Raw genomic sequence first — 142,404 nt, 5'->3', positions numbered from 1 at the left:
CAGGCCAGGGCAGTGGCAGGAGCAAGAAGTTTGTCTGAAGTTTGGTTGGAGTCCTCTCCCTTGCAGGTCGTTGTGCAGACCAGTGCAGGTTACTCTGCAGCGTGTAGGGGCTCTTCGGCGGTCCTGCTGGCTCCGGAGGGTCGGGAACCAGGAAAAAAAAAAACATTGCTGAGGAGATTCTCTGTCCTCTGTTGTCACTGTGGAAGAGGACATGCTCTCTCTTAAACTAAACTCTCGTCAACGTTTAAGAGATGGTCAGAAGTGTGAGTGTGACAGCTAAGAAGATGCTAGACATGAAACAAATTGTTGTTGTTGTTGTTACAAACCCAGTTTATTCAGCTTTGTTTAGTGTGTTTTACTCTTTGGAGAACAGAACAGTGTTTGAAAGGCTGAAATTCCGGTTTCTCATTTTAATATGCAAAATGAAGTTTTCAGTTTGAATTTTCTCATTAACCTTTTAAAGAAGAAAACACCTATGTAGGTATAGGGGTATGTGAATGTGGAAAAGATACATTAAAAAATAATTTTGCAGAGGAGCGGTAAAAATGCTCTTCGCTCAGTCATCCCTACTTTACTTCCATGCTCTTAGGGTCTAGTGGATTTTGACTAGCGTAACTAAAGAGTTTTCTCGTGGAGTCTTAGAGCGGATCTGCGCAGTTTATTGAAGACCAGATACAGAGAATTACTCCTTGTGTAATTCCACCTCCCACGGTTACACCTTGTGTTCGGGATAGCGGAGCTGTGCCAAGACGAGCTGGTTGACTTGTAAAGATCTCTTGGCTGTTTCACGGCTGGCAGCAGCTGCGGGAAAAGCTGGAGGAGAGGAAAGCGCAGGGCGTGAGGAGCTGAGCATGGCCTTAAAGGAAAGGAGAATGTAACAAGACCGTACAGAAATTTGGGGGGAGAAAATGGGTGTTTGGAGGAGCTGTAGATGTCCGGGAAGACGGTTGAAGGTGGAGAACCAGTTTCTCCTGTACCTAGGGACACCAGCTTTCGGTAGGTGGATGGCTTTGTTCTTGGTTTCATTGGAAATCACCGTGGAAGGAGTCTGCAGTTATCTGTGTTAAGGTAGTAAAAGGATCCTCGCCCCTTGGTGGTGATTTTCTTCATGAGCAGTGAGGCTGAGGTGGTGGCTGGAGCTCCTCCAGTCATCGTGTTGCTGGATCTCACTGTCTGGGGTGGGTTCACACGGTCTCGCTGCGGTCGTGCTTGTTTTATTTCCTCTGGCACCGGCCTGCTTGGGTGGCCTCAGCCATCCTGTGGCAGCACGGGGAGGAGATGGGGAGCGTGCAGAGCGGGGTGGAGGCAGGGTACGGAGATACGTGGTGTTTGTCTGGTGCCCACCACGTGCGGTCCTGCTCCATCACCAGGGGTCCTGGGAAAAACTACAGTGTAAATCCTGGTGGTGGGGGTGGGTTACGGAGAGGAGAGGTGAAGCAGGAGGAGGAGAAGAGGTTGGTCAAGCATGTGTGTTTGCATGTGCGTGAAGGAACTGATTTTTTGTGTAGTTACTTTAAGGGACTTAAGACTTGGTTCCCACTGCACAAATCCCTGTTCATCGTAGCCCCTTTTCCTGCCTCTTGTCCCTCAGATCCGCTGTGCTCCGCAGTCCCTGTTTCCCGGCTGCTCTGCACTCCTGAACTCGAGCTGGTGTCAATGTTCAAAACCTGAAGGTGACAGAGACTTGGGATGAGTGGGTGGGTGCGGCATGTTGAGCATGAGAGTTTTTTTGGAGGAGGAGTATGAAGCGGAGCAGGTTTGCGGTCGGGATGAAAACGGGAGCGATTGAGTGTTGCAAGGGGCCTGTGAGAAGGACGGGGCTATGCCGAGAAGCCGGGCTGTTGGCGCGGGAGGGCGGCAGGAGGGAGGATGGCGGGCGGCATGCTGACAGCCACCTGAGGCAGATGAGCTTTTAGCACTGGCAGCGAACTTCCATAAAAAAGGAAACCAAGGAATTGCTGTGAATGAATAGAATTTGTTAGGACTAGCTAGGTTTGTGAAAGATGCGTGTCAGCAAAACCAGCCGTTAAAAAAAGAGCGCTTGGGAAGTCTGTTGTTCATCCCCCGCCTTTTCTGTGAATACTCATGAATCTGTCCTCAAAGCACATTTCCTAGACGTGACTTTTACTGCTGTGACCTTAAGTCTGGTTGCTTTTACAAAGAATGTGCTCAGTATCATGTTTTTGGTCTCTTCCAAAGAAGTAATAACTTAATATTTTAAGCATTATAAAGGAGATAAAGTGAGGACGTGCAGCAGTTCCGTTTTCCAAGCCTCTGTAGTTTTGATCGGTTCCTTTTGCTAACAGTCATCCTCTAAATCAAACCACAACGTGATGATCAGGTAAAGGTGTGGGAACACGGCAGGCATCTGGTTTTATCTGACACAAAGTCAGCGGTTTAGGCTTACGGAAGATTATGATTTATCAGGACAGTATAATTATAGCTGTTGTCATAGGGTGGCACCCAGTAGCAATGATGATCTGTTGCTGTTGTTCCGGGATGTGTACAAACACATAGTAAGAGTCAGTCCCAGGGCTTGATTGTATCTTCTCTGTGTACATGTGGTTGTATGGATCCATTAGTGAGTCATTAAAATCTTTCAAAGCATATCTGCTGTCAAATTAAGCGCTAATAAGTGTCTGTTAATTATCACAGCCCTCTTCACAATAATAAGTTATTAGGATTGAATCTACTGTGCATTTTACAAGAGTAGGGGGGAAGCCAGCTTCAGCGTTTGATCCTCAGCTGGTGGTTGGATGTGTACCCACAATAGGAGGCAAAAATTTGGCGGCAGTCATCCTGGTACCGAAGGCTGCCTGTGTGTTGGTGCTGTGGAAATGCTTTCTGCTCTCCTCCAAACTTGGCTGGTTTCTGTGCGGGGACCGGTCCTGCCTCAGGCTCGCAGGAGAACAGCACCGTGGGGCTCCAGTTCCGCGTTGGTCCGTGGGCGCCTAGAAACGTGGTCAATGCCAACATCCCTGGGTCATCCTAGAAATCACCCTGCCAGCTTCCTGGAAAAAATGAGGGTGGCTCAGCTGTACGTGAGCCCTCCTTGTCTCTTTTACAGAGGGGTACTAGCGAAAAGGTGACAGTGGAAAGTCATGCAAGGGATAAGAGCAACCAAGGAGGGAGAAGTGTGGCATGCCGTGTAGCATGGGTGTATTCATGTGAGCACAGCACTTGCCCGTGGGGTAAAGTGTTGTTTATGCAGTTTTCCTTCACTGCAAAGATACTCTGCTTCTGCAAACAGCAGTAGCAACTTTTTGGTTCTGCTAATTCAGATTGTTAGCCAGAGCTGTGTGGCAGAGTAAACTTGCACAGGTACAAAGCTCTCTTATGTATTTTCTGAGTAAAGTGATGCCGTATCACATGGACGTGGCTTTGTACTTTCTTTTAGATGCTGGTCAGAAAATGATGCGAATTCCAGTGCTTTAGGACCTTGTATCAGCTTGACCCCAGGGACTAAGCCTTGCTCAGTTACTCTGCATTTCGTTGGTGTTTCTCCACTGACTTCAGTCACGTTAATTTAAACTTCCATCGGCATAGTGAGACCGGAGGTTAGCGTTCGGTGGGCTAAATATGCGCTGTGGCATAGGAAGTGTGGCAGGGGCCCGAGCCAGCAGGAGGAGAGATGCTAACAGCGTGGATCTTGTGCCTCCGCGTAATTTACTTCAACCCTGTACTCCCTGAGTCATGTTTAGTCCTGGTACAGTGGGTACAGCCTGAGGTTATTCCTGCCTCGAGGTCGTGGCATAGGGTCGTTTATCTCACTTTCTGACTGCTTTTCTCTGTAACCTGTGCTGCCTTGTAGGGTGGTGATGAATCCACGGCGTTCAGGTAGGCACATCTGCTCCTGTGCGTGTGAGCACATACACACACACACACACACACACTCTACTACAAAATAAAACCTTCAAAGCCCTCCCTGCATAATCTTTACTGACATCGGTGAGCACTTCTTACTCATCTGAGGAGTCTTGCTGACTTCAGAGGCCCTTTCCCGTGAGTAAGAGTTTGCTGGTGTTAGCAATGGTTACCCAGCCAGGTGATTCACGTCATGGCTCGGTCATCCTGAGCTTGGCATTACCTGGGCACACGCGCACAAAAAAAAAGTGTTGGTATTACCAGGACTTGAAAAATGTGAAAGTGTTGGTTTCATTTCTGTTACTGATGCTGACCCTCTGGGTAAAACCAGGCAAACAGAGAACCTGCAGCCTTGTAGGTACAAGCGCCTCCTTGGCGCCGGGATGATGTAGAGCGCTGCGTTTATGACAGCGCGCTGTGATGTGCTGCTGTCCCCTTGGCATCGTGGGGTGGCTGCTCCTCGACTCTTTGCCGTCACTACCCGCTGATGTGGAGATTTCAGGGGGGCAGGTCAGGCCGAGCTGGTCCTCTGTGTAGACAGGACGTACACCTGCACGCTCTGTGACTAGATCTGTTTAAAGTACAGGTCAGTTCTTAAGAGAAGATGGTACATGATTTGTTAGGTAATGGGGGAATGAAGGCAATATTGTCACGATGACGACTTTAGAAGCAGAGATTGTTTTCTGTAGTTCCTCAAATAGGACAGAAGACGCCTACCTAAGGATTGTTAAAAACTGTACTTGCTTGCTAGGATAGCAGTAAGTGTGTGGCAGGGTTAATGCCAAAGGTAAGAAAGGAATTCAATACAGTGACTTCAGAACCCTGTAGTTCAGTATTTCTACTTCTGTTATCTTGGAAAAGAGCAGAAGATTTCTTTTTTTATCTTTCTGTGTGTGTTTTTTTTTTTTACCTTCCCCTACTTTGAGTTTTGCAGAAGTAGGTTGTTTAGTCTTCTATAGTTTTGAGGCTATACATTAGCAAGCATCGTATTATTAACCCTTGCAAGTCACTGTGGGTGTGTGGTTTTTTTTTCTGATGTAAGCATAGTATATATTACATGTTTATATATATAGAAACAAAAGTCACAGATTTATTTTGAAGTTATAAAGGTGGGTATGTTGGCAAGGACCAGAGTGTACCCTAAGGCATCCTTACATTGCCAGTTGGGATTTGAGCCTTTTATACAAGTAAATTTTATCGTCTAGGTTAAAAGCCAAATTCACTGAACCAAATTAATCTCTGGTTCATTTCCAGTGTTGGCAGAGTTTAACCAGGGACAAACGCAGCCGTTTGGTTAAACATTAAAAGATGTTATTGATTCGATATTTTTAAACTAATATTAGAGCGAGCTCAAAATTAAATAGGTTTGGAAGTTTTTGCATGAAGTTGCCATGCTGCCAGTGATCAAATGGATCTAACTTTATTTATTTAATCAACATACTCGCCACGAGTACAACGCTTGTTAATTTAACGCTCGTCCTTGGCCTGGCAAGCTGATCCGTGTAGGCAGATGCCAGTGGCCGCTTGGAAACCTATTGAACTGACTGCAAAGATTTGCTCATGTGGGTCAGTCTGTACAAGCGGGGGTTTCGTTTCAGAGGCAATTAACGATTCACTGTTGCCTCATTTTAGAGCTCAAATAATTGCTTTGCTTATTCAAGAGAAGAAACGCTGCCTGTCTTTGAAATGTTCCTAACTAGGGAGTAAACCCAGGTAATCTATGTGAAACGGCAGGAGAAAGTTTGTCTGCTGCATGAATCCACCGTGTTTATGTATCAGCGTCGTCCATCCCTTAGTTTGTGGCTTCAGAGTCCTCCTGGAAGTGTCACAGATCCGCAGTGTCCCCGAGTGCTAGATTTGGCGCTTGGTGCTCAGATACAGTTTTCAGCTCTGTGGGTGTCTGGATCCATCCAGCTCCTCACTGGCCGTGTTTTTCAAGATGCTCAGGGCCTCGGTACCCTGCGCAGGTGAGCTGTAAGTTGTGCTCCATCGGAGGAGCCTCAGGCAGCCCAGACGATAGCCCTGCAGTCATCCTCAGGGCCGTGGACATCTTCAAGATGACTTAAAAGCGTAGTTGGGTGTGTAATGCAATAGCAGGGTGCAGGCTGGCCCTGCTGCCGCTGCACGTGCGGAGTCGGGAACTGAAGGAGCAGGTGGGAGTGTTTGTTCGTGTGGATTTTTCTAAAAGCAGTGAGGGGAAGGTGGAAGTAGGTTTAGGAAAGCTGAAATACTGACCTGGGTGTCTGAAACAATTTAATAAATGCACTGCTGACATAGCACAGGGGAGGTCTTCCTGCTGCCTTGCTCCACGTGCCCAGTCGTGACAGCAGAAGGCAACATTGCTGCTCCCCTCCTTGGGTTTTCATGCTGCAGCCCCTGCACGGGTGTCTGTTGGCCAAAAAATTCTCCCTGGCTTCTCTTTAGGAAGCATGTTTTGACACTGCCTGTTTGCATGTGTGCTTAGAGGGAGTCGCTGCAGGTGTCACTGCAAAGACGACTCTTCTCTGGTGTGCGGTTGGAAGACTCCAAGGCAAAGCAGTCAGTGAGAATCACTTGTTGGTCTTAAAGTAACTAACTCATCCGCCTGAAAACAGCAAAAATGTTCAGAAATGATGTATCAACATCATGGTTATCTGGGGACAAGCAGTTTGTTTTAATATGACAGGTTTGGTTTAGAAGGTTGCAGGTGAAGGACGTCAGATTAGCAAGTTTAAAAAGTTTAGGCTAACCCAAAACGGAATTTTAACGTTTTCAAGGAAGTGCTCTCTGCAGTGTCAGGTACCCCCATTTTACCCCAAACTTGCCAGTTTTTCGTAGGCGAGCAGTTTTACTTAGTTGTGTGGTCTCAGCAGGAGTGTGCCAATGTTAAGCTCATAAGCAAGACCCACGTATTCACTGGGTCCTGTGGTCGGTATCTGGAGACACGGGTGGGTGCCAACGAGTCTTACCTGTTGTGTGAAAAACTTCCAGGCTTTGAAAGCAGAGTTCAAACTCCAGGGTCCTCTTCAGAGAGCAAAAAGGCACCCTTTTGTCCAGCCAAAGGTAGAGGTGTGGGAGTTCTTTGGTTTAAGCACAACAGTATATGCACTTGGGCATGGAGGTGGCGCTTCGCCGTGACTGTCGGTGGAGAGGTGACCTTAACAGCGGTCCTGGGAAGATACCTGGGAAGACCAGAGAGGACCTCCTTGCCAGGCGAGATGTCCCGTGCAGCTCTGCAGGGGGCAGGAGGAAGGGCTTTGGGTGGCACGTAGCAAAGTGTGCTGAAGCGTGCTAAGGCCGCCTGGGCGCGTTTCCCAGGGTGCAGCCACAATCAGTCCTGTGGTTACTGACAGGTGAGGCATCCCGTGGCGTGAGGGATCTGCAGGTTTGAGCTAGGTCGTACAGTACCTGATCTTACTGATTTAATAATCTGGAGAGGTTTTACAGCATAACAAAAAGAGAGTTTGCATACTTGCTCAGATTAACGAGATCTGTCTTTTAAAGCAGGGGATTAAGATGTAATTATTCTGTATTTATATAACAATCACTTGTAGTGATGTATGCTAGGTGGCTTATATAAACTTTTCCTTAGGATTATTTCTCGTTACTTTATTTTTAAAAGCTATTAGGTGGCTGAGAAGTTGGTTTTACTTTTTTTGAATATAATTTGAAGATAAGACCAAGCTTCCCCCCCCCAATGTGACCATTGCAGTAGTGCGAACTGAAATGAAAGCATCGTTTGCTTTATGCTGACCCAGCTACGTGGAAGTTGTCCCTGCTGCTGGAGTGCCTTGTGCTTTGTGGGTCACTTACCCATTCTTTCAAGCCCAACGGGCCAGGGTTCTTGAGCAAACTAATCCCGTCAAAAAGAGCCCCCGTCCCTCGTGGCGTGGTGCCTTGGTTTGTCACAGTGGTTGTGCCATAGAAGGCAGAGCCCAGGCGGAGGGGGGAGAGGTGGAGATGTCGTAGCTGTGAGGAGGCAGGGGAGGTCAGGCATGTGGCGTGGAGGTGGTGGCTCACCTCCCCTGGAAGGGCCGAGATGTTTTTGTGTGAGTTGGGGAATGCTTTGAAGTCTTCTGGTGGAAAGACTGCCTCCTTGCCCCCCATCTTCGCTTTCTGGTGGGTAGATTTTGCTACCTACACTTTACCAGAAGTGTAGGTTTGGCTGCTGTGCTTTACAAGAAGAAAATATTTCCTGTGGCAAACAGAAATTGAGTACAGAAACTCGTGTTTGATTTCTCAATTCTGTCTCTCTGTTCTTTGAGAAGAAAAGGTTTGATGCACTTCTTTTTGTTCCACCTGTTAAGTTTTAAAGGAAAATATTCAAATTGTGCTACTCAAGACCATGTAAAATATTTCACTAAACATCTTGGCCAGCAGAGAAGACCCGAGGGAGTTGGGAGGTGGAAAGGAAGAGGAGGCAGAGATACCTGTCTAGTTAAAAATAGTGGTGTGGCGAAGTTAAGGACCCTTTAACACTTTTATCCCAAAACTCAGACGGCAATTTCATTTCAGCTGTTGCTTGACACCATCATTGCCCCTGTTGCAGCATCTGACTGACTGTGAGGAAATACCTGAGTATCTCCTGACGGCTGACGACGTCTTGGTGACCTCGCGCAGTGACGTGGCTGTTTTCTCCCGTTGGGGCCCGAACGTGAGCAGCCGCCTGCGCTCTCCTCCATCCGCAGGCGGAGAGGAGCGAGCGCTGGGCTTCGTCTCTGCGCTGCTGCCCCTCCTCAGTTAGAGCTGTGATTGCCTCCTCTCGGTGGAAGGAAGGACATCTCTGGACGTCCACCACTAGCGTCTTAGTCTTCAGTTAGAAGCGTAGGCAGCTCTGCCTACCCTGGGCTTGTAAAAAGCGCTACCCCTGCGGGTTTTATTGGGTTCCCTTCTTCTGTTTCTGTTCGTTCTTTAGCACTTGAAACTTGCCCCTGTTTGAATGTTGAGCGTGAAATTTTAGTTGCTAAATAAAACTTCCGTTATTTGTATAAATGATGAGGGAAGCAGTAACAGCTTCATGTTTCTGACTGTTCTGGTTATGCCTGCTACGAAACTTTGAGGAAATACATGGAGCTGTCAAGGATGAAAAAGCAAGAGAGTCTTGTTCTCGAAGAGAAGAGCCTTGGATGGCTGATGGAATCGCAGCCCTTGGGTGCTGGGGAGAAGTAAATTGAAGTCATTAAGACATTATGGCAGAGAGCGCCTGATCTGCCAAACTGTCAGCGTTTGATGGACGTGGTATCTACTGACATGATGTTGCATGAGCGCCAGCCAGTTTCGCTCTCTGTCAGAGCAGTGTTGATACTGCCAAGCGCCTGTTATTCCCTCGAACTGTCGCACGTGTTACAAAAAAAGAAGCTGCTGATCAATACTATAAATGGGCAGTTTATGTTTGGTGATTATCAAACGGGTATTGATCTGTCTTTCGGTTATGGGTGTGTTATCTTAGGAAATCAGTGGGAGGGTTGGAGTATTGGTAACAGATAATTTTTCCAAATTGAAACATAAACATTTGCAACATTGATGACTTGCACGATATAAATAGTTTTCTGACAGCTTTCCAACATCAGTTTCATTTGGGAGCTGACTTGCACCCTAAAATTGAGGAGAAGAAAAATTGATGCAAGTATTAGGAAGTGACTTTTTTTATATATATAAAAAATGTTTGATGTGCTTTTTTTTTGTTTGTTTGTTTAACATACCCAAAGTGAGCGTGCCAAGGAAGTGATTATACCATCCTGCTATGACTGAATGCCTCCAAAATGAGCCTGGAAGCAGGTTCTGAAAGTGGAGGTGCAGCAGAAACAAAGGCAACAGTTGAAAGAGCAACATTATGCAAGAGAGCAGATGAGAAATGATTCAATAATGGTTACAACCATTCTATAAGGGGGGGGGAAACCCCCCTCAGATTCCCACTTAACAGTATTGATTCTACACTTGAAAAATGAACTGCAGCTTAGTGCATCCAAGTTGTAGAGAAGGCTGGCTGCAGATGCAGGCAGAGGTACGGCGGGGAGGGTTTTGCTGTGTGCTTAGCCAACAAAGTAATACAGGAAGGATTAAAGGACTTCTCGGGTGAAGTCATCCTCCGTATAACGCTTGTTGAGAAAGCACTGGCATCTTGTAGTGTTGGCTGAATATATTTGGGAGGGTTAAGGATATTTCTGCCACTGGATGGGTGATTGTTAAAAAGATCAAAGCTCCAGTCTTCTGTTGGCATCCTCTCATACAATTCTTTGAGAGGGAACGTGCTTTTTATTCTACTGCCTCATAATTTCTAGGGTTTTGGGTTTGGTTGTTTTGTGTGTGTGATAGTTTATGATCCCTAGAACAATGCGCAAATTAGTCATTCAGACAAAAAACGTAGGATCTGGATGACCTAATTATAGATGTTTAAATTTGCACTCCTGTGTCCTGGCATTAAGTATTCCCTTACTCAGAAGAGCCGAGTACTTAGAAATCCCACTGCAGTCAACGGGAGTTTCAGTAATAAGCACTTGGAAAAGCAGCCTCTCATTGTTAGGCACTTAAACGTGATGGTTTATAGAGATACCTGGGACTTGAAAAGTGTTTGCCTAAATTAGTAACCTAGTTAATATCTCCAGAGCCAATTAACTGTTTGAAAAACTTGCGCCTCATTTGGGAAGTTTCAGGTTTAATTTTATATTTTTAAATATTGTGAGTTTATTTTTCTTAGACCGGATGAGTAGAATTTGATCAAGTGTTCTAAGGGCTGCCTTTTGGGAAGAAATTTCAAAGTTTCACGCTGCAATCTCTGATTTCACTTTTTCTTAAATCTACTGTGATGTGATTCTGCTCACACTTACTAGGTATGAACAGCTTTGAAAATGAGTAGCCCCACTGGACTTAATCAGGTTATTTATGTGTGTGAAGTTACTGGGTTGCGTAAGTGTTTGCAGAATTGAGGCTTGTGTAAAGTTTCAGTTAATGACTTCAGTTTTTTTGTTCCGTTCTTGATAACTTCTTTTTAAGATGTCTGAAAGGCCTGTGTTTCCAGCACGGCCCACCCTCTGCATTCTGTTTCAGAAAGGAAAATCATTTTAGGTCAACTTTTTGTTCCTATAGAAGGCGAAAAAGTAATGTGGAAATACGGATTTGGGCTTTATACATGTTTCGTCAGCGATCCAGTGGATTCATTCATAAACCTTTAGTAAGATTTGTTTTTATATTTTTTCCTCTTATTGTGCAAGTTTCCCTGGAGAATAACAACACAAAAACCTTAATTTAGAGTTATAATTATGATACAAAATATTATGAAAGGCTGACTTTACCGTTTGGAGCGGTTTAATGGTTCTGTGTGGAACGAGGAGACGGATGAGGCTTTCTCTAATGCAGGCTGCTTTAGGACACTATAATTTATGTGCATCAGATATTTTTATTTAGGAGGTATACCACAAAACATGTGCAAATGCTAAGACTGTATCTTTTAGGAAAATATAGTTATAAAATAGCAGTGTTAAATACACCCTGCAGTACTGTTACACAGTTTGGACAAGCTGTGAGGCTCAGAACATCATAGTTTTCCTCAGGCAACAGAAAATACCTCTTGTTACTAAATTTTAGGCAGGATTCACTGTATGTCCTTTTAAATAGCCACTCTGGGTAATAACGGCAGTTTATCGGTTGCAGACATTTTTTGGCTTGCTCTGCAGACAAACCAGGGCGTTTTCAAAGCAGCAATTAGAGCATACTGCCCCCCCCCCCCCCCCCCCGCACTAAAGGATAGACCAGAAAGTACTTCCTTCAGAAACTCACTCTGCAGCCTCTCTCCCTGATTCCCTCTCTCTTTTTTTCTTTTTTTTTTTCCCTTTCCTTCTCTGTGCAAGACTTTTTTTTTTTTTTTTGGTGTCCTTTCTGGGTATGCATTCTTGAGTACTTACCAGTAAATTATCTGATTAGCCCTTCTATAGAAAAGCAAATGAGGAGACTTGCAAAAAGCACAGCAGAAGTTTTCAAAGGAACCTCCAAGATAAGATACCCAGGTCTCTTGGACTACTTTGAAAACTGCAGTTTATGCTTCTTTCTTTGTCTCTTTAGCTGCTGTGCGTCTGGGCATGGGAGTACCTAAAGCTTACTGTATTGCAGAACTGGCTTAACATCTTTCAAGGTAAATGTAGGCATTGAGGAAAGGTTGCTTTAAGCTCAAGTTATTTTACCAGTGCTCTACACTGAATTTACTCAAACCCAAAACTGCCTGTATCAGTTTGTGGAGTTCGAGCGATGCTTGACTGAAGAGAGATGTCTTGATGTGGCCGGGTGCAAGGGCGAGCTGACCTCTCGGGGCCATTTCTTCTGTGGCGCTCGCTGTACCCCGATGTTAACAGAGTAAAACAGTAGGGCTCAGGCAAACTGACGGAGCAGTTACGACCTGGAGCGGATGGCGTAGGAGAACTGCTCAAAGCATGAAGATGACACCTTTTCGCACAAAGATGCTGTTGCCTATTTCAGAATTACTTTGCGCCTTCGAAAGTTGGGGGTGTTGGTCTCGTCTCTTGGGCTGTTCTTCTGATAAACTGATGGCACCGGTTTTAGAAAAAATATTTTTATTTTTTTTTCCTATGAATCACTGCTGTAGTGGTCCAAATTAAGGAAGTGCCCTCATGACCATGTGTGCTCTGTTGTCTTGGTACCAAATATGAGCAGTGTGCATCATAAAATGACTTCTTATTCTAGTAAATTCTTTTTTAAAAACCTCGTGCAGCCGTTAAGTTCTTGGTCAGCCAAAGTCAGGCCGCAGAGTGGAAACTGTGCTGGCTTGTGTGACAGTGAATGGTGACCTGGTGGCACTTGCACTTGATGATCTGCTGAAATTTTTTTGTACAAGAGACTCCAGTTCATTTTAGAAACAAACTCTGCAGTGTTAGGAAAGCCACAGACTACTTTACTCTGTGTTTTACACCTCGTGAGCTTCGTTGAAGAATAGCTTTATTAAACCAGCCGCTGCTTGCAGATCTTCTCCAGCAAGACCAAATGTGAGTCTTTATTTATTTTTTTTTTTTTTTTCAATGGTGAAACAAGCAGAAGCAGGCAGACAGGCTGCATGTTGCTTCTCCATTCATGGAAAAGATGAGTTCAGAACTATCAAGCCAGTTTCCTGTTTAAATTGCTGGGGTTTTTTGTTGCCCAGAACTGGAATTCAGATGCAGCAAGAACCAACTATTTCTCTCTGACCTTGACACATGTTTGCTTTTCTTGGCCAGCTGAAAAAAATGTTAGAACAAACTTCATGGCGAGGCATTAAGAGAATAATTAAAACCTTGCGTGTAGTTTTTCAGTTGTGGGTTGCATTTCTTCAGAGAAGTGATTCGAATAATTGGAAGTAAAGATAATCGTAACACTCCCAGGAAATCTTCCTGTGGGTGCTAGAATTGATGGGTGAAGAACTGCGATTTTGTGCGCATTTGATGATTGATATTTGATCATTGTGGAGGCTCCCTGGAAAGATTTTTATTGTGCTGAATGAATGAGACCAACTTTTGGCCTCAGCCTTTGTTCTGTAAGGTCCTTTAAATGAGGAGCGCCTTCGGGGCTCGGCAGCAGCGTTTCATCCTTTAGGGCTTTCACCAGTGGAGAGCAAGAACAATAACGTGGAGATAACTTAACTTACAACTAATTATCAAATTAGTTATCAAAATAGGTGGTGTTTCGCTTATTTGCACAATAGGCCAGAGGCACGGGAATATGAACCAGTAAAGCAATAAGCATTCTTCTACTAAAGGAGCGTTTACAAATGGAATAGCTTTTAAATTCGGTATTTCTGCGCTGTGCTGAAGATATGTTGTGGGTTTGTGCCTTGGCGTTCAGTATGTTTATGTCCAAGGGCTATCGGAGTAGTTTAAATATTTTTGGGTTGCAAATCCCTTATAAGGAAATGTAAGGTGATACGAGCCGTTCCTTCAGCGCCCTTTCCAGTTACTTAATGTACATGGAAACGTCGTTCACTTCAGCTCTGTGAAAAATATCAGCCTCGTCATATCAGCGTGAGATGGGAGTCTCTTTCTCAAAGCCCCACGCTGGGCAGTTAAGACGAAGCTGGGCTGTAAATCGTCGTTTTTGTGGTAGGAGCAGTTCTACCGTGGTGTCTCCCAGCCTGGCAGCAGCTCCGTATCGGCGTAGCTCACCCCCTTCGTTAGCTGCCGCCGCACAGGCGTGGCAGCAAAGGGTACCAAGGTGCAAGCAAATCCCTGAATTTGCATGTGCTGTTTTCATTTACAATGTTAATGTAGACGACAGACATTATTAACGTCGGCTAATTAAAGCGCACAGCTCTAACTTTCTGACATCGCTGCCGTTTGTTTTATTTTAAGTTGCAGGAAGCTTCACGAACTCTGAGAAAGCTGTAAAGAGAGGTTAATAGAAGTTGCTGCAAACAATTTGAGCTTTAAATGGGAAAGCCTTTAAAATGATTGCTCTTTCTCTTAGTCATATGTTTACATATTTTTCATGGTTTCTAAACTACTTTTTTGAGGGCTTAAATAGATTCTGGGTTAGGGGAAATACTTTAAAATGACTGTTGGGATGAATGTTGATAATAGATGGGTCCGACTCCTGTTAATGATTTAAAGTTGTTATTCAGTTAAATTAGACCTTGCTGCACTGATACACATCTGGTCATTACTTTCCATTGGCAGGATTTCCCTAACAGTTTGCCTTCATTAAGAGCTACCAAGTGACTCTTAGAAAATAATTAAGATTTCGTTTGATGGTATTTGTAATACGATGGCTGTATTATTGCTGGAAAGTGAAATCAAATGCTTGTTAGCCGCAAAACAGCTACAGATGAGTTTCGCTGTTTCAAACAGAGAAATGATGGGTCGCACAGTGAAAGCTGGGGGGTGTGTGTGTGGGGTGTGTGCAAATACACTGATAATGTCCTCTCTTCGTAGTGGCATGCCATTCACTCAAGAAATCTAATGGTGTTTGGGTACTGAAGGCCCTTTAAATCTTAGGACGTCTTTTAAAATGTCATCGCTTAAGAAAACAAAATCCCTGCAATTAGTTACGTATGGTTTTTTTCACCTTGATTTCTGTTCCTCCCCTTTGGGTGCAAGACACTTGGCTTGAGTTGGTCACTCGTGTCCACTTGATGGAGGCACAGGACGATGTCTCTGAAGCTCCTTGTAGGCAGCTGGTGCCTGGTTTGCAGTAAGGAAGGTGTCCGTGTCCCTGACAGCCTGTGCAGTGGGAAGCTGTGACACAGAAACAGAGCAGGTAGCAGAGAGGGAGGAGATGTGTGTGTTTTTAGAGCTTTTTTATTTTTTTTCCCTTAATGTCCCAGCACTATTTGCCTTCCCGGCTTGAAAGTCGTGTTGTCAGCTTTTCTGGAGACTGTTGACCTCCCGCATATGTTCACAAAAAGGCGGGGAAGGGAGTCAGCTTTACCTTGGCGAGGCGTGCAACTCCCCGTGAAAAGATAAGGCTTGCCCTGAAATTCTGCAGTCACACAAAAGCGACTCCTCGCCATTCAGCTGGAGGTGGCTGGGCTGCAAGGTCTGAACGTGGGGAGGCCACAGCCTTTTCCTGGGCAGCTGCAGCAGTGGCTGCCTTGAGGTTGGTTGTGACTCGTCATGGGAACATCAGAGGGTCTGAACTGGGTCAGGCTGCAGGTTCGTGTGCTCCAGTCTTCCCGCTGATGGTGCGCGGTGGCAGCTCTTTGGGGAAGGAGCGTAAGAAGTGGGACAGGCCTTTGGTGGTAACTCCTCCTGGGGCACTCTCCCAGTTTCACCAGTTTCCAGCTCAAAGACATCCTAAGCTCGAGGTCATGTCTGTGTCTTTTTGGTTTCTTAACCCTGGATGGGCTCTTTTTTTTTTTTTTTTCCCCCCCAAGAATGTTTCTATTTGCAAATGTCGAGCCTCATTGGCATCAGTCAGGTGGTAGTGAGGTGCGGTATTGGGAACTTTCTTACCATTTTGAGCGCCCTGGTTTCCAGCTGTTCTGCACCTCGGAGGCTCAGGCAGGATTTAAAAAGAAGTCTGGTGCAAAAGGAAACAATTCCAAATGTGTAAAGAAGATAAATGGCAGCCTTGCGCTTAAAAATGAGAACTGAAGGGCTGGTGTCCCCCTTCTTGTGAGAGTGTAAGCGTGCAGTGACTCCGCTAAAGTCAGTGCAGTAAGTTGGACACCTGCTGAGTCAGGTTAGAATTTGACTCGTGATTTGCAACCAAAAAAGCCTTGAGCATGCTTGAGCTTTCCATGAGCTGGTGATCTCTCTGCTAGCACTGAGATGAGAGATCCTCGTGGAAAGAACTACATGGAACTGCTTAAGGGGGTTCCCAAAGAGCGTTTGCCTTGCGCAGGAGGCACCGTGTTGCCCCATGGTGGCCAAACGCTGCTTCGGTTGGTCCAGTCACCTAGAAGGCAGCATGAGGAGGCATCTGGGTAGCAGCGTGAGCAGGAGGAACGTCGTCTTTACAAGTCTGAAGGTGATAACCTGCTAGAGAATGAGATGGTCAAAGCGATGCAAATCCAGACCTTTATTTTTCAGCATTATTGGTGTGTCTCAGAGAGCTGGCCTATGGACTTCTCTTCACCTAATAATTTGGATCACAACAACCCAACCCTTTCTTCTTACTAGTTTTGGTGTTCGCAGATGCTGAGCTGCTGTTAGTTGTACCAAGACAGACGCAGTTTTGCAAGCGACGAACCCAGCGAGACGCAGTGGGGTTTGTCTGCTCCCTCCGAGCTGTCTTGTCTTGCAGTGGTGTTGTCACCATCTACGCTACTTACAGCCAGGGCTCTGGTTTACTAGAAACATTCTGGCAGAAGACCAAGGTATTTTTAGCCCCATTCAAGGTTTTGCAACGTTTGTGCCACGTTTGCACCGTAAGGCACCTGGCAGATATAACAAAGGGCTTGTGTCCTGCAGGAGAAGTAGCTGGGGCCAAGGAGTGTGTGGCACTGGATGTCTGTCAGTGGGTACCTTTGTTTTTTGTGGTTGTGCAGGCTCATTAAGTTAAGATGGTTTTTAACACTTTATTTTATCTTTAGCATCCTTAATTTTGTCAAGTGTAGTCAAAAGCATTAAGGAAAATGGTTATGAACCTAAATCTGAAATGGTGTATGTATATATAATCAGATATTATTTTTTTCCAACCAAATAAAATGGTTTTCTCTTACCTAATTTTTTTGATGACATGTAAATCCCATGGAGTAAGTGGAGGCTGTGCATGCTCTGTACCTCTAACCACCCGCTGACTGAATGTGTGGAGGGATTATGTCCCCCTGCATTAGATGTTTACAGGTGAACTGCCGGAGCCTTCTAAGGGACGTTTTATGGGTGAAATGGAGGAGGAAAGGAATCCATCTGTTTGCTTCAGTTATGGTGTTCCCACTTCTTATGACTTTGTCATGGAGAAGATAGGGATCGTTTCCCAAAGCCCCTTTTTCTGCAGTCCCGTGGTTGCAAAACAGAAGACGTCAGCCTCTGAAAACAGAAAGTTCCTCGGTTTCGCAGGTGTTGGAAGAAGCTTGAGCCGTGACGGAGTGTACTGTAAAAGCTCAAAAGGCAGAAAAGAGAATCCACAGCTAAGTCATGGTCAAAACACCTCTCCTGAGCCTTTGGATGTATCGTGATACTTGAGTGCCCGACCCATGAGGTTTGGTGCTCTGAGTCGGCAGTACTATAATCTTAATTTTTATTGTGCTTTCCGTGCAAGTTTTAACCATACCTGGTTTTGGACAGTGTTTTTAAGTAACACCTTGACTTTATATGTTAATTGAATTAGTCACACGTGGGAAGTTCAGGAGGTACTTGAAAGCCGGTCAGTAGTGTGATGGAATGAGGAATCATACCGAGCGTTTAGTAGTAAAGCTGTATTGCAAGAGTTGTGAAGTTGAAAGGGGTTGATTACAAGCCTGATACGTGGGTTTTATGAAAAAAGTTTCCTTGTGTTTAGAAAACACATGATTATAGATAAGGTGCTGTACTGGTGACCCCATACACAGCAGTAATAGTGCTGCGTGTGTTTTTCTTTGAAGAGTGTTTTTTACTGTTAGTCAAGTTGTGAGGGTGGGATTGGGTTTCTTGTAATATGGCAAGCTTTTTCTTGTGAGGAAATCTTCTCTTCAGATTATGAACAGTGACTTTGATAAATGTGCCCATTACCTAAGGAATTAAATACGGGTGTGCTTATCTAAACTTGTTTGGAAAAAAAAAAAAGGTAAAATCCAAAGTCTTCTAAAGTATTGGCAAACATCGTAGCTGGCTATTGTAAACCTGCCAGAATTAGATTACACCTGCCTAGAAATGTGCTTTTTGTCAGGCATTTTCGATTAGTTTTGCTTGGTATTTCTCCTGAAATAGAAACCTCCTCGGCATAGATTGCTTCTTTTTGTTTGTGCGCCCTGTGTTCAGCACTGCAAGCGGAGTAGCCATGGAGTAGTAAAGATAATATATAGTTAGAAATGGTTTGTTTTGATAGTGAGAAGTGTCAAGTAACTGCAGTGCAAGCAGTCGTTTATATACAGAGCAAGTATAATAGTGTGCTGTTACATCATGATTATTGAGCACTCTGTAAAGTGTATTAAATAGGGAGTGGGTGAGTAATGAACGGGCAGGAAAGTGAAAGTGATAAAAATGATGCCTAACAAAAAATAGGAGGAAGGCCTTTATGTGTGTGGCTGAGACAAATGGCGTTGGTGTGTTAGGAATAGCATCACAAAACAGCCCGTGATGAGGCAGCCGTGCCGTAATCCATGCTTATTTGTTGTGTAACAGGTTTAAGGACTTAGCGGGGTGGCTCAAATTCTGCTCTCGGAGTTTAAGAGTCACAGTTACGTCGTGCTTCTCCGGTGGAAAAATCTACTCGCTTCAGCATCGCCCCGAAGGGTGACGGAGTGTATTTGTAGTTGCAGGAGGGTAAGGCGTGTGCTGGAGGAAAGGGCGTTTGGAAAGCTTTGAAATCGGACGTACGGACCCAGGTGTAGAAAGAGACTGGCCCCTGTACGAAGAATACCTCCCTTCAGCGAGACACCACTGGGGATCTTAGACTTTAATGGGGTGTTGGGCACAGCCTGCTTTTTTCCAGTTGCTTGTGGATTGAAGGCATGGAGAGAGAGCTGGTGGCATGTTTCCTTGGGTGGCAGGTGGCACCTGAGATTGATTTGTCGTTGTGCTTATTACCTGTTGTTACTAATATCCTGTAAGTGGATAAAATTGGCTGGAAACCTGTGTTTCAGAAAAGCAGAGAGACGAGAGATTAGTGACATTTGATTTACGCTTGGTTCGTTTTACTGTCTGATGGTCCTTTTGGTTCACTGAGGGATGAGCTCTCAGTAGGCAGAAGAGGGGATTAGTTTACTTTTGGGGCTCATGGGAAAGAATCTCGGTTACTCAAGTTCTGGCTGTGCCTCTGGTGAAAACAGGGACTTTGACTCTTTGAGAAGGTGAAGCTTGACTTTATAATGATAATTTGCTCTTAGAAATTATTTGAAGTCAGAACATTTGGCACTGTATAAAAGTATATAAAAAAACGCGTATAAGAGATCTCAAGTCCCTGCCTTGAGGAATATACATACCAATTAGAACACAGCAATATGTACTACACATATTCTGCATTAGAAGGAAAAAAAAACCCAACAAAACCGAGTGAGGGATTTCATTTTGGAAAATAATTTTGAGTCATTTGTGGAAAATACGCTTTTAAGAATGAATAAAAAAATAATGAAAATCTAGTTGTAAATGGAGTGTTGAAACACAAGGTCGTAAGTGGGAAACTGATCCGAAAGATGCATTAAGGAGAGTGAATCACTGCCCACACAAAAGAGAGCAGGGTGGGACCGTGGAGGTCCTTGAAGGAGAAGAGTGGCACTTGAACCGAACACGTGAGGCGTTCGACCTGGGTGTTGGCATCCTTTGACTTTTGGGAGAGCGCTGTGCTGTTAGCAGCAGGCACTGGAAGAGACCAGAGGGGAGCAAGTTACAAGCTTTGGTGGCCGGAGATGACTCTGTAGCGACTGAGGATAGAAAAGCCCGATGAATGGACATCCTCTAGGGAAGAGCACGGAAGGGGCAAGGAGGAGGCACTTGAGCTTGTGCTGAAATGTCCTGGCAGACAAGGAGCTCCCCAGCGAGCAGGGACTGAAGCCGGGCAAGCGAGGGAGAGCCCAAACGGAAGAATTAGTCACGAAGGGCCTGAATGTGTTTGAGAGAGACGGAGGTGAAGGTACTTCTGGAAGAAGCAGAAGCGTTGGGGAGAGCTGAGAAAGCAGGGCTGAAAGGGAGGAGGGAGGGGAACGAAGCAGCCTTGAAACTGCGTCCGCGGGATGGCGATGGCTGGGGAAAGGGACCCTGGCGGGTGCCTGCAGGGGATCCAGAAGGGGTCTGACAGACGGGCGGTGTGCGCGGGGAGCTGGGGCTGCCGGGCGCGGTGGTGGCGGGGTGGAGCTGGGTAGGAGAGTGGGAGGAAGGAGGTCAGCGCTGGTGCGAGTGGGATAGACGGGGACGTGGGCTGCGGCGAAGGCGAAGCGACGCGTAGGTAGCGATGGCAGCGAGTTCTGTGTCGCGAAGGGGGTGCGAGAGGGGAGGGTGTTGGCGTGTCTGGGCGGTACGTAGGCACGCTTCTTTGAAAGGAGAAATAAAGCCTTTGTAAAGTAGTCGGTGGTGCAAACAGGTCTGTATTCTTGGTGTGTGTCATTCGTGACTGTCTTACCAGTTGGTAATTTGTCTTGCAAGTTGTAGTGTCTGGAAGAACGAACAAACAGGCGGCAACAGCCCGTGCAGCAGACCTCTCCTCCTTGCAGGCCGGTTTGCTTGCTCTCCTCCGAGCGACAACTTCAGCCGTTGGGTTTGGTTTTGAAGTAGTTGCTCGGCAGTGGTGTGCTAAGGCTGTACAAGAGCTTCTAAGTAGGAGGTGGGTTTGTTCCTTTGCTTTGTTTCTCCTCTTAGCTCCGCCTTCCCATTCCCAGCAATGAGCTCAGGAATGGTTTTGGGGATGGATGTCCACACCCAGGCTCTTCTCTTTCATGGGGGATGTAACACAGTATAATTTTCTGCACTTGGGTAAATTTCTGTCTGTCTTTGGATTTCTGGGGAAACGACTTCTACTCTGTAAGTGAGGGACTGGCCCAAAGATTCAAAGCCTTTGATTAAATGGCAAGGAGAGAGGAAGTACATGTACCTGTTTATGTAAGGAAGGTGGAGTAGTTCAGAACAGAGTTGTCAGCGTTTATCTTGTGATATCCACAGTGTCCTGACCTGCCGAAATCCGAAGCATGCCTTACATCGTGCTGTAATGAGAGCAAAGTTAACAGGGTTGGTAAAATGTGCCTTGAAACCGTATTTATAAGCAGCGGATGGAATCTGTCTGTCTCTCTGGATGATACACTGCAGTGATGTTCCACAGAGATAGTTCAGCCTTCATACCAAAATAAGCTGGAGCAACTGACAGCTGAAAGATCTGATTTTGGGTTTAGTTTCTCTTCTCTTGGCTGGGAGCTTTGAAATCCAGAAAAAGTCACCTTGTGGTTTGTATTTATTTGATATACGAGACTATTGCTTTAAAGTAAATAAAGAGGAGAAAAGTAGTTATACCCTGCTGTGTAAGTCAGCTCATGCTTTATGGTAACGTCACTTTTGTTGTACCGGTTATACCCGTTTGCTTTTCTATGCTGACATGATGGGCCAGTACAAGACTCAGTGTATTTCAAAGCTGGATTTATCACGTGCATCCTGGAAGTACCTTTTAATGATAAGAACTACAGAAAACTAAACTGATTTAATGGAGTAATGAGGCAGCAGCGGACATCTCCTCTTTAAAGCTGCTGGTAGACTTAGGAAGTCGTGATCCCTCTTGTAAACTGCTGGCAGTCATCTGTCTTATTACTAAGTGTAAGATAAGCGCCTCGTCACAAGTTAGGCTTGTGGATAAAGTGATCTTCAGGGGTACCACGTACCTTAGTGAAAAGCAGGTGAAATGAAGGTATTTCTGAGACACTGGCTAGCCACAGACTGGCCTTCGGCCCTGTCCTCTGCTGGTTTGGACTGGTGTCCCTGAGCCAAAGCGATGTGCAGTTGAAGCCACGCAGCGGGTCCCGAGTCTCGGCTGGTGCAAAGCGAGCTTTGGCCTGGCTGGTTTGGGATCCCTGATGTGCAGAGCGTCTGCGATGCGGCCTGGGCATAGTCTGCATGCTTGACGTTCAGAAATGTTGCCGAGAATGGAAAAAACCTGATTAAAAGTCTTAATTACCTGCTTAAGTTCTTAAATGTTGAAGAAAGCTTCCTAAAATAGAGCTCGTCCATGCTGATTTGTGCTTTGCGAGAGCTTACAGTGAAACCTTTTGTATAATACATATATATAAAAGTAACCCAACAACTGAAAATGAGGTTTGGGTGGTGTGTTTCATGAGTTTTGTGTTGGTTCTCAGTGCTGAACAATGCTGCCTCAGAAAGTAACGCTTAACAATGCTTTTATAGCTTATCGCATATGATTATCCCTCCTTGTCTTTCAGGGCACAGTTCCTCTCCCTTTCCCCTCTGCCTTTTCTCTCTCCCTCTGTCTCTTCCACCCCCCTGCCTTTTTTTTTTTTATAATGCAATCTTTTTACTCTCCTAAAAAGAGTATTTTGAAAAGAGGAAGTATAGCCCAAAAGCTTGTTGCAGTGCTTTACAATTCCTTTATAATACTGTGGGGATGAAAATGTAAGCAAGCAACTTGCTGGTTTTACTTCAGAAATGATTTTTTTTATGATGGTGAGGCTTTAGTAGTTAATCAAACAGCGCCATAATTCTAAATCTGTTAACGGGTTAACGCTTGGCAAGGCTTACATTTATAAGGTAATGATTTTACTGTAGCAATTTGAGCAGTAGGATGCATTAGGTATGAGAGAAAGGCATTTATTACCTTGAATTTCTTAATTCTCTGCACAGCTTACTTCCCAGCAATGTACTGTAGAAATAATCTTTACTTTCCGTGGACCTGCTGAACGCATAGCTGTAGCTAGTAAATCTGCTTGGTGTTAAACATCGAGCTTTTGGATTTGAGGTCTGCTACGGGCAAGTCGTTACAGCGCTGTATGACTGTGCGAAAGCACTGAAGTTCATCCCTCGCTGGTGTGTTAGTTGTGACAGGGAGGAATTTGGGCACTTAGGACAACATTGCTTCGAGTAACTTTTGCTGGGGTAGGAAATCAACAGTTCAGAATGTTTACTTTTAATTACCCTCGTGTTTTTCTTGCATTCAGGTCTTGATTTACACAGCACACGAGGGCGTTTTGGGTTTAGCTGGCGGTACAGCTTCTCGTTCGATGCAGATGGATCTCGTGGCACTGCGTGCACTTCGGGCCGCTGAGGATGTGGTTTGTGTGTGGCTTGCGTTGACGGGGCAGATGGAGGAGGCAGCCAGCAGGGCTGGGTGTACCTGTCTGCGCTGTGCTGCACGCCAGGGTTGTGTACTGATGATCCAGTCCCCGTTCTTCTGCAGATAATGTAAACATAATAAAGTGTTTCCTTGTCGTGACACTGCAAATAGACATATTTTTTTTCCCCCTATTTTAAGATACAAACTGAGCAGAACAGCGTGTGTTAGCAGGGAAATACCTTGCCCTTACAATTTGAAATCAGCCCCCACGCCGCACATTTTAAACGGCCACGTTACAACTCCGTGTAAATTGGTTTGCAGTGGAAACCCCAACAAGATCATTAAATACAAAGTCACTGTTGGATGCTGGGAAAATACTGCCCGTATATGTGTGCATCTCCACAGACATGCATGACTAGGCAGCATCAATGCCATCGATTTGAATAAGGAGGTGATATACAGTATGGAGGTGACTTTGCTTGTGTTCGTAACAGGCTTGTTTTGGTTTGATACTATCAAAATTGTGGCTGTCTCTTCAACTTTTAATTTTTAGTACTTGAGAATACTGACACGCTGCAGTAACTCGCTTGGTGGGCGTGGCCAAAACGTTATTTTTACGTTGAAGTAAGATGGAGAGCTTTTTGTTTGTTTGTTAAAGATTTTTTTGAACCTAAGATGATGCTTATATTCAGAATTAGCGATACCATTACAGCATGTCAAAGGAAGAGCTTTTGACTTCCCAACATATATCATTAATGACCCTAGGAAAAAAAAAATAAATCGCATCTGCACGAGCGCAGTTCTTGGTTTCTCTAGGGCTGATCAATAATCACATTGTGTATTCATTCCCCCTAAGCCCCCCCACCCCGCGAGGTCAACTTTAACTACTAGCCTTCGTGTTTCAGGAAAAGGACATAGGCTGCCTTACGCGTTAATAATATTGGTCTCGGCGCTTCCTTTGGATTTGATTTACCCATCCAAAAATTAGCAACTTCGGTTTTTGTAAATTCTTTATCTGTCATTTTTCAGGAGAGCTTTTCTGGTCTTCCGCGTTCCAGTGCTGTGTTGAGGGGTCTGGATAGGAACCGGGCTGAGGATGCTGAGGTTTGCTGTGGTTGTGTGTTAAATGGATCCTCTCTTGATTGTATTGTAGCATGTGACAGTGACAATGGGAGAACAACAATTTCAGGGCCTGCTGTCTGGATGGTAACACAGCTGCTGCAATAAAGTCCTGTTATGGTTGACCAGTCACATTGGGACAGTTATTTCTAATTAGAAGTTCTTATTTAGGGTGCGTTAGAAAATAGTTTGAAGCGAACTGGTAGATACTTGGATTAAGTGAGTTCATTTTGTCCTCCTTGCCTTGAAAGATGAATGTGGCTTGCTTTGTTTTGTCCTGCAGCCAGAATAAGTACTCTTGAAAGAAGCTTCCCTTTAAAATAAGCTTTTTTTTAAAAAAAAATTTTGCACGATAATGTAGCGTTCTCCAGCAACTGCTGTAAAATAAAGGGTTATTGTGGGTGGTTCTGTCAGGGTTAGACATCACCGCTAGTTTAAGTCTTGTGATGGTGGCATTTTGTGATTTTCTGCATTGTTGTTTTTTTCTTCCATGAAAGTACTAGTGATACTGGTTCCCTTTTATTCATTTCTTCATATTAGAGGGGAAATGTAGTTTGTTCATAATGGATTATTGATTGGTCTGCAAACAGCAGAAGCCCCAAGGCCTTGTCATCAATGGTACTTACTCTCCCAATAGTGAATGCATCGCTTCATGCCGCTATTCGCAGCCCCGGTCTGTGGAATATAAGCCTGTAATTGTTACTTTGGTGCAGGGCAGTTTTTAGGGAGAGGAACTCTTCATTGTCATTATGGGATTTTCCCCCTCAATTTGTTCAAAGAATAGTCCCTTTGTTTTGGTAGCAAGATAAAGCTTGTCCTGGATGTTAATGATACATTTCAATTCATTGCTTGGAATACTACAGTGTAACTAATAAACTACATTTCTTTGTCTCCCAGAAGACAAACACGCACAGTATACTAAAACACAAAATATGTACTGAGTGGGTGACAGCTCTGTGTTTCTCAACATACCCTGTAGCGGCACAAAAGCCAACTCCCCCCCGCCCCCCTCGCTCCTGAACTGCTTCTTGAGGAGCCACACACAAAAAATCTGGGTGACGGAGGTTTTGCTGCCATCGTTTTGAGAGAGATCACCTTGCTGCCAGTGCCTGCCGCCAGCTTTTTCCGCGTTAGTGGTTTTATCTTTATTTCAGTGTATTCTTTCCCCTGCTCTAAGGGTGTGGCGTCGGTTGAGAAAGGCCTGACTCTGCTTTTGCAGCCCTGGAAGCCTGCTGCAAAATGTCATTAGCTCATGGAGGCAGAAAGACACAAAAACACATGGTGGATTTGGAGAAGCTCAAAATAATATCTCAGGGTTCAGACAGCAAACTTTTCAAATGGGAAGAGCTTCCCCAGCTGCAGGGGAAGGCCGGTTTAAAATAATTAAACAAAAAAAGTATTGCAAAACGGTGCTGAAGGATTTTTATAAAGCCTAAGTGGAAGTCGAAGACTAGAAATGCTTTGTTTGTTTTTCCAGCAGCTTTTTATTTTTCCTTTCCAGTCCTGTGTCAGTTTTGGCAGGCTTAAACAAACTTCAGGAGGTCTGCTGTCAAGATTGCAGCTTTTAATAACTGAATACATTTTTAAGAATTGACAGTTTTCTACAACTGGCTCGGGATTTTTGGACAGCTTTTTACTGGGTTAGTTTGACTCTCTCTCAGAAAATCAATTCAGAGCTGTGCTGCCTTTACCTCATGGCAAGTTCAGTCTGTAGGTTGCAGAATGCCAGGATTTCCTGCAAATTCAAGGGTGGGCTTACGATTTAAAGCCACGCTCGCTCCTCTACCCTCGGGTGTGGTCTGAAGGATGCTGTCGGCTCAAGGCATAAAGGGTCCATAGGCTAGTGGTGTGCTCCCTCAGGTGCCTTGTGGTAGGATCAGTGCCTAAACGAGAGTGGCAGGGGAGAGCCTTCGGTCGGGGTGGTGGGCTGGTGACCCCTGTGGGCTCCGGGTGTCCAGAAGAAGCCACGACCCCTCCCAAGGCGAGGAGGAGGGTGTGGAGGATGGTGTCTCTGCAGCCCAGGGAGAAAGGGGGAGAGAGGTCTCTGTGGCTCCGTGGGCACGAGGGCTGGTGAGACGGTTGTAACACGTTCTCTGCCTTTTGTCCACTCTCTTCTTGTCCTTCCCTCTCTTGTGCCCTCTTTGCTCTGAACAGTTCGGCTCTGAGGCAGCCTGAGCCTTCTCAATTCAGGAGAGCAGCTCTCCAGGTTGCCCTTCTTCGAAAGAAACAACTTTCTCAATTTCACCTAGATCTTTACGCGCTACATCCTATCATTTCATCATCTAGAAGGAATTTCAGTAAGATTTTTTTTCCACAAGATCACACCTCAGTGTTATGTTTTGTTTTTTTTTGTTTTGTTTTTTTTGTTTTTTTTTCTTAAAGTCACTGTCGCTTTTGGCAGAGGAGCACAGTGGAGTGATTGCAGTGTGTATTCAAACCTCTTGGAGATTAGAAGAGCGGTATTTCTCCAGTGCATTTCTCTTTCAGATCAGACTTGAAATACTCACACTCAAACTGAAGGCAGTTTGGTTTAAAATATACACTGTGCTATTTGAATCTGTGTAGCCTCCCAGATTGTACGTTCTTGTTTATTACTTACTGAAGAGTTTTCCCTTCTTGCCACCACAGCCTGTGCAATAGGATTTTTAAAGCCAGGTTTAATTGAAGAGAAATTAAGACAGAATGCATAGTCTTCTGAATGTTGGAACGGGAATAATTTTCCTGTCTGTTTTCCTCTGAGACTGCGCTGCACAGGGTATTTGTACGTAAGAAATGAATTTGCAATGACTCTTTCAGTGTGGTATCTCCCGAATTCCATTTTTCAGTTCTCCTGTGGTGTTTGTTTTCAATTTCTTGTTTTATGAATTGTTTTCCAAGAGGCATAAAAGGTCCTTAAGAGGGTCTGTCTCGCCCTGCGGGGAGTCCTCGCAGCATACCTGGTCCTCTTCCAGAACATGCAGGTGGCATGAAGAGAGGAGTAATGGGTATTTTGGTGTCCTCCTGTTTTATTTACAGTGCTGTTCGCCTGTACCTGTACCCGTGCTTCACCTCAGGACTGCCTGAGGGTCTTGCAGAAGTTGTGAGGGCGATGCAGCCGCTGCTGGTGCTGGGAAAGGGGCTCTGGGGTGAGAGCAGGTCGCGTTGGCCAAACGTGTCATCTTGCAAGCCAAGAACTCTGTCTGAGTTAGTTTCTAAAACCAGAGAAATTTTGATGCCTAAGTGTTTGAAGTAGAGTCAATTCTGACAAATACTTGGTTTAGGCTTGATTTCCCTTCCACAGAGGAGGAGGGAATAAAATGGGTTTATTTGTATTTGTTCCCATGTGGGTCAAGGCGAAGACTCTTTGTGAGGCAATGGGTGCAGGAATAGGCCTTACCACTCAAATATTTGGCTGAGCAAAGGCATTTCTTGGCATGCCACCCCTCCTGGTTTGGGTCTTTGTTCATGTTTCTCTTCCGCCTTGCTGTATATACCAAGCCTGCATGTAAACAGCGGTGGTGTTAAGCGCCTCAGTGTATTTTAAAGGGGCTGAAAATGCCTCCCAGGCACTGGCTGCGGCTTCTTGCGTGAACTGCTGATCCCTAGTGGACCAAAATGAAGTGAGTCTAGTTCGTGTGTCCCTTAGAACAGAATATCAAGCCCTCCTCAAGGAGTTGTATGGGATTTGGCATAGGCTGCAGTGCCGTTAAAACACACCAAATAGTTTTAAGGACTTACAGGTTGTTAACTTACAGCCTACGTTCCCTTGCATGTCCTTACGGCCTGGCTCTGTGCTAGTGGGGATCTCCGTGCTGTGACAGTCTGGGACAAATCTGCAGGCCGGCTGTGACTGCTGTGGATCGTGTGTGACAAGCCAGTGCTCAGGAACTGCAGGGTGGCCGTGGACCAAGGCGATGGAGGGTTACTGGTTATCACCTGAAATCGCTGACGAGTTGAAACATTTTCTAGTAGCCTTAGGGTAGGTGGAGGTGGCCAGGTTCCATGTGTGCTGGAGGAGAATTATTTCAGAATGCTGTCAAGTTCATCATGATTTCAAAATACAAATATTTTTATCACTGCAGTCAGCCAGAAAGAGATAAAATAGCTGTGGCAAAATTTTACTCACAGCAGAAGAGTAGTCAGCGTAGTTCGATTTACCAGTTGACGTCTTCCATCCCTTGTGCCATCTTTGATGTTGAAATAACTGTTTAGGAATTAATACTAAGGTGAAAATTAGTAAGCCAAAATGTTATTTGCTGTTGGTAGGATGCTTTACAAGTGTTGTTTTCCTCATTTTGTACATTCAGTCTTCCAAACTGAAGCTTTTGTGAAAGTTGTCATTTTTGTTTCGTTTTCTTTTGCTACTGCTTTCTGATGAACCCTGGCTTTGCTGTTCTGCAAAGAGCCCCTCTGAAAGAATGACTTTTAAGTGGCACTCAAATGATGTGAGGAGGGAGCTGCACGTTGTTCGTATGTGTTTGTGTCAGTCTGTTTGCCAAAGCCTAAGGGAGACCGTGTAAAGCCAACTCAGATGGGGTGACCACCTGTCCTCCCCCTGGAATTTCCGTCTGTGGAAGATCAGACTCGAAACTTTGAGTCTTGAATGTCTATGAATTCAAATAATTCCACTCTAGGAATACTTGATTTCAGCTTTTAAAGTTGAAAATGCATTGGCATACATGCAACATAAAGTTGCAGTGCATTGGCCGAGCTAAAGTAATAAAGATGAAACAATTTTCTCAGAATATTTTTGGTGAAGACGATAACGCTTCCATTAAGTATTTTAGACAAAATAATTCGGTGATTTTTTCACTCTGGCTTTATTCCCCCTCAGGCCTAATTTAATAGAGGGCCAGGGGGATCTCCTGCAAATGCCTAATATCCCTCCTACAAGTAATGCTTTCTTCATATCCTCATTTTCATAACTAAGTTTCATTAATGAAAATGCTATAAATAAAGTGAAATATGTCAAGACTGAGCACAGGGAAGCTGTGGCCAAGTAAACAAAGGGACTCTGAAGCTTTGGATTCATGTGTGCCTGAACTGCTGCATGCAGCATTCGTCTCTTAAGTTTGGCTCTTCGAGCTCTTTTGAACTTTCAGTCAGGAAATACTGTAGAAAATTGAGTTAAAATGGGACCTAAATTTAGAAAAAAAAGAAAAAGTCACTAGTCTAAATGTCAGCCTACCCATCAGCAGTGTTCTCACTGGTGTAAACTGTAGAAAATGCAGAGCGTAGAAAACATTGTGTAAAAATATCTGGAAAAATCTGTCCCCAAAAGTTACTATCTTTTTGTTTCTGCAGTGGTGCAGAACGTCTCGGAAGAAGCTGTGGCTCGTTCAAGTACTGCCGTGAAGTTACCCTGGGGTTTCTTTCGATGACTTAATGAGTTAATATGGGTTGTTACTCTGCAGAGTTAGATTACGGATGAAATAAATAAGATGGCTCTCAGAATTGTTTCATCTATCACCACGCAGTGTAAACTGCATTTGTATTTGCTCTTTGGCGTGTTTGACCTTTTGGTCCAGCCCCAACTTCCAGTGGCTGCCATCCTTTGTGTGTACACCCAGGGATTTTCTTCTGAGGCTGCCCCTCAGTTAAATGGCGTATTGCAGAGATTAATGTAGATACTCTGGTTTGTAAACTTCCTGCTCATATGGACTTGTGAATTTGCGATCTGATGTGGGTTTGGTTTGGTTTTTTTAGTCGTAATAAATTAGTCCTAATAGAAAAATGCTTCATTCAAGAAATGAAATTGTGTTTGTAAATGTCCCTTAGATATTACTGTCAACTCTCTGAGGCAAAGGTAGTTTGGGTAGATGCTGTTGGTAACTCTTAATATGCCGAGCAGATACTAGATATGCAGAAAATCAAACCCAGAAGTGAATCAACTTGGAGCAAGTAAGGCTAGATTAATTTAAACATAATGAAGTTGTTCTGTAACGTGTAACTGAGATGAGCGTTGCACAAGTTTTTTCCTTGCTTTTTGTTAGGCTTGTGGTTAGACTGTTTATTTATTTACACCCTGGAGAGACCCAGAGGTGCATACAATGAGAAACCTTAAAATTCGCAGCTGTGGATCTGTAGCTCTTGACTTACCGAGGCGCAGATGTCAAGCGATGGCTGCGTGAATATACAGTCTTGTTATCACTCTGCGTATTTTTAGCTGTGTTTGAAGAAGCTGATGTTTTCTTAATGTAGTAGTAGATTGGTTCTCTTTATGCAGTGTTCTTTGATCTTCGTCATGTGGTGTTTGCCGTACTTAATGAGGCTAGGAAGGGGGGAGATTTTTGTTTTAGAGTGCAGTAATTGGAAAAGGAACTATCTATGGAGGTCTTAATCACTGGGGTTTGCCATATATGAGGTGGAGAATGGCTGGTGTGTTGCATCTTGCATTGCTGAGGCAGATACTGACCCTTGCATTGAATGGGGACAAGATACAAAAGCTTTTAAACCTCTGTTAATCAGAATTGTTTCTTGTTTTGTTTGTTTGTTTATGCTTAAGGTTCTGTTTCGTTGAGGTGCGTGGTGCTGTGGTTTCCTGGATGTCTTGTGGACATAAACGATTCGCTTTTGTGATCATTTGATACCTCACACACGGTTTACTTTGTTAAATTGAGACTAAATATTACACTTCGAGGTGTTTTGGGTTTGTTTTTCGTCGTCCATCAGGAAATAACTTTCAGTTTCCCTGAATGCTTTGTCAGGCTCTGGATTCTTGTTTTCTCTCTCGGCAAAGTACTGAGTGTCCTCAGCCTCTGCGCCTGCTCTGTGCATGCCACATCAAGCACGGCAGAGCTGTCTGAGGCGCAAAGTAAGGCAGTTGCCAGCAGGAATATGATACTTGCTAAAGACTCTAGGAAAGGCTTTTATCTTTGGCAAGTAAGTATTTCACATGAAATTAAACATGATGGTAAAGCCACAGATTTAAAGGGTAGTAACCCCCTCCAGAAATGTTTTCCTCATTTAAGGTCTATTTTTAGCCACTTCTGCCTCGTGTTAAAACAAAAAAATATTTTTTTCTTTTAAAGTTTGGGCTTTTTTTAAAGACACTGTGATGTCAGTGTATGGAATTGAACGTTTGCTCTGGTTTGGATTTTAGTTGTTTATTAATGATGCTTGCCATTGAAGTCTGGAATATCCGCAAAAGGAGAAGCTGCTGCTTTTTGGTGCTATAAATCGTAGCACAGTGTGCTTCCGAATGCAGGGTGAGCGATGGAAGCTGTTGAATTAAAAATATGAATAGGTTTAAATATGTTTAAGAACCTACTTACACAATTTCTGCAAGTTTGTGTGATTTTTGTTCTTGTTTCAGGTGACCTATGCCACCCGCTTACAGAGCACACGGAAATAAATCGGTGCTTCGGACTCTCTTGAGCAGCTGAACGGCGAAACGTTTACCCTGAGGATGAAGCAGTAAAACATCCCCCTGCGGAACCGTATGATTGAAAACGCGGCCCAGCCCTCCTCTGCTGCCGGACATGCTTTTGTCCTCCTGCCCCGCTCACCCCATGTTGCAGTGATACAGATGGATCGTAGCAGAGAGGCAGAGATGGAGTTACGGAGATCCTCCAGCCCAGGCAAGCTCAGCAAGAATGACGTGGATGCTGACAAGACCATGTGCCACAGCTGCTGCATCTGCGGTAAAAGTTTCCCTTTTCAGAGCTCCTTGTCGCAGCACATGAGGAAGCACACGGGAGAGAAGCCCTACAAATGCCCTTACTGCGACCACAGAGCTTCTCAAAAGGGCAACCTGAAGATCCACATCCGTAGTCACAGAACAGGCACTTTAAGTCAGGGGCACGAGGCGGAGATAGGAGAGGCGCAGCTGGGGGAGATGGGTGTTTCGGAGGGCCTCGGGGGGTGCACCAGCCCCACGAAAAGCACGTCTGCCTGCAACAAGATCTTGAACGGGACCGCTCAGGTTGATAGCAGCAAGATCTTGTTGAGGAGCAGCAAGAAGGAGGTCATGGAGGCGGCGCCAGCTGAGGAGGACGGCAAGCTGACCTCTTACCAGTGCACCTTCTGCAAAAACAAATTTGAAAGGAAGAAGGACCTGGAGCAGCACCTGCACCAGGTCCACAAACCGTTCAAGTGCAGGTTGTGTAGCTACATGACCCTGAGGGAGGAGACGCTGTTAAACCACATAGAGAAGGACCATATAACAGCTCAGGTCCCAAACGGAGAGGCCTACACCGAGAACTGTAAGAGCGAGCTGAGCGCGGGCGAGTTCCCCTGCGAAGTCTGTGGTCAGGCCTTCAGTCAAACCTGGTTCCTCAAAGCTCACATGAAAAAGCACAGGGGGTCATTTGATCACGGGTGCCACATTTGCGGCAGGAGATTCAAAGAGCCCTGGTTTCTCAAAAACCACATGAAGTCTCACGGCCCCAAGACCGGGAGCAAAAACAAACCAAAAAACGATTTGGAGCTCATAGCCACTATCAACGACGTGATACAGGAGGAGACGATTGTGACGGGCCTGTCTCTGTACGAAGTTTGCACCAAGTGTGGAAATCTGTTTACAAATATGGAAAGCCTGAAAGCGCATAACGCCGTTCACTACCGGGCACAGCGGGGCAGCGCCGGGGATAAAGCCGAGGGCTTGATGGATGGGAGCCTAAGCTCCTCGGTAACGAAGCAGTTTTTCTTACAGTGTCTCAATCTAAGACCATCTGTAGGGCTGGATAGAGTTACAAGAGGACAGCCTGGGAAAAGAGTAGCCGAGCTGGATCCGGTCAGTAGCTACCAAGCTTGGCAGCTGGCCACCAAAGGAAAAGTCGTAGAGCCCTCGGAGTATGTGAAGTATGTGGGATGGGACGAGGCCCTGGCGGATGCGGACGTGACTTACGACAAGGATAAGAGGGAGTACATCCTCGTCAACCAGGAGAAGCGCAAGCGAGACCAGGACTCGCCCAGCTCTTCCAGCAACCCCAAGAAGAAGAGCTGCACCAGCGGGCGCCCGGAGAAAACCGGCGGTGCCCCGCCGGGGGACAGCTGCCCGCTCGCCCAGGGGGACCTGGACTATCGTCCCGCCTCACGGCAGAGCCGGCGGGCCGCCCAGAACAAGTCCACCGAGTGCTTTGAGTGCGGGAAGATCTTCCGCACCTACCACCAAATGGTGCTGCACTCCCGGGTGCACCGCAAGGAGCGGAGGAGCTGCGGCGAGGGCGGGACGGCCGCCCAGCCCGACCGCTACGGCTCCAGCAGCGAGGAAGGGGATTCGGGGTCCGTCAGCGGGCCCAGCACCCCCGGCTCCGCGTCCGCCCCGGAGGACTCTGCCACCTCTGGCCTGGGGGAGGAGGGGGCCGAGGAGAGCTCGGAGGAGGGAGCAGCCAACGCCTCGCTAGGTAAGATCGCTGCTCCCAGCCTTGCCCTGCTCGCTGTCGCTGGTCTCCGTGTCTCCCGGTGCGGGACACGGCGATGAGCGGAGGAAGACGTGCCTGAAAGCGTGCGGGAGGTTTCAAGGCAGCGTGGATGGGGTCCCGCGCCCGCTGAGCGCTGCTGCTTGGCGCTGCACGGCGACTCGTTTCTGGCACACGTCGTAGAAGTGAGATCAGGGGACATCTTCCTGAGGTGCAGGCGAACTTGTATTTCGGTGAAGGACACCGGAGAGGTATCTTAGTTGCCTGTAGCAAGGCTGTAGGGGAGGGCAGTGTCTTCCCTGGACATCTCGGGGGCTGTTTTTCCCCCGTTTGTGGGGATCCTGTGCGCTGTTCCGCCTGTGGCGTGCAGGTGTAACAGGGGCACGGCCTGTGTGGTGTAGCCCCGAAGCGTGTAAACTTGTTAATCGCCAGCGCGAGAGGCGTCGCTCTCCTCTTCTCTGCCTCGCTTCCCAAATTGTGTTTATAACTCCAAAGGCTATAATTAATCTCTCTGGATTAAAGTGGTCCTTTGAGTCCAACACTACTAAATGGAACAAATTATTCTCCAAATAGCAGCAAAGTAAATATTTAAAAGAACACCATTAAGCACTGTTGTATCTTGGGTTTTTTTTATATCTTATTTCTGTTGTTCACCATTCTTTGTTTATAATACCCTTTTAGAAATGCGAGATTAACCATTCTTTCCTTAGTAGCCTTGCGCTGTTTTTTTGTTTGTTTTCTGTTTGGCAAAGAATGACGTTTTCCTCTCTTTTTCATTCCTTTTGTTGTGAAGCACATAGTTATCTGTAGGGTTAAACTCATTTTCAAGACCATCGCAGATGAAGTAATCTGCACCATTGTGGAAGAGGCTGTTCTTTCAGGATTTTACATGATGTTGCGCTTTGCTGCTGCGGGGTCTGCAGCCAGGAGAAAGCAACATTTTGCAGAATTGTGTACTGATAGTTGCATGGTTTCCATAAATTTTTGAGGTAACGTTAGATTTATTTATTTTTTTTTGCTTATTAAGCTGCTTTTGTGAAAGCCTCGTGGGTTTAGGACAACTAAAGTTGGGGCTGATGCTGTTTGGCAATATAATTTTCCAAATGTAAGGTGTAGAGGGAAGAGAGCCCCAAAGGGTTGAAATTGTAAAAATTAAACCCATCTGTTTGTCCTTAAACTTACAAGAACGGTCCTAAACTTGATTTGGCTACAACTTGGATCAAATCCCCGATGGACAAATTGAGTGCACACTAGAACAGAAATGTAAATCAAACCAAGAACTCCACTTTTTTTTTTTATGCTTTCTTGCCCTTTCCATAAACCACAACTCCAAAAAGTCCTGGCGACAAGCTCACTTAAATATTTTCACTATGATTACTTGCCCATTTAAAAGACTCAAAATTTGGCTTTCCCATCTGCTGTTGAGCTTCAAGTTTTTATGGGAGCATCCATACTTTGTGTGAAAACCCATCAGCCGCCGCCCGAAACATCTCGGTGCGGTCGACACAAGATGCAGTGATAAAACGGCGGCTTTGTCTGGAGTCAGTTGGGGCTGCCGTGTTCTACCGGCGTAACGGTGCCCTTATGGAAACTGCTGTGATGGAAAACCATCTCAGATGGGCTGAAACGCTTTTTTTCGTGTGATATTCAACTAGGAAAGCTGCTCTTATGTCTTCTCTTTATTAAGCACTTTATTTGTAACAAGAGGAGCCGTCTCATCTCTTTGTCTGTCCCGCTTCTTGCCTCAACTCAAGCTTTGAGCCCTTGTTGCAGGACTGCAAGGTGAGAGTTAGTCACAGCAGTTTCTCTCGCGGGAGTTAAGGTGACTGGCCTAACCGATGTCACTGGCCACCGCCTGGAAACTTGTTTCTTTGGGTGCCAGTTTGTTCCTTATCATCTTTCCCGGTAAAGACGCAGCAAACTGATGGGCCGAAGTAAAGGCACTGCATTAGTGGGCCAGGAGGGTGGCTGCTGCGTTTTGTATTTGCTGACATCACAGCTGAAGAGCTAATTGAGTATTTAATTGGCTAATAAGAAACATTTTAACCTTATGACTGAGAGAAGTGTTAACCTTGCTTCTTAATAGAGTTTATTTAAATAAAATCACTGTGTCAGTGCAGTGAACATTTTTTACAAGTGATAAAGATTTTTTTTTTGATTCAAAAGAAAATTGTATTTTTGGTTTGTGTGGTTTTTTCTTCTCAGTTTTCTCTTTTTTTAGTATACAGATTTACTGACACTGACCTTATATTGTTTTCTAAGGGACTGGGTTCCTTCCGCCCAGCAGGCTGTAGGATTAGTTTTATTCTTCTGCAGATTGCTGCTTTAACTCGAGCAGCTTTCTTTCCTTCTGCTACGATCTGAGGCTTAAGGGGTACAGAATATAGGCCAAATCCCGCCCTCGTGTACGCTGCTGCTAAAATCAGGTGTTCTGGTATGGCCTTGAAGCACGTTTTGTCCTAGAAGTGCTGCGGTTTGCTCTCCTCTGCTGCGGCTTTTTGTAGTTATTCTTGCAAGTGAGGCTTTTCCGTGGAGAGCCACGCTCCAGCCCACGGACCGCTTCCCTCCCTGGTGGAGGTGGGCAAACAGTGCTCTTTGTTCCTCTTCTGACAAGCCTTCTGTGGTATCCCCCACGACATCCTTCTCTCTAAGGTGGACAGATATGGGTTCGATGGGAGGACTGTTCAGTGGATAAGGAATTGGCTGGGTGGCCACATCCAGAGAGTAGTGGTCAATGGCTCGATGTCCAGATGGAAAACATGACAAGTGGTGTCCCTCAGGGGTCTGTACTGGGACCAGTGTTGTTCAGTATCTTCATTAATGATGCTGACGGTGGCGTTGAGCGCACTCTCGGCGTGTTTGCTGATGGCACCGAGCTGGGTGGTGCAGTCAATGTGCCAGAGGGACAGGAGGCCATCCAGAGGGACCTGGACAGGTTGGAGAGGTGGGCCCAGGTGAACCTCATGAGGTTCAACAAGGCCAAGTGCAGGGTCTTGCACCTGGGCCAGGGCAACAACCAGTATAAATACAGGCTGGGAGAAGACATGCTAGAGAGCAACCCTGTGGAACAAGACGTGGGGGTGCTGGTGGATGAGAAGCTGGACATGAGCCACCAGTGTGCAATTGCAGCCCAGAAGTTCAGTCGCTTCCTGGGCTGCATCCAGAGCAGCGTGACCAGCAGATCGAAAGAGGTGATGCTGCCCCTCTAGTCTGCTCTGGTGAGACCCCACCTGGAGTGCTGCATCCAGCTCTGGGGCCCTCAATGCAAGAAGGAGATGGACCTGTTGGAATGTGTCCAGAGGAGGCCACAAAGATGCTCAGGGGGCTGGAGCAGCTCCCCTGTGAGGCCAGGCTGAGAGAGTTGGGGTTGTTCAGCCTGGAGAAGAGAAGGCTCCAGGGAGACCTTATAACACTCTTCCAGTGCTGAAAGGGGGCTGTAAGAAGGCAGGGGAAGAGCTGTTGACAAGGGTCTGTGGTGATAGGACGAGGGGTAGCGGTTTTAAGCTACAAAAGGGTAGATTTAGGTTGGACATTAGGAAAAAGTTCTTTAGTATGAGGGTGGTGGCTCACTGAAACAGGTTGCCCAGAGAGGTAGTGGAAGACCCATCCTTGGAGACATTCAAGGTCAGGCTTGATGAGGCTGGGAGTAACCTGACCTGATTAGAGATGTCCCTGCTTATTGTAGGGGGATTGGACTAGATGGCCTTTAGGGGTCCCTTCCAATCTGTGATTCTATGATTGTTTTTACTCAGTCTGTGGTCAGGAGAATCCTGTGCCTTGGAACAGGGAAGCTGGCAATGCACCTCTGTGGTCGCTGAGGGCCAGCAGATGTTGGGGCTGAGGGTGGCAGGGGCCTGGAAGTACTGATGGGGCTTGCTGGGAGAAGAGCAAGAGTGGGACCTTGTGCATGAAATGGGGTTGGGGGCCTCCAGGGTAGGCGCTTTGCTCTTAACACATCGGTAATTTGTCTCAATGACTACCTAGCGTGACGTTTCTCAGGCGTGGGGGTACTGTTTGCAAACCCAGCTTAGCTGTCTAGGGGTAAGCTAGCTGGTTACAAAGGGCTTTCTGTCTTGGTGGAAGGAGGCTAAAAATTGGTTTTCTACACTCACACACGGTGCACGGCGTGATACCTGTCGTACAAAGGTATATGCATGAGGTATGTGTGCTTTGTGTGACAGCCACGTGGGAAGAGGTGGCCCAGAGAACGTTTGCTTGGGTAGGAGCAGACTTTGAAGGTTTTGGGCGTCTTCCTGCCCCAGATGAGTCTTCATTTTCATTTGGCATTCAAGCCCCTAGAGAAGTGTACCTGGATTTCCACTGAGTTGCATCCAAAGCTGTTTGAACCACCTGTGAGTTGTTGCTCAGCACTTCTCCAGCTTGAGGCTTTTTTAAGTGATTTTGTGATTTTCAGTTTTGACTAAGAACCACCCCAGAGCTATGACAGAGAGTAGAGGGGAGTTACGTGTATGTTGATAGAAGTGGAAGGGAAAATACTGTGCTTTTTTAACGTTTCAGCTTCTCAACTAAAAGGTAGTTTTAGGTGTGCCAAAGAAATCAGCCTGTGCGTTCGGTGGTTAGTACCTTTAAGGCTCAGCGTGGGCTCCCTCATTGTCGTGGTGTGTTTAGCAGCGAAGGTGAAGACACCACGAGCTACTCCAGTTCAATGATGGAGGAGGAAGTAAGAGTTTTGAGGCTGTGACTGCTGCTGGCTGGTAGGAAGATGAAGAAAAGAAGTGAAAACAATTTAAATGCCACTTGTTGCTCAGCAAACATGGAGTAGAAGCACAGGCCTGTGATACCGCAGTCAGTAAGGGAGTGCCGTGAGGGTGGTACTTCTGGCGTGGAAGTGCCACACTAGGCAGGAAAAAAAATGCTGGAAGTAATCCGGGGGGGGAGGAAGAAAAGGGCTGTTCTGTAGAAATAAAGGAGGGGAGTGCTGGTTCTAGCCTGACCTTGTCAGGGAAGGACGGCAGGGAAAGGAGAGGGTGTTGTGCCTCAGGATGCTGCTTCCAGCGAGAACCATCTTGTCCATTTTATTTCCTATCTCTCCTGCCTCTTCTCTCCCTCTCCTTTCTCTTTTTCTTTTTCTTCTGTCAGACTCCTCTGGATTTTTGAAGTGCTTTAAGGAGAGGCTGATTCACTCCTACTGAACAAATGCTGTTTTTACTACGCTGGCTGGTGCGGGAAGGGGCTCATGGCGAGCGAGGAGTGTTGCGCTAGGCCCGTGTGAACACAGCGCTAGGCCCAAGGAGCTCGTGGTCTGACTAGCCGAGGTGGACACAGGTTGTGAGACTTGAACCCCAACGCTTGAATCCCAAACAACCCCAAAACGACGAATACAAACCCATAGCGCGTGGCTGAGTTTGGGTTGTGTGAGGAATTACCCACCGGTGGTGTGGTGGGACTCGCTCGGGAGAAGATGAGCTCCATGAAGGGGCGAGACAAGAGATGGGGGTAGGGTGTGGGGGGGAGGGAAAGGGGAATGGGGGAAGGCTGAGGAGCAGGACCTTGGTGAAGGGAGCTGGGACCTGCGAAAAGGAGGGGAGGCTGAAGAGAGGTGTGGGGTGGCATTGGGGTTCAGACCCCCAAAGGCAGTGCCCGGGCGCTGGGTGTCTTGCATTGAAGGTGTGAGGGCTCGTGACGCTCTGCACCCGGGGGTGGGTAACTCCAAGAGGATTTCCATGTGAAAACCAGAAGGTCTGGAGCAGTCACATGAATGGGAGGAAGCAGCAGGAATTTGCCTTCTCCACACCTGCCAGTGGACCCACCGGCTGCTTGTTATCGATCTGCTAAAAACTCTGAACTCTTGGCTCCTTCCTTGGTTTTAGCTGAAGCAAAAAAACTAAAAAAGAGCCGTGCGAGGTTTTGGAGGTCTTTGTTTGTTTGCTACGTTTTAAGAACTCTTAGAAATCCATGGCCATACACTGATTTAGTATCTTTATTAGTAAATTGAAGGAGGAGAGACAGCTGCCTGTGAATTGCTTGCAGGTCATACGAACTGAGGGATGTAACACATACCATTTATCCCGCGCACGTTGTAAGAAAATCCTGTATGTAAATTGGAATGCTTGAACAGAAACGTAACGACGTTAGTAAGTTTTGTGAAGAAGAGTAGGAGAGATTTATGAAGGATAAATTTGGACTTTGTTTTTCTCAGCTATAAACTATAACAAATCCAAGAGCTGGAACTTCAAAGAAAAGTGCCTAATTTCATAAGGCTTTTGATTTAAAGTAAATAAAAAGTAAAATTTTTTCAGAGTGGCTTTAAATTTTCCAGTAAAATGGTGAGGCCGTAATTTGAGGGAGGAGAGGAACAGTAAGAATAAAACAGCTAAGCAAGTGAAAACAGAAAACCAAAAATGTGCAGTAACTCCAAAAAAAGAGAGAAAGATAGTCCCAGTACATGTTTTGTGTTGCCAAAGTGAGTGCATGAAACACAGCTGCCAGTATCCAGGACCAGGACTTCGTTGTTCTGCTTATATGAAAAAATGTTCCTTCATGTGCAAGGGAAATCCTCCCCGCTATTTAAAAATCAAACATTTTTACTATATATCTTGATCAAATAATTACACTTTAGATACTTCTCATGCCAGACTCTCACGTACTGTAAATCCCACAGTACGATGCCACTGAAAGCAGTGCTGTCAGGGCATTTTACACCAAATGAAAATCTTGTTCTGTATGTACAGTCTTAAGTATGTTGAAGGTATTTAGTGTATTTATTTTGCAGAATAAGCGTACCACACATGGGAGAATGTCTTGGTGCTGGACAATTGGTAACTGCTGCCCCAGGCTCCCAAGAAATGACGTTGTTTCAAGGAAGAGCAGCGTCTCAGTGGCTTCTGTTAGATCCCTGCCACAGAGCTGAAAAGGTTACGCTGTGGTTACACGCTTCACCAGTTAATTTTGGCATTGCCGAGGAGTGGTTGGTGGAACATAAAACCCCCTCAACTTTACAACCCAAACTAGTTGTTTTGGTTGTTAACACCGGTGGGATTAATGCCAGGACTTTCAAATACTGCAAGCTGATGATTCAAATCGTAGGGCAAGTTGGGCAGAGGCAAGAACCCGGCGCTTGCAGAAGTAGATCCATTAGGCTTTGTGTGGGACTTTGGAAAGTTCAGAGCGTTCCTTAAAGCAAATTTGGTGGATCAGGACTAGATCAGTTACCTGGTTTAACATAACACCATTCAGAAATGTCTCTTGCTGTAATGTACATACTCCAGTCCTGATGTGCGTAGCAAAGCCCCATGTGGTGGGTATTTTCTCATGATTTGAAGTTTCTCTGCAAAGCACTGTAGGTTGAAGCATTTTTGACCAGTACAGGCCCATGTGTATCTCCACAGCAGCACTTTGTTACCTCTTCCCTCCTCTTTGAACTCTTGTATGCTCCTCAGGACTGCAGAGGATCTCTCCTGTGTGTGAGGATATATATTCCCGTGGTGCTGCCATCAGCAGTAGCTTTTTGCTTTAACTGCGGGTTGACGTGGATGGGAAGAAGAACCGAGCAAAACAGAAATTAAGCTGATCATCCCAAGGAAATGGATAACAAAAAGGATTCTGACCGCCAGAATCACTGAAGTGCGTATTGAGGGGAGAGGAAGAGAGAAGAGCTGTGGGACATCGAGAGGTGTGGTTAAAACCTCCCTTGACGCGCGGACCTCGCACGTGGGAAGCTGCTTGGCCCTTCTTTGGGTTTGGCTGACGGTGGGAGCTGTGCTTCAAGAAGGTCATGCAAGAAGGGTTTGACTGGAACAGGGCAGTAATCCTTTGGGATAGTGCAGGCTGTACCCTTCAATGCTGCACCTCACCCTGACATCATACCAACCGAGGAACGTTGAACCATTGCCCTGTAGGCACCTCGGGTGGTTTCCGCTGTGTTCCTGATTAGCGTGCTCTGCGTTACTGGGTCCTGTTTTACTCTTGTCTCGTGTGCTGTGGGTGGCCAGCAGGAGTGTTAAACAGTAATTCAAGTTCCTCAGGGTGATGAGGAACAGATAACACACAGTCAGCTCAAGTCAGAACTAAGGCTTGCTGGCTGAGCTTGGGATACTTTGGTAGATGAATGACGTGTCGTGACAGAGATTGCCTTTGTTGTTGCTCAGAAAGAACTTCTTTTGCAGCATTTTGAAGTTAATCCAACTGTTGTGCTGCTTTTATTCCTTGCAAACGTTTCAGCGGGGGTCTTGTTGAAGTACCGAAGAGTTTTGTGCAGGGTGTTTTGATACAGGATGTCAAAGATACTTCAGCTGTATTTAGCTGTGTTGCTTTTTTGCAGGTTACCATATACAAGAGACACGGTTAGAATTATTGTTTAGACAGCTTATTGCAGCTGTAGGTCTGTGGTATGAGCGACCAAAGGAAGATGATTTGTACCAAGATGCTAAGGGAGAGATAGGCTTACCCAGCCTTTACTTTTTCTGTTAGAAAGCAAGAAGGTGAGAGTGGTTTCTTAAAGGTAGGTGATAGTAGGATAAGCTTTGCCCTAAAGCTTGTATAAGATGCCCAAAGCAAGATTATTTCTTCATACTTGTTCCGCAGCTTTTGGAAGTGTTGTCACAAGAGGACAATCCTTCTGAGGGTTGCTTGTGTCTATGTTTAGTCCCTCCTGAATTGCCCATCTCCATTCCACGCTTACCAAACGCTAGCATTTAAAAAAGAAATTTTCCATGGGAGTGGAAAGCCCTTAACCATCGTGGCTTTGTTTCAATTTGAGTGTTGTAAATTACCCCTTTATGTTTAAGTCACTTGCAGAGGGGTTCCAGTTTTCATAGCTCTTCTTCAGCAAGTAATATAAACGTCTGCATATAGGGACGTGCACTTGGGAATCCAGCTGCTCGGTAACTTGGCTTTCTCAAAACCCTCCCTTCTTGGCACCTACTTTGCTGCCTTGTAAAAGCCAGTTTAGCAATTCTGGTGTTTCTTAGTACTGGATGTTTCTGTTACATCAAGCTGTAACGTGTGAAATACTGCTTTGTGACATTTGTAGTCGTAAGAACACATTGTGTAGCGCTTTTATTTTCTAGCAGTTTCTGATTAGTGAGCGACGACTCCCTTCCCCCCCCAGCTAGTAAAACAAGATTCAGGCAATGAAAACTGCAGTGGTGGTGGTTTTAATCCGATTTCCAAATATTTCAGTAGCGCTGTGGCCGTGTTTAGTGGGATTCTACTGATCTGTGAATGACTGCTAACAAGGGACTTGTGCAGGTGTCTTTGATGTTAAATCTTTTTGCTGCTCTTAACGTTACGGTTCACAATTTGCCCTTCATCCATCTTAAACAGAGTGTCAGGTTTTCTCTGTGAACGCATTAGGCTTGCCACTGGATGCTCTCGGTGGATGTGGTGGGCTAAATTCTGTGGGAGCTGAAACCTGGGGGAGTCCCAGGGCCGCACAGGCTATAAAAGTAACGCGTGGTTTGGCCTAGTGTTGGTAGATAATTTGTTTTCTGCAGGTGCATTTTGCAAATACAAGTTTTACTAGGTCTCACTTGGCTTCACTTTATTACTTTTTAACCCTGTAGTCTCGTTCAAGCACTGGATTGCTTTTACTTGAATGGTGGTACCAGTCATACCAGTAAAAGTCAAGAGCAACTTAGCTGCAGTCAAGAGAACCCTTTAGAGGGGGAGCATCAATAACTTCTTTTTATTCTCTGTTTTCTTTTGATTGCCCTCGAGATTTATCAGCAGCAAACCTGGATTTTGAGGGAGATGAAAAGCATATAGTGAATTTTATGGAAACGGTGGAGGAGAACTTTGAGTCTTTCATTATAATTTTCAATGCCCTAGTCCTTGGATGAGACTTTTGAAGCCTTGTTGGACTTGGTGTGGGACTGCTACTGTGCCATGTTTTGTGACAGATATCCAGACATTATTTTCAATGCCTGGAATGGAATTGTAAATGTGTAGGGAACTTATTTTCATGGTGAAGTTGTTTTCCTTGTTTATAGACAGCATGGGTTTGAACTGGCAAGTTGCTGAATGCTTTGGCCCTGATCCAGCAAACCTCGTAGCTGCTGGCTTGATTTTAAGCGTACGAGCAGTCAGGTTGGAATCATTGTTAACTGCTTTGTTGAACCACTTGGCACCTAATGGCTTGAGGTTAGAGAAGAATAGAGAAATCTTTCTTTTCTGTAATCAATGCCAGTGTAAATTGCATATCCTGAAACGGACTCTAGCGTACAAACTACACGGGGTAAGACCAGGGGAGGAGCAAGTCTCAGAGTTGTCTTTTGTGGATACTCTGTTAACGGATTTGGTTACGCTTTAGTGATGCTAAGGGCAAAAACCCAACACTTTGTCCTTTTAAAGTGCAGAATGTCTATTGAGAAAGTGTCCATGTGAAAGACAAAAGCGCTCTCTCAACTGGTGCGTATTGTAACTTGGGATGTGGGTGCGGACTTAACGTGGATTTAGAGCATGAGCTGCTCCTCCTCGTGCAGGACCCGTAGGGGAAGAGTTGCCCTCCTGGTTTTTAGAACTTTGTTTTCCAGGTTGGCAATCTCAACCTCAGATACTACCTCATTATCTCTATTCAAATAACAGAAAAATAAATGGCTATTTAAATGACTTTTTTTTTTTGGTCATATCACAGCTGTAACTTTAGTCTTGTTTGGGAGCCATAAGTTAGTGATAGTTACTCCAAGTCAGATCTCTCTTCCTTTTCTTCTTTTTTTTTTTTTTTTTCCTGAAAGGATTCAAAATCACTGATTTATTTAATTTATTTTTTTAGGACTAAATTTGGCTTTAGTTTGTAATATAAGACAGTCCCAACCTTGTGTTTCTTTGAGATAACAAATTCATCAGGCAGTTGAAGGCATCAGCTACACCTAACAGCACTTCAGAGGTGTGTGTTATCTCAGGATAGCATATGTCTTGTGATGTCTTCCTGCTTAAATAACATGAGGCAGGCTGTTGTCAGCAAAAACTAAATATTTGGGGCGGGGGGGGGGGGGGCGAGCACAACTACGAAGGAAATATATGGGCTCTTTTGGAAGTGTGAACCTCAGGGCTAAAGGGTGCTGATTTTTTTCCCCCCTCTGTGAAACATTCTCTGTGTGTTTTAACAACAGAGGTTGCACAGCAGTGTCACGGTGGGGAAAGACTAAGTGCAATGAATTGGGCTGATAACGGGATGTGAAAAGGCTTCATCTCTTCCCATCCCTGCTGTACCCCGAGGAGGTGGAGCAGCTGCTGCATTTGGTCTTGGCCTGTTTTCCTAGCGTGGAGCACCACCGAACCAAAGGTGTGTTCAGTTTTCTGTGATTTAGCCTTTGTGCGGTAGTAAAGCCTTTTTTACTAGATAATGAAGCAAACAGATCCTTCTCTTCCTATAAAAGAGAGTTCAGGAAGTACAGCTTACACTGCACATGGAACACGTTAATCCTAAACCCCTCATAATACTTCGCAGAAGTTTCTTGTCCTTGCACACGCCTGTATCCACATGCACAGCAATTTCCCAGAAACATCTTAACCTTAAGTGGAGAAGCCTTAAAAAAATCAAGTACCGAATGGCAGATAAAATTGTAGCAGGAAAAAAATCAATCTGTGCTTGGATCGTTCTGGGACAACAAAATGGGTGCACGTAAGTGAGGATCACTTACTGGCTGCTGTGGTGCTAACCATGTTTGACAAGGAAGCCTCAGTGCTGTTATTTGTGTGGATATATGGAGTGCTGGTTTTTTCATTAGTTCATACACACAGATAGGGTGTATTAGTTAAAATTCAAACATAATCACTTTATTTCGCAAGTGAAGTTGTTAGGGATTTTTACATCTGATGTTATCAGCTTGCAAGTGCCTAATATTAAGGCTTGTAATGGAAATGAAGTGTTATTAATGCATAATGAAATTTTTATGTGCTAGTAAAATTTTCTGCTAGACTGACCTTTCTTGGTCAGTTATATTACAGCAAGATTTAAAAAAAAATAAAAATCTCTTAGGATAGAGTCAGTAAGTCGAAATACTGAGTTCACTCAACCAAGGCATCATGAAAGTACTCTTCATACAGTATTTACTCAAATTCCAGTTTTGCAGCTTTCTTGGAGGCCTTCAGGAGCCAAAAGGAAAGAAACGTGATACCTAGGGAGGCGAGGGTTGGAATGGGCCAAAATGTAATGTAATTAAAAATTCCGTCAAGCTGAAAAAGGTTTGAGAAAGGCAAAAAAAATTCAGAAAGTGTGTGATTGTCTATATCGAGTACAGATTAATATATATAAATGGGAGAGGGCTGATGTGTTGTTATTAGAGATGCAGCCAAATGATGTAAGAAACTTCTTCTGGAAGCTCACTGGTACTTCCAAGCAGACCTCTGGTGCTGACAGAGATCCCGGTTGTCGCGGGGAGCAGAGGGTGTGCAGAAGGGCAGGCCAGAATCGCGGTCTGCGACACCTGCCCTGCCTGCGAGTTTGCTTTCTACCGTGAGTACCCTTTGGCGTGTTGCACAGCATCGGGAGCATCACGCAGCATATACCTTGTGAGACAACCCACCTGCATTTCTTTTGTTGAGGGTCTGAATTCAGAGTGAGACAAAGTGCCGTTTCCCGGCGTATCTCAGCGGTGCTGTGGGCGAACCGGGTGCTCGGGCTGGTGCTGCCGAGAGCTGGGTGCCGTGGGGCGGTGGGCAGGAGCTGGCTGGGGGGGCCTTTCCCTTTGATCCAGCTTGGAGCGACGATCGCACGGCTGCGAACCGAAGGAAGTGGTAGGAGAGTTTGAAAGGGGTTGGTCTGGATTTAGGCTCTCGTCAGCTGCAAGCCGTCGGTGGTTTGTGTAGGAATGGCAGCAAACGGGAAACAGGTAAAAGCTTCTTTCAGCTCCTGAGAACTGCAGAAACCAAAAGGGGGAGGAGAAGCGATAACAGCGAAGCGTACAAGTGGGGGGTGCTGTTCTGTGTTGCGTGTCAGCGTTTCACCTGGTAAATCACGAGGACGACTGCGTTCCTTTGTGCCTGGGTGCTTGCGTGGCGGGAGAGGATCGTTACGTTGGGAGAAACACTTTGACAGAAGACGCTTGCGGTTCTTCTGCATCTTCTGTGGTGTGTGGGGAAAAGGAATAAATAGATTTTTATCAAAACTGTCCTGGAATGGGAAGATTCCAAACGACCAAGTGCCGAACTTGGAAAACATGACTGTTGGAACCGGTGCGGCTGGACCTCTTGGCTTCATCGTGGGGTGTCGTTTCAAAGGCACTAAAGCCAGATGCATAACTTGCCCCACATGTTTAGATTCAGCGGAGCAATCACACGTGGTGTTTTGAACAAAGTTGCCTGTACCCTAGTAATGGGTATTTTACGAAGAATACTGTAATTCCAGGCACCTTCCTTGGCCTGTGTTTTCACACAAATAAATCGGCGCACATGGCGAGCGCTGCATTTGTCAAACCAGCTTCAAAACCTTACTGTGCTGTTTTCTTGTTGCAGACACTCGAACGTACTTGCTCTTTAATGAAATTAACAGCTTGTTGAGAGCTAAGGTTGCACGTTGGATTCATAATCAGTTTTGCTTGTATGGAATATTTTATTCCCTGCCTTTCTTTTATTTCGGGGCATTTATACAGTAACAGAACTTCCATTAACTCCTGCTGTTTATTCTTTACCCTTAAGCTATAGCCCTTTGTTGCAGCATCACAGTGTCGACCCTGGAACCAATTACTGTGCATAACAACCAGAAGATGATGAGGCTTATTCTGTAGCTGTTGTTTTCCAGTAGTCTTGATGTACGGAAGTCTCTCGTAGGACGTGGAGCAGTGGGGGAAATCTGTTTAAGAGCTTTGTAACACTACCTGGCCAAAACCCCCAGTAAAAGCAACACGGGAGAGCGCGGGCTCCGATCCCTTGTTTTACAGTCCCGAGAGCACAGCTGGGAGGGCTACGGCATTCTCCTGCCTTCGGAGAGTCGGGATGTTCTCCATTAGTTTTGATGTGTGTCTCTTCCCTGGAAGTCAGTGCGTGCGCAAATGTGATGCAGATGTTGTACGAAAGCTTAATTACGCCCCTCCTCGCTTTAAGCTGTGGCGCTGTTCTGTTTTGACCCCCACCCAAAAGGCTTTTCCTGAGAAGAGAAGGGAAACCATTTTCCCATTCTTCCCTTACTCAGAGGTTAATTATAATCTGCACTGTGACCGTACCTCAGCAAAAGCTGAATGGAAAAACAAGACTCTTTTGACAAAAAGGCGGAAGTTTTTAGGCTAGTTTAGATTTTCTCTTCTTTTTTTTTTTTTTTAAGAATTGGAAGTCCTTACCAATTTCAGCCAAAAGAAGAAAACCCCACCCCAAGGTTACTTTTCATCCACACACTTTGCTTCTGAGAGAGCTTAAATCTCTCTGCTCTTTCCTTGTGTTTGGTGGCTGGTGGTTGTCAGCCCGCTCGGTTCAGTCGTCACAGGTGCAACTGCAAGCAGGAACTGCAGAAACAGGGGTAATCCCACTTCGGAAATCCCCTAGTAGCTTGGCGCTCACTTGAAGCAGAAGGCCAGAAATAGAGTTAGGGGCCGTTAGAAAAAAAGGAAGCAAAAAATCTTAGCTCATGAATCCAAATTAAACAGATATTCTCTGCCCTAATTTCTGGGGTTAACATGTGTTAGTTACCACAGCTCTTCTCATAGAACCTGCTGTCTTCTCTGTCTGGATTCCTGAAACCATGGAAGAAATCGCTCGATGATGCTCTTAAACCTCATACTGTACTCTGGTTCTGGGGTACCAGAGAGGCAGTCGGATTGGATAAACACGTTTATTTTTATTTTGCTCTGTTTGTTTCTATGTATGCCTTTGTGCCCGTTGACTTTTCATGCTTGCGCAATCACCAGTATTTTCCCCCTTTATTTTTTTTAAACACCCTCTCCAATACAACAAAATGAAACAAACCGTTCTTTCATCGTGTCGGGGGCCTGACTTATTTATATTTTCAGAGGAGAATTAACAAGAGTAGTCTCATCATTTTTTATGAACCAGCGTAAGAGGGAATTTCTTTTTTTAGTCACCTGAATGAGGTAATGAGATTGTCTCAGATCTGCTCAATTAATCTTCTTCCACAAACATAACAGCTGTTAGCTTAGAAGCTGATTTTGACAATTTTGGTGGTTAGGTTGTTCCCCTCCCCCAGAAGTGGAGCTTCCTGTCTCTTTTTGGAAAAATTGTCAGCTTTTTTTTGGGGGGGAATACATGAAATGCGCTATTTCACATGCCATTTAAAAGAAAAAATTATCAACCCCTTCTTTCCATCAGCTCTGTGGGTTAAAAATACAATCTATTTATTTTCTTCGTTCTTCTAAGGAAACAACTTGCATTTTCACAGGCTTGTGGGTATGACTTTGTTCTCTTGGAAAGAAGCAGAGCGACAATGTTACAGAATCATTTTCAAGTGGAATGCTTGGCAAAATCCCCAAGGGAAAAGTAAAAGAACAACTTTAAACAGGGATCAAAACAGAGAGATAAAAAGTAGATAATGGCGTATCTGAGAACGATGGAAGTGTTTATGACCAAAATCTTCCAGCAGGGTTTCCCACTGCGTGTTGCTATTTCCAAACAGGCAGCTGTGTCTGATCAGCTGAAGCTGCTGTCCCGTGCAATTGATGTTGGGCACCCGAAGAGGCAGGTAGCAGGGCAGCTGAGCGGGCGTGGGAACGGGTAACCCAATGCGTGTGCGCAACGTGGGCGCGCAGATGCGTGCGGGGCAGCTTCAGGTGTTCACAAAGCTTTGCAAGCCCAGCTTGCGGGCCAGCATCGTCCCCTGCGCTCGGTGTGGACACAAAGGTGTGGCAGTCGGGTGAGAAAAGAGCCAGTCAGTTGGGAGCAGAGCGTTTAAAGTTGAGGGAAAGCATTTCTAAACTCAGTTACGGTCTGGCAAAGGGTTCCTGCAAAATTAGAGGCATTGTGGCTTTTGAAAACTTCTGAACAGCTGATAGCATGACCCTGTATTCTTTGTTATTTATGGAAATGCTTTGCTTGCCAGACTGTGAAAATGGCTGCCTGCGTGTATGTATATTATTTTTGAATTGCTCACCAGTCAGCAGCTGCATTTTCGCTGAAAGCTTGATAAAAATCCGAAAGATGGAAAAGACAACATCTCTTTATTAATACCTAGATGGGAAATTCTTTAAATGCTTTAAACATTCGAATCATTTGTGTGAAACAGAAAGGCTGGAAAAGCTTTCCCATGTAAATGACTGTCATCAGAGCTGCTTTCCATATAAGGCTCACATTTCAGATCTAAGCCCGACTAAAAAGAACAGAAGTGTACGATCATCACGTATTAATAAATGGCTGCCTCCTGGTTGTGCAGTAATTTTACTAGGCTCTCTTTAAAGTGCAATTAATTTTCTTCCTACATTATGAAGTTCATTTGAGCTTTAGATCTTCTGTTTTGCTCAGATGTTGTAAGACAAAGCTAATCTTCATAATTGATTTACTAAATGTCGCTGTTTGTATTTGCCTGTCCACGTCAGATACTGTATGGGCCGTTTGACTTTGTAACTAGCTGAGGAATCATGTGGAAATGGCAGAGTTAGGTTAGTGATAAATTCTTTATGTGCAATCAAATCCCTTTCCCTCCCTGTCTTCCCCTCTCCCTGCACTGCCACCGTACCAAGGGCTCAGCCAATTCAACTGTAAATTTCTTAGTGAAAACTGCTCCGTCTCTTCAACTCTCCTGTTGCCCAAATGATGTTTCCGTGGTTCATCTGCTTTCCTGGAAGTCCGTATCCCTAAGCCCCAGAAGTGGAAGAGCTGAGAATATCACCCATCAAAAGCAACCACCAACTGCACGTGTGCAAGGTGTCTGCAGCCTGACCGCTGTGTGCAAGCAGTTTTAAAAGAGCTTGGTGTGAGGGAAAATATTTTAAAGTGAGGATGGGAGTGGGATTGGGATTTGCCATTTACATGGAGCGTGAGAGAAGGGGTGCTGCCGTTCCGTTCAGGCAGGCTGTTAATTAGTTTTGGGTCAACAAGGGGTGCCATGGAGGTAGTGGAAATGGCGACTGGGAGGTTGGAAGAAGTCAAGTACAAAAGCAATACTACTGACCTTGGAGTCCACAGGACCAAAGTGTGAAGGCTCCAAAACTTAGTCAGAATGGACAACATTTATCTCCTGGTCGGAAAAATTGAACATTTGAACAAAGCCTTCGTCAAGCCGGTTTCCTAACAGGCTGAGTTGGAGAGCGGACAGCTTTTGGCAAGGCAAGTTTGAGTTTGTCAAAAAGACTGTAGCGTTGTGTTTGGGGTTTGTTTTTTTTTTTTTTCTCTCCTTGTGTCAGACACAAGCCTACGAACTGTGCTGTCTACAGAATATATAATACTAATTTGCCAAAGCCCAAACAGGTTTGTTGACAATCCTTACGCTTCCAGTATACCCTGGCCTGCCTTGTATGCAAAGAGAGCGCCTTCAGGCTGGTGTCTAGACAGGGCCTTGTGTTTCAGCAAAGGGAATTCAAAGCAGGCTCTGATGTCCCTAAATCTGCAGAGATAGCTTTCTTTCGACTACCTGCCTCTCACAGGTAATGGAAAAAAATGTCTCTGTTTTGGCCTGGGATGTGTGAAGATAAGGAAGGTGTTTCAGGTGTTCCTTGTCAAAGGATGTACTGTACCGTGGCTTGTTCGGGTGCCACCGATGGGCTGCTGCTGGGAGGAGTAAACAGTGGGGCTGCTGTTCTTTAGACAATCCGTTCAATGTCTCAGGCTGTCGTTGCAGTAAAGGATTATTCTGACATTATAAACCACACAAAGGCAGCTCAGTGAGCTTGACCTTCTTAAACCTACAATGAAATTAGGATCTGTTTTGCATCCTGCAGTATGGACTTAGAGGGTCCGAGGTGGTGGTTCTTCAGTTCAGTCATAGTGAACTGTAAATAAATTGCCCTGTCTTAGAAGGCAGCAGATAGTAGGACTGTTAATAGTCGACAGGTCCTTACCTTCCTTGGAGTTTGGGGTGTGCAGCCATTTGCTACTGTTGGAATTAATGCCACCGTGGAGTAAGTTGCTTTGGTAATGGCCCTGTTAGGATTAACACAGTGTAGGTCGTGTTCCAAGTCCTCATTCCTGAGGCATCCAGTGTAGTTTGTAAATACAACTATTCCTGGTTTATTATGTACTTATTTCAAAAGTAACATCAAAACCTTGGTCCGTAGTGGTAAGGCTCTTTATTCTTTGATTGTAGGTCAAAGCCACTTTGTCAGGAAGACGCATCCTCGGTGCTCAATGCAAAGTATGTAAGGGAATGTGAGGCACATGCACTTTTCGGCCTTCAGCTCGACCAGCCTTTTAAGAGATGTAAGACTGAACCCTCAAGTTCCGATTTAGCTGGTGTATTTTATTTGTGACAGTAAACTGTGCAAAACAGGTAGACATGAAATGCTGTTTTGCTGCTTCACAAAGGGTAGTTCCTTGGGTCTCAGAAAAATTCAGCTTTTGTTTTCAGGCAATCTGCATTCCCTCGTTACTGCTGGCATCACTGAAAATAGTTCCCTGTAGTGCCCCTCCATCCTTCATCTGCAGTGCTCTTTGCTGTTGGGCAGCAGGTTTAGGGTTTTGAATAATAGGCTGGGACTCGGATGGATAACCTCTATCAATTATTCATGATAGATCTCAGAGTAGCCAGTGTACAACACTGACAACGTTCATACCTTTCTACTGTAATACGAACTGTAAACGATATAGTGATTGATAGACTACAGATGGCCTTTGGTCATTTTTATTCATTCCTGCTGCTGAGTTCTGTAACCTGTTTTGCATTGCTTACACCATGCAGCCACTGGGTTTTTTAAAACTCCAGCTGTCCCGATCTGGGAGAGGCTCTGAATTTACTGCTTATTGTCTATTTATGTCCTTTGGACCAGTTCTCCTTCCTTCGAGGTTAATAGCTGTATCATCAGTGACTTCACCAGGATCGTAACAGGCTTCTAGTACATATTTAGAATAATATTAGGTGAATGAAATAGGATGTGTTGGGGGATTCTATACTGTGGCTGATGGTGAGTAGACAGGAGTAGAGCTGTAGGGAGTTCTCCTCAACAAAAGCAGAGAAAAGAAGGGATGCCTGCCCTTTGCTTGTGGCCTGCTTCTGTTTGCCTGATAGGTTAATACAAAAAAAACCCAGATTGAAACAATATGGGGGTTGAGGTGTCTTGCTTCCTAACTGACTGCGTAAGGGAGTTCCATTGGGGGATCACACGTTACGTACCTGCGCTGTGAAGAGCCTCAGACGCACATTTAGCATTACAGAATAAGCTGTAGTTTCAAGAGCGTTTAAATCAGTCCGTGTCCTACTGGAGAAGTGTTTTCTGAAGTCCAGAATGAGAAAAGGCTCTTTAATTTTCCATTTTTTTCTTGCTTACAGAGTATGTTGCTTATAAGCACAGTAATTCGGGTTTTTGTGGATTTGTTTGTGCTGTAGGTACAGATCTACAGAGACTTAGTTCTGCATTTGAACATGCTGCTTGCCAGGGGTTCACAGAAGGGGCGTGTTTAGAAGATAAGAATAAAATTCAGCCAGGCCTGGGACAAATCAACGGTGGCCCCTCTGCTGGAAGACAGAAGGGGATGGGAGGGAGTCCTGGTCCGTGACAATAGCCAAAAGTAACCCACAGTTGGAAGATGAGCAAGAAATGTCCCTTTCACAGGAGACCTAGATGCGCTCTGTCGCAGGCTCTGGCAGCAGAAATGTGTCTGTTAGGCTTCGTAGTGATGTCACCCCCTGACCAGTACGGGTCTGGTGGAAGGGACCCCTACTGCAGCTGCAACCATGTCAGCCGAGTGGCATTTTAACTGGGTTTTGTGGAGAGGAAAGGGGGTTTGGCTGTAAAAACACCAATAGCAGGGATATCTGCATCCATGCCGACAGTCCTGTGGGGGTCCTGTTTGGGCTCCTGGCAGGGACGTAGCCGTGGGACTCCCGGTGTGAGGATCCTCGCGGTGCCGCCGCGGCTGCTCTCCCCATCAGACCTGTGAGTCAGGGCCTCCTGGTGAGGGGTGACAGGGATGGCGGGGGCTCGCGTTGCAGCAGCAGCCACGCCACGATGCCGTTGTGCCGTTGGGCTCGGCGTTTGCCACACTAAAAGCGTCGGGAAGCCCCGCCACCGGTGCTGACGAGGTCGCTTCACTCACAGGCACCGCTCTGGGAAATCTCTTCCCTTCAGCTCCGATCCAGGGCAGGGGCTGTGGCAGGCTTTTGCGGTATTTCGGGAGACTGAACCCGCTGTGTTCTGTTACTCGGGCACACCTGAGCCCCAGCAGCCGCTCCCTGGGAACACCGGTCCTCGTGCTCCGCTCCCTTGTATTCGCGGTGTAGCTGCCGGTAGGGCTCCTCTCCGCTCACCGGTCCACCTTAAGAGAGCGTTAGTGGCCAACATATTTTGTTGATCAGTGTGATTCCAACTCTGCAGTCATATGTAGACTAACCAGATGGAGGCTTGTACCTCTTGTGATTGTAAAATTAACCAGAATCATTGATGGTTAGGAGAGTGATGACGGAGACCCAGGCGCTGTCAGAACGATGGGCTTTGAAGCGTGCTTAAATCTGTTAGGACAGTCTTTCGTGTCGGTGCCTGCTCAGTGCACAGTCCAACAGCGCGGCAAAGCGCCTCCGCCTCGCGCTCCGCTGTGAGGGTGGGTGAGGAGTGAAGACTTAATCGCGGTTGAATTTGACTCAGCAAAGCAGGGGCAGGTCCCGCTCCATTCAGAGGCACATCTAAGACGTTTTAGTCCCAGGTCCAGGTGTCTGTATTTTAGGCTTGGTTTGTTTGGGGTTTTTAATAGGTCAGAACAGGATTTTCTAACTTTCTGAATAAAGGGAAGTTTTTTAATTGCGACTTAGTGTGAAAACTTCCAGGGAATCAGGGAGAAATTTGTAAGCAGCAGCTGGAAGTAACAGCGGAGAAGGCAGTGCCATCTCTATTCTCTTCTGGCCGCACAGCCCACAGACGTACTGTAGATCCCTGTTCATTTACATCAGCGAGTGAAGGACCTATTTAAATGAATGAACTTCATGAATTAATAAGTGCAGTGGGGGGAAGAAGCCTGCACTACAAAAGGTACTTTGTTCTTAGATGTTGAGGGTAAGAGTTCGGTTTGATATTTCATAACAGAGCGCTGGCTGCTGTTTGCTGTATTTCGTAATGCACCCCTACGAAGGTGAGAGCAGATCCCTGCTATTAAATGGTCATTCAGACGTGTTGCTCTACCAGCAGCTTTTTGCTTGCATCTGAATTCTGAGGTGTTTGAATTAGCAAGCGGTGGATTAGCAAAGTTTTTTTGCTTCACTGCTGGTACGGCAGACACTTCAGCCGTTTGGTCGTCGGCTACAGTCGTTCTGTGTTTGACCTTCTCCAAATAAAGCCTGCTCGTGCCTCCGTAATTAAACATCTGTCAGGGGTTTCAAAATGCCCCGTGGGTTTTCTTTTGGGGTGGGGGCGGAGGGGAACAAACCCCTGCTTTTAGGAGTAAAAACCGGTGCGCGTAACAGCAAAACGTATTTTGGCCGTTTTTGCAGGAGGGCCAACTTAGGAGATCAGCAGCTTTCTTCTCCCTTTTGGCTGATGTAAATAAGCAGCAAATTTATTGAGACATCCGGTGCAAAACTGGTGTGAGAACAGAACTTCGGGCCTCGTGTGGCAGCTTGAGCAGATGGGTGCCTCTTACTACTTCTTAAAAACTGAAATGACAAGGAGATTAGGGTTTAAAAATCGCAGCTTCTGTCGCATGCATTAATTAAAGGGTTTTAGTGTAATAATTTTATCTTATTGTTCTAAAGCATACGGTCAGCTACTTTCAATTTTTAAAAGTACTCGGCCCTTCTCTGGGAGCCACGGCTGTTTGTTCAGTTAAATTCCTTCTGATTAAAGCTCCCTGAATAGTCATTGCCTGCATATGCCGAGACCAGCTCTGTTTTCTCTATGCTACGCTGGTAATGGGGTCACTGGGAGATTTCTGAATTACAAGTTCTAACCAAAGTTACAGCGCTTCGGGGCTGCCTCGCTGCTCGGCACAGTCTGATGCGTCTCAAAGTACCACTGGAGCACACGGGGCAGTGGCTCGTACGCTCCTGTTCCTGACTTGTTTTGCTCACAGGGGAAGCACTGTAGTAATTTGGGTTGTTTCCTATCAGGTCCAAAATATCGTTGTATTTTTTAATACGGAAAGAAGTTGGAACCCAACCTCTGCAGTGATCTAGCAGTACTAGCATTTTTCTTTTCTTTCTGTTTTTTTTTCTTTATTTTCCCCACAGATATGCCTGCAATAGTCTGTCTCTTATTACCTTTTTCCCTGCAAAATATAAACCTGAAATCTGAAAATGGCATGCATCAAGAGTGCAGATTTTGTAACCTCGGAGAGGAGAGGTGGGTCTCCTCTGGGGTCTTAAACTGATGAGCTGTGACAAGGTCGCTTACAGAAAAAGGCCCTTATTGTAACTGTCGTGCAAGTTTCATTTGAAAATGTCAGTCCTATGGATAACAGCGGGTTTGTTCCTGGTTTTGCTTCTTCCGACAAAACTTGACGTTCCCTGGAAGAGCAGATGTTCGTGGAATGAACTCCTTCTGGGGAATTAACTAATTAAGAAGGTCGAGCTTCTGTGTTCTTCCAAACCGTGTATCCCGAGGCTGCAGTGCGGTGTCAGGGCTCTTCCTTGGCAGTGCTTGATAGACACGTAGGTGAAGACGGGGTGAAGACCTGTAACCGTCTGCCAAGCTGGTGATCCGGTGCCGGAGTTCAGCAAGGGAAAGGGGAAGAGCTGCCAGTCCAACAGCTTTTCCTGTTTTCCCTTTAAACCGAGGAGGTGGAGATGTGACGGAGACGGCCTCCGTTTCCAGCAGTTTGCGGGAGAGCCTGTCCTGGTACCAGTTCAGTGAGTCAGCAGGCAGGGGTGACTTGTCCTCTCCATCTCTGGCCTGGTAAACACGGGCTTTGCGCCTGGGACATGCGGAGATGTCATCAGCCTTGAGATTGACTTAGTGATGAGTAGTAAAACGATGATGAACACAAGTTGAGTGTTTCTTTCTATGTATTTTTTTTTTTTTCATTTCTTTTTTTTGGGCCAAGCTGGGAAGCGCCACTCCCAGCAGTTGGGAGCGGCACCTCGCAGGAGCCGAGTTGTTGTTCTTTGCCTTATTAAGCCCTACAGCTCCCTGTAACAAGCTATTAAGCTGTCCCGGGGCGGGGGCCAGTCTATCTTTAGACTGTATTGACCCATTGTCACCTCAAGTCTTCGTGTCTTAGAAGACAGGCCACACCAAGTCAGGGATTTCTTAGATCCTCTTAGATGCAGGAAGGAGCTTGGTGGAAGAGATAGGTTGGCACCCACCCTCAGCAAGACAATCGCAGCAGAAGGGGCTGCGGATCGTGCGTTTCTGGCTTTTGGGGGATGGAAAGCTGCCTCAGAGGGTGTTTCAAAGAGAGGTCGGGGTGGATCTCCGTTTTGAGGGTGCAGCCATCTCTTGCAGAGCCAGTCTGCAGGGTGGAGAAGATGAAATCGGCAAGGATTTGGGTTTGGGAAGACTGGCAGAGGGACAGAGAAACTCCTCACAACCCTTTCTGGCACCTTAGAACTTGGATTATAGAACCTTCAGCCTAGAGTTTGGAAACAACTTTAACTGAGCTTACGCTGATACATTAAACTTCTCATACTTAATTTTAAAATGAAGGCTGGGAAAATTCATGAAAGTGACTTAAAACGAGGCTAAGATCCAAATATGCATATTTTGCAAGTACTGTTTGTAGCAGTGTGGTATTACAATGTTTAAATCACTGCTTTCCACAGAAAATAATTCATTTCTTGTGATTCAGTAATGTTGTTAGACAAAGTATTGCTTTGTTTTTTGTGGGTTTTTTTCAGCCTAGTAACAAGATGACTCAGATAGTAACCTGGATAATTAGGTTACATAGAAGCAATTTCTAAAAAAAATTGAGTTTTCTGTTGTTAGCATTACGGCTTAAATTTCCTACCAATAGTAGTGGATCAATTTGGAACCAAAATAGGTGTGCCTAAAAAATTCAGCTCCATTTTCAAGGCATTTTTCATTATAAACACAGGGGTAGAACGCTGCAGTAACAATGCATTTTTTAGGTAAACAGGATGAGGGATTTTTTTAGAAGAGCTGCTATGGTACTTGCACTTTTGATATGTTTAAAAACCAGGATTGTGTTTTACCACAGTATTAAAACTACTCCATAGCCTTAAGTGTTCTGAGTTGTTTCCAGGGTATCACTCTGCTTGGCTTTCAAGTCCAACACTAAGCAGCACGAAGACACGTAGCGCAATGCAAGTGCCAGTAGCATTCACCTGTATGAAATTCCTGGTAGTTTAATTGAAGTCTGAATTTTATGTTTAGGTTGAGGGAGCATTAATTTCTTGGGCAAGAGTTACTGCCTCAAGGAAGCTTCTCGACTTTCTGTAAGCACAAATACAATGCACTGCAAGTATAAAGAAAGTGGAGAAAACCTGGAGTGAGGTTCAGAGACGTTGGGGGAAGGAGAAAGGCAAAGAGAATGTCAAGTGCTGTTTGTTTATTTTGAATTTACCTCTTTTTTTTTTTTTTTTCATGATGACTGGGACTTTTTTGCATTGTGTAGTTACTTCGAGCTTTACTGCAGCTAGTTGACTGGAGTGGAAAGAAGGAGTAACCAGGCTACAAACTCTGAATGTGACGAGGAGTTGGGATCAGTTATCCCGGCGCCTTACATCATCAAAAACTGGTGGTGCCCCAGTTTATTAAGTTCCCTGTCCCGACCAGGGCAGGTGGGTCAAGGAACCACAACAGAACTTAAGGCAGAGACTTTTACGTGGAGAGTTGAGTCGGGCAGAGGACAAACCTCCTCAGTCAGTTGGAGCTAAGAGACACTCTCACTTCTGAGTAACAGTTCTCCTCCTCCAGAGGACAGATCACTTTAATCTCAGAGGGACTGAACTACTTTCTCATGGTGGTTTATGGGACTAAAGCCCGTGGTAAAACTGAAAACTGTAGCTTGGAACGTCTCTGGATGCCTTTAACTACAAAACCATCCAGCTTCCGAGATACTTTTTTTTTTTTTTTCCTCGTTAAGCAGAGAATGGAGCAAGACCAAAGGACAGAGAAAGAGTACTGGTGAGTAGCAAGAAGGATGTGTTCTTGAGATACTGGAAGGGTGTGGGGAAAGGGCTCCAGAAGGCGTCTTTGTGGCTTTGGCTAAGACAAAACTAGGTGTGGTGAGCTTTTCCACGGGCTGGATAATACAGAAAGATAGACAGGAAGATTCAAACAGGAAGGGCAAATGAAAGGCGTCGGGGTAAAGCCCTTTGGTGGGAACTCGGCGGAGGTTGAAAGGTTGACTCGGTTTCGCAGTCGCTGGAAGGTGCTCGCTGCGGAACTGTGCGTGCTGCCATGGAGGGTGCCTTTCACAGTTAAGCACAGAGCGCTGCAATCTAGAAGCCGTGTTAAAGCTACCATTCTCATGGGAAGCGTGCTCGCAAACCCCAAACAAGATGAAGAGGTACACCTCATCACATAGAATTTCTTAATTATAGACAAAAGAAAACTTTAAAGGCTCTTTGGAAAAAAAAAAAGAGGGGGGGGAGGTTGTCAACAGTGAGCTTGGGAAAGCCAGTATTTCATCAACAAATATACAAAATTAAGACAGAGCCTTGGAAAGTCCCTGGTAAGCTCTGTGCTCATTTGTGCTCTGATATTTCCCAGGGAACTTTCATTCTGAAATAATGAAAGAATTATTATGCGAATTAAACCTAAATCTTCAAACCAGGCCTTTTTTTTTTTTTTTTTTTTTTTGGAGAATTTGCTTTGAAAGTGCCGCTTTTCATTAAAACATCCTTAAACTGCATGTCCTGACTTTTCAAACGGGAAAGTGCAGCATCAGGGCAGTGATTCGCTCCCATTCCTCGACAGGCTGAAATGGGAAACGGATGCCAGTCGGGTGCTCGTGACAGGTAGCATTGCCACGCTGTGCAGAACGGGAGGGAACAACTTCTCTTCTGAAAGCGAATGAAAGCATGTGAAGTATGTTTTAATGCTAAAAATGTAGGAGTACCCCAAATCCTTTATTGCTTTAACAAACCTTGTATTGGAGACTCCCCCTGCCAAATCCTTGATTTTTTTTTTTTTTAATTTTTTTTTTGCTGAGGATAAAGAGTTGGCTCTGTTTATCCTACCCCTGGTCTTTATCCTAGGCTTGAAGTTGAATTCGGAACATAAAAATGTGCTTTTTTTCTTTTCCTTGCTATGTTGGGCAAAATCTGAAGTTTTTTTTTATTCACACGCCCTCTCCAGATATTTTAGGTTTAAGCAGGTGTTTGCTGCAGCATCTTTGCTCGTCCTCCATAACCCACCAGTCCAGGGTAGTTGAAAACTGACCTGATTGCAGATGTTGGATACCATCTCCATAGATACCTGGTTCCTTGTGCACCTTACTGCTCCTCGGTTTACTTCCCTGTTAGTTGGTTGTGAGTGAAGCTTCTCCCACTCCTACAGCACTCCAGCAACCTGCAAGAACGTTCTCTCAGTTAGCGCTCGGCAGGCGGAGATTTTTGCATTTGTGAGGTCTTTGCATTTTCCTCTCCCACGTTTCTCTATTTTCCCCAGCGGTAGGAAAGTTCAAGCGATCTTTTCCTGCAGAGAGACACAAGTGGGCTGATTACCAGGCGTCGAGAAGGACTCTCTGAAAAGAAAGATGGAGATGGGCGTTACCTCATGCTGCTGCCGGCCGCCCAAACTCTGGCCTGTTTTGATGGAGATCTTTCTACGTAGCAGGAGCAGCGAACAGAAGTCAAAACCTCTGTGTTGGAGGTTTTGTTTGCCCTAAAATGGATGCTTTTCTGCCATCTGCGGACGTGGTGGTGCTTGTAAAGTAACCTGTAGTAGCCTGTTGGGGGCTATTTATGTCAAGGGAGTTTTGGGTTGGAAAAAAAAAGAGAAAAGGTATAATCCCGCGCGTTACGTAGAACCCCATCAAAACACTGAACTGTCTGTCTCTGTTCCTGGCGTTTCTGTAATTCCACCCCGAATCACTGGACTGGATGCAACTTCAGTTGTGAGAAGGTTTTTATTGTCTTTATTTTCTTGATGGTTGCAAACACCGGGACAGAGGCTGAGCTGCCCGTCGTCATTAAACCCGTCGGCACCCCTCGGTCCTGTGGGAAGAGCGTGTCACTTGAGAGGACGAGCCCCCCTATGCCCCGCAGCGCTGCCAAGCCCTCCGCAAATTTGGGTTTTAACATCTTTATTATTATTTATTGCTTTTTCCCCCAACTTGGCGGCGTTCCCCCGTGCAGAGGACCCAACTGAGGCCACAGGTGGGTGTGCATGTGTGTGGAGGGGAGGTTTCCATCTGCGGTGGCTTAGCCATGCTTAGGGCTGGTGGCCCTGAGCAGCACCTCTGGGGACACTCTCACCCATTGGGGTTTTTTTTTGGTGGGGATTTTTTGATCTTGTTTGTTTTGGTTTGTTTTTTTGTTTGTTTGGGGTGGGGCTTTGGAGCATGAGGCCCAGGCAGCCGCCACCCTAGCCCAACGCAAAGGCACCAGGCCTGTATCTAGTGGAGTCCCTCAGGGGGCGGTACTGGGACCAGTACTGTTTAATATATTCATCGATGACCTGGATGAGGGAACAGAGTGCACTGTCAGCAAGTTTGCTGATGACACAAAACTGGGAGGAGTGGCTGACACCCCAGCAGGCTGTGCTGCCATTCAGCGAGACCTGGACAGGCTGGAGAGCTGGGCAGGGAGACATTGAATGAGATACAACAAGGGCAAGTGCAGAGTCTTGCATGTGGGAAAGAACCACCCCATGGACCAGTACAGGTTGGGGACCGAGCTGTTGGAGAGCAGCGTAGGGGAAAGGGACCTGGGGGTCCTGGTGGGCAGCAGGGTGACCATGAGCCAGCAATGTGCCCTCGTGGCCAAGAAGGCCAGTGGCGTCCTGGGGTGGATTAGAAGGGCTGTGGTCAGTAGGTCGAGAGAGGTTCTCCTCCCCCTCTGCTCTGCCCTGGTGAGACCCCACCTGGAATAGTGTGTCCAGGTCTGTGCCCTTCAGTTCGAGAAGGATGGGGACCTGCTGGGAAGGGTCCAGTGCAGAGCCACAAAGGTGATGCAGGGGGTGGAACATCTCCCTCGTGATGAAAGGCTGAGGGAGCTGGGTCTGTTCAGGTTGGAGAAGAGGAGACTGAGGGGTGACCTCATCAATGGTCATAAATACGTAATGGGCGAGTGTCAGGAGGATGGAGCTGGGCTCTTCTCTGTGATGGCCCATGACAGGACAAGGGGCAAGAGGCACAAGCTGGAGCACAGGAGGTTCCACATGAACATCAGGAAAAACTTTTTCCCTGTGAGGGTGACAGAGCCCTGGCACAGGCTGCCCAGAGAGGGTGTGGGGTCTCCTTCTCTGGAGACCTTCAAAACCCGCCTGGACATGTTCCTGTGTGACCTGCTCTGGGTGGTCCTGCCCTGGCAGGGGGGCTGGACTGGGTGATCCTTCGAGGTCCCTTCCAAACCCCTGACCTTCTGTGTGATCCTGTGACCAAGGCCCTTGTGCGAGGGGCGGCGGGTTTGGAAACAGGCCCCGGCGGCGGGAGCTCATCCGCGCGGCGGCGGCGCCACCTGGCGGCGGCGGGCGGGGCGGCCGGTGCCGAGTTCTCCCCCTTCCTCCTCCTCCTCCTCCTCGTCGTCTTCCTCCTCCTCCTCCCCCCGCCGGCCTGCTCGCCGGCTCCGCAGTCCGCAGCTGCCCGGTGCCTGCTTGCAGCTGAGGCAGGGCCTGGCATCGGCGGGCAGGGGAGGGCGGCAGGGCCTGGAACGGCAGCGCGAACCGTACCCACGGCGTGGAGCCGCGCTCTGGGGGAGGCGGGAGCTGCGGTGGGGCCTCCGTGGCAGGGAAAGGCCAAATGTGGTGGTGGTGGTGGTGGTGGATTCAAGGATGGGGTTTTAACGGAGAGCATGACCTGTGCGCAGGTGAAGGTGCCGAGGTGAAGGGCGGCTTAGCAGCGCCGTACCGCTTAATTCGCGGGGACGTTGGCTCCGTAACCTCCCTTGTAACTGCTCCGAGTCGCTTTGGGAGCTGCGAGTTCCTTCTGAGTAAAGGTTGGTGCGATGCCTGTGCCGCACAGACTAGTTCTCCTCTGGGCCTGGCGTGTCGTCAGGTGCGCGGGTGGATTAAGTCGCGGATTAAATGCGTCTTAGCGAATAGATTTAAAATGGCTCTGACTTCGAGGGGGATTTTCAAAACGCTTTTATTTTCCTGACGTTGGCCTAATCTGTGGCTTTGCAGAGTAGCTGTGGTAGTAAGTGCTTCTTTGTGCGATGCACACGTACACACTCACACACCATGCAATGTGTTCGGGAATATCTGGGCAAACATCTGGTTTTCTATATGCTTCTTCTGCTATTTAAGAGTCTGAATTAACTAGATGAATTTCTTAAGCCCATTCTTCTATAGGCAAGTTTTATTTCTGTCTGCAAGCAGTCTTAGGAGTCAGCTGCGCTTGGGATGGAGGGCGGCCTGCCTTTTGTAACAGGAGGGTGTGGATAAATGGCAAGTAAGTGATGTACGTGATCTGAGGAGCTCTGTCTTTATTAGCAACTTCATACATATTCTTTATTCCACTTCTGTGGTGTTTTTTGTGCTTAACAACAGACCCTGCAACTGATACACGGACTGGGCTGTGAGGAGGTGGTTTGGTTACCTCAGTTCCCCTCGTCCCTCCCCAGTGCGTTGTTTATTCCTGCTGAAGTTGCTCTGAACAGACCCGTCGTGCGCTGCTGGGAAAGCAGATGGCCTTCCTGAGTTTCCAAAAAATCAGGTCCCCGTAAGACCTGAACGCTGAGGACTAATTAACACTTAAGCTCCTCAGGAGGAGGAGTGTCAGTAATGCTTCTTGCAAAAATACACCCGGCCACAGCCCTCGCCCAAGAACCGATGCAGCTTGTTCCTTGTTCCCAGCGGGATGCTACTCCATCCCGCCAGGTTCGCGTGTCCGAGGAGAAAAGCTCTGCACTGAAGCAGCAGGCACCTTTCCGTTTAAGGCCGCCTCAGAGAGATACCAAATCATCGACGCTTGAAAATCTTCCTTTGTTAATCCCATGGCAGGTGCAGGGATTCTTCCTGCTGCTTTCTAGGGGCTCGTGCTCAGTGCGGAGGCAAGAGACGTCAGTGAGGTTAACTGAGCCTCTCGCCCAAAACGGTGGTTGCAGGCTGCCGCAGGTACCGTGTAGAGGCTCTTTTCGATCAAATCAAGCTTGCCAGTTGCCCTTATACATACTTTCCTACTCGCTTGTGAGGTATGTAACAGAAGGAGGGCTAGAGAAAGGAAAAAAACGTGAAGTATTTTCCAGCTCTTCTGGATGTATGTATTTGTTTTGGTTTTTGTTTCCGGGTTTTTTTTCCAAACCTTTCGAAAAGGCGAAATTCCAGATTAAGCCAGCCTGTGGCAGTGTTTTTCAGCATTTCTCTTGCTTCTGCTGCATTTCAAGCTTAAGTCTTGGTGCTCATTAGAAAAGTTGGGAAGCTTCTTACGCACTGTATGCAATAGTTAGTTTCAGTATTTAGTAACGTTTCAACATTTTAACATCATTATTTATTAAAATGAGAGCGTGATATAAATAATCATGACTCACAGGTGCAGAATTACTGTCTGCGAAGCTTATTTTGAAAGTGCTGTGTTGCTTTTGCCGTTTCTCAAATGGATTTGATTTCTCCCCCCCGTCCTCCTTTAGCATAACAATGTTTCTGTTATTTGGAAGATTCATTAAAACACGTTTAAAGCTGGTGGTTCTTTTTTCAGTACATTTTTGAGACATGCCCTTGTCTGCTGACCTTTTTGAGCTACATCATGCACCGTGGGATGATTCTCATCTGACTTCCCAAACCAGAAGGCTGCTTCTTTTTTTGAAATGGGAAGCCTATACACCAGAGATGAATAGCTGCTGGAATTTATTTATTTCATCTTTTAAATTACATCTTAAAAGTTTGGGGTTTTTTCCTTACTCCTTTTCCAGATTAGTAAGACTTTAAAAAGTAAGAATTTAAGCGAGTCCAGAAGTTTGGTGCTGTCGTGAGCTCTCAAATGTACCTCTCGGTATAACAGGAAAAGCATCAGGAAAAATACTAAAACTCCAAATCCCTTTTGGAGAGCATTTCGCCTGCAGGCAGCTGCCCGTGCTGGTGGCGGTGGGTTGCAGCCCGCTTTGTCTGTTCGCTCTTCAAGGGGGTTACAGAAGTTGCCAGTAAATGGGTGGTGTCTTTAGTGATCTGGGTAAGGCTGTCGTGGAGGTGTTTCCAAGCCAGGTCTGAAAGGCCATTTGCTTTGCTGGAAGGGCCTCCCATAGTTATTGTTACAGTTTCCTCTGTTCTTACACAAAGGAGCCAGGAGGGACAGAAGGGGAAGGGGAAAGGAAAGGCTCCTTACCTAGCGATGAGCCAGCCTCCAAATGCCCGTGCCCTCCAACGGCCAACAGGAGCAAACGCCGCTGATGGCGAGGTGGAGGGGAGCTGGGGCTGGCAGGCAGGGCCTCGAGCCTCCTCTCTGGCCCAGCGTGTCCGGTGCAGTTCAGCTGCCGTTGGCACTGGGTCGGTGGCCTCGGCCAAGCGGCCAGCGGCTGCCCTCGTGCCATGCGGCCGCGTCCTCCCTGGGAGCTCCGGTTCCCTCTGGTCCATCCGGAGCGGAGCTGGTCAGATGGACTTCTGATCTATCAGTAGCTCAGAGCCTTCCTGTACCTTGTGGAAACCCTGCACATCCCACCCTGCTGGGCACAGTCCCTCATCTGTCCTCCCGCATCCTTGCGGCACCACGTAACGGTGATAATTGTGATCCAACAATGTCACCCCTCACCACAGGCATCCAGGTTCCAACCATGATAGTTCCATCTATCCAGCCTGTGTCTTGGATTTGATCTGACTTGCTGCTTTTCCTATTTCAGCCTTATTTTCTTCCATTCTCTTTCCAAAGTCCTCTTGCCTCTGAAAGCCTGAAAAACATTATTAATGTAAGGAAGCGGATTCTCTGTCCAAGTACCGTATAGCTAGTGAACCTTTAAGTACTTGTAGCACTGATAATCTGTGGTTATAATGATGTGCCACTGTATTGGATGTGACCGACGTGCACAGGAGAGACCCTTGACTGCCTTAAGTCTGTGAACAGCCACCAGCCATGGTAGCGTGGCCTTGGGCAGGAGAAACGAGGTAAATTAGGTCATGCAGAGTTCCTTATTTCCGTAGCTGGGCTACCTCTGTTACCACGCTGGGCTTGCTGGCCGTAGCTTAGGTATTTCTGCGGAGTGTTAGCCTACAGCACGGCTGTGCCCTCTGTTTTTAGGCTGAGCGGCTCTGGTCAAGGGCTTTGTGATGTATGACAATACCCCACCCGCACTCAGCGGATGGTAGGAGGAATCAAATACATTGAGTGAGGAATGTTAAGCTGTATGGGGTGGCTGCCAGCCCACAGTCCTGCCCTAGAAAGCCTTTCTCCTTTACGCACTTGAAGGAGGAGTGAAGGAGGAACAACAACAGGTGATGGAGCAGATACGGTGTCAAGTCTGACTGTTGGAACGAAAGGGAAAACCTCCAGGACGATTTACAACTGTTTGGGTCTATGTTTGGAGCGGCTGTACAGGCAGGCTGCCACTTGCTTGGAAAAAAAAAAAAATTAAAAAAAGAACCTAAAAAACCTGAGTCATAATTTTCCATCTCCTCTGCAAGTAGTTTTGACCCATGCAAAACCAATTGCGCTTCTCTTTCTGTGCCTTAATCTAAAAAGAAAAGAAACAAAACCCAAAACATGTAACAGCCCCTACCCAAATCCAGCCCTCTCAAATTTAATTATGGGTCCTGCTGTGTTAATGGCCTTATGCCCTTTCTTTTTCCTCCTCCTACCTGCACCAAACTTTACAGGCAGGGCCACACAGGGAGAAATGCCGAGCAGCTGCAGAGCGTCCTGGCAGGACTCTGCTTAGGTTTTGGACCGGTTCATACCGTATTGCTAATAACTCTGGAATTACGACAGAGCTGTGTTAGAGTCAAATTGCTATCATCTGGCCTAATCGCTTCCTAATTTTGCAGAGCATTCCAGGGGTTTTATATCCCATAATTTTCTTTTAAGTATATTATGAGCGGCAACATTTAAGGCAATGCCAAATTGTACGGTTTTCATTTTGGCAAGCAGTCCCCGCAAGTGTGTTTGTATTGGTCCTGCGTACGTTTTCATCTCTCCCTCCCTCTCCCCCATAATTTATAGGTAAGTACTTACCATTCCCTCCCCGCTTCCCAGGATCCCGGCAGCGGCACCGTGACGGCGCCTGTACGTTTTAAGCCGATGCGGTGCCTTCGCTCCGGTTCCGTCCGCGAGCGGGAGCGATGGACCCGTTCTCCTGCATCCGCTGACGCGCTTTGGTGTTTCCTAAAGGAAGAAAAGCAGCTTTGAAGTTTGGTGAGCTGGGGACGGACTTGCAGAAGCCACGTGGAAGGTGGACAGCTCACTTCGGTTCCTTGGCGCTGTGCTTTGCCCGGATGAGAAGACGCTGGGATGCTCTTGAAGCTCACAGGGCAAAGAGGGGCTGTGGGGCCCGACTGGGAAGTCCAGTCCCCAGTCCCAGAAGGGGCCGTGCTGGGGTTGCGAGCAGGAGGTGGCGGCAGCGTGGGGTTCGGATGCGTTAGTTACAGCCTTGCTGTGTGAGGCTGGACAGGCCGGTGTCGCCTCCCCTCGGCTCTTCGTTTAAAGAACAAGCTTTCTTCTCAACCAGCAAAAGCCCCGCTGAAGTCTCGGCTACCCTGGGTGAAGCTGGTGCAGGGCGAAAAAGGCGTTTGGAAATACTCTGGTAACAGGAGCTACAGCTTCGCCTGCAGATAAGTACACGATATTTCGTGGGATTTTTCCCTGCTGCTGGGCAGAGATGACCCTCACAGAGCTCCGTGAGGAATCCAGAGGCGAGAGGATTGGTAAGTCATCGCTAGCTCTGCTGCTGCGTTCCTCTGCACCGTGTATGCCATGACTTGCAACAAAATCCCGCCGAGGCGGTGCAGAGAGATGTGACGAACACTGGAAGTGTCGTGCCCGTGGCTTTCGCGGCGTTGTGTGCTCTGCGGTGGGTGTTTTTCCTTCCCCCACCTTCAGGTAAAGCCTGCGTTGACTGGAAGGGCTGATACTTGGGAGACAGATCCCAGAGCACCCAGCGCTAGAAGAGAGTTTGCCTTTGGGCTTCGGCACCAAGCTTTTCGCTCTTGATGTGCACCTGTGCGAAACTGAGGGTGATGAAAAGATGCTACGTGACGGGAGAGTGGAGTAATTTGCACGTGGAGCTGCTCTTGCAGCCAGTTGGCCTTTGGGAGGCGTGTAGCACCAGTACCCTAGAGAGCAAAGCCAAAATACTCTTCAAGGAAAAATTGTATGCAAGTAGCAGGAGAGAAAAAGTTCGCTGTGAACTTTCAGGCTTGTTTTTTCATCGTGCCTCTAGTACCTGACAACGTGTGCTTCAGCCTGACAGATTTTGGACCTAGTACCCTTTCCCATCTAGTTCCTCAGTTCCTTTGCTGGTTGCTGTTCTCTGATGGTGCTTGAAATTCCAGTAACCTTGCTGGCGTTTGCCTCTGTGGCTGTGCGGATGGGGGATGTTTTCAGGCCTCCGTTTTCTTTCTCAAAAAAGACTAAAAAAAAAAAAAAAAAAAAAAAAAAAAAGAAGTGTTCCTTGAAGTGTGACATAACTCTAAAGCATTTCTGCTGTGCAAAGGAATTTGTAATTTTACTGAGCTAGGGAATACCTTGTAGAAAGGGGTCTTTTGTGTGCTACACCGTAACCGTTCTCAGACTCAGATTTCACTCATCTTAAAAGGTTAAGTTTCAAATTTAATCAACTAAAATTTTCATGCTTTTTTTCCCCAATTGCTTCAGTGACCTTTCTGATTCTTCCCAAAATGCAAAACGAATGCGATCGGTATTTCTGATGCTAATAACAATAATAATCTAAAATAATTTAAAAACCTCAACATGTGCAGTCCAGTACTGACCAAACGTTCTTGAATTAGTTTGATGGTTGCTTGTTCGTGGCTTTTGCTGCCCGGATTGTAAGAGCTCGGTGGGTTTTGTTTTCAGAAGCAGCAGGTGTCCTCCCAGACAACGCCAGAGAGATTAGTCAGATGGAGACCAGGGAGCGTGAGGAGCGGTGGGCTCGGCTGGCCTGTCCCCCTTTCATCCCCTGCAGCGTCCCCCAGGTCTGCAGAGAGGGAGACGACCAGTGTAACGGGGCCCTTCAGCTGTTTGCACGCTCTGGGCACGGTGGTACGATCTTTTAAGTATTCGACAGCCGGGGTGAAAAGTAACTTGTGGATAAAGGTAGTGAAATGAAGCAAATGGGGCTTCGGAATAAATCCATACGTTGCGTTGTTCCAGGAACAGAGGGAAGCCTGAAAACAAATGTACAAGAAAACCAGCTGAAAACCAGCGTGGTCATAAAAAAGTTGAATTTAGGGCTCCAAGCGTTAGTCATTTAATCGTCGTGGCAACACTGGTAGTACCATTTGGGAAGAAAAGAGTGGAAGGAAACAAAGTTAAATTTCATTACTCTAAGGTGCCTAAAAGAATTAAAATGGCTTTCGTCAGAGAATAATTTCTCCTCCCTGAGTCCATTCCTGAAAAAACAGGGATACAGAACTGGAGTTCTTCTCTCTCTGCTTGTGAGATCGTGCTTTTCTGTAGTCGGCATGCTTTCCCAAGAAATACTTGGATGCGTGATGGCAGTTGTCAGCTGTGAGATTAAAAAGTCAATGAGAAGTCATTTCAGGAGCTGTAAGGTTTAGATTTAGAAGAGGAGAATGGAGACCATGAATGCAAACGATGCCGAAGGGCTGCAGTTGTGATTAGTAAACCGTGGTCTGGGTTTGTTTGCTAGCGATGGAAGTATAGTGTTGTTAGAAACGTACAGCTGATGGTGTGGAAGTGAAAAGGTGACTCCCCAACATGTAACTGCAACAAAAATAGGGGAAAAAAAACGCTGAAAAATAATAAGGAAAACCACTGTGGTGTAAACCAGCAACACCTCGCTCATGACCAGGTGAAGGCAGGACTTCTTGGGGCGCCTGGGACCTGTTCTCTGTCGCGGGCTGTGGCGCCGGAGGGTGCTGCTGCCCGTTCCCCCTTGTGTAGCCGCAGGGTGAGCTGCCTGACCGAGGAACTGTCTGCATCAGCCGTCATCTCAGCCTCGAGAGCTGTGCTGGGTTTCTGCCCTGTTGAAAACCTCAAACCTTGGCCAAAAACACTCACCGCCAATTCTAAAACGAGTCCGAGAGGCAGCGGGGATACAGCTGATCGTGTGCTTTGTACCCGTCAGGATCACCGTCTTCCCTCCAGTCTAATCCTTGGTCATCCCTTTTTCTGAATTATTGGGGAGCTGCTGTAGCGGTGTCGGAAAACCTCTTAACAGCGTGTAAAGCAAGACGAGCCTTGCAGATGAGGAGCTGGATCTCCTCTCAAAACGATGTAACTTTTCCCTCCCAGTACCTCGTGGCGGCACGTCGCCCTGTGCTGCAAGAAAACCGAAGGGGGTTTGTAGGAGTTGCCTGTCACCTTGCGCCCGCTTTGCTGCCACGTTGGGGATCTGCTGAGCGATGCAGGCGGAGCAGAAAGCAGGAAAGGTGGCGGATAGCCTGTGGAGTATGAAAACTAGACACGCCGGCGGCTGGAACAGGGCACACCGCTGGTGTGAGCCAAATCACCCTCTGCAAAACAGGGACCGGGTCTCTTTGAGCAGCCCCACCTACGCTCAGGTGACAAACCTGCCGCTGGCGAGGGTCACAGGCTCAGCGTTGAAGGCTCTGGGGGTCTTTTCCTTGGCTAACCTTAGCGTGGGGAGTAGGGGTGAAAGGAAGGCTGGTTGTACCGTGCGGATGTTGGCTCACGGGGGGGTTGGTTGGCCGTGCTGGCAGAGCGAAGCCTCCCTGTGAAACGGCAGGATTTGGATCCTGCGTTGGTCATCTGTTTGGTGCCTGTAGGTTTTACAGCCCAGGTGGTGTTCCACCTCTTCCCTTGACATTTCTTCCACAAACTGCAAATACACACAGTTAGGTTTGTTGGTTTTTTTTTTTCCTGTTCCTGGGTTTTCCTGGGTGCAATTGTGTCGGATTGCTGTGGTAGACTCCACTGCTCCAGATGACATAATTCTCTCCGTTGGAGCTTGGCGCTCCTGGGGAGGCTGCAGGCATCGCCCTGTCACCCTCCCACCTTCCCTCAGCCGTGTGAGGGACACTTCACTCTTCATCTTTATTTTCTGGTCTGTTACTTTGCTGTGGCAGTTCTCTGAACTCCTCCTGACTTGTCTGTATTTGCAGGTTTGCACAGGTATTCTGGGGGCAGGGAGCGTTTTTGTTGGACCTTCCTTTCACAGGATAAAAAGACCTCAATTTTCAGCTGCAAACCCGCTTTTTGCGGTTTTACTCCCCCTGCTGTGTCCCATTGTATTGTGCTTACTGTGGGCTTTCACGTAGTGCCCACTACTATGGTGTGTATATATAGTTTGGGGTTTTTATATATATATATATATATATATATAAAAAACTATCTATAAAAAACTATATATATATAAAAATATATATAACTATATATATTAAAAAAAATATATATATAAAAAAAAAACCACAACAAAAATACGACCAGCATGGTCATGATGTATAAGTGTCTTCTTCAGAGGAGTAGCTTTTATTTTCATTTCCGAAAGCTAAGCTGAAGAACCTCACCTAGTACACTCGTATTCAACTTGCCATCTATTGTAACATCTGTTATTTTCAACATTGCTGCTTCCCAGACTTCGCCCTCCCACTCCACGGGGTTTTTTTTTGATCGATTCCCTTCACTTATCTTAGCCTGCTTTTTTTTCCAGAATGAATCTCACTTGATTATTTTCAGACTGCATTTCTATTCTTTCAAAGTCCCTGTGCGTTATTTCCTTGTCCCCGCTATTTTTGCAGCTCCTCCATATGCGGTATTTCCTGGAGATTTAAGTTAGCGTGCCGCCTAGAGTCTCTTCTGGATCTTTAAAGAAAATTCCGGGTGAAATAGGGCCTAATACAGGCCTTTGCAATATCACACCTTCTTCCGACGTTATCCTTTGCTTTTATCATGATTTATTTGCAGCCAGTTTTCAAGGGGAGCCACGGCATTCATCTCAAAGTGCAAATCACTATCAAATGTTTACTAAAAATCAAACACATAGCATCTGCCCCTTTCCCTTCGACTCCTCGTGCTGTAACGCTAGCCAGAAAAGGGGCCAATTTCTAGCCAGTTCTGCTCTTTGGAATAGAAATCACGGTTTCATTGTCCTCAGGCTTGTAGGCTGGTTTACTTTATAGGAAGCCTCATGAATTGAAACAGCTGCAGGGCCTGGTCTGAGGTGGAAGGAAACAAGTGGAGTTTATGCACGTGAGGGGGAGAAAGAGAGAAGAGGGGTGGGTGTGTGGGAAGAAGGGGAATGACTTTTATCTGCCCGTGTAAGGTACGTAACTAAACAATTAGATAGATTTCAGAAGAACCAGTCGAATCCCTGGATGTTCCTGTGTTTCTAGACTGTGGCTTCCCACGTGGTTAGGTGTTTCCCGCTGTCCTGTTTTGCTCTCCCATGGCCTGTGATGCCATCGATATTGGAAGCTGTGGCCAAACTGAAGGCATGAGATGGCATCAGCAGCCGCCTCCCAGCTGGGCACCTTGTAAAATTCCTCCGCTTCAGCTGCTGGCTGAGTGGCTGTGACACAGAAAAACTGTAACCCTTTGGGGACGTGGTTAAAAGGACCTTTCTCGCTCTGAAGTACAACAGGTAAACGGCTGTTTTGGGTAAGAAACAAAGGAATTGGGACAAATGTGAGGAGATGACTGAGACTGTAGGATAAAAAGTGACAGCATGCTTGGCCATAGAACTCTTTCAGTGGGGAATATGAGTTATAGTCCCTGGAGATCGTGCAAAAGGCATCCCATTCGTGGCTTTTTGCTTTGACCTGGCCGTAATAAAATCTCAAAAGTTTCTGGTGACAGTAATGCCTGCACTGCACTGGTTAGAGCAATATTTTATACCAGTGATTTAAAAGGATTGTTAGTACTCCTTTTCAGCTGGGGCAAGCGGCTGGGAGCAGGCAGAAATAAATTCAACCTATTTTTCTATAAAAAGGCTCTGCCTTTATTACCGGGTTGCGTCCCGTCTCCTCTTGCTCTTGCCTGCATCCCCTCCTTCCCCCTGGCTTTTGCTGCCTGCTCGCAGCCCACCTCGGACCACCACCCGTGACGGGGAGGATGGCACGTGGCAGCGTTTCAGCCGAGGTGTTGGTAGCTGGAGTGTCGGGTCCCTGGTGGGGAGCAGGACGGGGCTAGGGGAGAGCTTAGGCTGTGCTTTGTGCTGGTGAAGAGGTACGAGTTGGCCTGCAGTGGAGAGCACCTCCGCCCAAATCTTGGGGAAGGGGGCTAGGGGTGCGGTTTTGTTTTGGGGTTCTTTTTGCATGGAAGTGCGGCTTGAGCAATCAACAGGAATACTGCTGTTGAGGCTCCTGATCTAAGCTTTCCAAATTATTCCTCGTATGTTCAGTACTGTTTGTGTGAGACGTCAGAGGAATCGAACCTAGCAAGACGCTACAAATGGATGTTGGAAGCCGTGTTTTGTAATAACCTTACAAATTTTCGTATATCGTACTGACAGCATGTGCCTTCAGCATTGTGGCAACGGCAGGCCTAGGTACCCCTCAGAAACGCCTTCATCGTTTTCCTACTCAGTGCTACGTTTTCCACCTGGAAAATCCCTTTTTCTTCGATGGCTGCGCTAAAGCAACAGGGCTACAAGGGCTGCAGCCACTTTGAGGGTTGCAGTCCCAGGCTTTTCACCCATGGTTATCGGGGCACACAGGACTGTGCTCTGTCTCTCTACTCCTTCCTCCTCCCTCGCTCCCCAAGTACAGACCTAAACCGAACGGTCCAGCCCTAAAGCCCAGAACTAACCCAGTGCCACCTCAGTCTGTTTGACTCCGTCCTCTTGCTGAGACGGCGCGGGACGTAGATTTTGACCAAGGCAGAAAGCATCGAGGGGTGCCTGAGGTACATCGCGGGGGTCTGCCGATGCGCCCCCTCACCGCCGCCGCGCAGGTGGAGCGAGGAGGGGCCGGAGCCTCCCGGCTCCGCACGCCCCCAGAGCGGGGCTGGAGGTGCTCCCCCACCTCCCTCCTCTGCCCGCTCTGCTCAGCGTAGCCGGTGGGTCGGTTTATTCTCTGCTACGGCCGAATGATTTGGTTTTGCTTTGTTTTATTATTTACTAGGGTGATCAAAGGAGCCACTCCTTGTGATCATAAAGAGAAGCCTTAAAATCTTATTGAAGAGCGCAAATATTTTGGGCTTTGACAGATGTGCTTTGAAAATAACACAGATGTGGAGTGTCACGTTTCACCGCTGCACGCAGCGTCTTTGTTTCAAACTGTAAATTTGGCCAGTTGTGCTGGGCACGTGCTTTCCCAAAACCTTGCCCCCTGCAACGCAAGAAAAAAAACAAGTTTCTGGGCTGTGTATTTTTTTTTTTTCCCACCTGAATTTACCCCCTTAGAGAGTTTGAAACGAAAATTATCTTAGCAGAGCGAGCACTCAGCCCTGCAAGGCTGCAAACTTATGCGTTATTTTTAACCTAATTACCTCGAATTAAACAAAAGCTTAAGAATTTTTTGCTTGAATTGAAGGCGAGGCTGAGCAGACTCTCTCTGCAGTGAAACTCCAGCAGAAGACACGCTTCTTCCAGCGCGCCGTGCAGAATAATGCCCGTGGCGCTGCGCTAACGAACGGCGCTTGGTTTTCTGAAGCGCTGGCTTTTATGAGTTGATGCGAGAGGATCTGCAGCCTTAGAGGAGTTCACTCCTCTCCCGCTCTCACCCCTCCTACGGATGCGGTGATCGCTGTGGACTGGTGACATTTTAGATGGAGCTTGGGCTCCTTACACTTGCCTGGCAGTGGCTCATTAACTGCACGTTAATTGAAACTGAAAGTTTGTCAGATGATTCAATTCAGTTCCACGTTAAATGGATTCAGCGCGGTAAGCGTTACTGCTGTGGTGAGAATCTCTGTGGAATTGATTTGTGAACTGCTTTGGAGGGATTCAACGGCTTCATCAGCAGCCCTGAGAGAGCGACAGCGGGAGAGCGGGCAGAGCCACGCTCCCAGCAGATCCTACCCTTCTCTTTCACCCTAAACGGCTTTAATTACTGCCCAGTATGTTCCCTTTCCAGGACATGTGTTGGGTAGATAAATTTACTCTGGAGAGCTGAGAAACGAAGGAAGAAAATGAGAAGGATCGCAAGTCTGGTTTGAGTTCTGTAATCTAAATGGCTGAAAACGTTGAATTCCGTCTCTCTCAGTGGATCGAGCGGTCATAAAATTTTCCTAAAGTTTGTCTCAAACTGTAAACGGATGTTAAAAAAAAAAAAAAAAGTATCTGCTTTAAAGTAATGGATGGAAAATTCAAAATTTACATCTTCCATAACTCATCTTTTATACTTGGCCACTGCAAAAGTCCCTCTTAAGCGAGCAATTTATTCGGTGTGCCGTACCTGCTGATACGCTTGGTTTCCGTGCGGAGCCGATTTTTATTGCTGAGTTATAAACCCTTTGAAAATAAGGGCTTGTAATGGAAGCACTGCCAGACCTTTAACTAGGTCAGTCTTCTCTGGCTCCGTTATCTTTGCTTTTGTTAAAGCATTAGATGGTTGCGTATTTGTTTGTTTTTCTCACAGTCCCAGAATTTTAATAGGGGTATATTATTGAGTTGTTCTTTCTTCAGAATGTCACAAACATGCAGCATTAGAGGGTTTATCCAGACTTTGCAGTCGTCTTTAGAAGTAAATTGTACTGTTGTGTCCTATTTCAGGATTTTCTTGCTTATACAGTGCATTTAGTCTGTAGCATGTCATTACGATACTACTAGAAAGTTTGCTTTTTTTCTCCTGCTACCTTACTCTAATCTTGAATTCTGCTCTGTCTTTCGGGCTGCTTTCTGCATAAAATAACAATGCTGGTTTTTTGTTTGTCCCGTTCAGACGAAAAGCCGTACCACCGCAGCTTTGCTGAAGAGGGAACCCCGATGGTAACGTCGCCGCTGGATGAACTCCCGAAGCTGGGAAGCCGCAACGCCAGAGAAAACGAGGCCAGGGAATCTAAAGCAGAGATTCCTGCCTTGGTGTCAGCACTGGAGAGTGTCATCAAGGAGCCCTTTTCGAAATACCAAGGTTCTGCAGACATGAAGATGCCAGCCTTTCACCACAGCCAAGGGCTTCCTTGCTCCAGTCGCATCGCTGGCTTTGCTTCGGGTGCGGGCCAGGCATCTTCCAACGTGGTCACAGACTTGAAAACGTCACTTGAAGTGCAGGCTAGTCGTGCTAGAGAAAATTTGCTAGACTTGCCCAGGGAGCATCCCCTGAAAGAAAAAGGTGCTGAAGCTCAAGAGGTATCTCCACTCGATTTGAGTGATCAATCAACAAGGGATGGTTCATGCAATAAAGATCTGAACACATCCTTGCAGGCTGCTTTAATCGTCTACCCGTGTCCTTTCTGCAGTCACAAGACCTACTACCCTGAAGTCCTGTGGATGCACAAAAGAATTTTGCACAAAATCAGCTGTAACTCGATGGTCCCCCCTTGGGTTCAACAGAACGGATTCAAGAGTATTAAAACCAACCTGGTCTTTCTGGCGAGGAGCGGGCGCACCGGCCCCCCTCCTGTCCTCGGCGGTAAGGAGTGCCAGCCTTTGCCCGTGGCCAGATTTACGCGCACTCAAGTGCCGAGCGCGTTGCCGGGGTCCAAGAGCAGCTCCCTTTCTGCCGGCATGAATGCCAAGCCCGCCAGTACGCACCAGTCAAAGGACGGTCATGCCTTTGGCCACTGCGGTCCACGCTTATCAGGTCTGGATGGGTACAGACAGCCCAAGTTAAACCATTCCCAGGAGCCCTACAGCGTAGCAGCACAACAAAAAAGTAAATATGAAGCAAATTCCAAACTTATGCAAATGGGAGCCTACAGCAGAAGCGTAACGCCGACTCCAACGGTCATATCCAGGCCTAGCCCACAGCCCGCCAACAGTAAACCAGTGGAAAAGTACGTGGTTCCCCAGGGAAGTACTGGTTTTGCCCCTCCCGGTAAGCACTGTGCATCCGACTCCGTGAAGGCCAAATTCAACCCACCGCCGCAGTATCATCCTCTGTGTAAAAGCGAGCAGTACGCGAAACACGAAGAGCCACCGGTGCCTCAGCGGGAGTCTCACGGGAAGGCTGGGAGTGAGATGAGGACAGTGGGAAACTGCACGGCGGTGGCACGAGCGAGTCCCCTGCTGCAGCCCCAGCCGAGTGCCGCGGGAGTTTCTCCGGCTTTACACTCCAGCAAACAGGATCTGGGATCAGACGGGCCTGAGAAACGTTTGGACGTTTTAAATATCTTTAAAACATACATTCCAAAGGACCTTGCTTCGTTGTACCAAACCTGCGGTGCCAACAGCCCCGTCCTGGATCACGCAGGTAAGGTTTTTCACAAGCGCTTCCGTAGCTGAGGCCGTGGCTTGCTCGTTCCTGCTTCCCTCGGAGCCGCGACACGCTGTTTCACGGTTTCTTCCTTCCCTCCCTTTAACCGTTGGGATTACGAGTTCGCTGGTTTTAGCATTTCTGGATAGGCTTGAATAGCTTTGTTCACCGATCTCTAACGTTGCAGCATGCCCCCCCCTCGTGCACCGCGTGACATTTCTGTTGCAGGTGAAATGTATCTGGTTCCACCTGGAGTATTACCGCTCCTTTGTCCCCTCGCTTCAAGCAGGCTGAAGTTACACAGATGCGCTGTCGCAGGAAGATCCCCCTGATATGCTGGTGCTGGCACACGTCGTCATCTTTTTGCTTCGGGCAAAATAAACATTCTCTGGGGCTTTTCTGTGATGTTGTTTTGGAGGTTTTGTTCAATTTCGCCTGCGAAGAAGTCTTGGAACAACAGAGAGAGATAATCACTTGTCAGTGTCCTTTGTCTTTCTTGACAAAAGTCTTAAGATCTTCCTTGTCCATATCAAAGACTGCTATCGTTGTTTTTCAAATGATTCTTTTGATCTGTTTGTATGTTTATAATTACAAAGCGGTAGGGCTGAATACCTGCTAATTCACGTAGGCAGGGGAAGGCAGTTGTGCAAATAGCCAACTTAAAAGTTCAGGGACTGAAAAAGTGTCAGAGCGGCTCCTTCTGTCTGTTGCCAGTCACTTGCCACGTCAAAAGAAGAAAGAAAAAAGAAACCTATGTATTTGCATTTGAAACCCCACTCTTGTGATGGTGTGCCAGAATTAGGTTGTCTTAGTGGAAACTGAGAATCACACTGATTTATTACTCTTGAGATGGGGGTGGGGGGGTGTGTGTAGGGGGGGAGAATAGGAGCCAGAGTCCCAGCTCTCACCATTTGTAAACCATCCCTTTTTTTTTTTTATGAGCTTCTTCTCTTTGTAGAAGTTGTGCAAGAACTGAACTCCACGTGGAAAGAGCACGTGTTCCAGGCTGGTGTTCTGGTGTCCTCACCTGACATAATGCTCTCTGTTTTGTCAAAAGCGTGTGTGAAATGGAGCTTGTGACCCCGTTTGCAAGTGGGATGAAACCCAGGACGTTTGGAAGCTGGTAGTCTTACGGACAGCTATGGTCTAGTGCCCAGAAGGTGTGTGCAAGCTGACTGCTCTGGCAGCTGGGAGACAAGAAAGGAGCCGTAGCGTTTGGTCAGGTCTTGGTGGAAGGCCTTTTGGAGAAGACAGGAAGGCAAAATCTGTCTGAAATAGCCCGTGAGCTGCACCTTTCAGCAACTCCTGCGTAGGAGCTGCCCGTTACTTACGGAGCAGATCGTTTCGCGGGTGGTTAGAGGCTGCGTGATGGTTGTAACTACCATCGGGCTCCAGGATTTTGGCGAGGAAGCGGAGGAGTTTCTAACCCTGCAGGGGCAGTGTTCCTGGTTGTGTTCAGCTGACTTGGCTTTTGCCATCCCAGTGCTTCGGAAGGTCGGCTGAAGTTTCTTCCTGCTCTCAATGCCAGTTAGTTGTGCCGCCATCAGCTTGGCGTGGGTGCCCTCCGTGAGGGTATTTAACACCACGTTGTGTCAGCCGGCTCAGAGAAGTCTTACTGATCCGGTGAGGTGTTGGGCGGGATGGAGAGAGGCAGAAAAAGCCAGGAACGAGAAGCTGGCTTAGTGATTGCAGGCGCCAAAACCCCATGAGGACCGTTGGGGCGAGGTTTCCAAGGAGGTCTCTATTCACCTGCTTTTTAAAAGAGGGATTTTACTGCCAGGATGTTTTTGCTGGGCAGTGATTTCCAGAGACGCTTTAACTGGAAGTTATTTAGTGCCCATCTCTGCTTTGAAATCTCTCCTTTCATTCCAAGTGTTTTACAGCAATCAAGTTTTCAGAATTTGAAACCTCTTTTTTTTTTTAATGTACCCTGTCTTCATTTTAGATACAACTATCCAGGTTGTTGATGGTGGTTCTCCAAACCAATTGGCATGATGGCTGTTTTTCAGAGCAGTGAAATAAAAAGCTGCTGCAGGCAAAAGGAATGAGATCCTGCCAACAACTGCGAACAGAGGAGGGTAAATGAACTTTGTCTGAAATAACGCACGGCCCTAGACTGAGCCCTCTGAGTCAGTGTGCATCATACAATTTGGTCTTCCTATGGCAATGTGAATATGGCAATTGTGACATGAAGGACGATCAGAAATCCCACTTAGGTATATCAGTTGTCACATTTTTTTTTTTCCCCAACTGAATGTTCCAAATAGACTTTGCTTGGGTGTTCGGTGTACGACCTCATCTTGGGGCACACTAGGGTATTTTAGTGAGTGGTAGTGCAGCGTTCAACTTCTTTAGAGCGACGGGATTTATTTCTGGGATCCTTTCTTTTACACTTGAGCTTATTCCAGCGTGTCCTTGGGAAAGGGAGTGATACAGCTGCAAGCGCAGAGCTCGCTGCGCTTAGGCTGGGGTTGTTTCACGCTGCCCAGTCTTCCCCAAATGCCTGTAGAGAGAATCTTACTGTTATATTTAATAGTGGTTATTTATTTTATTCATGATATTTACATGAATTGCCATCTTAGGAAAGGATGGGTTATGGCAGCAGATGCATTCTTTCCCTGGAGCTCCTTTGAGACCAGACTCCTGGTTTCACAGGAGCTTCTGTTCAGCTATCACCTTCATTTGCCTTAATTTGGGAATACCTCTTTTGTTCAGGTGTAGAATAACCCCAGTGGTGACTCACAGGGGTGTTGCCTTGGGGCTGTGATGCCCATCGCACAAAGCTCTGAACTATCAAAAGCCTTAGGGTGCTCCTTAGGAAATGCAACAACGGCAAATATACCTGGAAGCAACCGATTTATTTTTCCCCACCTATTTTTTAAATAACTACCGTGTTATTTGGGAAGGGAAGGGGTAGATGAAAGTCCTAACCTGCTGACCATCAGTGTTTGCTTAGGGTGTGTTCGCTTACAACAGCATCCTCAGCCTTCAAGTGGGAGCAGTGCTTCCTTGAAGGCTGTCAGATTGGGGCTGTGGGGGCCGCCAAGACGTATCCACCTTTCACAAAGGGACACTTGGGGTTTAGAGAGATTAAATTCCTTTCCAGAGGTGGCAGAAAACCACCTGAGGAGCCCAGGTCTCCTGGGCTGCACGGGAGCTGCTCTGCCTGTCCGGCAGCCAGCACAACGGTCCGGCAAAGGCCGCGTCTGGTCCCTCAACACGCTTCGCTCGGCCTTGCTTTTGAGCTTGCAGCTGGACTTCTGGCCAGGGAGGGGAAAGTGCTAGTAACAGGCTAGAAAATCTGCTTTAATCTCTGCCTTGCGCGGCAAATCTGTCTCGTTACAGCACAGTGAAGCTCTCTTTGAAATTTGTGTGACTTTTGTTTGTTTGTTTTCTTTTCTGTGTGTGGCTATACGTGATCTGGATTTGCCCCTAAATCATGATCTCGTATTTGACCGCCAGGAACTTAATTGTTGGGAGTGAGGCTGCTCAGCTGCATTACATAGACTGTGCTGCCATCTGCAGGAGGTGCTGTTATAAAAAGAGAGAAAACAATTTGCGAGTGGTGGGGGTTTTTCTGCAGCCAGACGTTTCTTTTCAATATATGCTGTGGTAAAACCCAGCGCAGGACGCTTGGTGCCGTACCGGCAGAATAAACGGCAGCCCCTCTTCTTTTCCATTCATTTTTCAGGTGCAACACCTGTATTTCAGATGAACCCTCTGGCATCCTGCATTTGATTTTTCAATTGTGGGGAGGTTTTTTGTTATCGCTTTTTTGTTCACAATTTTGCTTTTCTGAAATGCTGTAACGGAGGGGGGGGGAAAATGAAGGAAAAGCTGAAACTTCCCTTCTGCTGACAACCCCCTGAGAATTTCTCTAAAAGCCAAAGTATTCCAGTGGCAAATGGAAACATCAACTCTTTCCTTCCGAGGAGGGAAGGAAATTTTTTTTATTTACCAAAATAGAAAAGATGATGTTCAAACATTTTATTTTTTTTTTTTTTTTAAATAATAAAAAACCCCAATAAAAGTCAAATGTGTCTTTTTTGATCAGCAGCAAAAAGACAAAGACCAGCCCTTTAAGTCAGATGCTGTAAACTGACCTTTGGAGAAAAAGGAGAGGTTTGAGCGGTTTTCCACAAATGCTAATGGCCTAGAAAACATGTTTACCCAGGGCTGGGGGAAGGCTGCTGCGCTGCTACCAGCTCAAAATGTCCGGAATGACACTTTCATTCACAGATGTCTTTCGTCTGTGCCTCAGAGGTCCGGGGTCAAAGCAGCACCGGCAGGCAGGTAGGCAGGGGCGAAAGGTTTGATCAGTCTGTGATGGCTCCGCTCGCTCTGCATTTGTCTCTGAGGTATTGCCGCCCGGGGGGGACAGTCGGGCTCTGGTCCTACTCACTTCCTATTATCCATGTGACTTGTCTCCGCCACGCTGGAGTCACTTTGATTTGCCTGATGTACTGCTTGACAAAGCTGGGTGATGGCTGAGAAGTGGATCCAGCTGCTCTGAAAAGCGCACACCTGACATGCCAGTCCTGGTGCGGGCACATCATGGGGAGCATTTTTTAATTCAATGTAATTTATGCATTCTTGCAGTCCTGTGTGTGCCTGGCCTGTCAGCCAGTGCCTAGATGAAGGCTGACAGTTGTCATCCAGGGCCTGAAGGTAGCCTCACATAATGACACATTAGACATACTAATGATGTTTTCTTCTGGCATAATGTTTTCTTCTCAACTTTCCTCTCCCCCTCACCCCCTCCCTCCCTCCCTCCCTCCCGACTACAGGGATGCTCAGGACACAAACACGCCAAGGAGACTGCGTCTGCAGAGAATGTGGAAAATGCTTTACCCAACCCAGTCACCTCAGGACTCATCAGAGGTCCCACGCAGGTACCTTTTCACACTCGCTCTTGCTTGCTTCTCCCTTTCCCCTTTGCCTGCTTTCGGATCCAGCTAACAAAATGCCAAGAATTACGTTTCCCATACCATTATGTTTCACATACCCTGTTAACCAAAGTAATCCCAGTACTTAAATCCAATAGGTTTCTTTATTTTTACGACTCTTGCTCTTATTCTCCGGATATTGCTTACCTGATCCCCGCCCGAACTCCACAAAATTGCCATGCATTTCAGAGAAGTCTGTTTGCAAATTGTTTTATTTTAATTAGAGAGCAGGGTACTCAGAAATGAATATGCTAATGAATTCCGTTGCCACCAGCGCAAATTGAAATCAAAGTACCCCTTTCAGCGCGACATAAGGCTTTGTTTTGCCTCATCGTTGCTGTTGACAGGAACATTTTTGCGGGAAACGAGATGTTTCCACAGACTGGTCAGCCCCAACATCCCAGGGAAATCCCTACCAGCCGTTTTTAACCCGTGGTGGTCTGCGGCTGAGGGCTGTAAGAGGCTAAAGCCACCCATGTCGAGAGGCCTCCCGAGCATTGCTCGAGACGGTGAGGCTAGCGCGTTGCTCCTGAAAAGTGTGAATGATGCATGCATAAGCCAGTCTGATGCAAAATGACAGAGGCCAAATGGTAAGTAATGCAAGAAGAGGGTCCCTTTACACATACACTGATAATTAATGTTGTCAGTGATTGCTTTCTTCAGCGCCGAAGTCTGAATTAAAAAGGGCAGTGGCCCTAGGCTGCCATTAGCACACTCTCTTACAGTAAGTGTTACGGTAAATTGGTATTTTCCGGCCACAGGCTAGTAGCTGGTGTCTTTTTTTGAACGTGGTTAATCTGTAATGGTCTCAAATAATGTACACACACTAACGAAGCTTGAATGTTCATCTGTTAACAAGCCCCCTTGTTCCCACAGTGGTATTTGAGTCTAATGGACTCCGAGGTACTGAAGTTCACACCACCTCCGCAGATGCCCCAAAACAAGTATGTTTTACAATTAATTGGATGTTTGGGTTTTAATGTGGTAGCTGGGAAAAAGTTGCACGGTGATACTCATCGCTGAAGCGCTGCCTGTGCTGTTAACATGTATAAATAATAACGGTGTTGCTCGATTTTTTCTTTTTTTTTTAGCTCGTAAATTTTTTAAGCGTTTTATCAAAGTCTGTTAGATAGAGAGTCAGTTAATTGTAAGGCAGGTAGTTAGTGTTTAAATAAACATGTTACCACCTTGCTGGGGACTGGGTGGAATAGGTAACTCTAATGCACACTGATATGTAACAGTGAGAGAGTCCGTAAAGAATTCCTTGAAATAATTTGCTTTTACAACTGACACGTTTTCTGCTGCAACAGTACAATTCACGCTTAGTCTGTATTTCTCTGAAGCCTATTTGTACCCTGGTATCCAGTATCTGGCCTCCGAAAGGCTCTCATCCCCCAGTTCCCGTGGACTCTGTGCGTGGCGGTGTGCTTTCCTGCATCTAGTGCACAGCTCCCTGTCTTAACAAACAATTCCCAGCGCTCTGAATGATACGTGACAAAGCCATGGCATGGAAAACCATTAAACTGAATTTGTTTCATGTGTCTTGTGCCTTTGGAGACCAGTGCCCTAACCTGGACCTTCCCATTCCATCTCCCAGCTTGGCAGTTGGGTTCCAGGGCACACCTACTCACGGGCAGTTGTCTTTCATGGTGAAACTGCCTCCAGCATCCCTCGCTCTTCCTTTCATCCGTGTTTTTAGTTGTTTGACTACAGCATTTTTCCTGTCCTCCTGCCTGTGCTTAGAGAACACGTCTCCACGCTTGTCCCGCCTTCGTGAAGCTTAGGACTTGGTTCCTACTTGCTCGATAAACATCCTCACCGGGCAGCGCCGCATCACGTAGTTCATACGCTGCCCCCTTCACGGAGCCTCTTGGCACCTTCTTCTCTGTGGCACTTGCATCTTTCTGGCCCAAAAGCTACGTGGGGAACCCAGCCGCTGCCACGGGAGCGTCTTGAGTTGCCGTCGGGGTGGCCAGCAACTCTCCTCATGAAGTTTTCAAGGTGGCACTTGGGTGGTGGTTGTGGGCGATGTTCGCGTTGCTTTTGTGGGACAGCAGCAGCGAAGTTATGCTGTGGTTGGAGAACTAGATGAAAGTGCTCTCCACACAGCGCTTACCTAACAAAATTGTGCGAGGACATGCCTCTCGGTAGAAGTACGTGACAGTGAGACACTGCAGGCCCTGCAAGCTAGCTCAGCTAGGGTCTGGTTCTCGTTGGTTCAGTGATGTAGGTTTAGTAAACCTAAGCGCCTTTAAAACGCTCTTTAATCTTCCTCATCCTTTTATCTCGCGTGGTTGAGACCGGATTCTGAAGGCACCTGGGCTTTTTTCCTCTCAAAGGCAATGTCGTGTCAAAGCTGGAAATAATTTCCAAAAAATTCTGAAATGGCCGTATCCATCCAAAAAGAGAGCGGCAGCCCAGTCTACCTCTGGACTCTTTTTGTAATTCGGGTTTTATTACTGCACAATAAATTTACTTATCATCTTGTCTTTGTAAACTACTGCCGTGCCAGAATTTATTGACTAACTTCTTCCACGGCAAACGTAGCTTGCTCTTGCAGTCTCAGTCCGTGTCAATCTGTCTTCAAAGCATTTGATTAAATTACAGCATCTCTCAATACCGCAGAGCGCTGGGTAGGGGTTAGCTTCATGAATCACTTTGTCTCTTGCCAGTCAGTATTTCTTCCGCAGAAACTGCGGTCTGATCCCTTCTCCAGGAGATAGTTCCCTTTCTTTTGTCTCGTTTGCTCCTCAGCATCAGCCTTTGTCTCGGCTTGTCAGCGCCCGTGTCGGTTAGGATTATTCAGTCGTCTGCCGTTTTGCTCGTTGTCGTCGCGAGCGGGCTTTGCGCTCCCCCCGGAAGACCCCACCTGCGCAGTCCCTGGGCGTTCGAGAGGGGAAGACGTTCGTTTCCACCTGCAGCCGTAGGGGCCTTGAGAAGCGCAGAGACGAGCTCGCGCGGAGAGCGGTGCCTGCAGCGTTCTGGTAGCGTTACGATTTCCCACTTTAAACGTTGTCAGTCTGTGTCTTCATTTCAGTTCTTAATTGGGGACAGATCTATTCATGAGAGTTTACGGTGTAAAGTCAGTGCAGGTTACAGAAGTGCCATGCACATGCTCCGAGCAAGAAACAATAGTTAACCACGTACAGTAGCTTGAGAATGAAAAGGGTTTTTTATAGTGGTAAATGGAAATGATTCACTTTACATAACGTTTCCCCCTCACAGGTAAAATATCTTCCCCCGAGTAGTCTGCTGAAGAGTAAAAATATTAACATTAGTATTTCACCGTTCCCCCGTTCCCTTCAGTAGTCAACCAGAAGATCATCTCTGAAGGTTTCCTTTATGAAAGAAAGTTCAGGAGGGCTTTTGAAATCCCCCAGCGTAGGAGCTTACAACGGTGCTACGTTATGTAGCAGTTTTCTCATAGAATAGTTCTGATTCCGTATGTTAAAAACAGGGCCTTCAGCCAGGCTTTTTCAAAAATGAGCCAGCTTAAATCTATGTCGAGGTGTCTCAATGGGAAGCCTGCTTTAGGAGAGTGAACCACCAATGGGAGGTGGAGGTGTTCAGCACCACGGAAACGTAGGCCGCCTATAGGGGCGTGTAAACCAGGTCCTACGCACCCCGTGTATTAGCACTGGGCTGCGTTTCGTGCTTTGTTACCAGCACCCATGAAATAGAAGATGTTCATTTCCTTCACAACGTTATTTACTGTGGTTTCTTTCTTCTACCTGAATGATTTACCAAAAAAAAGGACATTTTTACATCAAATGAATTTCCCTTCTGGAATATTTCCTACTCTTCTTTGTCTAAAGGACAAAACACGCTCATTACATACCCCGAGTCAATACAATCTGTGCAAAGCCATGAAGCTTCTCTTGAAATGCTGCCATATAAAACATACTGAATATTCTGAATATTTTCATAAATGCTAACTATCCCAATATAGCCATAATTAAGGTTGCTTATCCACAATGAATATGTATCTGAATTTGGAATACACTAAGCAGCATCCAAAGACCTGATTTAGTAGGCATGAATTCAGGGAGCGCGCTCCGATTGCTTCTACGGGGCAAGACAGACGCTGGCTCCCCTGCGGAAGGCTCCCCGCCACGCCGCGTGTCTCAAAGCCGCGGCAGCTCTCGAGGCAGAGCTCTCCTACAGCACGGGGTGGCTCCAGAGACGCCGCCTGGGGCTGCGCCGCCGCAGCCAGAAGCCCGGGGCCCAGGCGCAGTGCGCGGCCCAGGCGTCGGTCTGCGAAAGGGTGACGGCAGAGGTGGGCGATGGCTGATCCCGGCGCCTCGCGTTTAACTTCTGCTGCCTTTATAAAAACACGGGAAGGCTTGGTCTGCTTGAGGAATATCATTTATCCTCTCTCAGTGCAAGGTCAACAGGCTCTAAAAAGTCCAAGGGTGCTCCAAAGGCGTGGTTTCTGGTTAGCAACGAGGAGAGTTCTGCCTGGTTTGAGAGCACGTTACACATGAAGCGTGGAGCCAGCGCCGTCAAGTTCTCTGCCTTTTGTGCGAGCGAAACTCCAGCCTTGGCCCTCTCTGGAAAAACAACCCTTTTACTCACAGAAAATCAATTAAAATCTACAGCCCAGAGAAAAAAAAAAAAAAAAGAACTGTTGATATCATGGCTATCTCCAGCTGAAGCTTCCCCCCGTGCCAAAAGGCAGTGATGGTGCTTTCTGCGAGAGAGCTGTGGACACCCCAGAACTTGGGCCTCATTCCCTGAGGAGAGGGGTGCGTGCAGGTCCTGGGTGATGGGTAAAAACCACCTTCACTGAGGAGCCTTCATTTTTTCCACTATAAATATTTTAAATATTTCTTGCAGTGTTCAATACGTGTGAGATGGCATAAATGTGAATAGGCAGAATTTGGGGGATAGACGGGAAAGAACAATCAAGAAAACTATATATACAGCCACTAAAAATAGATATATATATATACACACACACTATATATATATAAACTATATATATATATACACATACACACACATATATTTACACACACTATATATATATATGTATGTATGTACATTGTAAAGGAGCTTGGGGCATCTGTTACCTCTAATGTTTTTACACTCCAGCAACACTCCAGCCCTGCTTGTCCTAAAGCAGCTTTGGCCAGAAGGGGAGGACAGATTAAACCCTTGGTTTCTGAGTTCCGTTGGGTTTTGGTGGGCTTTTTTTTTTTTTGCATTTGGAATTTCAGCGCTGTCTGTTACAAGTCCTATTTATGACATTTGTTCGTATGAAATGTCTTGCCCCAGTTCCTTGCAGAGTTTCTTCTAAAGATCATGATTAATAGTTCACTCCTCATTATTGCAAATGTTATTTTTAAATAGTTATTCTGAGAACAAGAATTCCATTAATCAAAATAATAGATAATGAACAAATAAATGGCAACCTAATTTGTCTCGTTCATACATATGGAGATTATAATGCAAACAATCAAGGCAGGGTGGAGGCTGCTGTGCTGGCATCTGAGTACCACGCGTGTACTGTGTGTCCGCTGGTTTATGAGCGGTACAGGCGGGATTAGCAGCTGTAGTTCTTGGTCCCAACGCTTTCCCCTTTGCCAGCCCACTGGAGCAGTGCCCCATCCCTGCACTTTATTTCCCTGTCACGCTGTAATCTGTCTGCAGTCCCCTACCATCCCCGCAGATTTTTTTCCCCGTTAACGGGCGAAGAGCCCTAGAAGTTGGTACGAAAGCGGCGATAGGTGTCACTTAAAAAAAGACCTGCCGCTTTTCCCCTTTCAAGGGCTGGAAGTGAAGAGAGCCTCCTTCTTAAACTGGCAACCACGTCACTTCGGGGAGAGCTCGGTCCAGCTCAGGACCAGCTGGTTCAAAATCTGCCTCGGGCCCGTGCCGCTCCGAGGGGGCTGAGCCGCCGGGTGGGTTTTGGCACGCGTGGAAGCTCGGGGGGCTGTTGCCGCGTGAAGCTGGGAGCGCAGCCGTGCGTCGGAGGGGTCCATGCACCCACCCACGGCTTCCCCCTGCGCCCTCCTGCCAGGGCGGGTGGACGACCCTTTTCACGGGTGTCCCCCTCCCCATGTGCTCCACCCCGCTCCACCGCCACCCAGCGCCCCGCAGGCTGTCCATCCCAAAATCACACCCCAAATTGCCCCCCCTATTTCTTGCAGTTCTTACCCAGGGCGTTTGGGGCAAGGCTTCTGCCACCACCACCCCTCCCTCCCTCCCTCCTCCCCTGGCTCGGCGCAACCCCCGTGTACGTCGAGCCGGTTCGATAGGAGACGTTTTGGTGATGAATGCCTCCTCCTGGAAATGGTGGCTCTGTCTCTCAGGCGGGATGCAGCCGTGCAAAAATGTAAAGCATCTTTCTTGGTTTACTGCAGGAAATTCGGCATCCAACTAAGGAAGTTTTATCACATCTCTCACTCAGTTACTGTTTCCTACATTTCAAATATACTGCGGTCTGTACAGCGGCTTTTTTTTTCTTTAATTTTGTTGCAAATCTTCCCGACTTAAACCAAACTTTGACTGGTAAATGTCATGAATCTCGGGCCAGGTTTAATTAGGAATTTTCTAAATCTATTAACAAAAGAGATGCACTTAATACATTATGTCAACCAGAGCTGGGCTTTCTTTAGCTATTTCGAGGGCTGCCATAGGCACAGCTTGAAACTTGCTTGGATTTTACATGGGTGCCATATTTTATGTTGCATTAATTTAAAATGGTCTGTTTCACTTCATCAAGACTTTAGCTTAAGGATAATGCATTTATGTAAGATTAATCTTGCCATGTTGTTTTAGGATCAGGATTGTAAACTGCATTGTTCCGACAGTGATGTTCTAAATGTCATTTTAAAGCTTTTCTTGGGAGCTGCAGGCTCCCACTTATTCATGATGCTATCTTTAATTTCACTTGATTTTAGAACGTCCCTGCTTTTTTTTTTTTTTTTTTTCCCCAACGTGGTAATTATTCATGAAAATTGGCTAAAAAAATAAAAAGAAGATGACAAAGGCGGGGGGGGGGGGGGGGGGTAAAGCCGCCTTAGCTTTTGACAGACCTGCCCACGAATTCAGTTTTTCCCCTTTCAGCTGCCTCTGTGCCCTCAAACTTCAGCCTTTTAAAAAACGCTCATCTAGTTATGAATGCCTTTTGGCTAGCACAAAACTCCGCTTTTTGGAGGCCTCTTCTTCCCCCTCCTTGTCCTCAACCTTTTCGGAGCTGCTCTGTCAGGCACCGTTACTTGCTCTTCTGGTCCGTCGGGGGGTTTATATGAGCCTGACGTGCTCCGGTGTGGCTGGAGATGCTTTAAAAAAAACCCCAAAAACCCCCCAAAACTTGCGACGCGGCGGGCCAAAATGAGCGTACGTGATGCTAATAAAGGGTAACGAACGCCAGCAGGGCTTGCTGGAGGGTCGCGCGGGGGAGCAGAGGCACGAATGAGCTTTTCCCCCCCCCCCCCCCGTGTCTTCCTCCTTGCAGGGCAGAGACCACAGCGGTGCGGAGCTGCCCCCCACGCTGCCCCTCCGGAAGGGACCCTAGAGCCCCGGCGGAGGAGCCCCCCCAGCCCCCGGCGCTGCAGAGCAGCCTCCCTGCCAGCCACCGCCTCGCCCGGAGACTGGAACCAGCGAGGAGGGGGGCGCCTCCGCGCTGCTCATCTTCTTAAAATAAATGAAGACGCTACACGAGATATATATAAATTGACGTCCTAATCAGTCCCATGGTTCCTTATTTCCTTTATAATAAACAGCGGAGTTGGCAAGCACTGTGGCAGCACAAGGCGTCTATATTAATCAAGAGAAGTTTGAGACACTGGAAAAATTAAAGTTTATGTGATTTGGACAGCATGAAGAAGTTAAGCACTGTAACAAAAACCTCCCCGATGCTCACAATGACGATTTGAAAAACAGCAGTGGATGCGAGGGCTGGAGAAGCGGTGATGAATGAAACCGCCACTGCCTGTCACGCTGAAAAGCGAATGAAAAAAACCAAAAACCGAACCGAACCCCACAGAGGAAGAACGGGGCGGGGGGTGCAGGGAAAAGGTGGCGTTTGGTGCTGAGGATGAAGGATGAAAGGGACTGAAGAGGAAGAGGGTCGTTCTGGCAGTGGTTTGTTTCGTGGCGGGTTGGGGACCACTCGCGTTTCTAGTGCTCTTGCTCGTGACTGCGCACCGTTAATATGTGAATATGGAAATGGAAACGCTTCCAGAGGAAAGCTTCTGTTCTGCTTTGGGAAAGAAAAGCTAGTCGAACACTAAGAAAAACAAAACCCAACCAACCAACCAACCCAGGCTTCTGTGTTTTACTCTCAGGACCTTCTATTTTTTTGTAACAGGGCTACTTTCTTCGACCTGATCGCAAAGGAAGTCTTCACGTTTCGAAAAGAAACAACCCAACGAAGCGCTCGGCTCTCTCAACGCCGCTGATCGAGGTGTTTAGAAGAGAAAAGGTGTTGCTGAACAAGCCCGGGCAGCCCCGGGCCCGCGGGGTGCTCTCTGCTCCCGCCCCCTCCCCGGTTCGGCAGCTGCCGCCTCTCCTTGGGCCCCGGTGACGCTTTGGAAAGCCGAGGAACTTCTTTTGTGGTGGCAGGTTACCGCTCGTGTAAATGTGTCATGTCTTGTACCTGGTGATCACTGGTGGTGTTAGGAAAAAAAAAAAAAAACAGAGAAAAAGACAAAAAAGCTTTATATACCTCTTCTACAGTAACTCTTTAACTGCAAGTTTTCAAGGTGGGGTTGTGGCACATAACAGGTTGTTAAACCACGCAGCGCAAGCGATTAAAGACGTATTCCACAGATATAAATATTTTCTTTCCTTATTGCTGTGACACTATGTGTGATGGTAATATTTCTGAGAGTTTCAGATTTTGCACATATAATTTTATGCATTATCAGAAGTTAACTGCTGCCTTGAAAGAAAACGTTCTGTGAAAATTTTTTGCAAAAGCTTTACTAGTTTTTTTTTTAAATTGTAACATTTTGTAAAGGCAGGAAATGGATTAAAAGAAAAAAAAAAAAAACAAACCTAGCATGCTAAATATATTTTTCCAAAAAGCAATAATTTTACATGTACAGAAATGATGCTAACCTTTAATACAGGTGAGAGCACCAGTTTACTTAATACCATAACGGCATAGTGCTGGTTTTGTAGAAACGGGCTTCTGACACAAAGATTTGTTTTAAAAAAAAAACCAACCAAACAAACAACAAAAAGCAGAAAAAAAAACCTTAAAGCGTGATCTTTCTGTTCTAACAGGTTTGGTGGGTGGGGGGGGTTGCTTTTTTTTTTAAAAAAAAAAAATAAATCTAGTCAGTACTTGGTTCTGGATACTACTTGTTCCTCGGTTTAAATGACTTGACGGTTTTTGTTACTTCGCAACACTTGCAACAATGCAAATTAACTTTCTTATGTATTTTTTTAAAAAAAAAAACCCTAGTTTTTCCTTATGCTATTACACCAGATGTGTACCAGAGTTCTCTGTAAGTCTCGGTGTAGTTAGGAATGTCTGTGCAAATACGTCGAAGTGACTGTAATTAACTGTTCTGTGAAGTTATTTTGAGGGAGGTCGCATAGACACATTCCACTGTACACCAAAAAAAAAAAAGAAAAAAAAAGGAGAAAAAAAGAAAAAACGAAATGTTTTGCTGTGTTGCTTAATGATTATCATTTTGGGTTTGCACTAGCTTTCTCGGTTTGTTCTGTTTGGTTGTTTGGGGGTTTTTTTGTTTGTTTGTTTTGTTGCTTTTCTGAGTCCTGTTTTCCACGAGTGAAAGTAACGCAGTTCAGGACTGCACAACAGCTAGTTGCTTAGCCTATTTGTTTGTGTTTTAGTTATTAAAAACTCTTCTGTACCCAAAATGGCACAAAAGCGTAGTGTACATTTGTAATTTTTTTTTTTAAGTGTAATTTTTTTTTTTTTTTTTAATTTGCAAGCTGATTTAGAAAATCTGAGTTAATATTTAGAGCCAAAAGCTTTTTTTCTGGAGCTTTTCTTCCAGAATCTCTCTGACAGAGAAGCTCGTGCTGTCACTGCCATTACCAGGGTACTAATCAGCAAAGTTTACAATCATAATTTAGCTCCACGAAGAACAACAGTAGGGGAAATCAGTTTAAATAATTATATGCTGTGTATAGCACAGAAATGAGATTTTCACTTAATTAAACAAGAAATAAGGGTGGGTGGGGGAAAGCCCAACCTTAAAGACCATCTGTTTCCAGCAGCAAATCCCACAATTTCTTTTTTCTTCCTTATCATTGTATTGTATTGATTTGTTATTTTAGCTAGGCCGCAGTATTTAAAACGAGTTGTGTTCCTTATTTATTTAGTCCATGGGCTTTGATCAGCTCTTTTTAAGCAACGTGGTAACTTCCTTGGGCATGGCACGCTCCTGTAAAGCCCTTTTATGACTGTTACAGGGACTTTCTACTACCTCTACCAATCTGCTGTTTCTTCTTCTGAACAGGTTTTTATGGTGTTGCAAGTCTAATGTAACTTAGACAATAAAGGGTTTGATTATCTACGCTGCAGGTTCTCGGTGTATCTGCCATCTCTCTCTTTCTCTCTCTCTCTCTCTCCCTCCCTCTGGTTTTTGTGCGGTTTATTATAGCTGAAGCATAGAATATTGTTTTTATTATAGCTCAAGTGAAAGGCAGACCTTCCCTGCCAGAGCATTTCTGTATCCTGAGCGTTGCGCCCTGACCAAAAGTCCAACTTGGAGAAACTTTTTTCCGCGGAAGCTCATCAGCTGCCACGCTGCTATCGGTGCCGTTCGCGGTCTTGAAATGCCTTCTGTCAGAAACGCTGCGAATAAACGGGCACCTCCGGCACAACGGAAAGCAAACTGGAAAGCCAACCCAGTTTTGGGTTTCACACCCCAAAGCATGGGCGTAAATTGCTGCCCCCCCGTCCCGTGGAAGACTTTGCTTATATGAAAACAAAGTTAAGACAATGATCCTGTGGGGAAACGGCACGTTCTCGTCGGTGCTAAACAAGCGTTCTGCCGTTCACTGGCCGACAACAGCCTGCCAGGCTGACAAAAACCTGGGAGGGATTTCCAGGCGTCGTGCACGTTCCGTGGTGACCCCTGCCACCGCGTTGCCGCCTCGCAGAGCTTTGGGGAGCGGCAGCTCGTGGAGCTCCTGCTCGAGGCGTCGGAGCGCGCGTGGCGGTTTGAGCCCGTGTGCAAAATGGAGTCGTTCTAGCGGGGGTGCGTCCCCCTCTTGCTCGTTTTCCTGCTCAAAGGGCTCCCGACCAGGCCTGTGTTTGGTCTGGTTCCCCTTCCTTGCTGTATTCCCGTGCTGGGTGACGTAGGGCGTAGCAGCCGCTCCAACGGGGATGCGAGAATCCGTTGGCGCGTTGCGGGATTTCTCCTCGAAAAACCACTCTGTCGCAAGAAGGCGTGGAACAAAGCAAGAGGTGACTTCTTCGTTGGGTTCTTCCTGCCCAAAATGCCTTGGGTTCAACGTAGGGGAGGTTGCATTCTCTGTCGAGTCAAACTTCCCGCTCCCCCAGCGAGCCGGGGTTTTTCAGGCAGCAGCTCTGTGCCAAGCGCTGAATGGCAGAGATTCCTCTTCCCCCGTGCTCTCTCCTTCCTCTTGTGTTTGACAGCCCCGCGCTCCAGGGCCCTGCGGGGTTCGGAAGCAAAGCTCACGGGGATTCCCCGGGAGCTGGTGGGTAAGGAGTGCCGGCTTCATCCCAGGATTGAGAGAGGAACTCAAACAAAGTGGGGTACGTTAACACAGCTAAAAATTCCCTCTGCTTTGGCCTTTCTTTACAAATTGTGCTTGTATCTGGAGCAGCTGGGGGTGTGAAGCAGTTGCTGGCGGCCTTGGGAGGGACTACAGCCGTGTGTTGACGTCCGTGGCTGTCGCAAGGTAGGCAGTAGCCATTACAAATTTATTTATTAAAAAAAATGTATTTTTTCTTCAGCTTCCTTAGTGCTGCTTTTGGGAGAAAGAAAACCAAACCCAACCACCCTAAACCCCAGAAAAAAATTCCTTTTTTGTTTGAGGCTGGTGGATAAAGGCCAAAGTGTAGATTGAAAAAAAAATAAATAAAAATCCACGTGTGTTGGGTATAAACGACGGTTTCCAAACTGGTCACCTGTTACTTGTCAAAGTGAGGGACACTTGGTATTGCGGGAGAAGAGGATGCTGCGTTGGGAGCAGGAAGCAGGGACAGAACAGGGATTGTTCTGTAGTGGCTGGGGTGAAGGGATCAGGGGTGTTAACGTGGTGTGTTTGAGTGGTGGGTGTTGCCCAGAGAGCTGGAAGAAGCTGGAGAAAGCATCGGGAAGATCAGTAAGGGGCTGACCCTCTGAAATTCAAGGATGTAGAGGGACGGCAGTGTCTGAGAAAGGCCAAAGCTGAGGATGGGACCACGGAGAAGCCAGGAGTGGAGTGAGAGGTTTAGAGAATCGCCAAAGAGTGGAAAAACTGCCCAAAAGGGCAAAGTCAACAGCGTGAGAGCTCAAAAGGATGTGGAGGTGGAGCAGAAACTGAAACCTAGCGAGAAGAGGTCTGTGCCCGTTGCAAAGGGAGGAGGGATATGCAGGCAGCTTCTGGGGAGACGGGCTGGAAACTTCAGAAAATAAACTCGGTGAATCATCTGCTGCTGCAAAAATGTTCTTCTGTGGTCGGAGCCCGAATGATGCTCTGACAGAAAATGAGGACATGCCTTTCTGGCTCTTTACTCTCTTGACTGATGGGTGAACCCAAGTTAGGGCTGTAATTATGAGTAGTTGAGGCTGGACTGAAGGGTCTCTCCGGCACCCACGGGGGTTTGCAAAGCACATTGCTCTTTTCGAGAAACATGCAGGCTCCGATTAGCCCCAAGCAGGAGGGGAAAAAAAAAACGAACCCAACAAGGCAGGCAAGAAGGCGCAGTGTTTTAAGCAGATGCTGAACTGGAGCGATCCTTTGAGGATGCTGGAGGGTGCACTCCCATAGCATTCTCTAATACGGCGTGGTTTAAGATGCCTCGTAGTGTGTTGGCTAAAAGAGCTGGGGATGCTCACAGCTGTTAAGAGAAAATGTCCGGTATTAAAATGGCTTTGGACACTCGTCTGTCCCCTTTGTAGCTCAAATTTAAGTTGTGGTTCGTGTAAGATGGGTACAGGTGGCCTGATTTGTTTGTTCCTGTGTCATCGGTGTTACCTACAAAGGTGAGTTCCTTGTCAAGAGTTTAGGAAATGCGAGGTGCCCATGTTGCCTTTCTGCAAGTGAAAATCTCTGCATGTCACCTCTCATCATTGTCAACCCAAGTACCATCTTAGAAAATTTTCTTCGAAGCGAAGAAAAATGATTTATTCATCTTCTAAATATCCGTTGTTCTGCTCTGCCATGAAGTAAAAGGAGCGCTGGCCCTCCAGTTCATCTCGCTGCCAGAATTCACCTCCCTTTCCTGCGACAGGGCGGTGTCGTGCCTTACCCGGCACAGTTAACGAGCCGCTAGCCGTTTCTGGGACCTGTGGCTTGGCAGGGAGCGCTGGAGCGGTGCTGCCATGAACACGCTTCCGCTTGGATCTCCCTTGGCCGAGGCAGCTGGCGAACGGAACCGTTCCTCGCTGTTACCCCAAGTTTTCGCCCGGAGTCGTGCCGCTGCTGCGGGGACGCTGGGTCTGTTCGGCGGGAGGGCGCTGCGGTCAGCTCGCCCGTGGACCTCAGCGGTAACTGGTCTGCTGGCGGCTGCTTTCCCAACGTTTGCTTGGTGTTCTTGTCCTTCAGGGAGCGCCGACGCAGGTGGTTGCTTGCACCGTGGAGGAGGCGACATCCCCAGGGCGGTGGTGGGAACAGGCAGCTGGGGAAGAGTCTCTGTCAGCAAAAAGTCCACGTCGGGGGCTTGCCGAGAGCCCCGTCCTCTCTGCTGGGCTTTCCTCCCCGCCTCTCCCGTCAGATGGCAAATGGGTTGTTGTGTGGCTGTGCTCCCAAGAACGCACAAAAGCCTGCTGTGGAGGTGGGAATGATTGTTTATTCTCAAGTTGTTTTTTTTTTTCTTTTGGAATGTTGACGGGGTGGAGAGCGTCCCCGGACTGCATCTGTAGGAGGGGTCGGTCTGCTGGCAGCCTCTAGGGGCTTCTCGCAGCGGCTGATTTCTGGAAATCTGCTAACGAGAAGGTGGGATGACGGGCCAGTTGGCTCAGGTTGCCCCGTTTCTGGTTGCTCACCATCCCTGCCTGGAGAGGGCGAGGCTGCCTGCGGCCGCTGGGGTGGGCAACAAGGGGGACGTGGACTTGCTGCTTCCCCGGCAGCGACAGCCTGTGCCCAGCTCTTCCTTGGGCTCCCTTCCCTGACCCACTCGCTTCCCCAGCTCACAGCCGTCCCGTGAGCCCCATCCACCAGGACAGAGCCACGAAGGGAATTGGGACTGGTCTGAGCCCTGCCATCGAGGAGGGTGTCTCCGCTTTGGCACAGCTGTATTTTGGGGCTGTTTTGTGTTTTGCGCCGACCGTGCATTGGGAGCAGCCCAGGAGCCGGCAGCCCTGAGCTTCTTCAGCTGGGGAGATGTTCAAGGCCTCCCTGGAGGACCCTGTGGGTGACGAGCGGCTGAGACTCTGGGCGGTGGCTTCTGGAAAGACTCACTGCAACGCTGCGTTCACCCTTCGCGAGCGAGGGCTCCCAAGGCTGTGGCCAGGGGTCATTTATGGGCAGAAGTGACCTGCAAGAAGCCCGTGGGACCTTCCTGAGCTAGGTCAAGTGCAACACTAGGGTTCAATCCAAGCAGACCCAAGGGAAATCCCAGAGAATTGACCATTATTTTATGGACGAAGATAATCGGATGGGTGGTTTTATCGCTCTGGTTCCTTGCTCGGGGTGGCAGGGGATGTTTGACAAAGCAATTTGCCAGGTACAGTGTTGAGGGCAGGGGGAAGGACAGGTAGGGAGCGAGTGTCAAAAATGACATCGGCTTTTCGCTTGCTGCTGGCGAGGCTGATGATTTACTTGGCAGCACGCTGTTTATGGGCTACTCCATTTCCTATGCTGCCCCGGGAAGTTTTAGCACTTTCAGGGTTAGAAACGACTAAGGAATTCCCTGCAAAGTTACTGAAGGTATTTTCATTTTGTCTCCTCTGACAGCGCACAGTGTGAGAAATTACGTGGCTTTCAAGGTGAGGCAAGTAGAAGCCCAAGCAGCAGCAGTGTTGCTGTCCTAAACTGCTACTTTTTCAGAGCATGACATTAAATTATTTGGTAACAGAGTTCATTCTCCTTTGCCTCCGTTCTGTTAAATAAACAGTGGCTTTAAAACGAGGCACCGCTGGAAGCGCCATTAAACCCACCTGAATTTTGCTTCTCAAGTTGCGTTTTCTGAGTATTTTGCAGAAAATGAGTCTTTGAAGAGTTTTTAGGAAAAAAAAAAAAACCCAATCTCCTAAGTTTAGAGAAATTATTTCGACTGCAGCCAGAATTACAGCGCTTCAGGAATTTGAACTTGCAAGGAAGAGGTGAGCGCCGAGGTGCCGTGGGAAGAAGCACCGAGGCTGTCAACGCGGCTCCGTGTTGACTTGGCCACGTTATTACGGAGGCTGGTTTGGTAAATGTGACTCCAGGGAGCGCAGGGGCCTTGCAGGGCCTCCCCTGATGGTTTTTCATCCTATTTTTGGCAGAATCATTTTCTTCGGAAGATTACAGTTTCCTTTGTTATATAAAGGGCCTCTCGGGTAGGGGTCCGTCTGCGCTGGGCAGGGAGCGGGAAGAGCCGGGGGATTGCCGTGCCGCGGTGGCTCTGAGCTGGGCTTGAGGGTAAATCCACCCTCTGCCCACCTCATGTACCTGCTCGACCTCCTCGAAGCTGCCCGTGAGGCAAACTACTTGCTCGCCTGCCATGAGGATGGGCCCTGGCACTCTTGGTTTCAATCTGCCCCAAAGTTCTGCTCTTACCGCAACCGAGAGGCGGAACGAACAACGCTGGCTGGGTGGTGGCCATTGCTTGCCACAAGGGCGGGTGGGTCTGGCTTCAGACAGAGCCCAGGCGGCCTCCCAGGGCAAGCTGTACCCATTTCACAGCGCGGGTAAACATGTCGGTGTGTGGGAAGGCTACGGAGGAGCCTCCCCCCGCAGCTCCTCGCGTAGTACGTGCGGCCCGCCGCGCCACGGACAGCAGGGACGATCTCTTCAGTGGGCTGGTACAATGGCAGAGTAGCTGTTCGGTGCCCTACAGCGGTCTGTGAAGAAAGATGTTGTGTCCTTTTTGTGCTTCCAAAGACGCTCTGGCGGGAGGACATTGAGCTGAGGGTCTGCGGAGGCACGAGAACTTGACAGTCTGAACCTGCCCAGGTAACGATGTGGAAAGTTTGGTCTTTATGGAGCCTTTATTTGTTGGTTTTAATTATTCTTTCTACCCGTGAGTCCGTGTCGCTTTTGTACCGTTGGAAGGATGCAAGCTGTTCCTGAGAAGGGACTGGAAGCCTTCAGAGTTCTCGCCATCCTTGGCCAACACGGAAAAAAGGGCAAGCTGTCCTCTTCTCCCCGCCTGTGTGGGTTTGAGGCAGCGGCCTTAACGTCAGGGGTTATCAGCCGTGCGTAGTGATGAAGGGACGGGGTTAGAGCAGGGGTGCGGGGCGGTCGCTGCACGGTCCCGTTCCCTACGCACGGCTGGGGAAACTGGGACACCAGTCCTAAAGCCAAGCTCTGGTTACATCAAGAGATTCGTGTGAAGCTGATGTCATACATTAGCTCATAATGTTTTAACTGTAGTTTCGTCTTTTGGCACAAAACCGTTTTTTTTTTTTAAAAAAAACAACCCAAAACCAACAAAAACCATGCAATAAAATAGTCTCAGAAGATGGAGGTAAACAGGTGTAGCTGTCCCAGTGAATCAATTGTGAAGAAGCAATGAAAATGATACTTAATATACTTTAAAAGCTTAGGCTTCAGTATGGAAATGATACCAGTTGAAGTGAAAGCAATACTATCTACGTGGGAAAGTGGCGTTGAAATACTCTTTCTTTCTGCCGCCTTTTGTCAATAAGAGAGGCTTGAATTATGCATTAGCGAGCTATAGAGTTATGGGAGATAATACAGCAAGGTTATGAACCCAGAACAAAAGAAGGGGAAACTGGGTTCAACTCGGTAATCTATCACTTGGAACATATATAAATGGTTATAATGCTTTTTTTGCACATTATAAAGGCGGCAGTCACGTATTTCAATGAGAACAGAGCCGCTGCTTCAAGATTTTCTTCAAATATTAATTTGGGCATTGTAATTAGTTCTTCTTGGGAAGCCTTGCAACGTTCAGCATGTTTAGAGTTTTGTGGAATATTCTAGAAAAATGACTCTTCGGTAGGTGCACTTGAGATGTAGGATTTTACATGGATAATCGGTTTGTATTCGCCAAAATGAAATGGTGAATCGCTGGCTGGGAATAGTCATCTCTGGAAACGGGAGTGATCTTTGGACAGAGATGGCCAAAGCCATACTAATTCTAAATACCAAATATTTGGAGGAGGAACCGTAAGCGAAGAATTATTCACAGCGTTGGTTTTGGGGGTTTTTTTTACATCATGAATTTTTTTACAATGCGCTTTGCTCCCTAAATTGACAAAGGGAAGGAAAATCCATCAGCGGATCGATTTGCTACCCGCTGGTAGTTACAAAACGGTGCATTTCTGCAAAGCCTTTCCCCTGCGTGACGTCCAGCCGGTGCTGATGCTTCTCCCGACCTTGGCGTCCACCCCAGCCTGTCCACCTCAGGGGGAGAAACGGAGAAGCCCACGTTGACCTCGGCAGCCCCAGGTTTATCCCTTGCGTTGCTCTGTACGCGCGGACGAGGCGCTCTCCAGACCCCAAAGGCGGTGGGGCGGGGGACGTGCGGGAGGACGGAGCTGCCATCGCGTGTCCCGGGCCTTCTCTGGGCTCGGGGCCATGGGATGACCCTGAGAGTTTCTGCGACGTCGCCTTCGAGTCCCTCAGCCGCCCCACCAGGCGTGGGCAGGTGCTGGAGCTGCCTCCACTCGAGTCCTTCTTCTTACCCACGTGGAGCAGATCCGCTTTGTAGTCGATGTGGAGCAGAGAGGCTGCCGCAAGCCTGGTGAGATGCGGCCTTTCCCTTTCTTGCCCCAGTTTGGAGCCCTTCTTGCCCTGGCTCCCTCAGTGCTGGGCTACGGCCACCACCAGTCCTCCCTGCGCCCCTGCCCAGCCGCCTCCCGCTCCCAGACGTGCTCTGCCGCTGAGGTCGTCTGCCCCCTCCCGCAGCGCAGGGAAAAATGGTTGTCTGGGGTTTTGTCGCTCTTGCTAAAAATGCGGCTGAAATTTTACTATTTTTTTCCTTAATAGGATTTTGGGCAGAGATCAGGTAGGGAAAAGTTAACCACGACAGATGTTGGTTGTTGGGGGCTTTTTTTTTTTTTTGGGGGGGGTTATTTTAGAAAGAGAATTAGGGACTTTGAAAACAAGGTCTTCCGATGGCTGAAGCTGTTTGCTAAATCAATGGGAGACATCTGATACGCACTCACAGTTCCCTGAGCTGTGTCATTAAACAAGTGTAAGTTAACCAACCTTCAGTCCACTGCTGTTTGCTTTTAATCACAGCTGAGGAGCTGCTTAAGAAAACTCTTGGGAAAAGCAAACCATTTCTTGAAGAGAGGACTAGGGAGGCCAAGGTAAGCATTTACCAGTTGCCAAGAATCTTTAGATCCATTTAGTGTCTCGTTATTTGGTGAATAAACCACCTGGCATTGCTTAGAAAAACATCAGTATAATTCCTTCCCAAGGCAGACCTAATTGTATAGCAGTGTGTGGCTATTATTTTCTTCCACACCCAATCCGACACTGGGAGCACATGCCATATAGTTTCAGTCTCTTTTCAGTTCAAAAACAATGTCCTTAAAAAAATGAACAATTGTGGGGAAACGGTACTATGGTTGGCTACTCACGCTAACTGCCGTGCTTAAGGAAGGTGCCAGCTGAACCCTTACCAAAGAACTAAACACACACTTGCCCCAGCATTGTTGTGCTCTGCAGTGGATGGTTATGATGAGGAAAACAGAGGAGACTTTGGTTTTGTCCTTCGTGAGGTTACTTCTGGGGCTCACAGATGAGGGGGCTCCATCATCTTCAATTAGTCAAGCAGCCTCTCGTTACCTTCCTCCTCATTACAGCTACGGGCTGCGACGCCCATAGCCGTGAAGACCGCGGCTCTTGGTTCCAAGGAGAGGCGATTCCTGCCGCGTGACCCCTCTCAACCTGCGGAGCCCGAGTCTGAAGGGCGTTGGGTGGGAGCTGGTTGGGGTGTTGCAGGGATACACGTGCGGCTCCTTCATTTTACAGAGTCGAGGGACTGCTGCGCGTTGCACGGCAGCTTTGGCAACCCGGGTTTCACTCCCGACCCTACGGTGCTGCCGGTGATGACGCCTGACGGTCGTGGCTTGTCATCGTCCGCTCAGTGGACTCGTGATGGTTGTTTGAGCGAGGGATTTCCATTTGGAACAAACAACATCTAGGCGCCACCTAGGGAAAGAGGTGAGCCCCTTCTTACCCTTCTTGTACAGCTAACGGCGGTAAGGAGCGGAGCAGGGCTGCGCTCTCGGGCGCCGACGCGAAGGTCACAGCTTCACCCCGCCGTTCGCTTCTGCTGTTGCCTCGTTGCTGAGGCGTAGCTCCCACCGGTTGCTTTTCGGCGAGTTTCTGGTTTCAGGAAGGCTTTGGGAGAACTGGGAAGTTGTGGGGGGTCGATGGCTTTTTTTCCTGGCTATGGCTAGCTGCTGTGGGGCGCAGTGTCCTCTGGCGCTGGGAAAGGGTGTGGAACAGAGAGCAGGAGATCACGCAGGCTGCGCCCATCCATGAGAGGGACACGGCCCAAATCATGTTACTTTTTAGAATTGTCAAACTCTTGGAAAATTTAATTGTCAATTTAACAAGTAATATTTGGTCCATAAAGCATAACATAGCTTAAAATAATAATAATAATAAAAAAAAAGGTGCAGTGAGGATACAGACAGTTTCTGGGTAGAAAGTAATTCCTAACTTGGGTGGTTTCAGACCAGTTTTGGGTCTCCCATAGGCTGAGGAAAAAAAGCTGCTGCTGCTGCTTCCCTTAAAAGCAGGAGCCTGTCCTTGCTCTTCATTTCCAGTACTTCTTACTTTTACCACATTCATATTTTTATATTTTGCTTTTGGAAGGCACGGAGACAGAACGATACTGCCTTTCCCCTGCTCTCGCTGTGATTATCTAGCATAAATCTCCCTTTATAATCTTATCACTGGGCAATTCGGTTATTTTAAATGTGAGCCTTCTTGCCCACTAATCAGTTCATCTCCAGGTTTTTAAAAGCGCTATTTCATAATTCTGCACATTCCGATTGCTTCTGAGTGTCCAGCCCGGCTCTGCCTTCACTTATCCCCTTCCCCTTCCTTTCTGACAAGGCAGGCTCTTTCTCTCGCTCGCAGTCTTCGCATTCCTTCCAAGTTGATACACACAGTCATTTGTAATCAAGGCTGTAAATTGTATTTAAAGCTGTACTCCACTATCCATGGATATTTGAATCATAAATGAGAGCATTGTCCTGCCTGGACTCTCACTTATTCTTTCAGCCGTAATAGATCCTTTCATTTGTGCTCAATTAGCTTTTCCACTCCTGCATTCAGACCCTGGAAGTTTCCACTCTTTTTTTTTTTCTTCAGGTCTTGAATGCTGATGGTGTGGCCACGTTTGCCTCTACCCCGTAATTTGCTCGGCTCCTTTGTGCCACCGATTTCCCTGGGTACAGCTTGTTTGTTTTGACAAGTCCCAACGCCGTCCCTCCAGTGTGCGGCGACAGAAAAATGTTCTCTTTAATTACTGCTGGGGTGCCACGGCTCGACGATGGACCTCTTGGGGGTCTGGGCTGTTAGGCCTTCAGGTTGAACGTAACCCAAGTTTTTCTAGAAGGCTGGTTTTAGGTTTTTTTTCAACATTTTTTTCCCATTCTGGTAGAGCAGCGAGGCAAGTCACAGCAATCACGTGCCGGGAGGAGCCATTTTCAGCACAGCCCCCCACGGCGGGCAAGCACGTGGAGTCTCTTCCTTCTGCTGCGGCCGCGGTGGGTGACCCTGCCCGGTGCCAGCCGGGCACCGGAACCCCGGCGGTGCCGCCGCCTGCTCCTCCTCCAGCCTGGTGCAAAAGACGGGGCTCCTAAGACCGGTAACCACCTGCCGGCGCGGCTTCGTACGCTTGCTGCCGCCTCCGAAGGTGGAGCTGGAGAGAGTCTTCTTGCGAGCGAGTTTCCTTTACCCTTCAGGTTTCCACCCCCGGGATTTGTTCCTTTTCTTTTTCTCTTTGTTTTCTGAGAAGACAAAAAAGTGAAACTCAGAGAAAATTATGAGGCTTCGCTTGCTCTGTACTGCAAAGTGTGCCCATACCTTTTCAGTGTGAGCAGACGGGTTTTATTCCTCTTCTCCTTCCATAAATGTGGGCTGGTTTTATTATTATTATTATTTGAAATTGCAGTTCATTTCTGTTTTGAAAGTATGTTTAAGGGAATTCTCTTTCACTCTGAACGAAGCTGGCATGTTTAAATAAATGTTTCTCTTCAGTGCTGAGCCCTGGGATAATGTTGCAGGCAGGGTAATTGATGTTTCTTTGAAACGAATGTCTTGGAAATTATTTTGTGATCGTCTTCCCCTTGGAAGACAATTGTGACCTTTCTTTCCAGGACTGTCCATGGATGAAGGGAGAATCCGTTCGGATTCTGGTTTGGGTGAAGTTTGTCTTGACTATTTGCAAAGGTTTCTAGTCGGTTGAAACTGAACACAACAGAGGAACGAAGCTCCGGCTTATTTCTCTTGCTATAGAGAGTCATCCCTGAGTTTCCTAAATTTTACTCTAATCCTGGGAATTGGAAAAAAATCCGTATCTCTGACAGGCTGAAAAGCAGAGTGTTTCACTTTGTGTGTAAGTGCACAAAACCCGGGGAGGGTGCGGGAGAAAGAGAGCGGAGATGTCGGGGTATTCGTGGGGGATGTGAAGCTGAGAGCAAGCCAGGAGGATCCACCAGCTAGAAGGACCTTTGTTGACCTGCATTTGGTGGGGAGGACTTAGGGAAAGACCTCTGTCCCCAGATCTCAGCAGCAGGAGGTGACGAATTGAAGCAATAAAGTGTCACGCTTGGCGCGCTACATCAGGGGCACCAGAGCTTGTTGGACAGAACTTTCTAGAGCAGTCAACTCTAACGTTAACGCCGTCGCGAACATCAAATGTAGCCAGATTGTCTTTTCATATGGAGGGATATCCAAAAGATGAGTCTTTCCTTCTTCCCTTCCCCTTCCCCTTCCCCTTCCCTTCCCCTTCCCTTCGCCCCTCCCAGACAGAATGCACTTGAAAACTCCCCCAGACCTCACTTCTTTGACACTTTTAATTTGACAGCTCTGAAATGTTTAATTTTTGTGGATCCCCAATCTTTATAGATCCCCAAAGAGACCTGTATAAATAACAAAACCACAGCACCGTTACGCAAAGCCTTCACGTACGTACCTATCAAAGTCTCAGTCACCGTTCTTTTCGATAGACGCCTTCCCTCGCTGTGGGACCCTGCTCATCTGCCCAGAAAACCCCATCCGAAATCATCAGTTGCTCCTAAAAGGAGGGTCAACCTGTGCCTCTGCTGATGCGGGTTCTTCCCCATAAACTGACCTTGGGCGGCATTTCGACTTCGTGAGTTCACACCAGGGGAGGGAGCCAGCCCTGCGCGAGTCTCGGCGGCCTCCTTTTATTCCACGCACTTGAAGGACAGGCTGTTGAGGAGGAACATTGCTCGGATGACGGTGAACAGGCAGACAAAGCACAATGGAACTGCTCGGCTCGTACCCCCATCTGCAGATTTCCATGGCTGCAAGCCCTGTCCTCCCTGGACGCCACACGCACGATCGTACCTCCTCGCCAGAGTTACTGCCGCTTGTATATCGCGTGCTGCAGTCACGACGTCTAATATCGCCGTCAATATATTAGTTTTCTGTGGTTTTATTTTTGGTTTGAGCTTTGAGTTCCAGACTCCTGACAGCAGGGAGCGATTCCCTCTTCTCAGTCCAGAAGGTCACCATGCTTTCCCTCGACCGGTGCGTGACCTCCTACCACGCTCCAGCATCTATTTCTACATGGGGTTTATTCCTTATTATCCCAGGTTCTCCACAGCTGAAGGATGAGCTGAGAAGTAGATGGAAGTCGGGGAAAGAGAACACTGGAAGGAAAATGGGAGGCAAATCAGAAGCGCTTTTAGAGGGGCTTGGACGTAAGGAAGGCTGAGCCTGGCTGGTGACGTGGCCGAGAGGATCTGGGGGTTTTTTGGGAGATGGTCAAACATGGGAGGAGGAGCAAAGTGATCCATCCCTGGCTGCTCCTGTGCTGTCTGAAAGCACGCTCGTGCCCGTTCCCTTTGGTACGTGTCCTTTGGGCAGCTAGCGAACTGGAACGGCCTGGAGGCAAAGCAGAAGCAGTCGGGATAGAAAAATGCCCTTATTTCGCATTTTCCAATTAAAACTGCCGGTAGGGTGGGAAATGCCAGCTGTCCCCTGCCCCCGCGCACAGAGGTGCGGTGGCACGCTGCGGTTCGCACCGACCAGAGACCTCCAGGGGGTCTTGAACCGGAGATGGGACGTAAGGGTGGATTGTCTTCTCTGAGAAGTGGTGAGACTCTTGCCATTATTTTATCATGGTGTTTTGGTATTTAATATACAAGGATTTGACAAAGTACTACTGTATAATGTTCTAACAATACCCATTTTGTCCCATAAAATTATTATATCCAGTCTTAAAATGTTAAATATGTCACTATTAGGGTAGAGTATCATAAAATTCAGTTTATAATATTAAAACTCAAAAATGACACAATGTTATCAATCACGTTCCTTGGTAATATTCAACTTTCTTCATTTTTCTTTAATTTTCGTATAACAAATTGAGATTAAAGCCGCAGCCTCCAGTTCAAGGTCTCTTGGCGGTGAATGGCAGTAAAGTTACAAGTAAAGTGATAAGAAAACAAATCACACTGAAATCTAATATTTAATAACATTTCAGACAGATTACAGAGATTTAAGACCCTGTGCTGTAATCAGCATTGGATCAGGGCAGATATGCTGGTAATTGCAGAGGGAAATGCTCTCATCTCCTTGAAATAAATGCAGATCATCAGTGGAAGACTGGAAATACACTGAACAGTCTAAAACTGAGGTTTCTTTCTGGAAGGATATTTTTTTTCCATCTCTGTCGTGCTCCCAGAGCCTCCCTGTGAACTCTGTTACACTGTTTGCTTTGAACTGGGGGAATTGTATATTCCCCGTTCCCTTCCCCTCCCCATCGCCTCGCCAGTTGGTGCTGGGTTTGCGCATCTTTCATCTGGACTTTTACATTTCTTGAATAAACGTAGGGAAAAAGTCCCTAAAAATAATAATAATAAAAAGCTTCCCCCCCCCCCCCCCCCCCCCCCCGGGCTTTAAATGCTCTGATGCATTTCTGCTTCTCAAATAATCTTTGTCCTGTCGTTTCTTTTCGGAATACCCAAATGTAACAAAATTGTGCTTTCGTTCAGCTCATAAAGGACTGAATCTCCTTTTGCAAATCCGTTCAGCTGACAATGAGCTGATGGCCAAGTTGCACAATAATGCAAAAGAAAAAAAAAAAAAGAAAAGGAAAAGTTACACTTGAGTTAGCGGGGCTTTCTTTGCACGTAATGCACATATCAATTACTTAGTGATGCATTATACGGTATAATCTAATTCTGCACGTCAAACTTTTCAACCCAATTTATAAATTCAGCTGCATCAGCCTCTGCATCATTTACACCAAGCAATTTTTAGCTTCTCTGGGAATCAGCTCCTATGGAAAAAAAAAAAAAAAAAAGGTTATTTTATTGTACGTGTTATATTGTACGTGTTATACTCCGGGACCTCGTTTGCTCTGTGAGCAAAATGAACACCGTGAGTTTCACACAGCAGAACTAGATATTGTGTATTGTATTTTGGATGCTGGGCCTTTTTCTTTCTTTTCTTTCTTTTCTCTCTCTCTTTCTCTTCTTTTTTCCCCCCCCCTCCAATACAGTCTTGAATATGTCAGTGTGCCGTGAACGTGCAGTCACATTCTGAGGTATGTCTTTGAACTCTTCAATGGTGCTTTGCATTTCTTTGAGACCTTTTATGGGAAGGAAATAGAGAAATGTGGACTAAAATGCTGTGCGGTTGTCTCATTATTTCTCTTCCATTTAAAAAAAAAAAAAAAAAAAAAAGAGGAGTTAGTTTTTGTTAGACAGGGACACCTCCGTTAGACAGTATATTCAGCATCTACTGTGCATGGCTCCATACTGATGCTTGCAGACAGCATGGGGTATGGCGCACCAATTTAGAAGGCCAAGACAATAGTTCTGTACCTGCTCCGAACAAAGAAATTATCATCCCCAGCTAGCAATTAGTTTGACAAAAGGATATGTTGATTTTCAACGTATATCTCATTCCTGGCCGGTTTTTAAATTATATTTTTTAAAATTAAAAAAAAAAAAAAGAAAAGAAAACCCTAGAGAAAGATGAAGACTAATAGCTAGTAATCAGAGGATAACAAAGTGTGACCAGAAAAATTAAAAGCTCCCCTGCAGCTCTAATTAAGCCAGTAGGAAACGTATCTGCGGAAGGATGACAGGATGGGACCTGTAAATACACGCTCCTCTTCAGGGCAGGGTCCTGTCACCCCTCCTCAGGCAACGTAACGTTTTGGTACCCAAATGGTGACGAGCGGCAGGAGGCAGCTGAGTGTGGGGTCACAGTTGGCGACTTTCAGCTGGAAAAGCTCGTGCCACCATGCTCGGTGCTGCAGGGCTGTTGCGTGTGAGTGTCACCAGCCAGAGGGACATAAATTGAAGATATTTCAGGGGAAATTTCACAAAGGATTATTCTGGGACACAAAAAGGGGAAGCCAGTAGAAGTTTGGTAACAGAGGAGTACTCCTCGGGGTTGCACTAATGTATTTTATGAGGTGTCTTTTAATTAAATTTACAGTTTAACAGATTTTATTTCTACACGTGTCAGGCATGAAGATGAAAGAGGACAGTGCGAGACAGCTTTTCTAGAGTTGAGGGAATTTTTTTCCTCCTAGTTATGAATACCTCCGTTGCTCAGTGAGTGTGTTTAAGTGGAGGGGAGTAGGGGTTTCCTATCTCAGTTAATTCTCTGCTCTAACACCCGTGAAGTGTAATGCATTAAACAAGTTTAATTTTTGAAATCAATTCTGCCCGTGCCCTTTTAACAGAGACATTCCACCAGCCGATACCTTTTCACACTGTACGCGGGGCACAGCGTCTGACGGAGGTTACTGCATAACCTGAAGTAAAAGCAGTGGTGTAAAATACAAGGCTGTATACACGGGATTGCATCCAGAGCACTCGGCCAAAAGAAATACCCAACCACAGTTAAATCATCCTAATGAGTTAAGTATTGTGTGTGGTTTTGTTATTTTAAGCAAATGCACTCGTATTTGTTTCTGGAACTATAGGGGATCAGTCAAGCAAATGTTTCCGTGAAACGAAACAAAAATATACGTTCATAAAACTGACACCGCCTTACTTTCTTGGTGGCAAAGTATTTAAAATAATTGTTCAGTGAAAGACTAAACATTTTCTTGGAAAACTCATTTAACTCAAGAATTAGCCATATAGGGTGTCCAATCCACTGTGTAAAATAATAAACTTTGTTCTTTCTTTCTCTGTTTTACCTTTAGTACCTCACCACCTTTATAAAATCCAGATGGCACACAAAACTAGGCATTTTCATTTGAGAAAAACCCAACAACCCGAACCTACGAAGAATTAGACTTGCAGGCCTAAGAAAAACATCTGACTGGTTTCCAGTTTAAATCGGGGGTGAGGGAGGGGAGAGAGGGGCAAGGTGAGAAGGAAACGGTGCAGCTCAGCCTAGGCACAGTGTTGGGCTGCCAAAACAGGGGCCTTCAGCAGGAACCAACTGCACTGCCTCAGCCTTGACGCTCTCCTCCAACGCTCTGTGGGTGTAGGGATTAATAACCACCGCAAGGCATATGGGAATGGCTGAAACATCTTCCAGGCACCTTGGATGGGAGGTTTGGAACCATCTGCTGCTCTCTCTTCTCCCATCCTCACCTCCTGGTCGTCCCGATGTGATGGGTATAATAACAGGAAAAGAAAAGGGGTGATTCCTGGGTGTTATCACAGGATCACAGAACGGTTTGGGTTGGAAAGGACCTTTAAAGCTCATCCAGTTCCTACCCCCTGCCCTGGGCAGGGACACCTCCCACCAGACCAGGTCGCTCCCAGCCCCATCCAGCCTGGCCTTGAGCACTGCCAGGGAGGGGGCAGCCACAGCTTCTCTGGGCAGCCTGTGCCAGGGCCTCACCGCCCTCACAGGGAAGGATTTCTTCCCAATATCTCATCTCAATCTCCCCTCAATTATCATTGTTTACTTTTGAACAGGAGTTGGAAGGTTTTCTTTGCAGGCTTTGCGCTCGCTTGGGTGGGTAGTGAAGCACAGCACAGTGTTTCTGGGGGGTAACTGGTGGGTAACACACCTTCAAAATGACTCTGGTTGGTAGGGGGCTTCCAGCCAAGAACCATTTGACACACAGCCTGGGGGAGCGGGAGGCACAGAAAAACCAACTTCATGATATCTTTGGAGGTCTTCAAAGTCTTGGAGCACTAAGAGAGAGAGAGTTCATTACGTGTATAATTTAGGGCAGTCAGGTACCTCACTCAGTAACCTGGGGGGTTCTCCCAGCAGCCATGTGTTGCTGGAGTCCATCAAGCTCTGACCATGACATCACCCACTCTCTCAGCTGTCTGAATCGAGGATGGTCATGCTGGAAAAGCCTTCAGACAGTCCCTTATGGCAATGTGTGAGACTGGCAGGAACAGAAGAGAGGGACCCTCCCTACTGCAGCCTTTTCCTTAGTCTTCACCAGTCAGTCACAGTCCCAGCGGCACTGGTTTGCTCATGCACAGTATGTAAATATATTGTCCTGGCTGGATTTGCTGGGTTCACACCTCTGCCCCCCAAAAAAGACCTCAACTCAACCACTTTAGAAGATATTTCACTGAGCAGCACCCACAACCAAAATGATTTAAGGGATTTTTCACTCTGTGATACAGAAAGACCAAGTATAGAACTGTTTTTTTTGCTTTTGCTTATAAATCTTTAGTATTTAAAAAACATAAAAAGACACCATTCCATTTATGGGATTTAAAAAAAAAACCCAATCCTCGCTTCTTTGAGATAAAATAATTTCAGCTAAGTGTCTTATTGGTGTATTTTCTTCCTGCTGTAACCAAAAAAGACCTCTTTTGGTGTAGATGTCACCACTTCCAAAGAGCAGAGGTCTCTAAATACGGAGAGTGTGGTTTCAGTGTGAACATTACAGGCTAAGGCACAGCGTGTCCACTACCAACAGCTGGAAAATGAGACCATGACTAAAAGTGGCATCATCGTGTTCCTCATGGGTGCTTTACTGGGCAAGTTCAGAGACATGGAGACGCTTGTGCTCGAGACCGCTCAACAGGGATCTGTCACTTCACGTCACACGACAGTCTCAAAAAAAAATTCCGCAAAGAGATGAACAACTTGAGTCTAGCGCGAAAACCAACGCACGCAAATTGCTCAGGTCCCCGTTCTGCTCTACCACCTGCCTGCGTGCCCACAGGTTATAAACGCATCTAGCAGAGAAAAACCATCCCTTTGGTGTTTTTCACCCGCTTTATCTCCGCCGCGGAGTTCCCGTCTTGAAGTGAGGTCAGCGGATGGTTGCGTAGCTCCTGCGACCTCCTCTTTGCGGGAGGGGACAGCCGAGTCCTGGCTGCACGCGACATCGCAGGCGGCTCAGGAGATGGCGATGGCCTCTCCCCTCTCTCCATTTGTTCGGCCAGCAGCGTCGCTCGCGGCCGTCTGCTGAGTCAGGATATCTCTCCACGACACCTTTTCCAGGCATGCCCATGCGCGGGGCTGACCCAAAGCCCTGGGGCTACCCTGAGCCTGAGCTCGTCGTCCCGGCAGGCAGGTCAGCCGCTGCTCGGTGCGGCGCTGAGAGACCCCCCCTGCGCGCTGCTCTGGTGGGAGGGCAAGCGGGTCCAGCCGTGGGAGCTCAGAGGGAAGGCAGAAAACGCTTGTGTGAGCCAGGCAAACACCACGGAGGCTGCATCTCAAGTCTGCTCCAGTTTCCACCCTCAAACGCCTTCCTTAGCGTTAGTGTTTTAAGTGGAATCTAACTTTGATTATGTGGCGGGGACCTGTTACGTTATTTGACTGTTGGGAGCAAAATACATTTGTAAGTAAAGCCTGAGATTATAAAACGTTAATGGCATTTGTGGTATTGCCATAATAGCTACAGATCCCAGCTACTAACCAGGCCTTACTGTGCCACTCATTTTACAAATCTGGAGCAAAAGACAGTCCTTGTCTCCGAGACGGTGAAGCTGAGAGAGAGACGTGTCTGAGCACTGAACATATGCACGGAGGAACTCAGAAACTTGCCTCAAGTCTCTTTAGCCGGTCAGTGGGAGAGCCAGGGGTAAAAAAATCATGTTCCCTGAGCCCTGGTCGTGCTGTGCTCACTTGATCACTTCATTTTTAAATAAATCTGGTGTTTAACGTGCTGTTTATGATTATCGTTCCAAGGGAAGTTGATAAGGTCAATGCACAAGCACCTCAGCCTGAAGAGAGCTACATCTGAAAGTGCCGTAGTGCCCTGCGAGCATGGACAGGGGTGGCGAGTTTTGAAGAACGGCGGTGTGATAAACGGAGGTAACCCGTGAGGTGGGAAAAATATCAGACCTTCTTGTCTGAGCAGGTGTCAGGATGCGGGGGAGTTCTGAAGCAGAGGAGGGAAAAGCACAGGGGAGAACATATGGATGTGTCTTCTGCTCTTGCGGTGACAGTCTCCTATGCAGGGAAGGTCGCAGCGCTCTGAAACGCAGGGAATGTGCTGCAGCTGTAAGGCAGACAATCAGAATAATCCTCGAAAAACTGTATGCCTGTAGGGGGATATATGTATCCATATATACAAACACAAAACTTCCACTTATGGTAGAAAGTTGACCAAAACTGTATTTAATTTTATGTCCTTATTTAGTGGAGAATATATGATTCACGTTCAAGTTCCAACAGAAGCTAAAAACACCTCGTCTAACTAAATCACAGTGGGTGGCTGGTACATCCAAACTGCGAGGGGAACTGGTGGGACATGACAGGGATGTGGTGGCAACTCTTCTCAGTGCTGACCTCAACAGTGGCTCCTCCCGTTCAGTAGCAGGAACCAATCAGCGCTTGAGTTTAGCCACCATCTTCAGTTTAAACATGAAAAATATCCCAAACATTCCCCTGAACGTTGTACTTTTATATAACTAGGTTTTGAGGAAAACAGTTAAAGGGTAGAGGATTTACTCGAGGAAGAGATAACAAATATAGTGTTTATCTTAATAAAATGATTCCTTCATTCAATTCATCTTTTAAATACAATTTGTAACCGACTCTTACACATGGGAATCAATCTTCTCTCGCTGAAGCTGGCCACAAAGCATTCCCTGGCTTCTATGTAAACAGATGGTTTCCTTGGGTCTCATTTTAGGAAAACATTTGTGTTCCAGCTTAACTGAAGGTGGGCTAGAGGCTGTTGGTGTCCAGCAGTCTAAAGTTGGTGCAAAAACTTTGGTGAACGCGGATTAACTGCTTAACGAGTAGAAGAAAGCAAATTCTCTTACAAATTGTGGGAGCCAGTCATCTCTTCCATCACTGACCCGTGTGGAACAGAGTTTGTGGTATCAGTCCAGTCTGCTATCTTCATATTACCAAAAAAATAAAATAATCTCTGTTTTGGAGTGCTGCTGCCTTTGTCCATTTGATCGTTGAATAAACGTGCGTGCCCCAGGCAGCCAGAAGACGTCAGGCTCCGAGGTATCTCTGGGCCAGCCTTCCCAACCGCGCTGACAAACAGCTAGAGAAGCTAAGGGTGTCTGTACGCCATCTGTCCTTTTCAAGATACCATGTGAGAAAGTTTGCTTTCAAAGTGGTTTTGCTGCTTTGACCCCATTCCTCCATGCCTTTTCTTGCTTCTTCCTTTCTATTCTCTATTATTTTTCATTGTTTCTCATTATTAATCCTTCCTTACCCTTGATATGTCCCCCAGGGCTTTTATTCTGTGGGTGGTGAGCACCGTCTCATGCACGAAGCATCTTTTGTCATCAGGGGATGACTGATGAGTTTTTTCTGAAACCCCACGAAAGCCCAGAAAACCAGCTCTCATCTCCGTCCCTGCAGAGCAACCTCGACACCTACCAATGCACTTTTTAGGTGTTGTTATTAACATTAGGCACTAACAAGCGCTGGGGAAGTGCCACGTTCTGGGTGAGAGTGGCCGGGATCCTTTCTCGTGCATTTGAGGCTCTCTCTGCGTGGGGCAGGTGTACCAGACCTGGCAGCGTCCTGCCTCCTACAACTTCTGAGTACCATGTTGGAGATTCAGTAGAATTTCAGGCTTTCAAAACATGAATGGGAGACAGGGCTAGGCCCTTCATGCTGTTTTCAGTATGATCACTCTCCACCTCAGATTCCCGTAGGAAATGTCCTCAGCTTTGCTCCTGAGCTCATGTGATTCGCGGCTCTGTGTCATACCCTTTTCTGATCCTGAAGAACGGAGAGTTGCTACCTGCCTTTCCTCTGGTTCTGCTGTGCACTTGGGTATGTGAAAGGTAAAATAAGATGGGGCACATGTGATTCCACCCTGCTGAGACTGGTAACCCTGAGGGCTTACGAAGCCTGATCAGTGAAGGTACCCATGCCAGAACCTGATGTTGCAGGAAAATGACATTTCCTAGGCAGGTATTTCAGCCTTCTGCCTGTCACAGATCGGCTTCTTGATGTCTCTTATGATTGAAAAGGTATTGCTCCTCGGTGGTAAGAAAGATAAACCCAAAGGGGGGTTTTCTTCTTGCTGTATGACTAGATCTGTGCTCTCAATTTCAGCCCCTAATGCCTATAAATACTTTCTTGGACGGAAAAAGTCAAATTTACTATCACCTGAGATGCAGTTCATGTGTTGGCAATTTAAAGGTGAGATTGTGTCCTTCTGCTCCCCTGCAGGGTGGGTTGGTTCCAAGCCACTGCAGCAAATCAGCCAAATGGGGAGTCTCTCTGCCCTTTATGGCCGAGTTTAATTTAAACCAGGAGACACATTGAAGCTGTTTGACCTCCTTACTCCAGAACTGCAGCCTCCGGATGAAACAACGCACAGCCGTGACACCAGAAGTCAAGCTCTATGCTCAGGAGGCCAGACCATTCAGATCTTCTCAACTTGTTGCAGGCAGGTCAAAGAGTAACTACAGAACTGGACAATCGTTCAGCTGTTAAGAGATGACATAGACCTGCAGAGGTGGTGTTCTCTTGGCTGACCATGGCTCAGTCTGCCAAAGCTCTGTCCATGCGGGGAGCATCCCTCCAGATTTTGTCTCATTGATGTTTGCAGGACGTCAAGGAGTTCCTCTCACAACTGAGTTTACGAAACACTGAGACATCCGGGAAGAATACTGGATTTAGCAGGGAGGTGGCTGAGGGTCCTCTTTGAACAAAGGATTTTGAGATTGACTTCTAAGTGTCACCTCTCAGTTGGATTGTAAATTGAAAGGAACTGTGGGCCAAGGATGTCCACGGGCCTACATGAGTGGTCACATATGCATTTAGCAGAAGGAGACAGACCCTAAATATTTATTTTGGAAAATTTAGGGCAAAAGTGTCTCCAGCTTTAGCTAGAGGGGACATATAACCACTCAAAGTCAAAATGTGTGCGTGGAAAATGCCCCTGCCAAGTATTCTGGTTGCGGTGTACTCACTGGCACTCACTGACACCCAGATTAACTACCTCAGCAGGAAGACCACAGGCTACATGATCTTCCAGCCGGAATTTCATTTGACTCAAAGGTCGGGACATCCTGGTGAAGCTCTGTGATGGTACAGAGAAGTCCCCACTGCACCAGCCTAACACTTTTGTTACCGCTAATAGAATTCACGTCCAGCTGAGCAAGTCATAACCGACCTCAATAAAACATAGATGGTCTCTCACTGTGTATGACTTAGGGAACTTCAGTTCAGTCGAGGTCCTCTCAAATGCACAAAAGACTGATTCTAGTTATGCACCGTGGATGTTACACCCTTTAAAAATGTTTTCCCTGAAATACATGAGAATGTAGAAGAGCACCCCAAGTGCTCGAATATCTGGGAAACCAGCTTAGTGTTGTTTGACAAATCCTCCCTGCCGAGTTAAATCAACGCATTAGTCATGCTAACGCCTGTTAATGACATTTCTGTTAGAAAAAGAGTGTAATTTGGCTTTATTTCCAAATTCCAGCAACAAAAAAATAACGTGTATTGATCCCGTATTGCGAATGAATGATGTTTCTGTGCTACTGAAACGCAAAAAGTGCATGAGTGGTTACACCTTGTCACCATCTGCCGAGGCAACGACTCAGTAGTGTTCTCGCACCTTCCAGTAAAACTTCATGATACGGATCCCAGCAGAGACCATTAAATCAAACTTGGTACAGGCATGGCTACTTCTCTGAGCAAAAACAACTAGCAGTTGGCTCATGGAATCTGAAGCTGTTAATTGCACCAGCGTCCCCCTCCTCTTTGTGCCCAATTATGAGTCCATTTTGAAAGGACAGTTTGTCTTTAACGGGTTAACTGACGCCCCGTTAATAGAGGAGCGACAACACGACAAACAAATATAGTTTAATGCACCCTACTTTGAATGCAAAGTTCATATGTATTCCAGACAAAAGGCCAAACAAATTTACAACACTTCATGCATTTCTATAGCCGAGCATTTTTTACTGAAGGATATGTAAATCCTGCACTAATCAGAGGTTCTGGGATTCCAAATGCCACTAAAGGTTATGACCTGAAGCCCTGCTAATAGATGACTGAGGGCGTAGACTAAGTAGTTCTGAATGACAGCAACCACGGGGTGTTTTGCATGAAAAGTAACCTCTAATAAATGACCTCTGCTTTTTCCCTTTCAAAGCTATGACAGTAATGAATATGAAAGGGGGAGCTTTGTACACACCGGGTGTTATTTACACCTAAACACTGCAAGAGTATGGATCGTATGCGAGGGTTTCAGTTTGGCTGAAAAAAAGGAGGAAAAGGGTGTTTTCACTGTCTTAACAATCACTGCTGCACTTCTGACTTCATTAATAACCCTTAAACAGTGGTACCAAACAACAAGGTCACGTTGTTAAAGGAAACATTTCCTCCTTCATCGTGTGTATGTGTGTGTATATAAATATCTGGAGATATGTAGGTATGTATATACATTTACTGGATTGGTTACAGGCTGTATGTGAAATCTCCTGGACTGCCGATGGAAGCATTCAAATTTCTGCTGTTTTGTGACCTTTAGTTAGGCAGAACACTGTGTCTTTGGCGGTAGGAACAAAACAAGGTTGTTTTTAATGGCAGCGGATGATATTTACACTTGGACTTCTTGCAGGAGAACACTTTGGAGATTTTTTTTTTTTCTTAAACACAAGCAGAACCAAAGCTCTGAAAAAAGGGCCCGGTATTGTCGGGACACTTAGGTGCCATTCCGGCTGCTGCGAAGCCCGGCCCTGTACGGTGCCACCACGACACACTGCTGTGCACAGACCGCCTCGAGACACGTCATGCGCGGCAGTCGGGCAGCTCTGACACTCCGCTTGCCCCCGAACCCCGTTAGCTTCCCTGTTTATTTGGGATTCGAGTATGTGAGCACGCAGCGTGTGGCCTGTGAAGAGAATCTTCCATAGCCTAATGCACTTCGTACCCTGGGAATCTTTTGCTTGATGTTCAGCACATGTTTTTTGCTTTTCTTCATATTATCCAAATATTTTTCCATTAGTTAATTTTTAATACAGATGTTTTATGTGCAGATCATCGTTATGTTTGTTCAGGTATGACTGCCATTTTGTTAGGTGGCAATTTTGCCTGAGTAAGGAGGCCGAAGCAGGGCTTTAAAATGCACTCCTCATAAAAAATTAAAGAGCTATTCTTTATTTACATATTTACACAACACTCAATCCATCGCGTAAAGCTTTCCCTGCCTTAAACCCAAATCTCCAGGGTGTATTCTGTGCCTGGGGAAACTGGATGGCTCAGAGAAATGATAAAGAGGTATCTGTCCATCCACCTATTTATCATTTTTTATACCATACTCATTACCATGGTCTCTGAGCTCCTATTATGTGTATGGGGCCTTTCCCATTCCGGTACAGAGCTGGTCAGCAGAGACAGCAAAGCCACCATTATTTTCTGAAGAGCAGGAGCCTGCGGAAGGACCGGTCGCTCGGTCTGCAGTGGCCATTTGGCAGCAGCCAGTTTGTACAGAAGACAAATCCCTTTTATTAGCTGCCTGGGAAGTCTGGTCTGGCTTCTGGAAGATGCAGTTCAAATGGACTATGTGCAGAGAGTTAGCCCTAGGTATCAACATTGCTGCTCCCACATTCACTTCCCATCACCTCGAGAGAGAGGCTACCTCTTCCCTGCCTCCTTGACAGCTGCGTACCAGGAGGGAGGCTTCAACTCTGAAAAAGCATCAGAAGACCTGGCAACTTTAACTTGGATAGACTGTCCGAGGGACTCTTCAAATTAACAGAAATAGCTGCATTTCTCATCCTCTTGCGTGTAACTGTTTGGCCACTTTCAGGCCATGTCATCACACATTTGTCTCGTTCTTACCCTGGGGTCCACCTGTTTCTTTGCAGAATTCACTTATTGTCTTTTGACTTGAGCTTCAATTTCAAGCTCTGGAGGACGGCGGCTTTTTATTAGGTTGTATTCAGGGCCAGTCACGGTGGGGGCCTGATCCTTGACAAGGACCTGTAGGCACTGAGCAGACAAATATTAGTTAACACCGATCATTACTAAGAGTAAAGTAGCATCACCGCTCTGCGGCTCACTCCAAGGCTGACTCTATTACAGCTCCTACCGCCAGTGATTGTGCCAGCGCTATCAGCCATCCTGTTGCCCATTTGTTTCAATCTTTTTTCCTCCCGTGTTAGGAGGAGAAGTTTCAAATCCGTCTCAGTTTGCCTACCACCTCTGCCAGACGTACAGCCCCAGCCCGGAGCCCGCGGTGCTCGCAGGAGGGCTGCTAGTGGAACGCAGCAGCACGGCCTGGGCGTAACGCTGGGGTGTGGGCTCCGGGATCTATAGGATGCTCCAAACGAATACCACCTTTTCCTTCCCCTATTCCTGTGCCATGGAGCAGCAGAGCAGCAGGGAGAGGGGTAAATCTGTTCGTCTTTTATTGGTAAAGGGCACAGTGGTCTGTCCCAAATTACCAGCCCGAGAACAAGCATAGAGCCTAAAGCTCTGACTTGCCCCTTCTCTGCCGCAACCATCCCTCTCGTTCAAGCATCCATCCCATCCCAGCCCGGCTCAGACATGCTGTAGTCTACTCTCAGCTTCAATCTAGAAGTAGATGCAGGCTTCATCCGTCAGTCAGCAGGAGCGGCAGCCCACATCCAGTTCATGAAAAGCATCCAAGACTAAAAGAAGAAAAAAATTGTGGGTTTGAACTAAATGTAGAAGAAAAAAATTATAAATGGCAAACGAAGAGCTGGAACCCCCCGCAGGCCAGACTCTGACAGGGCTTCGCGGATCATCTGTGTCTAAACCAGGAAGGTTTTGATTCAGGCTTTCCTGTTCTTCACTTACAGACGTCTGGCACACGTACCGGCCAGCTGAGCAGAGCCAGGACAAAACTCAAAAAGGGACGATTGGTTTAACTCGAAATGCTTCACGGAAATGTTTCGACAGGTTTGTGGTGGAAGTCTGCCCTTTTTTTCCTGCTCAGCTGTTGGGACCCTGGGCTTCTGGCCACAGTTTTGGGATTCCTGTAAAGCTGGAGTCCTTTGCAGCCTTGGAGGACCTTATTTTAGGACTGATGACTGACTGGTGCTCCAAAAGGAGACCATGGGACCTAGTACAGTATTTTGAATTTTTTTTTTTTTTTTCCCTTCCTTTCTTATGGTTGTCTTATGGAGGCAACAAAAATTAGTTTCCTAGCAATGTACAACAGAAATGCATTTTCTTCTAAAGATTACAGGCCAGATTTTCAGCTCTTTCCAGCCAGCCTAACTCAATTGTTACTTTCGATTTATGCCAGCCTAAGGAATTAATTGGACAATTTAAATTTTTACTTCCTCTCCTAGGAATAATCCTTTCATTCCTGAAATCTGCAGATGAAGAATGAAACTCTAAAAAACCTGCTCAGCCTGGCCACGGCTTGACTGGAGGACCCTGACAGCAGCAGTCTCGCACGGTGCGGTAAAGAGGCGATTAAAAGTTTTACTATCTGTTTTATCATCTCGGTTTTTACAATAAAGAGAACTGTCACTGTTTTAGGATTATTTTACCTACGTCTATTCTTGCTTCATTGTCTTTACAAGTCTCACTCCCATTTCATGCTGCTTGGGTTCTGCCCTTTTCAACTCCTCGCGGATGAGCGGGGAAGGAAGAGCAGACTGGCCAACAAATCGGGCAGGGAGAGTGTGTGGGAACTGAGCTTAATCTCTTCCTTCACCTAGGAGGAATGAAAACACCACAGCTGGTTTATTTCCTCTGTTTTTATGGTGCCTTTGCATCTGACATGTATGCTAGACCGTTGTTGCTGACACGATCAAGCTGTACAACAATATCCCTCGGTGACTGTTTGCGTGTATTTTAATGGTCTTGTGAATCCAGGCAAGCGTACCGTCAACACGCTGAGATATAGGTGGGGGAAGCAGAAGAGAAGTGGGTTTTAGTCTGGCATTTGGAGGAAAGTAAAGGAAGAAAGACTGGCAATGGAGATAATGGGACAAGACAGGAGATGGGAAGGCAGAAAGTAGAGATGCAAGTAGATAATAACATTTTAAAAGGCACCTTTGGGGTGTTTTAAGCTGCTTTGGTAGTTATGGAAATCTCAGTAAACAAATATTTGTACCATTACATGCTTAAATTATTTCAAAGTTCTGTGTGGCTTTAAACCTTATGCTTCAAAAATAGGGGTAAGCATGCTTGAACTTAGAGGCTTTTCTTTTGCACAGACAAAAGTTCTTGAAATATTCAGGTTGGGGAGAGAGTGAAGATGGTGTTTTCCAGGTGTCATGCAAGTTCAGAAGTCTCACAATTTAAAAACACGGATAAATACTGAAAATCTGTGCTGGGACTATTCATTCCAATTTATTAAAGAATTAAGGTCCAGCTGTGCTTACTTTCCACAATGGTTTGCTTTTGGGACATTTTTCATTTGCTTTTCCAGCAGTTTCTGTATCAGAAACATTGTTTTAAATGTCACAGTTGTCAAATCAATGAACTAAAACAGTATCACATGCCTTAATTTGAACCAGTAATGCACTTGGAATTTCAGATTTGGAGTAACAGGCTTCCTGATCTGTTCACTGTCCCTCAGCAGCTGAAAACAGAGAAACTGGAGTAAGGTTAGGCTATGCCCTATCCCACAGAAGGAGGAGGAGGGGAGGACATTTGCTTATGTGCGTAACCTGGAAGTACCTATCTGCAATGAAAGTGCAAATCCCAGCCAAAAGCTTGCTGTTTTGTCTATATCTCTCTACCTGCCTTTAATTTTGTCTCTGAAGGGTTTACCCAAAGTCCATCTAAGTGTCAGTGGACTTTGATTAGAGTTTAATGAGGCCCCTATCACTGCCTACTGAAAAAAAAACGGGAAAAACTCTCACCGATTCCAAGAGGCGTAAGGTCCTTTGCTTTAGGCTGACAATCTGATACCGCTATAGAAAGACCCTCAACCTGACACACGATTTATTTATTTAGGATACTGGGAAATACCTCAAGATGGACATCCACAAGCTGAGGCACCCATAACCATGTCTATAGCTGAAATCTAGGTGACCAGAGTGGAGCCACGGGTGAGGATCATGGAGCAGTCCTTCTTTCTCCGATTTTTTCCCCCTAATCCAGTAGCTTGCTGTCCTCTGCCTTTCCTTCTTCCCCTGTTTTCTTCACAGCCCTCCTACGCCCCAACACTTTGCTGTCAGTATAGCCCCAAAGAGTACCACAGACCTTTCCATGGCACCAAAACCTATCGAGAACTGTTATGAATGTACGTTTGTGCATTCTTAGCCTGTCTCAAGGTAAAAGTCTTGAAAGGATTTTAGATTTCCTAAATATGTGCCTATATATATCTACTTCCTAAATATGTGCCTATATATATTTTTTCTAAATATGTGCCTATATTTAATAGTATATCACACTATCTATAATATATACATTACAACAAATCTGAAAGGATCATAATATGCCTATTATAAATTATTTTGTTTCAAAGGAATTATTATAGTTAGTGGGTAAATACGCACCAGGGCCTTAGGGAATAACAGAAATTAAACCATGAAATGTATATAGCCTTGAAGGTCTGAGTAAAATTCAAAACACCGAGAAAAGAAGGCTGAAAATTTGGTCTGACACCATCTTTGTGTTGCCCTATGCTTCCTTTACATGCCAAAGTTTCTGAACTGTGTGTGATTTAGCTTGGTGCAACCTAAGTGCTGCCTTTCATTTGGGGTTATGACGGCAGGTGTCTAAAGACAAAATGTCAGCCAGATTGGATTTTCAGCTTTGAACACACTTGAGGTTATGGTTTTAAGTCAGGGTTTAGCCGTCAGTCTGACAAAGGACTCGTTTTTTTTTTCTGCTGGCATGTTGAATTACATGAAACCAAATGCTCAGATGAGTGAGAAGAACTGGTAAAACTTTTCTCAACCGTAGAACCAGCACTGCCTTTATATCCTGCTAAATTCTAGGCTGTACTTTCTCACAAGGTAATGGCTGTGGTCAAGAATACTGGTTTCACTTGTACCTGGCAAGGCACGGTGTACAACCCGTCCTTCCCGAGGTGGCACGATTGTTCATGCTTTTGACACGCTTGGAATACACGGTATGTATTCCAAGCTCAAGGAAGCTCAAACCGGTGCACAGTACGAGGGGTACTAAGCTGTGTGTTGGTAGTCCTGTGGTCTGAACTGGGATCCAGTAAGTCTTCAGTTAGAGTCAGTGTGCTGGCTTTCACTGATGCAGTTCTCAGTAGCCGAGGACCTTACTGAGCTGAATAAGGTCCTTAATAAGGAGTAAGATCTTCCTTCTGTGAAGATGTCCATGGTGTACATTCAGGGTTGACAGGGGAGGTGCCACAGCTGAGGCTCCTTCTTTAGGAATGGGAGACAACTCCAGACTTGCCAAGTTCCTGGAAGGTCCTTGCTCTGTAACGTTCTCTCCAGTTCGGTTTACTAACTCTGACTTATTGGCCTCCTGAAACTCTCTCCCCACACTTCAGTAGGGAGCCCTCTCCTTTGATGGGTATCTAGATGTTTCTCACCAATGGGACTGAAACATCAGTGTAAGCCATTTAGTGATGCAGCTGCATTGTGATGGCTTTGGACACTACCAACTGTCTGCTTTGAGACAGATAGAGGAAAATAGCAAATATCAAGGAGTTTCCTCACCACAAAGCTATCAATAGGGAGTTGATTTCATCATTCAGCCTGCCTGAAAGCTCCCGTGCGCAATGACATTGTTTCAATCCCAGAACACAAATTCAGGTAGGCTATGAGTGAGGAGAAGAGCAGTTACTGAAATGAAAGGGTTGCTCCAGCCCTCTGAAGGCACTCACCTCCATGCCCTCAACCAATTCCTCTGAGACCTTCCAGGTGAGCTGAAAAAACCCCCACTTTTGCAAACCCTGCCTACAGGAGAGCATTCAGTGGCCCTTCTTTCCACGCTGGCCATTGAAACGGAGAATAACGTGGAGGAGGTGAGGTGCTGATACCACGGCAACATCATGATTCTGTCTGCAATATCAAAGTTATTGAGTGCTGACACTACATGGGTATTTGTGGTACAGTCTTTTTCCCTGGCCTTCACCAATCTCTTTCCAAAGAGCTGGGGCAATCATATCTCTATGACCTTTCTGCTTTGGCAGAGAGGAGAAAAAGGACTGGACAATGTTATTGTCTTCTTCGCGTTGGCAACACTCCTCTCTCTTCCCAGGAGCACATCAAAGTAGACCAGTCTAGCATGGGGTCAGCATCAGCGGGCTCAAGAAAGGGAGGGAAGAAGTCCCATAGCAAGGGTACCACCACTTTCCCAGGTGACCAGCACCACCTCCAACAGAAGTCCTCCTGCAAGAATCCCAACACCCGAGTTACCTGAGTGCTGCAAACCCCACAGAACAGACTGTTGTGCTCCTGATGGACCCGCGCGCCCCAATGCAAAATCAATGGCTCCGTGGTATTTTTAGGTGACGGACACTTGCTTCTCCTTTCATATCATGGCATAAACTGGAGGCGTTTGCTGTCATGGCAGTCAATAGAGCAGTCGCCAGTCAGGGAAGGCAGTTTAAATTCAACTATAACAATGTAATTTGTTATATTAGTCTTTATTATCATTATTATATTGTATTATATTGCATTATATTATGTCCAAGGGACACAACACAAGGCAAAAAGTGCCACCCTCTACACAGCCTTAGACAAAACATATCCCACATCTCCAGTGGCAGAGTGAGAGCTGTAGCACGGGGCAGTGGGCACCAGTTTTCAGAGATTAATGACAAATGTGCATTTAACATATGTACAGAAAGGGTATATTAAGAGCTCCCCCCCCCATAAGCTGTGTTTAATACACACACATCTATTCCCACCTTGGGCATTCAGAACATTTTTGTGTCACGCTTGGCTTCTTTGTTGTGCTGGAGGCAACCTACTAACTACGGTGTTACCATTTTATGTTAAATTATGTATGTATAGGTTTGATATAATCATTAATTTTTAAGGTACGTGATTATGAAGTATTGCAACTAGCAGAAAAAGTGTTACCTAAATCAAATCTGTGAGAGAGGTTTGAGAATCTTCTTGCTCCATTTATGTTGCAGGAGCAGCGAGACAGATTTCAGGTGAAGCTGAACTACCACGGTAAGAAAGAAGCCTCTTTCCTCGAGGTGACAGAAATAAAGCTGTAGTTGCATTATTCCCGGTACCAGGCATTTCTCGCTTTAAACAGAACCACAGGGAGGAGGAGAAGAAAGGCGCAGTGGCTCCTAGTAGGCTTAAGAATGGTCTCTTTTCTGTAGATCTGCTGCTTTAAGTTCTCATGGAAGATAATTCCTTAGATTGAGGGACGAGCCAGAAAGAAAGCCACATTTCTTAAGAAGATACTTTAATAGTTTCCCTACACTGATCCAAAGATGAGATGGCTTTCCCATTATACACCCAGACATTGTATCTTAAGAGAAGAGCTCTCTTCTGAAAGGCCATACCTATAAATACTCTTCATTATTTTTCTGTTTTGTGACCTTGTTTCCGATTTTGCCACCAGTCATCTCAACGCCCAGTTTGCTGGAGTCAAAGTGGCTTCCTTTCTGTCCTTAAAACTTGCCTAACAACAGAGAGGTAATAAAGAGCGTTTGGGTGGACACTGGGTGCTTTGTTTGACCCGGTTATAGCTGGAGGTGGACAACCTTCTGGTGTCCACCCCTTGAGATGAGGTTTGAATGGTCAGGAACTGGGTATGTTCCTTCCACCAAGCTAATAAGCTCAGTTCAGGGCAACAGGTTATAAACCTAGGGTGAAGAATTCCCTGTCGCAGGCAAAATCAGTGCTGAAGTCTTGGAGCTTGAGGACAGGGGTGCACCAACCACCGCTGGAACTCTAGTGACTTCCTAGCCTGCACTTGTCCAAATGCAGATACTACCTGATTCTTGGTCATCTTCCACCTGTATTCTTTTCAGCGCTGTACCGAGGGTGTTTAAAAGGCCCCAGACTTCTCGAGTGTCTGTACTTAACAGAGGTACGAGGCAAAACAGTTGGATATGAGTGGGATAAATTTGCCTAAACATCCGTTTCTAGTGCCATTTTAGACGTTCTTGACCATCCCACCTGGCAATCAGCCACTTTTCTGGAAAGATGTGGGTCTTCTGCAGCTCGTATGTCATCTCTTTCAGGTCATGCGGGTATTTTGGAAAGCCCACAGCATCTAAAATAGTGCTAGAAATTGGTGTTCAGGAACCTGAAATTTTCCTATGGTGTTTAGCAAGGGGAAAGGCTAACGGGAGACGCACCGTTATGCAGGAAATGTTTATCATGGAATCACAGAACGGTTTGGGAAGGGGCCTTAAAGACCACCCAGTTCCTACCCAGGGACACCTCCCACCAGACCAGGTCGCTCCCAGCCCCATCCAGCCTGGCCTTGAGCCCTGCCAGGGAGGGGGCAGCCACAGCTCCTCTGGGCAGCCTGTGCCAGCGCCTCACCGCCCTCACAGGGAAGAATTTCTTCCCAATATCTCACCTAAATCTCCCCTCTTTCAGCGTGAAACCGTCACCCCTCGCCCCATCACTGCCCTCCCTGATCCAGAGTCCCTCCCCACCTCTCCTGCAGCCCCCTGTCAGCACTGAAGGCCGCTGTAAGGTCTCCCTGGAGCCATCTCTTCTCCAGGCTGAACAACCCCACCTCCCTCAGCCTGTCCTCACAGGGGAGCTGCTCCAGCCCCTGAGCATCTTTGTGGCCTCCTCTGGCCCCGCTCGAGCAGGTCCATGTGTCTCTTGTGTTGGTGCCCCCAGAGCTGGACGCAGCCCTGCAGGGGGGGTCTCACCAGAGCAGAGCAGAGGGGTAGAATTCCCTCCTTCGACCTGCTGCCCACCCTGCTTTTGAAGTTACATACTTCAAATTTCACATATCCTGAAGAGCACAAAGCGTCTAACCCCCTTTTCTACCTATGAGAGCCACTCTGTTACAAAGCTTTTTAATAATTTATTTTTGCTTATTTAAAATCTCTGGGGGGAGCGGCTGGCAGTACTGAACAGCTCCATAAGCAGGAGGTCCGATAGCGGAGGTCGTATCTCCACAGCATGCCTTTTCCACCGCTGGCCTTTCTCTGTCAGCAGATCAAAGTTTACGGGCATTTTGGGGGGCAAGGAAGGGAAGGATTGGTTTTTTCTTCACTGTCTCTGCTTGCAGGGGCCTGTTGAAAGCTCATTTCTGACAGCAATTACAGCTGCTTCGGCCTTTTTGGCACAGGGATGCGCTGTCAGGCGAGGCCTGGATTTTGGATTCTCGTGCCTGTTCCTGAAAGAACAAAACCGTGAGAGAAGACACACTATCTGAAAGACTTGGTGAAGCACCAAAATAAACAAAAATAATTGAGGACAGACTTCTAGAGGCCCAAACCACAGGCATTGTAATTCTGTTGGCCCAACAAATGATATCTCATCATCACCTACTCTGTCTTAATAAAGCCATCTCCCCACGAGGACATCTGACCCAGAAACTGCACAGGCACAGGCCGGAGCGTGCTGCGTGATTCTCCTCCCGCTTCCTTAAGCACTTTGGTTCAAAAATAGGCTTCTGGGAGGAACTAGGGGTGAGGAGGGTGAACTTCTCTCCCTGACTCGCCCGCCTTGCCGGCCCGCTGATAAAGGGAAGAGCCGCAAATCGCCCTCCTGGCTCCCCTGCCTGCAGCAGCCCAAGATGGAGGGTGAAGGCAGATGTCTCCCTCGGCTGCACCCAAAGTTGTTTTAAGCACGTCCTTCCCAGCGCTCCTTTAACCGGCACCCCCTGGGTATCCAAGGAAAGCAGCGGCCTCCTGTCCCCAGGCGTCTGGAGAGGCCGCGCCGAGAGGGGGCGGCCGAGAGGCGGCAGGAGCCCGCCGCCACCAGAGCCCCGCGGCCTCCCCGCGGGTCCGGGCCGAGCGGGGCGGGGCGGCGGCGGCGGCCGAGAGGCGGCGGGGTGTGTGTGTGGGGGTGCTCCCGCCTGCCGCCACACGGTGTCGCCCGCGACGCTCGGCTGCGCGCCGCGACCGCGGCCCGCTGGGCTGCCCGCTGCTCCGCCGGGCTGCCCGCTCCTCCGCCGGGCTGCTCTCTGCCCCGCCATCCTGCCCTCTGCCCCGCCATCCTGCCCTCCGGCCGGCGGGCTGCCCTCTGCCCGCCATCCTGCCCTCTGCCCGCCGTCCTGCCATCGTGCCCTCTGCCCCGCCGGGCTGCCCCCTGCCCCGCCGGGCTGCCCTCTGCCCGCCGTCCTGCCCTCCGGCCGGCGGGCTGCCCTCTGCCCGCCATCTTGCCCTCTGCCCCGTCATCCCGCCCTCTGCCCCGCCAGGCTGCCCTCTGCCCGCCATCCTGCCATCCTGCCCCCTGCACCGCCATCCTGCCCTCTGCCCCGCCAGGCTGCCCTCTGCCCGCCATCCTGCCCTCTGCCCACCATCCTGCCATCCTGCCCCCTGCACCGCCATCCTGCCCTCTGCCTCGCCGGGCTGCCCTCTGCCCGCCATTCTGCCCTCTGCTCTGCCATCCTGCCATCCTGCCATTCTGCCTTCTGCCCCGCCAGGCTGCCCTCCGCTCTGCCATCCTGCCATCCTGCCCCACCGGGCTGCTCCCTGCCCCACCATCCTGCCATCCTGCCCCCTGCCCCGCCATCATGTCCTCTGGCCACTGGGCTGCCCTCCGCCCTGCCATCCTGCCCTCCACCATGCCAGGCTGCCCTCTGCCTCAGGGATACCCTGGGCGAAATAATGCTACTGAGCACAGCAGGAGCGGAAAAAGTTTTATTTTTTAAATTTAAAAAAAAATAATTATTTTATTTTATTTTACTTTACTTTGTTTTATTTAATTTTATTTTACTTTGTTTTGTTTTATTTGCTTTGTTTCATTGTTTTGTTTTATAATTTCCTTTCCTTTCCTTTCCTTTCCTTTCCTTTCCTTTCCTTTCCTTTCCTTTCCTTTCCTTTCCTTTCCTTTCCTTTCCTTTCCTTTCCTTTCCTTTCCTTTCCTTTCCTTTCCTTTCCTTTCCTTTCCTTTCCTTTCCTTTCCTTTCCTTTCCTTTCCTTTCCTTTCCTTTCCTTTCCTTTCCTTTCCTTTCCTTTCCCCTTCCCCTTCCCCTTCTCCCTTTCCCCTTTCCCCTTTCCCCTTTCCCCTTTCCCCTTTCCCCTTTCCCCTTTCCCCTTTCCCTTCCTTTTCTTCTTTTCCTTCCCCTTCCCTTTTTTCTTTTCCTTCATATTTTTTTGGCTCAGCCCCAGTATATCTCAGTCACTGCCAAAGCTTTCGGAGCTGCCTGTGTCCCCCAGGAACGGTAAACCGAGGGATGATCAATGTAGGGGCTTCGGTGCTTGTGGGACAGTCACAAGGGGCAGAAGACACAGGCTGCTGCCGGTTAATAAAGTTTATTCATAACCTTAATTCCGGTTTATTAACTTCAGGTATAACAAGTTGTGCGGTGAGTGTGGTTGTTAAGGGAGCACCGGGCAGTTTTCTCCCAGAGGGTATCAAATTCTGTGTCATTATTATACATGCACTAAATCTCCATTAAAAGGCTTTCTGTAACTGTTTCAAGGCTATGCCAGATAGAAGGATGCTTCCTCTTGGTTTCCAAATGGGGCATTATCTATTTTAAATGCCCTGCAATAACGGTTTCTTTATTTGTCTCCCACCAAAAAATACGGTGGCTTACGAACGCCTTGTTTTTTTGGAAGAGGAGAGGCATAAATTGAACTTCGGTGACTGCTGTGTCAGTCGTTGGTAAATCTGGGTTCAAATCTGCGCTGTCTGTACAGCCTGGCCGCAGTCTTTCTCCGTGTAGCAAAACAAGGAAACTACAGGATGGAAACTCAACGAGCCTAATGATTCTGCTTCCCTTTTTTTTTTTTCCCTCCCTTTCATATAAATCACACTCTTTTGAAGCTGCTGCTTTTCTTTTGCGGGCACAAACCCCTCGTCTTTTAAAGCCCGTCTTTCAAGCTGATTGTTTCAACAGGCCAAGCAACTTGCAGAAGACAGCCCCAGCCTATCTCTATATTGTCTCCCCAGGAATGTTTATAAGAGAAATAGACATTTATACAATAGACGTGACTGCTCAAAGGCCGGCTGGTGAAGGAAAATTTTTAACGAGATTAGTTAATGGGGTTGTTCAGCGCCTCGAAGGAAGCGTTCGGGTGCTTGCAGGGCAGAATTGCGGCGGCGGGGCCCGGGGCTGGCGGCAGGTATTGGATGGGCTCCCAAGGATCTCAGCGGCCTTTGAATGAAGGACTCGGCGACAGATATAAGAAGTTGAAAAGTGCAAGCGGCAGCACGGAGAAATAAAATGGAGAGCGGCAGGACAGATGCAAGCGAAGGGCAGTGATGTGTGAGCCTCCGGAGGTGCTGTTTGTGTTTGTGAGGAAGGGCTGTGCTGTGGAGTTTCAATGTGACCGTGCATTTTAACAAATGATTTAGAGAAATGTGTTTGCAGGAAGGATTGGAGATACCCGAATCTTTGACTGCAGTGAGGCATCAAGTGAACCTCAGCGTCTTAGGGACGTCTGGCAAACCTGAAATTTGGAAGAAAAAAAGGATTGGGCAAGATTTTGCGCTGTTTTTGCGAAGGCAGTGGAGTAAATGATGTTTTTCGTGTGGAATTTCTGACCTATCTGAAACCACGTCTACCTGAGTCTTCTGTGTGTTTTTCAGCCCACTTTTTGGGTCCCAGAAGTTCACAATCCTGTTCAAAAAAAAGCGTTCATATTTTTATTTTTAATGACAACTCATCACTAGATGTTTTAAGATCTGATCCCTCCACTCTCCTGGCAGCGGTTTTTACTCCTGTTCTTGAGGCCAACGTTCTGCTTGTGCTCTCGGAGCCAACATGATTACTCACTCGTGTAGGACCTAGATACGTGAATCAGTATTGTAAAATGCGGCCCGGCGTCTGTAAATGGAAAACGTTAGCTCCAATAGGCAGGGTATGTGTCTGGTTTAGCTCTCAGCTCCATTAATATGTCCGTTACTTAAATGAGCGAGATAGCAGGCCTGCCCTAGACTAACAACTTCCCCCACTATCCCGTTACGGGAGGCCTCAACATCTTGTTGTTCCCCCCGCCGTTCAGCAGCCTGCGTGATGTGGGATAAGGCTGCCGGTGACACAGCCACCGCTTATTTCCAAGGAGCAGGATTTTCTAAATGTGTCCACTAGATAGCACAATAAACTTCCTTCTTTTCCTGTTGAAAAACTTTCTCTCCCACCCAAAGAGCCATTAGCCCTTCGCTCTTAGAGTAATGGTGCTTCAGGAGGAGATCAAAGTTTCTCAGATAAGTGTTCCTCTACACAATGTTACCGACACTCCGCTTTGTAAACAGGCTTCTTTTTTATGGTTAAGGAGGACATATAAACATGCCAAGTGAGATGGATAGACTGTCACTTTTTCTTTTTCTTTTTCTCTTTGTATGTGCGTGCGTGTTAACTGCTCAATGAGTACCATGGTTGGGTTGTGCTGATACCATTGAACGTCGTCTGCCTTTTGTGTAAACAGAAGAAGAAAAAGAGAACGGCAAGAAATAACCCCAAGGGCAGATTTCTTACTGGAGTCACTGCAGCGCCAGTCCCACTTTCCGCCGCCTTTGATAAGAAAACGATGACGTGTCCTTCTGAAAGAAGATGGAGACGTTAGCACTCAAATCCGTGCGCTTGGATACCTGCTTGTAGGGACATGTTAGACCCAGGTTCTGCTGTAGGACCTTGGCTGGGTAATGTAAAACCTAAAAATGAGGCTGCTGCCTCAGTTCAGGTTTCCAGAGTGCCTCAGTTCCCTTTAGGTTGGAACAAAGATGAGCGTGAGGCCCCTCCAAAGGCCTCTTGGAAAAGCTTTAAGTCCCCCGTTAGGGACCGTAGAGAGAGGCTGGTCCCTGCTGTAGGGCAAGTCGGTGTGTCTGAAGGGAGGGCCGGCTCGGAACAGCTGATAGGAAACCCGAGAGGCGGGGGGGGGAAGGTTGCAGCTGAAGCACTGTGACTACCTCGTGTACAAGGTATTGTGCAAGACGTCTTTTATTCAGCTGGAAAACCTGAACACAGATTTGCATTTTGAATCTGTTTAAAATTAAGTGAAATCAGCAACTGAGATGCTCCTTTTCTTGCTCCTTAGGGAGATAGGGGATTGCAAACGGAGATTCGACTCTTCCAGCTGGAGAAAAACATGTGCTGTGGCCTCTGCTCGTGTCTTGTCATCTAGGGAACTAGTCAGTCCCCTCTCTTGTAGCTCGGTTAGTTGCTATGCTTCAAATAACTGTGTTTTCTCTGTCATGCAAACACTCTATATAAGATAAGAAAAGAGGAAAATATGACAAAACCTCCTTCCTTCTCCTTTCAAGAATCCCAGTGAGTTTGTTGCCTTTCTACCCACCCTGTAAGCTCCTCAGGGCAAGGACCAGGACCGTGTGGCAGCCCTAAGCAACACCCTGGCAGCGTGATCCCCCAGCACATACACAGAAGGTGCAAAGTGTCTGCTTGCATCTCCCCTTTCAAAGCAGGGGCCTGAGAGACCTTCATCCCTGACTTAAGAAGGTGGTGACAAGGCCCATCTTGTCTTCCACATTTCAGAGCTGACTAGGGGAGTGTAACACACGTCTTTAAAAACAGGTGACACACGGGATTTTCCACGACAACCTTTCAAACTAAAGCAGAAAACCTCTGTTCGCGGGTTGAAAACACTCTTAATCACGATGCACAACCTCCTTCTGATGTGAGCATGCTGCAGCTCTACTAATTAGACATCCCTGAAGGTTATTGTTAATGAAGTGGCACCTAGAAAGTGCAGCCACGGATTTGGACCTCGATCTCCTCTCCAGAGGTGCAGGCAAAACCAAACTGAACCAAAAGATGAGAGAGAAACAGTGAATACAGACAGACCTTCGCCCTTCCCTTACCTCGGGGAGCCCAAGGTAGAAGTGAGACAGGAATGGGCAGTGGGCTCAGCTCAGCAGTGGCTTAGTCACTGTCCTCGTCTTGTAACCATCCCGGCAGAGAGATGTGGAGGAGAGCGCTTCAGTGATCTGCGGGCGGCTGTGGGGAAACTCACCCTGAAGGGGGGTGCAAGTGTTGGTTAAATGCCTGTTTATAACACAGCTTCGCTCGCTTTCCTCTGTTCTTCAAAGTTTTGCCTGTTTCCTTTCAGTGGGAGGAACGGGGGTACAGCCAGCCTGGCCAAAAGCCTCCTACAAACCTGTTTTCTCCTTTTCTTTTTCCTGCCCTTCTGCATCCTTTAGGCGAGACTACCTCAGCTCTCATCTTTGAAGCGTTACAACCGATCCATTAAATAACTTCTCGTGGACATTTTTTTCAGCTCCAAGGAGTAGAGTTGCTGAGTGAGAAAGGCATGAGCCGGGCTCTCACTGCTGGGACTTCCTCCAGCCCAGCTTGCAGCCCTAAGAAAAATGAGTTGGATGGTCTCAGCTCTGTCCCCAATGAGCAGCAGCAGTAGATCACTTTGCAAAAATGAGCCACGCGTAATTTGGCACCATTGACAGAAGACTCACTCGTAGCAGCTCGGGGCCTTGCAGGCTTGAGATAATGTGCTGTTAAAATCACCTCTTGACCCTAACCCAGGAGGTTCCTCCAGGTCACAGGGGAAGAGCGGGGAGTAACAGGCTGCTGTGAGATACCTTGATAAATATACAAGCCCCTACAAGCCGGCCTGGCACGCCTGCGCCCGTGTGAGCCGCTCTGTTTATCACAGCAAGAAGAATATGTTTCCTGAGTCGTATTAGAGGACTCCAGACTTCTCATTTAAGCTGCCTCCTCCTTTTTTTTTTCCCCTCCGGTGCAGCGAGCCCACCGTAGTGAACCAGTGGCCCTGACGGAGCGCAGAAGCAGGCTGCATGCATCTCCTTGTGATGGAGCTGGCAGAGAAAATCGGACACTGGGACAAACAACCATAAATCAGGACTGTCCTGATTAAATCAGGCATGGCTGGCAAGTAAGTTATTAGCCGCCTGTGAAACTAATTGTGATACTGATACACTCAATTTTGCTGTGTCTTTCAAACACCGGTTGTGATGGGAAACAGCTGTTAGAACCCAAAAAAAAAAAAAAAAAAAAAAAAAGAAAGGGAGAGAGAGAAAGAAAAAAAAAAAAGAGAGCGCGCTTACGATTCAGAATCATAATAAAGTCTGTCTTCTCTATTCCCTCGCACAAAAGCTCTTAGATTCTTCTATTCTCCTCTAGACAATTACTCCCAGCAGGCAGGGTCACTCAGGATGAGCACACTATTGCATTTAAAGTTCATCTACTGAGGGGGGGGGAAAAGGCAGAGAAAGAAGAAAAAAAAAAAAAAAATCTCCCCATTAATGTGTGAAAAAATGGCAGGTTTAAAATGGGTTAGAAATTCAGGTTAGAGCAAAAAAAAAAAAAAAAAAAAATTTGTCACACGACATCAGTAGGAGAAACGATTTTGTTCTTGGTATTGTTTGACTGAACACTTCCTTCACAATAACACCGGTGCCGGGGTATAAAAGCCAGTGTTTATTTGATGCCTGGGCCGGGCAACTGTTATGAGCAGTTAGCACAGAAAAAAAGGGAATGTTTTGAAATCTGTCAGAAGAAGAAAGGGCCTGATCCTGCTCTGGTGGAAGCTGGTGGTGAGCCCTCCTCTGACTCCTGTGCTGGCTGGCGGGCCACGGGGGGCTGCGCCGGGATCGGCGCCGTGACCCCCTGTGCGGGCTGCGGTGAGAAGAGAGTGCGATTCGGCCGGTTAAAACCTCCTGCTGCCGGGAGTCTGCTTCGCTCGGGCCAAGGGCAGGTAGTTAGGAGCGCTGTAGTAGTTGTAATGGCTTAAGTGTAGAAGCCAAGCAGAGAGAGAGTTACTGGACTGAGGAGCATAGCTCAAAAAACCAGAGAGGATTTTGAGTACACAGGCACTTCTTCAGGTCTGAAAAAGAAGCAGCAAAGCCTAGCTTGAAGTTTGTTGTTCATCTCAGTCCTGGAGAAGTATTTTGAGCCCCAAATCTTGTCTTTTCCCAGAAATACTTAGGCTGATATGAACTATTACCTCTCTTTGCACGCTTCTGTTTGCCAGGATGACTGCACGTATCTGAACAACCTCCCCCTACGCGGTGCAGGACATACCTGCCTGTGCCGTATGTGGAATTTGAAGATGCTTCCCCATGGGAACATTTATTCAAGGTGTTTTCGTGCCTTCTGCTGAAGCCGCTGCAATGGGCTGCTGTTAGAGGTTAGAAACACTTGGTTAGAAGCCAAGTAGCCCCAAATACTTTATACCTCCTATTTTACCTTTTTGCCATGTTTCCATCTCATCTTGTATCTATCTAGTCTGTCTTTCTACTGCTGTTCTTTTTTTTTTTTTTTTAAATTATATTTTACCTATAAGGGTGGAGAGCAAATGACACGCATTCGCTAATAACGATATGACTGCACCACGAGTTTGGGAGAGATGGAAGGAAAAAACAAATCACTCACATTTCAAGAATCTAACCCCATCCTCCCAGCTTCCACAGTAATATCTCTGGCTTCCTGTTTGCAAACCAGAAATGTTTATTTACAATGTCTTTCAAGGCAGCTTTTCAATGTATAATGCTCATGTCATTACATAATGGGTCATAAATGATGTTGGTTGTCACAGAAAAACACAAAGTCATCAAATATTTTCTTGGTTTTTGTTTGCCTTTTGTGGCGGGATTCAGAGTCGGCTGCAGTTGGGAAGTCTGAAGGTAAATCATCCTCTTCCCAGTAGTTCCAGCTCCGGTGTGTTCAGTCTGTCAGGAGTTTATGAATGAGGTGATCCTGATGCTGAAAATTTCGGTTGTATTTTTTCTCAGTGGCCCTGCTGTTTGGCAGCCCATCAGCTGTGTGCCCTGAGAGAGCCGTGCAAAGGCTTGCTTGTCCATGGCTTTGCGAACAGGAGTGGAACACTACGATACAAATACAAAAATCCAGATCGTGAGCATTTATTTTTTGCATATGTAAGGCTGTGCACAGAACCAGAAGGGTATCAGACCCGGGGAGTTTCTAGTACAACCCTGAAAAACTGTGACAACGGTTAGTGCAGGTTTTCCAGGGATTTCTCTGATCTGAACTGTACCAGTGGGGACATAGTACATTTTTTTTCAGTGTTGAGATGAAGCTGCCTGGTCTAGTCTCTCTTTCCTGTAGCTAACATGGGGACCAGTAAGATGTACATAATTTGCCCAGAAGGGGCAATCCTTATTCCTGACTTAAACGGAGACCTGGCTTTCATAGACCTTGAGCTCTGCTGGACAACCTTGCCCTCTCTGTGTAGGGGGTTGATTTGGCAACACTACAAATTATCCCTTGTCTCAGAAACCCAGAGGGAGAGGGAAAGCAGCCCTCAAGTCAGGATACTGGGTCGAAATTTTGCCTATGCTTACACCAGTGTGTGTCAGGTATAACTCCCCTGAAGCTCATGGTGAAGCTGCTATCCTTACCTCTGAACAAATCAATTCCTAGTTCTAAAAATAAGTGAATTAGAAAAGAGGTAAAGCTACCATTTATAAAATAAATGTGTTTATTTGGTAAACATTGTATCCTGTGTATGAACTTCGTCGATATCAGGTCTACCTAAATTCTTCTTAATCTTATTAGGGAAAAGGCAAAAGGATTTTGCACACTTTTAGTGAATCGGGAGACCTTTTTATTCACTTTGTTGGAATAATGGCAAATAAACCACTGCTAGGATAAAAAGCAAATGACAAAATATATCCATGCAAAAAAATACACTAACTCTCACTTTTCTCATTGGGGCGGGCACTGAGAGTCATTCCTGGGCTGCCCAAAATAGATGAGCCTCTTGGATCATGGATATAATTCCACTAATGTCAGCGAAGCTCTATCTCCTGTACTTACCACCTAGTGAGCTTACGGGTACCTACGTAGCAAGAAGAGGGTCTCATGCCTAATTGTTGTCAGCACCAGAGGTTATTTGCTGTGCTGCTCTGGCATTCATGCACAGCAGGGTGTCGGTGAGCACCTGATAGAACTCCCAGCCACACGCAAGGAAGTGCTGGACTAATAAAATGTTATTTTAATGAATTGCGTAGACCAAAGGCTTTGTCTTCCCCTCGGAGGAAATAGACAGCTGTCACAAGTGATATCGCTGAAAAAGTTTTCAGTCACTATGCAAGGCCAGATCACCTGCATCTTTTGTTGTCTAGGTGGGTAATGAAAAGTTGTGGAGCTCTATCGAAAGTGAGGCCTCAGTTTCGCAAGGTGGCTAAGCAGGTAGCTGACTTTGCTGGGCCTCTGCCTGCACCAAACCAGCCATGTCCTGTAGCAGGCTGGAAACTAACTTCCAGAAGACTTTTCGAATGTCATCTTAGAAATTAGATACCCACACTGTCAACTGGACATCACAAATTATGCCAATATTACGCACAAGAGTGGAGGGGGGTAAAAAAAAAGTGTGTAGAGGAACAGGAGGAGCAAATACTCTTCTGCAGCAATGCGCGGTACGCTGTGTCTGAAGAAGCCTTCAGAGATGTACATTGCGTGAAAGCACTATCCATCCTTTATGCTGAATTTTTATTACATAACTCCTACAGTATTAGCAAAAAAAAAAAATTTAAATAAATCTAAAAGTACCAGCCCAGCTATGAGTTCCAAACATGGTTCTCATTTCAGGATCCTGGCATGCACTTGTAAAACATTTAAATACCTATTGGTGGATAAGAAAATCAATTTACTTGTGAGGTGACTAAGTAACAAAACATATTAGAATTGATGTTACAATTAGGAAAAAAAAGAAATAAATTGTTTTTCTGCTCATTAATATTTGGATAAATATTTATGAATGTATAAGACAAGCAACCACTGCCAACACTAGATCTTTATTATGCCAGGCATCGGAATAATTCAAGCATTTAGGCAGCTGCGGGTTGAACTTAGCCCCACTGGCTGCTCAGCTGAATTCGATCTGGCCTCGGGAAGATTTTGCTTTGGAGGCGGCTCAGGTTATGTGGTTTCTGTGTCGTTTTTTTCGTTTGGGACTCCTTGAGTGAGGCAGTCAGCAGGTAACGGGCTCCTGACCACGAGCTGTGTTCTCCTCATCGGATGTGCACCGGGCAGAGCGATGCTCAGGGTGGAGATCGCTGCTCCCCTGCTGCGGAAGGGTTAGCCTGACGGGAAGGATTGGCAGGAGTTTGGTTTGCAGGGTTGGCCAGGCGAACGTTTCCAGCCTGGAAGCAGCGGTAGGCACTCCCTCAGGACAGGATTTCCACTAGGGCCTCGTTTTCTTTCCCTTGTGCTTCTCATGAAAGCCCTTGAATCCAGGCACCGCAGCCGATCGGCCCTTTCGCCTAGCGCTGCGTGCCAGCCTGTTCGCTCCTTGAGCGGGTTGGTCGTCTGATCGCAGAGGGCAAACCCTGCGCAGGCAAACTGGCCACCCTGCTGCCCGGCAAGGTGGCTTTTGTGGACCAGGAAAGGAGGAGAGGACATTTCCTTCATACATGTCCTGTATGTGGGAAGCTGGGAGAGGAGAGGGGCTCACGGAGAAGAGCTGTGGTGGTCTGACCACCCACAGCCATTTCTCTTTTCTTCCTGGTGAAGGGACACCTGATTTTCACTCTTTTTTATTTTTTTTTTTAAAAAAAGAGTAATGGCTTCATTATCTTTAGGCCTTTTTTTTGTAGCCCTCATCTCTAGTTCAGGATGTGAACCAGAACAATAGGTGTTTTGGAACCTGAGGAAAAACCAGCTGGCCGACGCGGCTCAAAAGGTAATTTCGTCGGGGCACGCGTCAATAACGCGACTGCCGCCCCGTGCGGATATTACGCAGTCAGCCTTAATATGCTTGCACGGCATCCGGATTGACAAGACAGACCATGATGGCTCCAAAGGGTCAATAAAACATGCGCCATGAAGGACTTACACAATAGACAGTAATGGCTTCTTTGGAGCTGTTACGGTCTATTGGGTCAATAATAATCCACTTTTTAAAGAGTGCCAAAATATGAATTTACACAACAGGCCGTAATGGCTCCTGATCTATCAGATAAATGATATGAATTATCAGCATTAGTGCCCACACTGCAATGCACGTTTACCTATTAGAGTGAACAGAATAAATATTACATGCTTCAAAATTTGCTTTCATATTCAAAAGGCTGATTTCTAAAAATATCTGGGGGGGGGAAAAAAGAAAAAAAAAAAAAGAGAAAAGCCCAAATTCTTATTGTTAAACCTGTGAAATAAATAGCACAGGTCAGGAAATTTAGACCTGAGACTGTCTCTAGGAGGTTATTGTGAGTTTTCACTCTACATTATTTTTAATTCAATCTTGCAGCAGCCTATACCATGCACTTTTACACTTTTGTTTATTTTTCTAGCAAACTGAGGTCTGTGAACCAAGGGAGTTCGTGAACGTTTTCCCACATTGGTTACCTTTTTCTATGCCATTGTGTCTCTTCTCCTTTATTAAGAATTAGTTGCCTGAGTAATGGTTTTCAGGATCCAGACTGCATGTTATACAAACAGGCTGGGTCTGAATATATGCATTCGAGACCAAAAATCTGTTTAAATAACATATGTTCTGTTTGTGGCCACCTATCTGTCTCTATCAAGGAAGATGAAAGTCCTTGTCTACGCCGTTTCAGCTACGCACACAAGACAGAAACCCTCAACTGGTGTTTGCCAGCAGGTGGTGACACACAGCAACAAGCTCCAATGGCAGCAACATTTTCCTGCAAAACCTGGAGAAAATCCAGGCTTCAGGAAAATGAAATATGCCTTCAGTTTGGGAAGAAATAATGATGAATGTCCATCAGCGACACATGCGATGATTTAGTCTCGTCTCATGGCAAGAAGAAGTATGTTCAGTCCACAGCAGGTCAAAAGTTTTCCTTGCTGTTTCTCTGCGTTTCCTTCTTGTTATTATAAAACATTTGGCTTGGCTGTGAAATATACTTTTAATTAAAAGATAGGAAAATCATAGTAAGACAGCAGCAGCAGAGAGCTGTTAGAAAGCCTGCTGTCTTAGCTCTCGTAATAAACATAGCGCGAAGGATAGGTGCACGCAGAAACTGAAGTGTTGTGGTGAGGATATGTACACACCGACTTGTCCAAGTCCTTTCAAAGAGGAGTGTAAATAGCGCTTTCTGCTTGTCTGTGATTTCCTCCTGCTTTTTTCAAAATTCTTGCTTTTTTTTTTTTTTTTACTGGTCTCACAGCCAGGTACACTTGTTCAAAAGATCCACTGCTCGTACAAAACATCATCCTTCAGTTTGCAGTAGGTTAGTGGGCAAATAATTCTTCCAAATAGACAAGAAAAAAAAAATTAAGAAGGAATTGTGGCAGGATCTGTCACCTTTGGTTTCTATCGTGCTGTGGTTTCCAGGCTCTTAAAATTCCCTGGATTTTGTGCATATGTTTTGTGTACACGTTACTCCTACCTTAAGCAACACGCCCTTCAAAGAAATTCGGGTGCTCGCAGCATCTGAAGTGCGATAACTTAACGGAGGAAAAAAACAAGTCTTGTCCTGCTTAGCAGGGAGCTGAGAACAGGATGAAAATACAAAAATACGGAGGATTTTTTCCCCCTTTGCAGTGTCTGTTTCCTGCAAGTATCTACCATCTACAATATTGACTGGTTTATCAGGCAGCAGGTATCTCTATCAGTCTATCTTGAATTGTCATCCAACAGGAGATTAAAGGCTGCCTGCCTCCTCCTTGTGATTTTCAGTCTTCACATCGCAAAGTTTTCAATCAAATTTCAGCAGTGTACATTTAGCTTAGAGAACTCGCCGTACTTATCTTCCCAAAGCAGGTGATTTAGACCGTGTTTACCTTGTACGGTTCCAAGATATCTCTCGGCAAACCTGTCCGCATCTCAGGCCTTGAAATGATTCCCAAGTTCATTTTTTTTTTCGCTTTTCTCTGTCTCCCAGAGCCAGGCCACCAGCCAGCCAGCAACAAAACCAACATGGGTCCTGAATAGCAGACAAGTGCCTGGTTTTGGGAGAGTTATATCGTTGCGGCAACCTTGTGTTGTTAGCTTTTTCAAGACGAAAGCAACGTGGCCGCTTGCAGCCTTGTTCTAAGCAGCTTCCTCATTAGTAATCTTCTCAGAGCACTTATCACAGTTGTGGTTTCAGCCCACGAATTGGCTCGAGCCCGGGAGGATGTCAGCTGGGTGCTCTTCTCGGTTTGCATTGGATACCTGAGGAAGTTGTGGGCTGGGAGGTATCCTGTAAAAGAAACTACAGCTCCATTTGTGAGGAATCCAGTGCGAGCCAGTTGACACTGAAAAAAAAAGGGCTTCTCTGCCAATTAGCATATTTTCCGCATAGGATTTTGATAAACATGCTAACTAGAATTTGAATAAGCGTAAACTTGAGACTAAAAAATGCTGGAAAGGCAATTCAAAATAATCACAAAAGCCAGATTGGATTTTTGTGGTGCATTCTCCATGCAAAAGAGTTAGAATAGAATATAACTAAAAGTGATTGTGCTAAGGTAAAGGAATGGAGAAATTACAAAGTACAGTGAGAAAGTCCTAATTAGTCTCTCACCACCAAATTCGTTGAACAAACTGGGGTACAGCAGTCGGGGCGAGGTCTGGGAGCAAGATTTGTGCCCCTATTCTGGCCCCTTAGAACTGTAGAGGGGTCAAATGGTCCACAGACCGTTACAGACCATGGTTCTGACTGAAAAACCAATTGAGGGTGTGAGTACAGTACCAGAGGGTCAGAGGTTGCCTTTTGAGGGCTCCCTTCTCGGAGGGAGAGGGACCACGTACACATTTTTTTGGGGATGGGGCTGCTCAACGAGGTGCTTCGAGGCCCCCAGGCAGCACCGTCAGCCTGGGCTGGTGTTTGGGATGGATGAGCCTCCGCAGTGTGACCTGGCCGGACTCCATCCAAGTGCTCACCCTAGGGGTGGGATGGGTAAGAGAAATGTGATTCAGGATACAGGTGTTACGAACAGGATGGGAGTTGAATCCTGAGCTACTCCTTATTCTGGAAGACCCAAGAGGCTGTTACAGTATCTTGATGCCAGGTGGGAAGGGGCAAACACCTCCCAAGTCAGTGCGTAGGCCAACAGCCTGATGACAACAGAGGGTTCCCATCAGGCAAGAGAAATCTTCCAGAGGGTGATGCCCACCAGAGTTCATCTGCTTCGTGCTGTCAGGGCAGCGCGAAAGAGAGTGAAGTGATAGGTGAGTTGGCCCAGCTGCTTCTTCATCAATATCTGGGATTCTTACGCAGTGTTAAGTGGAAACTGTATGAACGCATCAAAGAGGAAAAGACATTGAAAATTAAAAGGCAGTGCCTGGATGATTATTAGAACAGTGAATTTGGCTCGATTTAATTCACTTCCTACATATGTGAAGTGGAGAGTAGATTGACGTGGTAGGAAGTGAAACGCAATTGCTTTGGTGTTGAATGTGGAAATGAATTAGTCTTTTTTCTTCTTCTTTTGCCCACACTTTGAGCTCCTTCCTTCCCTTTCCATGAGCACAAGCAAGCAAAAGTGCCTGGGGCCAGGCTGCAGGGAGAGGATTATGGCGTAGTCCCGCTCAGATATCAGTTTTGCTGACCTCTGTTCAGGAGTGTCTGGTGTGAGCTGATACACAAGGTGTGAATTACCATCACTTTTAGAAGTACTACCTTCTCCTTACCTGAGAGCTTCTCCTTACTGAAGTCCTGCAGGTAGCCATTGTGACCACAGAGTTTGGGAAGCGGTGCAGGTGTTTTGGATTCGAAAAGCCTAAAATATATGATAAAATCTGTTCTTCTGTCACTTGGTGCTCTCACCTGACAATGTCACAGAAGCAGCGCCCAGGGCAGCAGGGACACTTCCTCTGTTGGATGGGATGGATGGGTTGTGCATGTCCCAGATGGAGATCTCTGAGGGTCAGGTGGAAGCTCAGCAAGGTCCAGATCACACGCTCTGGAGTCTCTCTCTCTAGAAACGCTTGCAGGTTGGGGGCACTGGGGAAAGGCTGTCATATGTATAGGGTCCAGATCTGCAAGAACTGGGGCGTGCTTGTGGTGGCTTGAACCACTTAGCTTCATTTTTACGGTTCAGTCTTAGATAGGTGACGCATAGGTGTGAAACACATTCTCTGTGTTTAAGCCCAGCTACTTTCATCTCTGTGTTCAAACTGATTTTACCCCTCCTGGCTCTAAGACTTAAGTTGTCATCAGCCCTTTTTGCTTTTAGTCCATATATTTGTAGTGCCCCTGAACACACCCTTCCTCTGGTGGGACTTGCAGAGTTTGCTGTCCCACTACTGACTGGGTAATCATCTGCAGAATGTAGATCCAGTACCCTGCAGAAACATGATCTATAAGGCTGTTACGGTTGTGGGTCAGTTCTAAGGCTGCTAGATACGTTATTTTAATGTGTTTTCAGTTGCTAAGTTTTAACATTCTGGACTGAACGTTTCTAAAACAGGTCTTTGCCTCAGTCTGGATTTTTTAGGAAAGGAACATGAAAAAATGGTTCAGATAGAGATGAAGTGGACTCTCAGGGTTTAAAACCCATGTGAAAAGTCTGCCCATGTTTGACTGGGCTATAATGCTCCATAAAAATCTTATTCTTACCCAAATTTAGCAGGGGTACAGTCAAGTTTGGTGGCAGAGTCTGGCCTAGCCCTGGCAGAGCAGGACT

The 142,404-nt window shown here is 46.8% G+C and overlaps 1 protein-coding gene across 1 annotated transcript; it reads left to right on the top strand.

Moving 5' to 3' along the window:
- The first annotated feature begins 31,699 nt into the window (after positions 1–31,699).
- Positions 31,700–89,551, top strand: ZNF516 (zinc finger protein 516). The gene is made up of 5 exons (XM_086469431.1): positions 31,700–33,605; positions 75,611–77,080; positions 81,871–81,975; positions 82,906–82,973; positions 89,492–89,551. The coding sequence occupies exons 1-5, from the start codon at positions 31,700–31,702 to the stop codon at positions 89,549–89,551; spliced, it is 3,609 nt and encodes a 1,202-aa protein (XP_086325557.1).
- The last annotated feature ends 52,853 nt before the right edge of the window (positions 89,552–142,404 follow it).

The sequence above is a fragment of the Leptosomus discolor genome, chromosome 8, assembly GCF_034619465.1.
Source record: "Leptosomus discolor isolate bLepDis1 chromosome 8, bLepDis1.hap2, whole genome shotgun sequence".
Classification (NCBI taxonomy): Eukaryota; Metazoa; Chordata; class Aves; order Leptosomiformes; family Leptosomidae; genus Leptosomus; species Leptosomus discolor.
The sequence above is the reverse complement of the archived record's forward strand: the minus strand, read 5'-3'. Positions and strand labels throughout refer to the sequence as shown.

Coding starts and splice junctions, on each gene's coding strand:
- ZNF516 (XM_086469431.1), top strand. CDS start 31,700: ATGATTGAAAACGCGGCCCAGCCCTCCTCTGCTGCCGGACATGCTTTT. Junction 33,606..75,610: donor AGCAGCCAACGCCTCGCTAG/GTAAGATCGCTG, acceptor TGTCCCGTTCAG/ACGAAAAGCCGTACCACCGC. Junction 82,974..89,491: donor CCGCAGATGCCCCAAAACAA/GTATGTTTTACA, acceptor TCCTCCTTGCAG/GGCAGAGACCACAGCGGTGC.